At 42.9% G+C, this 144,179-nt stretch overlaps 2 protein-coding genes across 3 annotated transcripts; one reads left to right on the forward strand and one right to left on the reverse strand.

Moving 5' to 3' along the window:
* The first annotated feature begins 11,124 nt into the window (after positions 1 to 11,124).
* Positions 11,125 to 33,987, forward strand: ACTR2 (actin related protein 2). Of its 2 annotated transcripts, XM_058835009.1 has the most exons (10): positions 11,125 to 11,295; positions 16,914 to 17,024; positions 19,857 to 19,871; positions 21,953 to 22,168; positions 25,692 to 25,764; positions 27,383 to 27,519; positions 28,302 to 28,451; positions 29,138 to 29,283; positions 29,668 to 29,800; positions 30,947 to 33,987. In XM_058835009.1, the coding sequence occupies exons 1-10, from the start codon at positions 11,248 to 11,250 to the stop codon at positions 31,115 to 31,117; spliced, it is 1,200 nt and encodes a 399-aa protein (XP_058690992.1). In that variant the 5' UTR covers positions 11,125 to 11,247; the 3' UTR covers positions 31,118 to 33,987. The 2 variants fall into 2 exon arrangements, with proteins under 2 accessions (XP_058690992.1, XP_058690993.1); XM_058835010.1 differs by lacking the exon at positions 19,857 to 19,871 and having other exon boundaries at positions 11,127 to 11,295.
* Positions 33,988 to 55,522: 21,535 nt separating this feature from the next.
* On the reverse strand, positions 55,523 to 113,884 carry SPRED2 (sprouty related EVH1 domain containing 2). The gene is made up of 6 exons (XM_058835902.1): positions 113,699 to 113,884; positions 80,972 to 81,149; positions 79,462 to 79,630; positions 76,887 to 76,951; positions 59,401 to 59,550; positions 55,523 to 58,983 (listed from the first exon to the last, which is right to left on the reverse strand). The coding sequence occupies exons 1-6, from the start codon at positions 113,743 to 113,745 to the stop codon at positions 58,333 to 58,335; spliced, it is 1,260 nt and encodes a 419-aa protein (XP_058691885.1). The 5' UTR covers positions 113,746 to 113,884; the 3' UTR covers positions 55,523 to 58,332.
* Positions 113,885 to 144,179: the final 30,295 nt, after the last annotated feature.

Raw genomic sequence — 144,179 nt, forward strand, 5'->3', positions numbered from 1 at the left:
ATAATAAATAATATATATAATAAAGAATATAATAAATAAAATAAAAATGGGGAATAGGAATTAACTTCCTCAGATTTAAGAAGTATTTATCCCTGGCTAGGAGCTGTGCTGTTAGACAACACATCCTAGGGTGTACTGTACTTATAGTTCTTGTAGAAGCTTTATTTCTAGAACTGTAAGTTCCAGTCTGTTTAATTGAAATATTATTCTGTTACTAGCCCTACTGAAGGGTACATTTTTACTGAGAATTTCAGTGAGGCAAAGAAGGCTTTTTATCACACCTATCTATACAGATTCTTCCATCCTAGTTATGTCAACAGATATTTTCTATTTGATAGAAAAACGTTTGCACTTGGCTAAGCACCTAGATAAAGCCCCTTTTGTTTTCTGCAGTCGAGATGTATCTTTTTTACAGGCAATGACAGAATTGACATGAAACCCACCTCTCCTTCTCACCAAGGCTGATACAAGGTATACATCCCCTGTGTAGAATAAAAAGGTGTATATTCTCTGTGTAGAATAAATTTTTAGCTGGTGCTAGTAAATATGAAGCAAGTTATTCAAGCCCATGCCTGGAGCTAAATGAAATTTTCAGAGACAGAGAGGACATGCGCACAGCTGTTTATTCCAAACACTTCTCCTGATAGGTTCCTCTTCCATTTTCCATTTAAGCTTTCGTGTTTTTTCCCTGGGACAAAAGCACAGCTTGCCACTACCAGATATTTCAGCTACATGTTCTCAAATAGTCAAAGGATGATTATTTTTCAAGACAACCAAAGCACTAGCAAAACAATGTGAGATGAAGATCAGAGATGAAGATTTTGATAAGAACTACAGAAAATGTGCATATTAAACTTGACCTACGTGTTCAGGTAGATTGCTTTGTGCACCTGCTGCTGGATTTTGTTTTCTCATTCATCCCCACTAGACAAATATATGTCATTTTGGAATGACTAGCAAGTTAAGCAAAATTAATATCAGTAAGACCAATGTAAGAAACAGTTAAAAAAATGCAATCTACATATAGATATAGACCAGCTCCTGGAATTCTAGCACATTTTCATCTAATGAATAACCAAGTTCCAAATAAATGCCAACAAAGCCCCACAGGAGTACAATATTGTAAACCTGTCCCTCAGTTCTCTATAAAACAGAGCTGCAAGATGAAATCTTATAAAGATTTCAAAGCTCAAGTTTAGAAAACGGCTTCCATTTGCCCTTTCTATGTCCCAATGAGATGACCTTGCCAGCGCAAGGAAATCACCAAATATGAAGGAAGTGCCTTCTCCAACTGTTCTGATTCCCTAAGGAAAAAAAGGCCTTCGTCATCATATTTTGTGTGTGAGTGCTTATTCTGCTGTCTTCACTTCCTCTTAGAGTAACATTTGAATCCAGTGCCGATTTTAAACTAAATTTGAAAATGAATCACAGGTTTCAAGACACAAAGTTTAGTGAAAGTAGGCAACCAGCTGGGAAAAAGAAGAGATCCAGATGGTGTCCTCAGCCATGGAGAAGAGTGTAGCAAAAGCCTCATTCTTATCAGACATCAGACAATCCATCTTAGACAAAGACCATAGAGGCCAGGGGGAGAACTTGCTTAAAGCACAACTCCATTGGAAACCAGGCTTCAATGATTCTGTTACTCATGGACTTCTTGCTCATTTCTCTTAGACATTTCTACCACACACAGGATATTTAGGTTCCCTAAATATCTCTTCATGCCATTCACCATGCAAGCTATGCTCTCAGAATAGGTCTCTGTGTCCCTTTTCCACATATTTACGATTTTTCTCAGCATAATAAGCCATTTTCACATGTGGCTCAATTTAAAATGTGACTCTGCTCTGGAACTGGTTTGTAAAAGCATATGAGTCAGTGTTTTTCCTTCTGTTTGTTGAGCTCAGATATTCAAATCCCCAAATGATATTCACTCACCTTTTGAGCAGGCAGAAGTCCTGCCCATGATGCCATATGCTTGTGAATTATCAAAAGGGCTTCAGACTATGTAGAGGTGGTTTCTTCTACATCTAGCAGCGCCACTGGATGGGGTTAACCACCTCAGAAGTTCCTGACCACTCTTCAAGGTGCTAACAGAGGAGTCCATGGCAGTACTGCTAACTCAGGTGAGGCAGAGCCAGCTGCCATACCTCAGAGCAGGATTTTAAACTGCTTAAAATGAAACACCTAATTGTGCTTAGTATGAATTAGGGAGAACCCATAAAAACTTCTTCATGACAGGCCAGTTTGTAGCATCTACAAGCACCCACGAGGCTGTGGATGGAAAACTTCATTCCTCTGCACAACTGGATCTGGAACAAAACATCTGTCCATGTCCTAATCCAGCCAAGGCTGCAGCTACTGTTGTTCCAAGAAAGCAACAATCAGAAAGAGAGCCCTTAAGACTCCAGAACTACTTACTCAAAAAAAGAAAACCTATATCTCCAGCAACACAAACATTATAGGGCCCTAGTTTATTGCACTTCCTCATAGAACAAAATGCTTTTTGGCACATTTTTCAATCCCATAAATGCTGTGAAGGAGTGAAAATTAAATTAATGCATAGAACAACTGTTATGACTCAGCCTTCAGCCTAAAAGTAGTGATCAGTACTGATCATCTGTATCAAGCAAGTTTTACACATTCTTTCAGAGTTAGTGGCCTTTTAAAAAACCAAACACACACAAAAAGGGAGGTGCTCATCTTGACTCTAAATAAATCTCAAATTTTTTGATATTTTGATATTCAAACTTGGCATGTATCTCCTAAATTAACAAATACCTTAATACTAGAACGTAGTAGTAGGCTCTCTTTCCTCCCCACAGCCATCCACTTCCATAATTCCATAAAATTGCTAGGAAGCTGGAAGACTGGAGTCCCTTGTTCCTCTTCTACATGAAGTGAAATGGCCAGTGGGGTTCCACGTTATTAGTGTTGAATGTTGAGCGTTGGAGTAGGCAGAGAATGATAACACAAGCCTTATTTCTTTAGGGAATTCGGCTCAAAGAATCATCCCCCACCCACTTCTTGCACTAAAAAGACAACTATTAAATCCCTGATCTGCCTGCCTGTGACAGACAAAGGAAGTGAAGAAATAAAACAAGTAAGTGATGATTGTTAACTGGGGAATAAATTACTTTTGGTAGTCAGATGGAGAAGAAGCCTCTGAGGAAATGTAATCACCACACCCTGCCAGTTATTAAAGGATTGTGTGGAAGCCATGGATGGGCGACTGCTTATGCAAACTTAAGGAAATATTTGCTTAATAAAAAGATTAAACAGAAGGTTCCCTGACAATGTCTACTGTGCCTAACAGGACGGGACTGTTACAGAAAACGTGGTCTCTAATCAAGATCTGTGCAGGCAAACGAGGGTATCTGTGTGCAGCAGACAGATCTGTGCATGCACAGGTTAACTGCAGGATTCAAGCCACAGGAGAAAAAGAGGAAAATGCTATTTTTGGCTTACAGACTGTAGCAAAAAACAAGCTCAGAAAATTAGTTCTGTTATGGATCAAGACTTACATGCATGTGTACTTTCCAGGCAGAGCAGAGTTGCAACCTGTTCTATTTGAAGGATTTGTTGCTTAGCAAACTTTCAAATGAAGACTTTTCACATGCACCCGAAGGAAAAAACTGTAACTTGAAGTTTGGCCCAAAATGCATATTTTTAAAATCTGGAATTGTAGGGGAAAATCAGTCAATACATACACAGTATTTACAATAATAAAATTTACAAGTATAATCCCTACTATGAATACCCAGCAGAAATGAACAACACTGCAGGACTCTCTTGGTTACATTTTTTACCAGTGAATGGTACTGTTCACATTCTTCAAAAAGATTAGAAGTGGGAGGTTGCATGAAGCTACTCTGATTCATTTAATCTTTTTTTGTCTTTTTCCAACTAAGCATTTTCACAGGGGAAAAACAATGATGTCATCAAGTTCCTCTCTCTGCTGAGGCTGTGTAGTTGCAAGGTTTTCTGCTGATTTATGGATTAGAAAATTTCAGTGATATTCCTAAAAAAAGTAGGCTATCTTGGCATTACTGTGTGGTAGTTCATGAGAGAGATAGGAGTACGTCATGACCTGCTTGTCCACCACAGTTAAGGGATGAAGAATCACCCAACATTCCAGGACACCAAAAAGGAGACCAGAATTAGGCACAACTTTTATATGAATAAATCAACTCCATATTTTATTAGTTATTCCTGTCTGCAACATGATTTTCCTAGTTAGAAGAAACAGACCCAGATGAGAACGACACAGATTAAATTCTGCCTCTGCAGTGTGCTGCAGTCTTTCCCGCTACAACTACTGATCCAAATGTTAAAAAAAAATCTAGGAAAACTCATACAGCTTCATATTAAAAGCATTAAATTAATTAGCTACATTTTTAATTACCAGTCAACAAGGACAAAACTAGTTGTTTCCATCTCCACTATCCAGGCTGCTTGTCGTTGTGATGTTTAAGAAAAAGGGCTGAGATGCTGAGTTGTGCCCAGCTCTGACTCCATTTGGATCTGAGCTTAACCGAGCAGAGACAGCAGTGAGTTACTACTCAAGGCTGCCACCTCCTGTCCTAAATCTGCACTCGCTGACGGGCTGATTAGTAACCTGATCCGGGTGTTCCTCCCAACACCGGCTTTGATTGTAAAGCTAATTCTGCGTAGAAAGGATGTTTCCTCAAAAATAATCAGAAACAAATATTTACATAAGTTACAGGAACTAGAGCAACTAAAACATGCAATATGTCGTATCCATCTTAGAGCAGCTATTGATTTCCATGGATAGCCAAAGCTATGAGACCTAAAAGATTATTTCCTTCTCAAGCAGCACTATGCTGTGTTTCACTGTTCTGCATCTCAGCAGACAGGCCTATTCATCTTATTATGCACATTAATCAATTGCCACATAAAAATACATTACTGACATCTGAAATGTGCTACTGCATTTATAAACTGTTGATTAAAGAGAGAAAGATTAAAGAGAGAAAGGCTGCATTTTCCCCCCAAGTATTAATACTAATTTAAGGCACAAGTGGCATTGAAACTGCCAAAGTTGAGAAATTAGAGGCCAGTCTTATGCTTTGCAAACTCCAGATGTCTGACAGTTCTTTGCTTCTAACCAATTAGGTGGTGACCTCACAGATTTTTATTTGCATCAGAGACTTTTTCTTCAGGAGCCTGGCTGCTGGAATCCAAGTAAATTCACATTCCTCTGCTACTATCTAGTCTGAGACATCAATATCTCCCTAATCAAGAAGCATAAAAATTCTTACACAAAAGTTTTAAGTACATACAATGTTCACCTGCAAAATACAAAAGAAAACAAACCAAACAAAACCCCAAAGAAAGCTGTATTTCCTTTCCTTCTTGTTTGTCTTATTCAACTTGAAATTTGGTGCAAATAATCTCTACAAAGTTTCTAGCTGAAAGTTTTGAGTGTGACAAGAGAAGAGACATTTTTCTTATTTTAAGCTAGTGGTGCATCCACATATTTGAGGTATTTCCTCATTTTCCTTCCCAATCTTAGGAAGTTCTTGGACTTGGTTAAAAAAAAAAAAAAAAAAAAAGGCTTTAAAAATACCAATTATTTTAAAATACCAAAGAAAGAGTGAAAAAGTGAAAGGTGCAATCCAAACTCCCAGCAATAACACATATTGATAATTTGTATGCCTTCTGAAAAAAACTACTCAATGAAGGACCTTGCACTTCATTCCGAAATGTCTCTCTCATTTAGCCAAACCCTTAACACTCACAGAGATGGGGCATCCACAGCTTCTCTGGGCAGCCTGTGCCAGTGTCTAATCACCTTTGTCATAAAATATGTCTTTTTAAAATCCAATCTAAACCTGCCATCTCTGTTTAAAACCATTTACCCTTGCTGTGTCACTGCAGCTCTTGGTAAAAAGTGTTCTGCCACTTTTCATATAAAGCCCCCTTCTAGTATTGAAAAGCCAAAATAAAGTCTCCCCAGAACCTTCTCCTCTCCAGACTGAACAAGCCCAGCTCACTCAGCCTGCCTTCATAGGAAAAATGGAAAACCTCACTGCTTTCTATCTTCTAATACATACAGTATATTACAGCAACCACAGTTAATCTCATGTAGAAGTATTTGGTAAGAACTGATTTTAGAAGTGCAGAAAACAGGTAAAGAATAGTAAAAAAAATTCACTGATCAATTAATTAAAAGTAATATTTACCTGCATGGGGCTTAACTTCACCACACTAAGGAATGAATTCATTTGAAACCACTTTCTTTGAAAATTTGAGATGCAAATTGACTTCAGCTACCAGAATTCAGCAAATTACATCAAAAAACTATTTTGCATGTGCTGTGGATGAGTTTTGAAAACTGCTTTTATTCTTTTAACAAGTCACTATTCAAGCTCACAGTATTAAAAAATCATTGTTGTGGTTAATGCACAGGACTGGGCGTCAGATGATTTAGATTCTAGTCTTAACTCTGTCTCAGACTTCCCTATGAGATCATCACTTACAATTATCTTTTCAGAATTGGCATCTAATTTTGGATAACCCAGCTTTGCCTGCCAGACTTTAATATCTGGAACCCAATTTTCAGAAAATGGTTTAATTCACTTCAGCTGGTATAAAAAGAACTCGAAATATCTGGAAATCAGGTTTCTGAAACACTGAAATTCCATCGAGTGCCATTTATATCTCTGGAAAGTGGACTCAAAATGTTGCCAGTGACGTAAGTGGAGAATTCAGATTTATTAATACCTTGCATCCACTGCACATGCCTAAACAACTACAAAATATTTAGGGCAATGGAGAACAGGGTCCAGAGAGAGCATCCAGGAGTTTCCTATAAGTCCAGTGTCCAGTACCTCTCATCTGCACATTTCACTGCTTCATCCTAAGGCCTCAGAAATTAAACTATTTCAAATAAGAAGCAAAGCTATAAAGGCAGATTTTCTTTACCACAAAACTATTAGTGGCCTCTAAATTTTAGTGAAATCAGCACAGGTATATGCCCTGCAAGGATGTGGACTTTTGTGACAAAGCATCATCATATCTACAGTGGTCAAAATTCATGATGATTTGCAGTGCCTGAACTCTATAAGATAGCTCTGAAGTTGAGTTTTAAAAGTCTTGAATGGCAGATGGAACATATGCTAGAGATACTACATGAAATTGAATTTTTGTTGAATTTAAAACACAAAGTGACCTTTACAATGTGTTCTTATGTTTATCTGGAAATGAGCCAACAAAAATAAAAGTTCATACTCTGTACCCCTGTGACACTAAAAAAGGAAAATGCTTTCTCTGCCCTGTGAAGAAATGTTTCTGAAAAATACCCAACAATAAAAACCTCTCCTCATAGTATTTTAATTACAGCCAAATATCTCACTCAAGAATCCTCATGTAACCTACATTGGATCACACTATCTGTATGAAGATGTTTTGCAATTATGCCAGTACTTCCAGCTCCGATGACTCAGAATGGGTGGTGCTTATAGGGAGGAGAATCCAGACCCTTTTGTCCTTCACAGAAATCCAGGCCTGCTCAGCTCTCGGTCTGGTGCAGTTTGACAAGCAAGCTGTCTTTTCTTAGCAGGAAAATTGTCCTGCTTTGGCCCCCATGGCCACACTGCCTCTGGCACCTGAGCATGGTTGGCTTTGATAACCAGGAAAGTGATATATTCAGGATCTGGTGAAGGTCAGAGTCCCTTAATGCTAATGAGGTAGTCACACAATGTTGAAGGTGTGTCTGCTGAGGGCTTAGCTGCCCTTTAAACCATGATCTATTCAGAAGTATCCAGACTGTTTTCATTTTACTACATCCACAGTTTGATAAACCCAGATGATGATCAGAGTTTAGTCAGGGAATGCTTTCTGTGAATATTTCTAGTCTTCTAGTATTGGTAAAGTAATGAAATAAATCCAAGACAAAGATAAAATGCCTCAGTAAGATTATTGAAAAGATTAATGCTAGTTTTCAGGTAGAATGTCTTTCTCCTGCCCTGCCAATACAATGTTGGAACCTGCTTCATCAGCATAGGAATGAACAGACCTCAGTTTCTCCAGCCAGCCAGAGTTTGCAGGTCCAAATTCCATACACCTACACTGGGAGAGAGGGCCCTGTGGGGAGTGGAGGTGGGACTAAGGAACACACTGTTTGCTTTGCTGCAAGCAAGCTATCACTAGACCCTCCTTCCTCTTCTATACTGAGCAGAGCTATAGGACAGCTGTTGCAATAACTCATTTTCCCTTTTAATTCTGAGTATTTCCTGCCTCTCTTTGTATGTCTGCACATTAGGATAAGCACAGAGCACTTAATTGGCAAGTTCACAAAAGTCTATCAAACTCAGTATAAGAGAGAGGTAGTACTTTCTCTGATAAGCTTCAGCACTCTACTTAGTCATCATTTTATTATTTTAATATAATAAATATTTATTATATTTTAATTTATATTTATATTAAATATGTTATATTAATATTAAATTAAATTATCATTAAATTCATTAAATTACTATAATAATTCTAATATTTTATTAGAAGATTTTATTATTTTCTATCACGATGTCTTGCTCACTCTCAAAAGTCACAGCAAATCACAACACCTTCTCCTGTTAGGAAATTGTGGATAGTTCTCTCCAAGGCTTTTCTTCCAGACACTGCTTTTTTTTTCAATCTTTAAAACAAGAAGTAATATCTCAGTTCAGCTAAATCAGTAACATAAGTTTTAAGAGATGTCTGTTCAAAGCACATTGTATTTCCTCTCCTGCACTGTACATGAAATTTAATAAAATACAAAAATCTTTTACGGCTATCCAGCAGCTAACAGCAACAACAGTTGGTAGTAAGAACAGTGGTGAATTTATTAGCTATGCCATGCAGGATGTAAGTTCTGGTACTTCTGGTACAGAACCTGTATCCCTTTGATATGAAATCTCTATGTTGGGCTATAAACAGCAAATCAATCATTTATATTTGCCAGACTTCAGTATCACTATTTCTTGAGAAACTTTTATTACACTGTAAATTCTGATGGCAATTATCAAACTAACCCTTTGTCATACGGCGTTTTCTTTAACTGATAGCCTAAATTCCTGGCAGGAAAAAGCTCATCTGATAAAAGCTACAAAACATTATTAAAAAGGAGTTGCATTTATATATAACCTATTTAAGGATCTAATGACTATCTAACCTCAGAAAAGCTAGTGAAGAAAGTTTGCTCCTTTTTTACTTCATCTCTGCCATATTAAAACATAGTTTTCCTTGGGGCAGGGTAAATGTTGCCACCAGTGTACATGAGGAAGCACAGCTGAAGCATCATTCTATCTGACAAATAATTTGAGCCCAAAATGAAACATTTCTCACTCCGAGATTGCAGATGCTTTATCCATGAGCATTAGTGTGAGGTGGAATGGTACCATATCCAGATTTGTGGGACTAAGGCTGGTTAAGTGCTGTGTCCAGAATTAACTAGCAAGTCCAACAGCATAATAGGAAACAAGCTCTCTATTCCAGGTTCAACAACCTGAGGGATTTAAAACATACAGATTAATTATTTTTTCTGGACAAAGAGCAGACTTTTAAGGCAATTGCTTTACACATCTGGCTTCAACCAGCAATGTAAACCATGCCATGCTCTGAAAAGCAGATTAAAATAAGATCATTAATCACATGTATATTAGAAAGCAATCTGTACCCAGGTAAAGCTGTACAGAGTGACCAGGATGTCCTTCCATCACAGCTGCATGCCACTGGATTAGCCTGTGTTTGTTTCCATAGCCTCTTTGTCCTACTAGGTATGACAACCCTGTTTCCTCATTCTCAATATTTGGATTTGATTAAAGTTTTAAAAAGTCAAATATTATGGCCTATATTCTGGTATTTTTAAGAATTCTGATTGTTATCACTATTCTGTAAAATTAAAGGCAGAAAAAAATCACAACCATAAGCATAAACATCTCTCCATATGTGACTGGAGAAATGGGTTTAAAGTCTTTACAAATGACTAAGTCTGAAAGGATCTGCCGGGTTCTGGAAGAATGGGTGTGGGGGTCTTTACCAACATCAAGCTGTGCAAGTTTGCTGAAGAGCAAAGCACGGCCTGAACTTCTGAACTTTGTGGGAAAATGAACAGACCTAATAGACTTAGGAGTATTAACTTCTCCACCCAGGGTGGGCTAATGGTTAATTTTAATGGTCATGTAATGCATGATGAGGGGGGCATACATGTTCAAGAGATAATATGTAGTAGATGGTTTGGGAAGGCTGCACCTAGGGAAAGGATGAGGGCCACGTGTGTCCTCCAAAAAGTCAAGAGAAACCCCACAGGGGTCTGGCCCAGTGGGCTCTCTCCCTTTATTCGAATCAAGTTGATTTTTGCAGGATTCCCCCGTCTCCGTTGTGGACCCTGGCTTTTCACAGCATGATTTTCCACACAAAATGTAACTCCCTTAACTGTACAACCCCCCTCGTGGCTATATTGTGCGATACCTAATTTTGTAACCTGTAATTGTTACAGGCTGCTGGTAGTGGACCGACATAGCTCATGGCACGGAGGGAATCACCTGGGGTTTGCTCCTGACTGCCAGTGGAAGTCAGTGGAATTTGAGGCAACACAATAAACATATTGGGCTGCCAGAGACAATGCAGGAGGTCATACTTACCCTTCACAAATACTGGGCTGCCAGAGAGGAGCCAGGAGATCACACTGACCTTTTCCTTTATTCAGAACCCATCACACAAATGCAAACTGCTCGCCAGGCAGACCTGGGCAAGGCTCCTGGGAGGAGCAGTTCTTCCGGGATGTCGAGCTATGGAATAACACAACATCCACGGCAAATAGAAGCTTTTAAGAGATGCCTGATTTCGCTGAGTGCGAGGAGAGAGAGCAGACAGACCCCCGCGGGGAGGGGACGGCGTGAGGGGGGGAAGGCGAGCGGCCCCTCAGGTGACCCATCCCCGCCTCGGCATCGGTAGGAGCCGAACACAAAGAGCCGACCTGGCAAGTTGGGGTGACTCCCAGAGGCTTGGGACGCCTCGAGGCCTCGGTTTCGAGGCCGCTGTGCCGCCCCTGTCCCGGCGCCGCCGCCGCCGCCATGGCAACGGGGGCGGGGCCGGAGGCGGGCGGGGCGGCGGCGCGCGCTGACGGCTTCCGGCGTGCGCGCGCGGCGGGCGGCGCGCTCGGGGGGCCCGGCGGAGGTCGGGGCGGTGCCGGTGTCGCGGTCGGTGTCGGTCCCGGTGCGGAGCCGTGTCGGTGTCGCAGCGATGGACACGCTGGGAAGGAAGGTGGTGGTGTGCGACAATGGCACCGGGGTAAGTCTCTGCGGGCGGCGCCGGGACCCGCCCTGCTGCCGGGGCGGAGGGGAAGGGGAAGCCGGGCGACTCCCCCCGGAGCCGGCCCGGCTTCCTGCCGGCACCGCCCGCGGGCCGCGCCCGCCCGGCCCTGCTGCCGCCACCGGGCCCGGCCGCCATCCCGGCGCTCGCGCGGGCCCGCGGAATGAATGGGCGGGGGCGGCTGGCGGCCCTCGGCCCGGTGTCCCCGTGCTCCCGAGCCGGGGGGACCGCCGGGGGTCTGCGGGGCTGGGGCTGCGGTGCCCGCCCCCACCCCCTCGGCGTTCTGATTTTACCGTCAAGATCCCCATTTCTCTGCGTGACCTGAGCGAGTCTCGCAGTAGCAACGAGCGTTTAGACAAAAATAGCGATTTTTAAAAATTCTGAATGAGTGCATTATGCGTTGAGCAATCAGGATGTGTCCTGTGTCTGCAGCATTATTAGTTTAGGGAAATGTTGGGGGGTTTTGTTGTTGGGGTTTTGTTTGATTTAAATTTTTTTTTTGGGGCAGCTGCTGTTCAAAATAGAGCATCATCCTTTCCTTAATACCTCTCTGATCTGACACGTACCTCCAAATTGGCATTTTTTTAAGGAAAGGTTTTCTCCCCATCTTTTCCACGCACCTCTGCAGGCACCCGCTGGAAATCCATCCTTTTGTCAGGCTGTGAGGCACCTTGGCAGGAAGTGAAAAAGATACCATTTTAAAGCAGAAAGAGATCAGATGCTATCAGTGGATATTTCCCCTTGGTAATTTTTTTAGCAATCTAGGGTTTCCCCTAGTAAAGCAATATTATTTGGACAGTTACCTTAATTGGTGGTGCATTAAAATCTCTTGAATGGCAAAACAAAGCAAGGTTTCATTTTATATGGAAGTATATTTTATATACTTGCAATAAAGAGGGTTTTTTTTCTTTTTTAATGAGCCTAGGAAAGAATAGCTGAGACAAAAGATGCTGTTACTAGAGATTCAGCATCCTAACTTCGAGGGTTTTTCAGTTAGCATCTAAAATTGTTAGAATGGTTCAGGAAGAAGAACATCATATTTGAAAGTTCAGAGATTTGACAGTTTTGATGTCTTTGTTAACCTTCATATAGCAAAAATTATTTTTAATGGGGCTAGGGTTCAGAGCCTTTGGCACTTCTTACACTATCATTTAGAAAAAGGAGAGTAGAAAAGATAGCTGTCTCAGGCAATAGCATTTTCTTGTTACAGAGAGAAATGGAAGCTTCTTTATGGTTTGTTTGTTTTTTGTTAGAGATTTTTTTGTTGTTCTTTTTTCTTTAATGTTTTATTGTGAGGCCTAGATTAAAAAAAAAAATAAAAATCAGAGCTTCACCCATTGGTGTGGTCCTTTATATGGCAATAATCACTGAGTTGTAAAATGTTTAGTGTATTGGTGGTGACAGCAGTGTTGAACCCTGTCTGGTCTCAGGTGTGACACAGGGGGTAAAAGTGCTTTTTCCAATCAGATTTCCCAAGCTGCACATGGCACACAGATTTCTTTACAACATAGGGTATCTGTGCGGGCTCTTAATTCTGGAGATGTCTTGCATCGATACGTTTTTTCCCTCCCTGATGTACCAGGATATAAATAACCAGGAGAGTGGAAGGTGCCTTTATGGTGCAAGAGGAGGGGCCTGTGTCACTTCAGCTTTTGCAGTTTTGGGTTGTGCTCAGCCTTTGGGCAGAACAATGTGTGTCTGGGAGCCATAGAGCTCCTTGGGTGGGAGAGCAAAGTGTCAGAAGTAATTGTTAAATCAGTCAACTCAAAATGTTTAGATTGATTTGGGATAATTGAACAAGGATTGGGATAACTAAGCTGGACAAAAATTCCATTCAGTAAAACTTTTGAGTCTCAACTACAAGTGGAGATACCAAGTAGTTCTATATCGTCATACCAGTATTTTGATAATATTTTTTCCTATGTGACAACAGACATCTTATTTTAGAGTTATTTCTGGTATCTCACACTTAAAAGCATGATAGAAATTAAATCTCTTTCCATGTGTCAGGAATATTATAGATAAAAAGTGGCTAATATATTTGGAAAAATCTGGTGAATTTTTAACATTAGGCTTGTCTTCGAAATTTACTGTTCTTGTTAGGCTGCAGTAGGACTTCTGATCTATCAGGCTGCAGCCAACCTTTGAGGAAGAGGTGGGTGACTCAAAGGAAGTTCTTGCAACATGTAGTGTGGGAGGCAGGCAATGGCACCTCAGAAGTCTAAAGTGTTAGGGGTGAATGTTCTTATTGTTAGAGGCCAAAAGGAACGTTACTTACTGGCCTGTAAAATTGTTGTAACTGTATTTAGGGTTTTTGTTTGAGAGTTGCATCAGTGGAAAGGATCAAGCACGGAGATCTGATAAGAATATTAGTATTCATATTAAAAGCAGTCACGTGATATGTTCGCAAGCTTCCTCATTCTTTTAGTTTGAAAGAACACTTATACATGCAAGTTCTTAGTGTTTGATGACTCAGTAGGAAGTGAAAGACTCGCTATAAACCACAGTGAAATGGAGAAGAAACTATATATGGTAAAAATTCTTACATACATGGTCTTGCACACAGGCTACAAAGCTGTTCTTGGGACATTCTGAATGTATAGCAAATGTGTGCAAAAACAGATGATGATGAAGTCCTTGCAGAAATGGGTAGATTCATGGAGTGCTTGTTTTATTGTTGGAAACATGAGTATTGTACTGAAATTGTTCAATAATTGCTGTGAGGGGTGTGCACAGCAAGAGGTGGAAGAGAAACAAGTGCACTGTACTTAAATTAGAGAGTTTCAAACTGAGAGTTGCAGAACAGTGAGCATTTAATGTTGGGCCTTAGAAAGGAGAAGCTGTTCCAGATTACTGCAGTTCATAATGTTTACTTGAATATTTTGAAGGATTTCGTGTAAGGGGCAGGAGGGAGAGGTATCTTCTGTTTACTGTACCCAAAAAACATCAGACAAAAAATCTGAAAGAGTCCAAAATCTCTTATTATACCAATCTCTGCATTTACTTGTTGGGTTGTTTTACTGAGCCAGTTTCTTCAGCCATGATAGGCCTCACAAACTTAGTGAACCAGCTGAATATTCAGGATAGTGTCAGGGAGAATACTACAGTGGGGATGCCCCCATTGATGGGGAAGCTGACAAAGAAGACTCTCGCTTGTTCTTATCTTCACCAAATTTTTGAAATTTCAGATTTGAAGGCAAGTTAAAATTCTTGCCTTTCTGTCTATGAAACAATCAAACTTTCTAAAATGTAATTTTTAACGCTCTGTGTTCTGGCCAGAAGGAGGTGGGAAACAGACTGTGAATGTCCAAGCTTAATCTCGCTCATTCTAGTTCTCATCAATTAAATCTGGTTTTGATTGTGTTTTAGGCTGGTTGGAGAAATGCCAATCTGTTTTTAAAATCTAGGATTTGTTAATTGCCAACATAGTTAATTTCCCAGGAAGATGCATCAAGGTCTTCATGCAGAAAGAGGCTGGAAGTTACTATTCATATCAAATAGTAAGAATTTTTGTGGTTTTGTAGGTCAGCAGTTTTTAGGTCAGTGTAGTTGTATGTGATTCTGAGAGGTGTTTTAAAGGCTGGCCGAGAGGAGCTGATTTTTGTGCAGTAGTTGTTTTGGTTGCATACATCAGGATTGCTATATAAATACTGGGGGTTTAGCAGGTTTTAAAAGTTGGAGTAGTGGAACTTCTTGAGGGGGTGTTCTAGGAGTTTTAAGTTGTAAAGATTTGTATAGATATTGCTTATCCTGTTACTTCTGGTATACTGATGTATTCAGGTATATGATCCAGAAGTGCTTGTGGCTGCTCTTTGCTTTCTCATAGCAGCACTGCATTCTTGAATGCACAGATAAGATCTGTACAACTCCTAGGCACTTCTGGCTTTAGTATAACCAAAAGAACTGGTAAATACTTGCCTTTTCAGAGTATTCCGGGTTTGAAGTAGGATGAGTTAAATGAGCTGTGTACACGGTGTCATTCTTCAGATATTCCAAACAGCTCTGCCTTTGGAGGGCAAGCACTGAAGGAGTGAAAGAAACTAGGGTCACAAAACAGCAAAATAAAAATCCTTTCTCCCCTCTATTACCCCAGCTTTAATTAAAATATCTTATGGCTCTTTTTGTGATTGGTTCTCTACATTTCTTTCCACAACAGGTGCCCTTTTTTACTGCAGTAAGGTGAATAATTATGAGCAACAGCAAGTGACTTTTCATGTTACCGTTAGTGTAATGACAGAATTCCTCTCAGCTGCAATTAGCTGTACTCTTCACTGGGATAATTGTTCCAGTGGCAGTCTTCAGACCTTGCTTCAGAAAATCCAGCGAATATTTGAAAAATTCTAGCAGATGGCTTTTAATACAACCTGCAGTGGATAATTACATTTTGGGACAGGGTCCCAAGGAGTCTGTGAATTGCCTGTTCTTGGAGGCTGCCAGCACCCAGCTGGTCCAAGCCCTGAGCAACCTGCTCAGAATTCAGCGGTGACTGGTTTGAGCCCAGTGTTGGATGAGACAGCTCCTGAGGTTCCCTCCAACCTGAAGGATCCCATGGTGCTGGGTTACCACTGCTGCACCTCAGTGGTTGGGTAATTTTGCAGATGAAAGTGTTTTTGGTTTGGCATGTTAAACTAGTCCAGTACACAAACTGTGCATCAAGAATAAAAGAGGAGTCTTCTTTGTAAGAGGTGCGGGTGGAACATCAGAATACGATACATGAAAATATCCTATCAAAATAGGAGAGATGAAGAGCATAATTTGCTGATCCCCATGAACTAAACTTGTAACTTCTTGCTGGCACATTTAAAGTTTGCATTTTACAATTGAACTTCCTCTAGAGACTATATGTTTTTTTATTGTTCAGTAAATTGTCATTGTTTTCTTAGTGTGTATACTATCTTGGAACCCAGTGATATAAAGCTTCCTTTTGTATATATCTGGGTAACAAACACTTTCAGAGCGTCCTGTTTGGTGTGAACTGCCATCATTTGAGGTTTTAATTGTGCTGTTGGTTTTAGAAGGGCTTACTGCTGACTTTATCCTTAAAGGAAACCCTCAAAATTACAAAACTTTGAGAAATCCATGTGAATTGCTAGTTCACATTTGAGCACTTTTTAGAAGAGTGGAAAACTTGAATTCACAAGGTTTAGGGTTTTTCCTGGTATGTAATTCGTTATGCTACCATGTGCTCTAATTGGAGAAGTGATTTGATTAGGTTTCATTGGGTACTCATTATAAGGTGATCCGTTATAAAATTACAGATTTCTGGTTGCTAGAGGACTTTTTTATAGAGTGGCAGGAAATGCAGATTCAGACATGGACTCTTTTTACACTTTGCAATGTACTTACTAATTTTAAACTGTTTCTCAAAAATCTGGTAGTCTTGATTCAGAAAACATTCTACAAAATACTTTTATTTAGTTTTAAAAATCTATGCATCATCTAAAATGTGTAAAATTTATTTGAAAGTATAAATCAGATTGGTTTCCAGTGGGGCACATGCTCTTAAATTTGGACTTTTAATTTTTAACTTAAAACCAGGTTTCTATTTGTAAATTAAAGTAATGCGTATTCTAATAAAATTATTTCTTCCTTTTCAGTTTGTGAAATGTGGCTACGCAGGCTCGAATTTTCCAGAGCACATTTTTCCAGCATTGGTTGGAAGACCCATTATAAGATCAACTGCTAAAGTAGGAAACATTGAAATCAAGGTAAATTTTTTGATTGTTATTTCTTTCTGACAGATAAAAATATTTAGGGCAGCTTTTGACTTGTGTAATGTTTGGAAATGTTTTTTCCTTAATTCCCTTTTGTGCTGTCTCAGTATCTCTTGATTAATTTCTGTATTGGATTTTAGCCTGTCACAAACTGCAAGGTTAAGAAGAGGGTAATCTAAAGCACTGGAGGCCTTCAGATAGTACACCTGAGGAGGCAGCAGGTAGGGCTTGAGTGGTTCTGGGCAAAAAGGGGCTTCAAATGCCAGTATGCAAATGGTGTCAAGATTAGAAGGCAGAAATGAGACAGAAGTGACTGTCACCAAGCTGTACCGTGGGATTTTGAAACAATGTTGAAGAACTGCTGGTGCTTCCAGGTTTTCCTGTACAGTTTGCTTCCTACTCAGAGCTGATCATCTGTGATCTTGTATGAGATGTTTAACCTTGGTTGTGTTTGCGTTTCATTGTTTCTATGGTTTTTGTTTTCCTTTTGCTGTTGGTGGATGTAGGTGCTTGTCCTGGGGTGACACCAGTTAGAGATGGAGAGGCTCTGTTCAGGCTGCTTTGTCTTGGGGCATTATTCCAAGACATGGGGGGAGAACCACTGTTGGAGAATTCATTTTCTGAAGTCCAGGGAGCTATAATTTTTCACTTATTTTGTAATTAGAGAGTAACACTTCAAATGTTATTAGTTGCTTCTGCTATGTAGGCTTTGGTAAATGTCTTGGCCCTGCTGTGGTCACATCCTCCCTTCTTGCTTCTAGCCACACAATTCTTACCTTGTGTTGGTCCTGCTGCTTGTGCAGGCATGTTGTGAGCTGCTTTAGTGAGCTGATCCAGCTGAAAGAGAGGGATTTCTTGATCAGGTAAAGTAGTGAATGCCTTCCTAAGACCATCGAGCAAACTTCAGTTGGAGAGTGAGGGAGAAGCAGGTGGCAATGCAGAACTGTAGAGGTTCCCACTTAGGCCAGTGAAGGTTAAATAGGACCACACATATACAGGATTTCAATTTTGCTTTCCTTGCTGGTTCTGAGCAGCAGTTTAGGAAGAGGGAAAAAAATCAGTCCAGACTTGTTCCTTATTTTCAGAACCCTGTAGCTGACAAGAACTTGAGTTGTCGGGTTTCTGCTTCTGCCTGTAAAATGGTTGTAGTATCAGAAGAAGGCCATACAATGAGGTCAAAAGGCTGAAGGATGCTAGAACTTCCCAAAATGCGATTGTGGGTTTGTCTTGTTACTATCTCAAGAATGCTTTACCTTGTATCAGCTAGGACAATTTGGCTGAGAGGATAGAGATCTTTCCCTTTCACAATAGAGGGGATTTTTTTGTAAGAGGACAGAAAACATAATCCTTTCTCTAGTAAGATTTGGGGAGAGGTATTTCTTCTTGAACTTAATGTGAAGAGCCTCCTTAAAGGAGGTCCTGGTAAAATTTTATGAAATTATGCAGTGATTTATGAGTCTAAACTTCCCCAAAACTTTTTTTGCATGAAATCTCACTGTTGAAGTCATGTTTTCTTTCCAGCTGATTCAACACAGCCTGTCCCACCAGTTTTGGTATCCTCTGATTATCTGATAATTTAATATTGCTGCAGATAACAGTGCTGCATTGAAAAGATAGGAGATAGACGTGGGTAATTGCTATGAGATCAGCAAAAGAACCTGTAAATGATCATCTTGCATGCATTACTGGTCTTCTGCTTGAGCATGGATCATGTGGGTGTATTTCAAGGAGTATAAACTGTGTCTAGATTCTTTTCTAGAAGTTTTATATCTGCCTATAACAGCTTGTCACCCTTTCTTAAGGCAGCAGTGTATCAAGAGAAGAAACCCCTGCCACAGACACTTTGGGTATCCCAGTAGGATAATACAGTAGAAAGACTTGTTAAGTGTGAGTGCTGTTTTTCTTTGTGAAAATCTTGCAGATTTCCTAAAAAATGTATTTTAGCAGATGAGTTTTATGACAAAATTTAATTCTAGGCATACGCTGTGAGTTCTTACGGGATAAGTTTAAAACTGAGTAGAGGAAGCTGTCAAGGAGATTATTAGTTTAACTTTTCAAAGCTATTCAGGAAAACTGCACTCCTTTGAAACTCTGTGAAAGGAGCCTGGAAGCTAATCAGAACAGTAGTTATCATCCACTGAGTTACCAATTTCAAGTTGCTTTGACCATATTTTCCTTAGGGATTCTCATTTTAGCTAGCAGCAGGGATATGGCTTTTTCTCCTGCTCAGGAGTTCAATTATTACTGGGATTATTTTGCTTAAAATTGCAACTCAAACTAGAATCATAGATGCTGCTCTTGGCTTTTACTGACTTACTAGTCTGCAGCAGGTTTGGGGGGTATTAATAAGTCAGTACTAAGGAGTAGTTTTCAGTTCTTAGATATATTAAGTGAATTTTTAAAACAAAATGTAAATTTAGCAATTGTCAGAGCTAGTTATGGTCAATTGTTCTGTGCAGAGTCTTTTCTAGTTCAGACATACACCTAGCCCAGAGTAAAACTCCACTGTTACAGAATATTTATACACAGGATCCTATTTATGAGAGATAAGCAGATACACTGATCTTGTTTGCAGCCTAGGAAGCCTAAATATGACTTGCCACTGACATGTAGCAATAGCTTTCTTTAAAGAGGCAATTTAATCTGATGTCCTGATAATGTTAGTTTGGCCCTAACTAAACTAACTCAGATCATTTCCTGCTGTACATGCATCTCTTTTCAGCCTAATTCTACTGTGTACTTAAAATAATTTGAGAATTTCATTTAGGCCTTTTCTGACTTTCTTGCTTCTACCTTTTCTTCACCTTTCTTGACCTGTTGAAGTAGAATAACAAAATGATGGTAAGTGAGGTGCCCCTTTGCTTTTTGTTTTCCATTTTTGCTTGATGAGACTTAGTAGCTGTTATGTTATTTTATAAATGCTATTCATTGTTTTGTCTTGTCTTACATTTTACATTTGAATACATAATTATTTTGGACATTGTTCATTGCTTTGATTTACTGGCAACTAATTAATGAGAATATTTTATGTATTGCTTTTAAATGCTACGTAACCTGTAGTTTTGCAAGATGCAAGAATAACATTGAGAGATCAACATGAACTCAGCATCTTTGACAGTAGAATTTGCTCTGTTTAACATTACAAACCAGGAGTTTGAAGAAATGTTAAGATTTCAGTTAGACAGATATTAATGAGTACTGAAGTGGTGGAAACACTGGATGCCACAATACTGCTTCCGCTCTGCAAATTTGGTTGTGTTGTCCTTCTTCCTCTTCAGCTGCCAAGTGTACGTGTTTGTTAGTGTGCTAGTGCTGGTGTTCTCAAGAGAGAACAACTGTTCTGCCCTTTAGTTTTGTTTTAAAAGGATGTGAAAGTTTTGTGCAACTTTCACTTTGCATCTTTGAATAACAGCTTTTCCTGGGCTGTGTCCTATTGGACAGCTTAGAGCCTCAAAGAGCAGTGCACAAAAAAGGCTTCTGATTCTTCTAACTGGTGGAGTTTGTGTTGTCTTAAATTCTCATGAGTAATGTGGCTACATGGTGGAGTTCTCATAGTATGGTTTTACCAGAGTGCTTTTGATTGAAAGTGTTGGAGTCTTGACTTTTGTCTTCTGTACAGTCGAGAGCTGAAGCGTGTTCTGCTGTGCAGGGGAAAACAAATGAAACACCTTGTCAGGGAGAGGGGGTGAAAGAGGAATGGTTTCACTTGAACTATTTTCAGGTAACTTCCTTTTTATATAGTCAACAGCAACTGCCTGGGTTACTTCTAAAACAGGCATTATAAACCAGATGCCAGATTTTTTCTTGTGCATCTTTTTTTCCCTGGCATTGAATAGTAGGTTGAGTAACCCACACTTCCACTGTGCCACAGCAACTGCAAACTGTTGTGGCATATGTCTGGATCAAGCAGCTGGCTTTTTTTTTTTTTCTTTTCTTTTTTTTTTTTTAATTTTTTCTTTCTTTTATTTCTTTTTTTTTCCAATTAATATTATTGACACAGAGCTAATGGTACCTAGAAATATGTTCTTACAACCTAAGTACGAGTGAGTCAGTTTAGACTTCTTTAGGAAAGTATGGGATATAAGGAGGAGCAAAGATAAGCTGCTACTGTGCATACTTCCTGGGGATATAACGTGGGAAAGGAGAAGATGTGATGCTACTAATTTGAATGTGCAACGTTTGCATAACTAACGTTAATAAACAGATTGCTTAATCAGTGTGAAATGACTATACAAATTGCATTAGTTGGTTGTGTTTGTGCAAGAATGCATTACTGGGGTTTCTGGCTTGGGACTTTTGGCAAGGAACAGATGAGGTTACATTTTATATTTAGATGTGTCTCTTCACACCCTATTGACACAGGCAATATGTAAACCATTGTTTCTTTTAATGTCTGGTGTGGAATTTATAATCTCTTATTTGCTTTTGCTCCTGTTCGGTATGCTTATTCACCACTCATTATTCCTTTTTTGGTATTGTGCACAGAAATTTGCAACATGCATGGAAAAAATATTCTGCCAATCCCACCTACTACCCTTATGTGCTGTTTTGCATCTCAGCTCTTAGAAAATAGTATTTGTTAAAATAATTTTGGAGGTGTCAGTGGAGAAACATCTGTACTTACAAAGGCTTTGTAGTCTCTAGCTCTAACAGGGTTTATTGGTTTCTTTAAGGTTAATTGAAAAAATAAAATTAATAATGTTTATTTTGGAAAAGCTTTGGGATGGGTAAGAGCCAAATTTAAATATTACATGGAATATATTCTATTTCTCTCCTAAGTACCTGCAAATGATTCAAAAATATGGGCATTGTTTAAGAACACATCTGGACACAGGCTGAAGCAGTTCACTGTCATTCTTGAGGAGTTTGGTGTTTAGAAAACTTTGTAAACACTGACATGTTTTTGTATTAAAATTTTACAGGATCTGATGGTTGGTGATGAAGCCAGTGAATTACGATCAATGCTGGAAGTGAATTATCCGATGGAGAATGGCATAGTTCGAAACTGGGATGATATGAAGCACCTTTGGGATTACACGTTTGGACCAGAAAAACTTAATATTGACACAAAAAATTGTAAAATACTACTCACAGAGCCTCCCATGAATCCAACTAAAAACAGGGAGAAGATTGTGGAGGTATGTCTAGTAGGAGCTGATACACAGTCATTGGAGCATTTCTAAGAGATTCCTTGTTCCAGCAACATGCAGTGACTGTCTGAAGCAAAGCAGTTCTGTTCTCTAACCAAAACCCGTTCCAAGCCATAGGCATGAATGCTACTGTGCTTAAATTCAAACAGCTGATCTCATTCACAATCTGTAAGCAGGCTTCTTGTCTCAAGCATTAATAGCAGCATTAAAACACAGAATTGGAAATACATGTCTGCCTTCACATACCCAGGATACGTTGATTACTAGCTGTTGGATAAATGTTAATTACTTTAAATGACTTGGACTTCTGTAAGCCAGTAATGCAGAGGAGATTGGAGCTAGATGATGCTTACCAGATGGAGCAGTGTTGTTGAAGGTAGTTGAGACAAAGGTGTGATGACAACCAATGCACTAATCTTTAATTAGTGCTAGGGATTATCAATGAAAGCCTTCTAAGAAGGAAAGCCTGGTTCTTGCATCCTCAATCTCAGTGCTGCCCTGGATGTCTAAGCTCCAGCTGAACCTTGTATTCAGTGGAGGTTGTCAGATATATTTTGTCTAGCTCCTGTACATGTGATGAGGACTCAGGTTTGAGTTTTCTGTTTTGTTGAATTTTTTTCTCATAAGCATCATAGCTATTTTCAATTAATATAAGTTTGAATATCAAAGCTTGTATATATATATATATATTAAAAATTAATTGCTTAGTCTATTAAGAATTTACATTTATGATTGCCTTTCCTTCGAAATCTTTTTGATGTCACAGCTACAGTAGTGCTTTCTGCAACTTGGCAGCGAATACATTTGCACTAATCCTTTCTTTCAGTGACCAAGGAGCAAATGAAGTCTAGCAAAGTTGGGAAAACTGAAGTGAAGAAAAATCAGACTATCAGTGCAATCTAAATTCAGTGGTTTTTTTTAGCAATTGTGGACATTAGGGTCTGATGATCTAAGTGTCAGGTAATGCAGCACTAGTAATATACTGTACTGTATCTCAGCCGCCTGTGGTGTGATAGACAGGGCAGGTTATTCTGGGTGGCCTCCACGTAGCAGGAATGGTTCTATTTCCTGTCCAGGCTTCTTTGCTTTTCAGTTGTCAACAATAGTGTTCTTGTTTCTGTTTTCCTGATAAATACAAAAGGATGGATTTTAGTTGTTCTTGTGCCAAGTGATTTTATACCAAAAATTCAGGAGTCTAGTATGGCCTCTGAATTCTGATAGAATATTTGCATTGCTTGATTTGTCTTTTTAGCACCACCCCAGAGACCACAGATTCTTAATCGTGATAGAGATTAACGAGAACTAGAATCCATTTTCGTAAATTTAAATTTGACTTACACAGAAGCTCATTGTTTCTATTAATGTTTTTAATGGAACACAATATTATGAGAACTTGCAATATTTAGTTTGAGTACAATGTCTTTATACTCCTTCCATTTTTGACACGGCCTCCTCCTTTCCAGGGAGGTGAGCCCAGTATGAGGCAGAGAACTGAATGAAGATCCTTCCTAAAGCCTGCAGTAAATATAATAATGTCTCTGCATTTTGGGATACAGTGCAGTAACATTTTGGAAGAAAAGCTCAGTCATCTGTACCCTAAAAAGATGATAGATAATTATATATGCTGTCCTTCATTCTGTTTCCAGTGATTCTCTCTCCTCATTTCATCACTTTGTCAGACCCACCTGCAATAGTAAGGCAGCAAGTGTTCACATGTCAGCTGTATTGTAAAATATATATTTAAAAAGCTCTTTTCCTTTCATAGCACGTACAAGACCTGCATTGCTCCTCAGCTTAACGGAGTATTTGCTGTTTGTCTTTATCTGCTGCACTCTCATTGTGTAACACCCCCAGCAGCAGCCAGACTGTAGTGGCTAATCAAGAAGCTGTAGAGACACTGGAGCGCAGTCACTTCATCTAATCCAGCCTAGGATTCCTTGTATTTTTTCCCAGTTTTAATTCTTCCTTTCTGTACCCAGTTAGAACATCACTTTGTAGGTAATTCAGAATCTGCTGTTACCTGCTGTAGAATAATCTTTTCATGAAAGCACACTGCTCAGTATTTATATGTTAAGATTTGTTAACGTACATGCCCTGTGTCAAGGCATTTTCCATGTCAAAGAAAGTAATGCAGAGGAGAATGGATTTTTTTTCTCGAAATAAAGAATGACAACACCCCCAAAGGTTATAAAAGGTTTTGTAGAGGCCTTTAGGGTTTGGTACATGTGAAGGCAATAACTAGTGTCATTTGAATATTGATTTTGTTGTATGAAGTTGATAATTTAGATTTTTCTTATCTTATTTCTTCATTTAATAAGCACTCAGGTTGTTTGAAAATATCCATTGGATTAGTGTTGGGTTTAGACAATGACTATTAAAAGGGGATCTATTTTGAGTTTCTGCCCTTTCAACTGTTCCCTTTCTGTTCCTTTTCACACTGTTCTAACGGAGGAGGTTCTTTAAATAGTTCAGAATTCTAAAATTGTCAGGCATGAGCTTTTTTCTTCAAAAATATTTAGATATCTTTTACTTGAGCTGTGGGAGCACTTAGGATTCAATCAGTTTCCAATCCTTGAAGTTGCAGAAGAGTTCAGAAGGCTGCAGGGGGTAGCAAAAGCAAATCTTCTGTATATGTTGGAATAATCAGAGTTCATCCATTTTTTCTGGTAAAGCTTATTGAGGGGAAAACTGCTGTACAGCATGATTTGTTTACTTGGCCTTTTCTTGTGTTTAGGAAGAAGACAAGATCCTATAAACTCTACATCCTTTAATCTTGGCCTGCTTCTTAACTGAAACTAGTTCAGTGATTAGGGAAACCTAGTGTACGAGACAAGGAGCTACTTTTCCTGTTTCAGTACGTGTTCTGCAAACCTGCAGTTTTCTCTCTGTAGTGGATTTTACAATAAATTTTAAAGTTCTTCATTGGTTGCCCTTTAAAGAAGGTGGTCCAGATCCAGAGAACAACCTGTGATACTGGGCTTATTCTAGACTAAGACATGAGGGAGTCTGGTCTTTATGTGACATAGTGTGCAGTTATACAAACTCTGTATTGCTTCATATGAAGAATGAAAAATGCCTGAACTTTGTTTTAAAACATACATCTTAAACAAACATTTTATTCCCAAGTCACACTTCAGTAATGAACTGCTTGGTTGGTCTACAAGTACTGCCTCCCACTCATTAAGCACTTTGGAAAAGTGAAAATTTTTGTAAAGCTGCAAAAATTGGTATGTGGGTTTCTTGTATTTGCTTTTGTTGCTTAAGGGAGGTGGAATATTTCATCTGGCTTGTCTGGTGTGAACAGGTAAGGTACAAAACTGAATGTACTTCTTACTGACCCAAAGCACATCAGTCTAGAATGTTCATGTAGAGTCTGTGTGATGAAAATTCTTGGGAAGTGTTTTTGATTAGTAAAAATACAAAATTGTAGAAATACAGTTGTCAAACACTGATGAAATTTCTTTGAGGTATTTGGAAATGATGGAAGCTGATTTTTGCCTTCATCTTACAGGTTATGTTTGAGACATACCAGTTTTCTGGGGTGTATGTAGCCATCCAGGCTGTTCTTACTCTGTATGCTCAAGGTAGGCAAAATTAACCTAAAATTTCTTCAGTTTCCTGATGTGTTGCTGAGCCCAAGCACTCACATGGCATCACTGGGTCCTGGGCTTAATTCTGTGCTGTTCTCTAAGGAAGCTCAGCTCTGACTGACAGCTTGCATTTTCTTTTGAGGAACTAAGGATAGGTAGCACTGTTGGTGTTATTTTCATGAATAAATGCAAAAACCTGGGTCCTCAAAACTCTCACTGTTTCAGGGTGTAATCATTTTGCTGTTGGCATCAAGTCTTAATGGCTTACTTTGGATTTTCTGAAAAAGGAACAACTTTTTACCATGAGTAAGAAAGTAACTTCAAGAAGGTGATCATGTGACTTTTACACTATTTTCAGGGGAAAGAAAATAAATAAAAAGTTGAGTCTTTTACTGTAGATAAACTAGGTCAGGCTGAGCAGAAAATTATGGATTGACTGAATTCAATGGAAATTCTGCCATTGACTTCAATCCATCTAGGATTTTAAGAAGTTACTAAAGCACATCAGCTCTAATGCCGTGACTCCTTGCATCTGTTTGTTGGCAATTTGGTGTATTTAGCTGCCACATAGCAGGACATAAGTATCCATGTCCATTAACACGCCACTGTAGTGTCTCTGTCCATGACCAAAAGTAATGGGATACTGGAAGGACGGCTCTGCAAGTCAATAGAATTACTTGAACCAAAACAAACCACTTTTGCAAACCTGAATATTAATTTTATTTGTTGCAATCTGTGCTATTATGTTTTTTTCCCCTTTTATGTTTTTATGTGCTATTATTTTTTTTTTGTTTACTTTGGTTTGATTCCTTACAAATACTTGACATCTACAGTCCTAAATTCTGCTTTAATTGTACATGTACCTTACTCTGTAGTGCTCAACAGAATGTGAGAGAACTTAGAGCAGTCTGCAGTGTTTCTACGTACCATCATCTAAAACTTTCAGCATTGATTTTTGCCTCTTAAGTATAGAAACTTCTATTTCTACATGTTCATGATACCTGTTTTGTATACCTTATAATTTAATAATTTGTGGTAAGCTTTTTTTCATGAGACATGATTTTTATAATCTGTGAAGGTAGATCTCATTCAGCCTAATGCCACTTGTGAGAGGGAATACTAGGCATGTGCTATATAGTCCTAATATTCTCCACTTTATGAAAGTATTTGGTTTTTTGAATTCCAGTAAAAATCAACAAGTCCTAAGAATTTCACAAGGTAAACTTGTGGCTTGAATATCTCTAGATTCTTCATATTTCAGAAATGAATATAAGATCGCACAACTAAATCCACTGGAGGAATTAGTGCCACAATAAGCATTTAATGAGCATAGATAATCCCTTTAATTAGAGCGCAATTTGAGATGTCAAACCACCATGTAAAATTGTGAGTGGCAGAGCTCTAAACATCTGGGTAAAAGTGAAAGTAATACTTTAACAAAAAATGTATGGAGCATTTGTTACTATGGAAACCTAAAGTTTAATATCTACTGATGACTGAGGGAAGAGAGGTTGTATCAGTTTACAGTGAAAAATCCTGTCTTAAACTCACTGCTGTTCTGCTCTCTTTATGAAAGTGCAATAACAGTTGTGCTTCCTGCTCATTCTTTTAGGTTTGTTGACTGGTGTTGTTGTGGACTCTGGAGATGGTGTGACTCACATTTGCCCAGTTTATGAAGGTTTCTCCCTCCCTCACCTCACGAGACGGTTAGATATCGCTGGGAGGGATATCACTAGGTACCTCATTAAGGTAAGCTGGGAGGGAAGAGGATTTAAGGTTGAGGCTGGTATCTGTGGTATGTTGGTTCAAGTCAAATTTCCTTGATAGCACGAAACCACTATATATTTCACTTTATTATTCATATGTTAATTACATCAAGAGCTCCTGTATTCTCTGTGTTACTTCAGTCTATTCTTACTGTGTTTCCTCATCTAGATCACTTGTGATGATTCTGATGCCATTCAGAGACATTTTCTTAGTGGCAACCTTGTAGGAAGGGAATTTATTTCCTATTTGGGAAGGAAAAGCACCAAAGTTGGCTTTCTCAATACCTAAAGTGAAAGCTAAATTGTATTCTCTCAGTTCTACTCATCTGTTTTAGAAAGGCTTTCTTACAGTGTGGAAAACAGTGTAATGATTCTTCCCTGATGATTAAATAAGAGAGCATGTTTGATAGACAATTCATTTGTTTGGGCATTTGAAATATAAGCAGCACCTTATATTGAGAAATCTTATGGTTAAACTGATATATGGGAATGTTCTGAAGTTCTAAAGATAAGAATTATTTTGGATTTTTTTCATTTGTCTTTGTGCTGGTTATGCTGAAAGTTGTAATGATAAAGAAAATTTCCCATTTGGAGTAACACTGCTGCTTTTCTGGGGATAATGGATACACTGGGACAGATTTGTCTTAATACCCAAATTTGCAGCTAAAAAGGGGAGTTGAACAGAGATATGTGTTTAAATGTGCCCCTCTACTGACATCTGGACTGTTCCTCTCATTTCCTGCTAACCTGCTGTGCTCCCTCCAGCTCCTCTTGCTGCGAGGTTATGCTTTCAACCATTCTGCTGATTTTGAGACGGTTCGCATGATCAAGGAGAAGTTGTGTTATGTGGGATACAACATTGAACAGGAGCAGAAGCTGGCACTAGAGACCACAGTTCTAGTTGAATCCTACACGGTGAGTGTCTCAAGACAGCTTTCCTTGTCCTAAACTTCCTAGGTTTAAATTCAGTTAGCATTTAGCTTCGATTTCTTCACAATTTTTCTTGGCAGCCATTCACCTCTCGGCCTGGAGAATCAAATTGATTGGTTCTGGGAAAATGTTCTACAGGCTTTCTTTTCAGATTTTCTGTAAGACTTTGTACTCATTTTTGTCATTGTAGATCTTTGAATTTGAATACTATAGTACAGGGATTTGTAGAGAAAATGGTCTTATTCTAGCATGAGATTGTTTCAGCTTCATCCATGCAGCAGTGAGACATGAGACTGATATCTGCTGTCAGGAAAGGTAAACTTGCTCTGAGTGGAAACTTTGTGATCACAGTTGGAAAAATTTGCAGAAAAGCATTATTCTTGCTGTTAGATAATTTTTAAAATTGATACTAGGAGTTGGTATTGCAAGGAAATATTTGGTAGGTCAATAACGATGTGTCTAGTCCCTGATGTCTCCAAGTGAATTGCAGAGTGATTAAAGAATTTGTATATTCTTTCAGTACTACTGAACGACTTCTTGCACTGCTGACAATTATCAACAATTTCCTGTGTTAAAACATTTGGGAGCAATGTAGGTCATTTCCTCTTGGGTTTTTTTTAGCATTCAAGTGGCTAAAAGTAGCCTTTTCAATGGTGGTGTTTCTTCCCTAGCTCCCAGATGGCAGGATTATCAAAGTTGGTGGAGAACGGTTTGAGGCACCGGAGGCTCTCTTCCAGCCTCACTTAATCAATGTTGAAGGGGTTGGTGTGGCTGAATTGCTGTTCAACACCATCCAGGCTGCTGACATTGATACCAGGTAAGAGCAGAACATTTAAAATCCTTGGTCTTGGTGCAGGGGTGGTGCAAGAACTGTATTCAAAGTAACAACTTTTGCTTTAGACATTAATGTATGCTCCTGGGAGAAGGGTGTATGCTGGGAGTGGGGCTCAGGCTGAGTTTTTGGAGCTTAACAGATTGTTAACTATTTCTATAAGAATGAACAAAGATAAAATCTTGAAAGCACAATATTTTTTTTATTTCTGCTTTCTGGGAAAGCATGAGCAAGCCTGCTGAAATTGTGCAGTCTTTTTTTGTGTAGTGACATATTTTAGGTTTGTATTTACACCCCTGTCAGTTCAGGTACCTACTATAGTACAGAGTAAACTATACAATGCTACAAAGACTATTCTTTTTGGGTCAGGTCTGAATTCTACAAGCACATTGTGCTGTCTGGAGGGTCCACCATGTACCCTGGGCTGCCTTCACGACTGGAGCGGGAACTGAAACAGCTCTACCTGGAGCGAGTTCTGAAAGGAGATGTGGAAAAACTCTCGGTGGGTATCGGTGGCTGCTGCAGCGCGGGGCGCAGAGGCTTCCCTGGAATCCCCACTAGAGGGAACCAAGTGGTCAGAAATGACGGAGGCTGCGGGTGGCTCTCCCTGCAGCTTGCAAAATCGCTGCCCCTCTTCCTCACACCCCTGCCTTTGCTTTGTACATACTTGAAATAAACTTACCTTCTAGACCCTGCTAGTAGCAGGTAATTTCTGAAGTCTTGGGTTGTTTCGAATGTAAAATAGGCTGATAAATACCAGGGCACAAATTGTTATGTTGGTTAAACAAAGCTAGAGTTTCTGTGCCTTAAAGTTGTCATAGAGAAAAAAAAAATATTTTTTTTTAATCTGTGAAAGTTTTGGTTCATACTACAAGTGAAATACTCAAAAGTGAGAGAGGCTAGAGTTCTAAGACACTTTCAGGTGGAGTAAGTTTCCCTTTTCCATTGGCTATTGTGATAAACAGGCAATAGCCACACACATTTACAGAGGTAACAGTGTGTTGTACTGAAAATTCCTTTGAGTGGAGTTTCTAATGGTGAACTGAATTGAACTTCCCTGGTTGTTAATACAGTGTTCTCTGAAGGTCTTTGTGGAATGACCCAATTGTACAGAATGTTTGACATCTGAGATAGTGTTTCAGTCATAGTTTTGTACTCATTTTTGCTCTTGAAGTTAGAGCTTTAGCACTGAAGAAGTTAAGGGAATATTAATAGTTAAACTGGTTTAGATTGTGTAGATTGGTATAATTCTAAAACATTCGTGATTTGATGATCTGGTAACTTCTGATAAGTTTAGCCATCAAAGATTAGGAATTATTTCACTTTTAATAGTGTTCCTGAAATGCAGAAATTGGGTCTTTAATTTTCTGTTAGTATTCTGAATCCTGGACTTTTTGTTGATATACTGAAAGTACAATTTTTGGGCAAGTGTCAGTAACTGTGTGTAATTCCCAATGCAAAGTCATTATTTTACTTGGGTTGCGCAAGCTGGAAGCTCGCACAGAGTGCCCTGTGCTAACATTTCATTTTCTAGTTGCATTTTTCTCACTAGCCAGTTTCCACTTCATTGTTCTGGTAAAAAGCCCAATTTTATTTTGCAAGGCTTTGTTTCAAGAATCCTACTAACAATTTCTTTTCTTTTTCTCAGAAATTTAAGATCCGAATCGAAGATCCCCCTCGTCGGAAGCACATGGTGTTTCTGGGGGGTGCCGTTCTAGCAGACATCATGAAAGACAAAGACAACTTCTGGATGACCCGACAAGAATACCAAGAAAAGGGAGTGCGTGTGCTGGAGAAGCTTGGTGTGACTGTTCGATAAATCCCAAAGCTTGTTCCCGTCACATGTCTAAAGCTTTTTTCTTTCATTGCCAATCTCTGAACTCACTCAGCTACATGCTATGGAAGGGCCTGTCTGTGGCCTTTTGACCCAAACGTCAGGTTTTGTTCTGGTTTCTTGGGGTAGCTTTTGTTAAATGTTTCTTAATGTGGCTAAATTTGACTATTAAATTTGACCACTTCCCTGCAAACAAAACGGAGCAAGAGCAGCCTGTCGACTTCATTGTTCCCTCCCAGTAGGCAATTGGGTAATTCTGGTAGGCTTTTTCTTCTGGGTTTATTGCTGTAGTCCTGCTAGCTTTTGTCTCTAGTTCACAAAGGGTTGTGTGCCTTTTTTAGCATAAGAAAACCTTTAAACAAGAGTTTTTGCTATTGGATCATTGTGGTGGTTATCTTTGCATCTCTATGCCTCTCTCTACATTAAGTTTGGTTTTTTTTCTTTCCTGCAATTAGGAATTTTGATTAAACATTGTTAAAAACTAGTTGAAGTAGCTGGAGTGACTTTAACACACTGTTTTGATGTAATGTGGTTTCATATGCACTGCTGCCTAAACTGGCTTCTGAGGTGGTTCACCCTTAAAGGTGGTGGTGGGGCCTTCAGACTGTATTTCTCTAAGTGGGAATGTACGGTTGCCACAAATGGAGAAACACCTGATGCTCTGGCAAGTGTACATTTGTGGCCTTAGGTGTCTTTATTCTGGAGAGAGGAGACAGGATTGAGCTGTGTTTCTTTTTTGTTAAGGGACAGCTGGGGGGTGGTCAGCCTGACCAAAAATGCCTCTTCATAACTAAATTTTGGTACCATGTTGTCTCAGCATAGGAAGCAAGAATGTTAATTTGGTTATTCTGTAATTGTCGAAGAAACTTAGATATGCTGAGAAAGGAGCATCTAAGCTTATTGAAGAGATTTAATTCTTTCAGAAATGCTCATGAAAACTGTAACTATAAATATTTAAACCCCCAGAACAAAGTTTTTAAAAGTCTGATGTTTTAAGTGCTTGTATGTACATCAGAAGCACTTCCATTAAACTTTACAAGTGTATTAACCTAGTGCCAAGTAGTTACTGCAAATGAATATTTCAATGACCAGTGTTTATTGCAGCAAGCAGATATTTATAAACAACCAGTGGCAGTAGGTTATAAAGAATAACTTATATTTGTTCCAGTTAAGAATAATATTGAAATAGGAGATGTTGGTTGGTAAATAGCCACAATTCATTTTATCCAGTCTTGATTTTTGATACTTAACATGGGATGGGGAAGGAAGTGAAAACCAGTGATGAAAATGCTGTTTCCAGAAAGTACATTAAAGCTGAGTTGTTCTAAAAAATAGAAGTTGTCACTAGTAATTATCAGCCACCTTCTCTGGGTATAGTTGCCTGTATTTTTTTCCTACTAGCAGACTGCTAACTATCATTGCAATAAAATCTGCCTTACATTAAGCATAGCAAAAACTGCTTGCATACAAATGCTAGCTAGACTTAGTTCCACTTTGCTTTCCGTAGAAATATTGTATTACTTCTTACTGGTTTTTGAAGCCTACCATAACATTTAAGCATAAGGAAGTCAAGATCTGCTTTTGACTTCCAAACCTTGGAATGTATGAGAGATGCTTTCATATACTTGCCATTTGTCTACATCTTTACATTAATAATTGACCCCAGAAACGTGGAAATGTTAAACTCCCTTGGACTGTTAAAATGTGCTTCCTTTCTAAATTGAGCAGACAGTTTCCTTTGGCTGAGCGAGCCAAAGGGGCAGAAACCATGTCTGCATTTCTTTAATAACAAGACAGTCACTATAGTATTGCTAGTAATGACCATTTAATTATAGGTGGGTGGGGTTTTTTGCAGCTATATTTACTCTTAACTTGAACAATACGAATTTACAGGCATGCCGGTCGTGCCTCAGTGCATGCACTTAAGCAGTTACTAGATTTTTGGGGACATGAATGTAAGGGGTACTCTGAATTCCTGTAGTCTTCTAAACATTTAATACACAAGACTTAAAAATGCTATGGGCTTGCTTTAGAGCTATGATTTCTCATGTGACTGTCTCTGGGCTTTTCAGACAGTGTTGGGAATCATGGAAATAAACCAAAGAATGACTTAAAACCTTTTTTTAAATGACAATCTGTCATGTGGTTTTTCAAATCTAGACCTTGACCCTGCAACCCCTTTTCTAAACCATCTTCTCCCCTGTCCACTGGCTTCAGTGAGGTATGTGCATGTTTGAGTAAAGGTTTTGGAATTTGGCCCCTTGACTAGAGAACTTCACAGCACCATGAGTAATAAATGTCAGTTGATTGTGCAGAATCTTGGGTTTCCATGGAAACCATGTATATATTAAAAAAAGCAACTAGCATTTTAAATTAACTGTGATCATGGTTCCAGAAGAACACATTCGTAATCCGAATACTGAATGGGGTGTTCCAGTTGTGCTCAGTGTGGTTCTCCATGTATGTGTTTGCACACACAAGAGTGTTGTGTGTGTGCTCTCTCAGCTGACAGCTTCAATACTGCTATGAAAGCAATCTGGTTTTAAAGTTTTTTTGAAGACCAAATAACTTGAATTGTATTTGCAAAATGCTTCAGCTCCTATAAAATTAGAATAGAAGATGCCGCATCAGTTGTAAGTTTTTTGGGAACATCCTATTTTTAATGTTAAGCTGCTTCAAACCCTCCCCTCCCCCAGTGTTCTAGGATGTTAACCAATGTAACACAGATGGCTTTTTATACAGTTCTGAATAATGTTAACACACAACACTGGTTGAGACCATGAATGGAAATAAACATCTATTTAAATTGACAGGTCTTTTCAATACAAAAATAAAATCAGATTTTTTTCAAAGTAGATTATGTTTGCTTTGTTTCCTTTGGGAAATCACAGTTCTGTCAGTTTTTCTCTAACTTAACTTCCATCACAAAACCATCATGAGCTGCTTTTGCTGAGGAAATCTGACATGACAAAATAACACATTGTCTACTGATTGCTGTCATACTCTATCTTTTAGCCAATACTGCACTCCCTCCATCCTTTTATTTAAAAAGAAAAATTCCTAATCCTTGGACAGGACTCTTTTTTTCTAGTTCAACCTCCATACTCCAAATAGGAAGAACCCTCAACTTGTATTGACCTCAGCATCCTTTGCTAAGCTTAGAAGCCACATGATGATGCCCTGTTTAGGAAGAGTCTCCTTGGCATTGTGATTTCATGTGCTATTTCACCTGCATCCCTGATTTTCACTGATAGGAAAAGTGCATGTGGGGGTTGACCTGTAGCATTTAGAAGGACTTGAGTGGATTAGTGACTGGTCCACCACTCATGGTGCATTTAACTGGCTTTTGAAATGAGCTCAACCAGCTTCTCCCCCCAGCTCATTGCACATGCTGTGCTGGAGGAATGTTCCCCAGGCATCTTGTTCCGGGCAGGATAATGGGTTTGTTTTTCTTAGATGGAACCACTATGTGCAGTTTGGCTCTGGATGCATCTGCCTCAGTGGTTGGGTCAAACACTTATCATCTTAGGGACAGATGCAGACAGACAGGATTTTAATGGGAAAAAAAGTAAGGCCACCCTTAACCCGAAATCTGTGTTTCATCACTGTGCATTCTTTGGGAAAAATAAGTACATCTGGCTATACCTCTGCTCAGTACTAATTCATGTTCCCTGCTCCTCCCCTTTCGCTTGTTTTGCCTGACATGGCTTTTGTGTGGAAAGGACTAAATACAGCTCAGTCGACATTTACTAGTCAACTTCTTCAATAGTGAATTCCTCCCTGTGGGCACTTCAGCTATTTTCCACAAACAAGTGTCATTAGCTTTTCCAAAACTGTGGAAGATCTGGTTTTGAGGGGGATTTTTGGTTGTTGTTTGGGGGTGGGGGGGGGGATGTTGTTTGTTTGCTTTGGTGTGGGTCTTTGGAGGGTTTTTTTGGGTTTTTTTGGTTTGCTTTTTTTAAAAAAAATCCAAGTATATCTGCTTCAATGTTCTAACTAAGAATGGTATTAGAGAAAATTGATTTGGACTTTTTCACCAAGTATTTCAGCTAAAATTTTGCTTTATTTGGACCCTGCTATGTCATGCTTTGTTTCTTCCTAATGGGTTGGTTTGTTGTCCTTGTGCTGTCGCTGCAACTTTGCCATTATAGGCCTCAAGAAAAAAACCATTCAGGACAAGCTGCTAATTTTGTTTCTTACCTTCACTGCATTACAACATTAAAATTGCTCTTTAATAACATCCTCCATGTAAATTGCTTACCATCCCATAACCTGGTGTTGCAGCCCATTGAACCAACTAACAGCTGCACAAAACAAGATTTCTGTGCACATCTGCTTATTGCCCAAACAGCTGGAGAAGAGCTGCTTGCCTTCTTTGTGCCTTATAAAGAATTCTGTTGTGGTGCTGCTGGAAAAAGGAGAAGTTTGGGGAGGAGAGGCAGCATGGGGCTTTGTTTCTCAAATGGTTTATTTGGGTTTCTTTTAAATTTTGTTTTTTCTTTGTGAAAGCAACCTTAACACTGCAGATTAGGGAAACGGTTTCTATTCTGGGTCATGAATAAAGCATATTAAGAGTCTTAGCAGATACTTGGGATGGTACTAAAGGCCATCTTCAGCCTCAGAACTCACGTTCCTTCACATACCTTTTTTTTTTTTTAAATTATTATTAAAAAAACCCCTCTGTTCCCAAGGCCTAGGAGTAGTAATTAAACTGTAGCTGCAGGAATAATGACAGATATGGGCCCCTTGCCTACACCTTTTCATCTCTGCACCCATCTCCCATCTGGTTTTTGTTTGCCCTAAAGCCTAAGTGGTTCCAAGATCCTCCTCTTGCACGCATGTTCTCACCATGTGCCCATTTTAAATCTCTCCAGGTATTTTAACCAATTAATTAATTGCTAGTTGTTGGCCTCAATGCAAGTAGATGCTGTAAGTCCTGACTCCCATCAGGCACTTAGCACAGCAGCGCTTCTGGGGGCTACTCCAAATTGAAACCTTTGCATTGGCCTGTAGCTTTCTGTTCTAAACCGCTCTGTGTAACCCTGATTTTGGCTTTCCCTGCCAAAGCAGGAAAAGCAAGGGTGGCATTAAGGACATGAAAGGCGGTATTTCGGGAAGCACCCAACCACATAATCTCCCTGGAATATTTTAGGGTTTTCCTGTTGTAGTGGGTATTGGCACAAATCATGTGGGACAAGTGCAGTAAGAGCAGGTGGGATTTATGTTAGCACCTGTGGTAGACTTGTCCCCTCTAAAGTCTTCTAAGAGGTATTAGGGCTTCTCGTGGCATTACTGGGTAATAACACGAGCCTTTGAAGTGTGGTCACTGCTGGAATCCACGTAGTGCCATGTGAGAACAAAATGCGGTAATGATAATTGCTCATCATCTAATTATACAAGAACTTACAGCCCCAGAGGGTGAAAACTAATTAAATGGTTATTCACTCTTAAAATGGCAACAAAAAAAATGAGGAAAATTCATTCTTTTGGCTCTTGTTGCATTGCTGTCAGCAAAGTCACATGTTCCTTGAGAAGTGAATGAGACAGTCCAAGATGGACAGAGTTCTCTCCATCCTGCTGCAGGGATTGAGGCAGGAAGCTTACTTTTAGTCAAAAGTACCTCAACTTTCAAGCTACAGCTCAAAATGAAGAAGGATTCATTGACCCAGGTTATCCAGGAAGGCAGCTGATACTGGCCTTCAGAGCAGTAAGGGTCACTTTTTATGTTTGCTTGTACAGAATTTTAAAGGTAAAATAATCTGACCACTTGGTCCCTTGGTGTGGATGTAGTGTCCTATGGGCAGGTTTTATTTATCTTTGGTTTTATTCCATATTGAGGCATGCTTCCTCTGCCTAGGAAAAGTAGCTGCCTGTCAAAAAAAAAGTGGTGGCATTTTCCTGTGATTCTAGACCCTGCAGCTTTTGCTCCAGCAGTGGTAGACCTCTGTAAAAACCTTTATCGTGCCAAATGCAACAATGATTAGCACTTCAGGCCCTAATTTAACTTTCCAAAAAGTACCAGACAGCCCCTGCTTCATCTTGAGCCACATGCCTTCCTTTGGAGCCCTCATTCCTGCCTCTCAGCATTCACATGCTACTGTTGCCCTGGTAAAACACCAAGCCCCTCACTGCTTAAACCAGAGTCCCCCAAATACAAGGGACATGCCAGCCTTTCCAGGGCCAACACTGCTGACCTGCTGTTCTTGGGGTGCTGGGGAGAGAGGCAGGCAGGCGCGGCTCGGCAGGACCACACACTTCAGCTCCAGTCACAGCGGTGCTCCAGCAAGCAACAGGTGCTGAGCTTCTGTGGGATTTGGAAATGCAGCGTTCCCCTGCCTGTCCTGCTGTGTAACCCAATACTGCAGACATTCTCAAAACACAGTCTGTAGGCTATAAAACACACCTGCCTGGTTATGGTGCTCTCTGGTAGCTCACGGCTCACACCTGGGACACAGTGGCAGACACTGGTTTAGAGCTGTTGGCTTTGCAGTGAGCTACAAAGCCCAGATACCTACCCCACCAGAAAAGCCCCTTCTAGTGTAACCACCAAACATGAGAAGCAGAAATTCTGCCCTCTCCTGAGCCTGGGACTAACTATTTTAATCAGAAAAGCATAATTTGGGTTAGGAATGAAGGTTCAGTGAGTGCAGCAGCACCCAGGCAGTTTCTGGGGAGCAGCTGATGTGCTCTTGTCCACATTCTTGCAGTTCCAGAGGTGTGTATGTTTTTGGGTTACCATAGATTGCAGAGCTGTTAGCTGGGTGTCTTACATATTCAAACTGGCTTTTTCCCTGTTTTCCCAAAAAGCATAGTGCAAGGTTCTGCTGTTAAATGTGGGGGGTACTAACTTGGGAGGTAGGTTGGTCCCTTGTAAGTCAGAATGCTTGCTATTTCTGGAGGTTTTCTTAAGTAGTAGAGTGGGTCAGAAGGAAGTGACTCCTCATTTTTTTAATTACCCATCCCCCCGACATTCTAACACAGTTGTTGCTTTCAAGAATATGCATGGTCTGTTTTCTTCAGACTATTGACTCATCTGGGAAAATAATTAGCTGTTAGGCAGACAGAGGGAAAGGATCACATCTGCACAAGACAGGAAGACTGGGACAGTAGAAAGGGGAAAAAAAATTCCCTGCTTGAATCACAGCTGCCCACCATGCATAGTAACAGAGCTTGCCAAGAATATTCAAATTGATTTAGGAAGAGAAGCTGAGGAAACTGTTTAACCCCAGCCTGCTTGGATCTGTGACAGTATCTCCATGGGCTGCTCTGCTCCCACTTTGGGCTGAAAGAAATGTCTTCAAGCTGCCTGTTTCCCCAACCAGCCTTCCTGTGTCCCCCTTCCTCTTCTGCAACAGGAACACAAAACACAGACTCATTGCTGGGTGTGAGGCCCTGAGCAGCTTTCCACACCACGAAAATAACCAAAGGTGGGAACATTTATTTCCTGTTAATGGGATTAAGTCATAATTGGATCATGTGATTAAAACTAAGAGTCAGGTAAGTTATTTGTCCTGTAAAAACTAATTTGGGCCAATGGGAACCTTTTTGCTGTCTCCTGTATACTCTGAATTAGATTCCTTCTCTACAGGAGTGGTCAGCATGTGCATCATTTGCAAACAACCTCTTGAAGTGTTCGAAGCCAAAATCACTTGCTCAAGAGTTTCCGAGCACACAAATCCTTTGCAGATCATTTGCAAGCAGTTGAGAGGGTTTTACATCAAAAAATGAGTAGCAATAGTTCAGACATATGAGTCATACAGAAAATCCCTTTCCCTACTTAAATCAATCTACATCTGTAAGGATATACTCATTTAATGATTAAAAAATGGGGCATTTGAAGTATTTCTTCTCAGAACCTGTTATCTCTGGGACCATTTTTTCTGCAGGAATCCCAGGCTCACTACGAGCACTATCTTTGGGATAAATCCACGAAAACAGGTAAATGCAGAACTGCACAGAATCATATCCAAATAAAATAAAAGTGTTATAATGCAGGTGTTTCAATACTTGATTTCAGGTGCTGGTCCCACCTAAGCTGTGGGTGGGCTTTCCTTGCCAGCTGGAGCAGCCAACTCCAGCATTAAGCCCCTCCAAACCTCTGCTCCGCTGCAACCTCCCCTATAACAAGAGGCCTTTGGCACATAAGCTTTTTTCCAGTTAAAACACAAGTTCCCTTGGTACCTAAATGTCTGCTGTAAGATGAATGCAGATCTGTTGAGACCCTGACAGCACTGAGCAGCTATGTGCTGCCTCCATGCCTAAACCACAACCAGCAAAGCATTCTCCATCAAGCTCGCCTGTGAAGGAGCCAGGCTGGAAGATGTGTGCACAAGATGTTTTTGGATCAGGGCTCTCACAAAAACAGCTGTGGGAGGAAATGGGCCCAGTAGTCAGACCACATTCACCATTAATATTCATTTATGCACAAATACTAACACAATCATAGATGACTTCTAAAGGAATGAGCCTAAATATTTCCAGGAAGAGACAACTCTGTGTTCTGGACAAATGATTTAGAGGCCACTGAAAGGAAACCCAAAACCTCTTCCTCTATTTCGTGAGAAGGGCCTCTCTTGCAGAGTTCCTGCCTGTGCATCCTGATGAGGAGGAGACATCTCCTTGTAACAGAAGATGAAGCACCTGGCTGGCTTCAAGGGCCCACAGCTGTGTCTTCAACCTCTCCAATTTGCCAGGGTTTTGCAGCTCCTTGCCCACAGCTGACCAGCTCCTAGGGATCCATTACACACCCTCCCAAATGCACCAGCATGGAAGGAGTACCTGGGAGTCCTTAGAACTGGCAGCTCTCCCAGGCTGTGGGAAAGCCACCTCCTTGCCTAGATTCCCATCTCCAGTTGCTCTGTAGCTCCTGCTGGAGAGAGATGATCTCCCCTCCTGCAGCACCAAAGCACTAAGCAGGGGCTGGATATAAACATGTGCTTCAGGAAGGCTCAGATACAGAAGTGAATCAGGCTGTACCTGTACTTAGGTGGATATGTTTGAGGGCTGTCTTTAGCTGTAAAAAGAACAAAGAGGAGTAAAACAGAAAAGGGACAAGAGATGACCAGGAACAGAGGGAGGGAAGGCAAGGAGATGGACACCACTGGCTTACCAAAATAACACAGACAAGACCACTGTGACAGAGACACTTGCTGTCCCTTGCTGGTGACCACAAAATCAAGCATAGCTCAAGGATGCACTACAGAGGACATAGTTTGTCACCCCTTGTTTTGTGTGAGGTGACAACAATGTGCAAATGTGTGGCACTTCTCCAAAGGTTTAGAGTACAGCAGATGCTCATCCCTGGCCAGACTCCTCCTGAGGTAAATGAAATAAGCCCTGAATGGAATCAGAGGGGCATTGAACAGAGCTCTAGCGGTCCAAGGAAAATTTTCACTTGTTCAACACTACATTTTTAGTTAAAGTGCTTGATGCTTCAATTACTCCCTGATGGAACCAGCTATGCCACAAGGAACACAGTAAAGGTGCAAGTTTGCGTTTTCCTGAAGGACACTGCTCCATTTTGAAGGACAAAGCCTAGAAAACCACACAAGAGGAAGGAGACACAGAAACCTTCCTCTTCAAGATTTTCTCAAGTTCTCTGCTCCTGCAGAGAAGTTATTAAAGAGTAGGAAGTGTAAACACAGTAACACCAGAAATACGTTTTCTCTCAAACCAAATTCCTCTGTAAATCAATGTGAAGAAGCAAGCACACAAGACCAAATCCAAACCCCATGCCGTTGCCTCCTATACACAGTTAAGCATCACCTTACACTGATGGTCCATCTGACTTTCAATAACTGCAAGCGCAGGGAGATGCCTGCCAACTTCAAGGGAGATGTTCATGTGCACAACAGGCAGGATGGAGCTTTAAAACCACTGGTAGTTACACTTTTACTGCCAGAAGCAACATTTTAATCTAAGTATTGGCTCCTGACAAAGGCTGTATTCTGAAGCGCTCCAACATCTTTGCTCCATCTGAGTAATTGCAAATGCCTGTCTTTAATCTATTTTCAAGAATTGTTGGGTTTGGGTTTTTTTTTTTTAAGTACAAAAGAAAATGTTTTTGTGTGTACATTCATGGCAACAGAGCTACACAGAGGCATAAACTAGTGGAAGGTCCATATGTTTAGAGAATATCATATATAATGAGAACTGCTGCATTTTTGTAAAATGTAATGGGACAGATATGCAGCAGCTGTGGGTTACTCAAGAAGCAGCTAATTTAGCAAGCTGAATTCAAGGATATTTCCCAGATCTCCCAAACAATGAATAGCAGTGTTGTTTAAGATTACCATTATGCCTTACATCCTCCTTTGACTGGAAGCAGGCGGAGGAAGCCCCTATCTGTGCTTCTGGGGCAGAAGTGCATGATTAGTGCCTAGCTATCATACAAAGTCCCAGAGGAGCAAGGGGGTCTGCACTTGAAGGAAGGAAGGAAGGAAATTGTGTAGGATAAACAAAATAGAGCCTCAGAAAAACAGTTGAGATGGGCAAGACGTGGTGAAAAATAGAAATTATAAAGGAAATATTGAAGGGATTGACTTAAATTCTAACTAACACTGAACTTTAAAACAAACACACTGACTTCAGAAACAGCATTAGAAATTCAGCAGTTTTGTAATTTTATATGAAGTTTGCTCTAAGGCAAGGCATTACTCATTTCAAATATACAAATGGAAGTTTTAAGGGTTGATTGCTCTTAGATTTCACTTTTCCAGGGATTTTACCTAGCCTTCCCCCTATAAAAAAAAGGAAGATACAGACAAGCTGGATAGAGTCACAGCTCCATTTTGCTGTTCACTGAGGAAAGGGGGCTCTGTTCTCCTAAGGTGGCCACTTGGCCAGCAGCCCAGGTACCCTGCAGCCACCCCAGAGTCACAGAGGCCCACAGAACAGCCCACTAGACCCAGCTGCCCTCAATTCCCACTGCAGCTGGAGCCAAGTGCCTCATATTGAAGAGGGAGATACACCCCAGTGGACCCACTCCAGGTTCTGCTTATTCACATATTAATACAGGTTATACACACTGCTTAAAAAAAAAAAAAAAATAAAGATGGGCTACTTGAAATTCTAGCTCTATACAAGATCTTAATGTTTTTGGGGAAGATCTCTGCCATGACAGTGTCAATGGCAGTTTGTGACCATCCTTCTTCAGATAGCAGACAGAGAGGAAGGATTGGGATTTGCTAATCTGGAATAATTTGTGGGAGGATCTACACATATAAATAAAAGTGACCAGGTCTTCCCCAAAGTAAGCGACTACCTGAGTGAATAGACTTTCAGATAGACTTTTCAGGGTTTTCAGATATAGTAAATTGGTAGTAGTAAACTGCAAAGGGCATTGTTGAATTAAGATATATTGCATTTATCTGTTTCCTGGATCTGATATTAGAATTTCCTCTTACTGTACTATTGAGATAACCAAAACCTCTGCCTCTATAAAAGAAACATGCTTGATTTCCAAGCAAAGGGGATAAGCTTATGCAACAGAAGGACGAGGAAAGTCCACTTCTCCCGGCCAAGCTCATCTCTCTGCTCCACTGGTGGAAATCAGGAGTAAATGCCTAAAGCTCCAAAACCTGATGTGAACTCCTGGGGGTAGAGCAGAGCAGAGCCTCGTGCTTAACTGATGGAGTCATTCCCATAAGCCCAGCTTTAGAAATTCATTATAGCAACAGGCTCAAGCCAAACCTTTTGCTTAGTTACACAGAGAAGGGATTGCTCCTGGTGAAATGAATGTTAAAACCACCAAGTGGCTTATGTAATGTAGCATTGGGCCTCCAAAGTGTTTTATGGCAGAGGAGCACATCTGGAGTCAGCAAAAGGCTATCTCGGGCTAAGGACTTTGCTCTTTGTCATATAAGAGCTACATGTGCAAGTCCGGGTGTAATTCTGCTTCTAGAACCATAGCTGAAGTGAGATAACACAGCTAAAAGCTTGGGAACTACCTGAAATAAATAAATTTTGAAGTAGACTTTTTTTCTTCTTAAAAGTTTTTGAGCAGACCCTTTATATTTAGTGATACAAGCACTACTGCTCTCATATCAGAATGTGATTCCCAGCGCAGTTCATTCCTTTGTGCAAGGACAAAAGCCCAGCCCATCAGCAAGAGGAGCTGGAGTTTATTCAGGAGTCCATAGGAAACAGCTGTTGCTTTCAACCCAGCCTCTCCTTTATCTCCTTTATTGTTTATTCATGTCTCAGCTCATACTTAGCCACTGTGAGCAGGTCAGGACTCTGCACTCCAAAAAAGCTCCTCAGAAGCTGATGGAACTCAGCCCAGTGCCAGTAGGATGGAGGAGCTGGGTTTTATATTATTCAATTCCCAGGTGGTGACAGAGGTAAATTCCTGACTTCATTAGTTAATAGTGCAGACAACATCCAGGCATTTGCCCTGGATTTTTGCAGAGGGGGGCAAATGCTCAGTGAGTAGCATGAAAGAAACCAAATGCAACAAGCTGAAAATGGAGAGTGCCTTTGGATATTTCTCCCCTTCTTTCTGAGTTTGTTGACAACTCCTTTGTACTCCAAAGGATGTTTACTCCCTCCCTCTTCTGTGATGATGTAGTGAGTAGGACTGTGCTTACAAACCTGCAAATGTTTATCTGTGAAGACTGTGCTGTGGTGTAATGGCATGCAGAAGTGGTCCAGAGCCCAAATAGACCAGAGTTATTTTCTACAGAGAAGCAAGGAGTGGTGACCCCAATACATTTGCTGGAAATTTGCTACCAGGCAGGGGGAAAGATGGCAGTAATGAACCCAGTGTGAAGAACAGGAAAATAGAAGGCAAGGCTCCCACGTCCTCCTTCTAACTGCCTTCATTTGTCTCTGTTTCCCAGTCAAAACGTGGGTGTAATTGTTCAGGCATAGCATGAAGCTTTAAAGACTCACAGTGGATATGGCATAGCGGGAGGACAGCATGATGTCAGCAAGAAGTGAGTTATTCTCCTCAGCAGTGAAAGAATTAGTGAGCTAGAAATCCAGGGATGTCAGGACTTTAGTCCAAACCGGAAAGAACATTTCAGCTCACCGGATTGGCAAGAGACAGAGGGATGATTCCCCTTGCAGAAAAGCTTTCCTGAGTCACAAACCATGCAGAGCTGTATGTATCATTCACAGCCTTGAAAGCTCTGCAAAACCCAAAGCAGTGTCCCCATGGTGAGAGAAACAAGAGTTTGCCACTTGGAAGGGGAGAGGAGAGGTGAATGCCTGTTTGTGAGCAGACCTCTTTTCATTTAACAGCAGATGACAGTGTCACTTATTTTCACAAACAGCTATTTAACGTAAGGAAGCATCATGAATAGAGAACAGCAGATAAGGCATAAATTATACAGCTAACTCAAGAATACGGCTCCTACAAGACTTTGAAAGGCAGGCCAGATGTCTTCAGATACTGTCAGCTGTGAGCCGGTGTCGCAAAACCTTTCAAGCTCAGCTAACTCAAGTCACAATGTGCACTTGATTTGCTTGGCTGAACGGGGAACTTCCCGAGCTGTGAGCAGGATCTACGCACAGCTGAAAATACGGTGGGAATGAGTCAGTTCCTTGGAGCTTGCGTGGGAGGCAAAGACAGAACTGTGGGTGGCTTCAAAGTGTTAAACAGCCTTTTAAATTCAGGCCCAGTTTCTCAGAGGAATAAGGAAACAGAGATATTCACCCAGTCTGGGTTTAGTTCTATGTCTTGGGTCAGCCTTGAGAAAATTGCTCTCTGATAGTAACAGCCACTTCCCAGGCACGCAGATCCCCTTCTCCCAAGCCAGTTCAGCTTCAGATGTAATTCTGTGGAGTTTAACAGCAACCAACTTAGTCCCTCAGCCCTAGCAAGGCAGCAGCAGCTGACCATTCTCTCTTAACGTCTGCAAGCTGCCTCCAAGGCAAGGCAGAGCCCACCAGCTCTAGGTCAGGCATTTCTCTGTCCATCTCTGCTCTCTGCATTTCACCCCTTTTGCTTTAGCTGCCAGGGATCGTAACTCTTCCAACACAGGCATCTCAGGTACCCAGTCCCTGTGATGACAGAGAGCTGCTTCAATCTTTCCAGTTCTGTGTTGGCAGGGAGTTTCCCCATCCTGCAGTCTATCATTCCACCTCTAGTGCCAAGAACTTTGGGATGTGGTCCCACCCACAAATGGTTTGCACATATAAGAGAAAGGAGATGCTGTGGGTTAAATTACCTGGTGCATTGGAAATTCAGGCCCCATCCAGTTACCTCCTGCCAACTGTTTGCCATTCAGCCTGGTTCTCCTATAGTGCAACTGGAGTCTGGTCAGCTCTAAAGAGGATTTATTGTTTTTACTGGATCAGGCTCACCCTTCCATTTAAGTGGATTAATGTGGGTTAGCTCCACACAGCATTAGCCAAGTCAACAGAAAGTTCCCTACTACTGGCAATGTTGTTGTTTTTTCTCTGTCACGATGAATTTTTAATAGTCTTTTTGTGCAAGAGCAGCTTTGCAAAATCTTAGACTCCTGCTTTCCAACTTAGATGATTTGGCATGTGAAGAATGCAATGAATATTTAAACCTGTAGTTTGGCATAGCTTCCACAGAGCAGCTAGAAACCTAGTCCTGGGCTTTGGGGGACTAGCCAGCAACAATGCAAAACCCCAAGCCTGGAGGAACAGCATGGGGAGCTTGTGAGGTTACATCAATCTTCAGTACTCAACCAAAATCACTCTAACCCTACCATTCTTTAGATTCTTTTAATTAACCTCAGGATTCATATGGAGGAGCTGTTCATGGGTGGAGCTGGGGGTTATTTGATAGATGACTCAGATCACTCCTCTGGTCATATTATATTCACGTGAGAGTAACTGCTCAGGGCTGTTATTTACCGCTGGAAGCAGGGTCCCCAGAGCAGCACACAATGTGCAACCATGTGGTAACAATCTCTGCCTGGAAGATCTTACAATCAAACCAGATTAGACAAAAGGGTCAAAAAGGAAGGCACCCCTCTTTTGCCCTCCTTGTACACATGGGTGAACTAGGGGCTCACACACACACCTCAATTGCTGCTCAAGCAGCCACCAATTAAGAGTTTACTGTAACCCCTTTGTACGCAACTTAGCCCACGGCAAAATCAAGGCAAATCGACTCAGCTTTATTGGCTGTAAAAGGGTGCCTGGTTCAGGAGCCACCACCAGAAATCCTCCATCATCCGCTCGAACACACAAGGATAGATGCTGGAATTCAGCCAAGACAATGTGGCTTTCATCTTTTACATGAAAGGGGGCTCCCTTTGACATTTTGAGGCCCACTTTTTTAAGAGCTGCTATGCAAACTTCAGCTCACATGAGCTCAAACAATACGGTGGCTAATACGACCGAAACTTTCAAGACAAGCACAGTTTCCGTGTGCTCTCCCCAGTGATGTATGTGGGAACAACCCCATTGGCTGAACAACTGCAACAGGTATCAGTTTGCAACTACCAGCCATAAAGGATGGCAGTGGGAATGAATTTCTGATCTCAGTGTCCCCTGAGCCGTGGTTTCAGTAGAGATATTAGCATGGAAAGATGCAAGATGCGCATTTATTCAGAAGTCACTGCTGCTCTCTGTCTCTGTGTGGCCTTCTGGAAATCCCAGATCTAAATATTGGCAGTTCTGTGCTATTTAACTTGTGAAGCCATCCTGTAGCCAGTGGCCTTCTTCACACACAATTATATTTAGAAGGCTCCATAGGCTGGTATGTCATTATCTCAGTGTGTTAATTGATTAAGTCTGGCCTACATACAGTCAGCTGGACTATTCCCTTTTGGGTTGTGATTATTAACAAGACCCAGACATTTTAAGCTTTTTGGAGCACAGGAATCTCTCTCATCATGCAAGAAGCCCAGAGAAATCTCTTGCAATCACTAGCTTTCCAGCTACAATAATTCAGCTTCATAGATGGAAAAATACTCATATTGATGCACAAGAAAGTGGTAAAAAAAGGTGAAAGCAGACTTCAATCTGACAACAACAAAAAATCATCCACCTACAATCCTTCAAAGATGCAGCCAACACTCGCAGCTGAATTAACAAATTGTGAAGCAGACCCTCTAGCAGCTAGAGTCAGACTGAAAAAACCCAGGGCATTACTTGACACATTTCTTTGCTCTGATTGGGAAAACATGTCACTTCTCTCCTAGATATCACTGGTATATGTTAAAACAAGTATTCCACAAGTGATGAAATAAACAGGGCTTGGTTTCTAAAGGATGTGTCTGAGCATGACTAGCTGTTTAAGTGAGAGGTATGGTGTGAAAGCAAAGCTGCTTGTGTAGGGTGGCTGTTTAGTGTCCAGCAGGGCATGACTGCCAGCTGAGTTTATCCACAGGTAAGGCACTCGTAACAAGGGTTTTCCCACACTATTTTCCCAGTGTCTAATCAGGGATGAGCTCAGCAAGAGCACTAAGAGCTCTCTGTTTTACCCAGCTGCCTATTTTTATGGAGCCTGTAGGAAATTAATGTCTTTGAGACCTCAGTTTGGTTTTCCCTAGACATGTGTCTTAAGAAGCATTACTGAAGTGATGGACAGGATAAGCAGATTAATGGTGCAAATACAAATCTGTAAGAAACCAAGCCAAAGATGAATTTGTATGTGTCTTTTTACTCCAAGCTGTAATTAAATTCAATGAGGCGCAGAGCCTTAGGACTCACACCTTAGAGAGCCCTGTACCTTCTATTTTCAGTGATCTGTGGCTTGGCTTCCAGAGATGCTGCTCATCTGTACTTCATGTTGAAGCAATTAAAATTCACTAAACAACCAAATTAGAAGTCTTACATTAGGATCCAAACATCAACCAGCTTCTGCAGAAGAACCACCAAGCTTCTACTATTTGGCTGAACTGCTCAACTGCCCAGGCCTCATATTAAGCAAAGCAGGTCTTTGTGTTGTTTGTGACTAAGACAGAATAAATGACCCTTAAATGGATTGTGATGGCAGCTTAGCTTGCAGGATTTTCCTGTATTTCATTGTATTGGGAAAACGCATAGTCTTTGCACAAAGAAATAAACCCCACAGAGGCATTCTGGTATTGTTCTGTGTATTAGCCAGGCTCTTAGAAAAATAGCTGCCAATAATTGGTGTCCTAACTCTGTATTTTGGGGGTGATTATACTTTACTAAAGTCAGTGGGAAGTTTTCCAATTACCTAAGAGGGGCCAATGTTTTACACCTACCAAGCTCATGGGTTTCAGAAAAAATTAAGGCATTCAACACCTCTCAGAGCAAAGCCCATTGAGCCTAAATGCAGGCTTTACACCTTCCTGTCAGACATCCTGTTCATCCTAGTTAATATTCACAGCTACAGCACAGCTGCTTTGGAAAATATCTGAGTTCTAGAAAACAAATGTTATAAATCCAGCTCAATGTCAGCAATCTGATAAATATATTAAATTTAATAACTTTACAAACACAACAAATAAATTGCTATGTTTTCACTACCTGCCTCATACCCTCAATCTGTTTTGGGTCTTTGGCATGCAGGAGGCTCAAGAGAAACTGTACAACAATAAGAACACAGTATCATCCCAACAATAAGGAAATTATGGTTATAGGATACATAAAAGAGGATTTAATCTCTTCCCAGGAGAAGGATTTGGGGGAGGAGACACTGTCATTTGCAAAATAGCTGCCATAGGGCCACAGGTCCTGAACATCGTCACATTTCAAGGACAATACGCATAAAAACGTGGCTGGAGAAAAACCTCAGTCATTTCAGCGCTAGGAAAATCACCAGAGAAAATGATAGAATTGTTATTTTAGAGAAATCAAATACATTTCAAATAAAAATTTGTTAGGGTTAATGAATAAACTCACATCAATGTTACATTCAATTGGATTTTTTTAAGAGGCACATAAACTTTCCTGCTTGAGGGGATAAATCAATGACAAATTGTCTGATGTTGGGAAGAAATTTCCTCTGCTAGCAGATGATTCCAATACAGAGTTTCTTGTATTTTTTCCCTTTGAAGTATCTGGTACAGGCTGTGGTTAGAGACAGGATATCAGCCTGATGAACCCCAAAGACATTTTCTTGTAGCTCAAAGTTCAGATGGTCACAAACAGCAGTTGTTCTGGCTAGAAAAAAGTATCATGCATTTGCTCTAAGTTCAAAAGCTCTCTGCTCAGCACCTGGATTTGCTGCTCTTCATGCCACATCTTTACAACCACTTCCTTCAGGAACTGGCCGTAAAAAGTGCTCTGATGGTGACAGCTCTTAAAGTGTTATGTATGTGAGTGGGTTTGAAAACATAGTCTTTTCAGAGGTGCTTCTTTGTCGCAGAGACCTTTTGGTCATGAATGTTAAAACATAGGCATCCTTTCAGCCTTTTTTTTGAAATCTTTGATTGGAATTTCAGCCTAATATCATAAATAGTTGCTGCCAGTTGGAAGCCCTGCAAGCTGCCAAAAATGAGTGAAAGGTAGCTGAGGGAACCTCCCTGCCAATTTGTCACTTTTTAAGTCAAAACTGTTTACTCCTCCTACCTATATTTCTTTTGTGAAGGTCCAAGTAAATGAAACATCCTGGTAATTGGGTGCAGGAAAGAAATGGGTGACAAGTGAATGTGCTAAGTTTAAGGTCAGTGATCTTAGGGTCCCGCAAAACCCTCATCTGTCACTAGGACACTTGTTGCTTTGCAGGAGCAGAAAGTGGCTCCCATTTCAAACAGCCCTTTTAAGACAGAACTGGGGAGCTGGTGAAATGTGTCGTGTAAGTCCCCCTTTATGGATGTAGACTGTCATTGTACCCAGTGTCTCTGAGGAGGATGGGGGAAGGAGAATGATGGAATACCCTCAGCTGGAAGGGACCAACAAGGATCACCAAAGTCCAACTCCTGGCCCTGCACAGGACACCCCAACAATCCCATCACGTGCCTGAGAGTGTTGTCCAAATGTTTCTTGAACTGTCAATCTTGGTGCTGTGATCATTTTCCCAAGGAGCCTGTTCCAGTGCCAAACCACCCTCTGGATGAAGAAACTTAATATCCAACCTAAACCCTCCCTGACTCAGCTTCAAGCCATTCTTTCGGGTGCTGTCACTGGTCACCAGAGAGAAGAGATCAGTGCCTGCCCCTCCTCTTCCCCTCCTGAGGAAGTTGTAACTGCAGTGAGGTCCCCCCTCAGTCTCCTCCAGGCTGAACAAGAAGAGCATGGGAAGTTCACTTCAGAGAGCTGCCAGTCGAGGAGGTGCTTTGGGTGCCAAACCTTAAGATACTGACATTCAAACCCTTCAAATCCCAGGAGAGAAATCCTGGCTTCACTTTACTGTATGGGTCTTTTGCCACTGACTTAAGTGGAATTAGGATTTTACCTCAGGGAACTGGAGAGCAGTCTTGTTGTTTCCTACCTGTTGCTGGAATGAGTCCATTTATTCAAAGTCTAGAGAAGCACAAATGCAGCAAATAGCATTGCATTGGTAATGGCTGTTAGAATTATGCAATTAGATATATGTGGTATTTTTGCTACCTCTCCATCACATTGCAGCCCTTCAAATCTCTCTGCAAAGATCTTTCTGCAAAGACAGGGGTAGGTGTGAGGACTCTGCTCACCCTGCAGCTTCCTCCAGGCCTGTGGCATTTCTGGCCACATGTGGAAGTACAACTATGTCTCAGCCTTGTGGCAGAAACTGTATTTAAACTGTGGAACTGGCACTGTTGCAAAGGCTGCCTTGCTATGGCTTGCCACAAACCCCTCCATTTCAGACAGATGAATGAATGCACAGGCTTTCCTGCTTGCTAAAATGCCCATGGTTTCCCTAGAGCCCAGTCAATGGCCCCTGAGAAACAGCATCACTGACCATCCAGCACGTGACCCTTGAGCCACAGCAAAGCAGAAAACTCCTCTGAGCAGAATATATCTCTCTGCTTCGCCCTACTGCTATTTTGCTTGCTATTTGGAAGCCTTCTCATTTCTGTGGCTGGCTCAACCACTTAATAAGCTTCTGGGGTTTTGCTCTAGATGAGGATGTTCACTGAGATCTATTCACTAAGCGAACAGAGAAATCCTGCAGCCATCCCCAAGACTTGGGGCCACTGCACAGAAAACCCCATTCATCGTTGCCAAGCCACCAGGGTCAGCCATACAGCTGGAGTTTTACCTGTTTATTTAGTTAAAGGGTAGCTATCACTTAGGCCTTTAGATCATGTTGGTAATTTCAGATTTCTGTTCCAAAAGGATATGTATATACATATCTATATACACATTTCCAGTTTGACAGCCTGAGCCATGGTGTTGGTCTGAATGCTCTTCTTGGAGGCACAGACCATCGGCCCTTCCTGGCAGGAATACATGGGGGCATTCCAGCTTGAACATCAGGCCCCATACCCATACATCACTGTGACAATGGGAGCTTCCTTTTAGGTATCCCTCAAAAGAAAAGAAATAAAAAAAGAAGATTGTATTTTTTTCTTATGTTTCGTATCTAGGCTGAACCATATTTCCCGCATCTGCATTCAGTCCTAACTTCCATTTCCTATTTTGTTTTAGCTGTTCAGAGTTTTCGGAAACAAATTTATTGGGATTTGAATTTTGCAATGTTCAGGCTCCTGAACAAAACCAGCAGAGTACTGCTTATTTGGCTGCCCACACCAAAATACTCTCTGCTGTAAGTTGTGGCCAGCACTTTTGCAAAATGTGGTTGAAAGTTATACTTTGTAACCTGGCTTTTATCATTGTTCTCAGGAAGCTGTAAAGGGTAAGCACTTTTAAAGTGAAATCATTTGTGTTCAGTTGTTCTGGAACTGGGCTTTTAAAGTGGGAAATTACCCTCTGGGGCACAAGGATGATAATGCTTCAAACTTTAGAAGTGTCTGAGCTTTTAGTTTCTGAATAAGGTCGGAGCTAAATGTAATCTGCATATTGGAAATCTCAGATTTGAAGATAGGGTACATTTGGAAACATATCAGACTTGATACTTCAAGGGTCTCACTGTATTGACAAGTTCCCTATCCCTGCTCTTCTTTTTTACAACTGAAATGCAACATCAAGAGCTCTATCAGTTAATAAGATAACACTGGCACAACACTGAAGTGGGGAAATTCAGAGTGTGAAAATCAGCAAAGTGCTTGCTCAAAGCAAAAAGCTTTGCTCAAAGCTCAAAGCCTGATAGTAGTCCTGTCAGTTGCCTTAAAACAGATGTTGGCCAATTCAGTAGTTCTTCGTGACATAAACTCAGAAAATGCAAAAAAAGGAATGCCAGTTCATGCAACATTTTCTATATAATTAATAATAATTAAGTAATATAGATAAGAATTAAGTTTAAGGCTGTGTATGACTTGGCAATGTCTTATCCATCCCGAAGTATGCATTAATTCTCACTCCCTGAGGCAGTGATACTTAATCCTAACATCAGTGACTCCTTAGGTGATTACATGAATTATATTAAGTCTGAAAATCACTTTGTACTTTCCTTGCCACCTCGGAGAAGGGAGCTGTGAAGGCTCATGCGGGCAGATGGGATGTGTTACAGTCCTCACAAACCTTTCTCTTTACACCCACCCAGAGTGCTGCCCTGAGATCCCGTCTCACATGACCTTAGGCAGCAGGCTTGGAATCTAACAGAGGCCAAACCAAAGCCTGTCAACTCTTCCTAAATGAATTTACAAGCAGCGAATGAGGGAATGAGATGAATGGCATGAGATGGTTGTGCATTACTGCAGAAAAGCAACTAAAAATATTTGTGGGGATCCAAGTATACGACCCCAAAAATACACACATACTTTCCACCATTTAAATATCTTGTCTCTGGGTGGAAGCCAAACATTTTTCTATTTATTTCCACATATGTCATCAAGATTCTTAGGAATTTAATTGCCTAAATAGATCCTGGAGAAGGACAAGGTGTTAGGAGGATGTTAACTCACCTAACATTGTGTGCTGAAGAAAGGGAAGTGTCTCCTCGTTGCTCTCACAGAAAAAGACTGCATTTCTTGTATTAAAAGAAGACAAGTTGTGTCTGTGGCAAGTACTGAGAACACATGGAATGATACCTCTTGTTTCCAGGCATCTCAACAGCTACTTCAAATTTGCATTTCTAAGTGGAATTAGCAGAGATTTACACACCCCTTGCTGGCAGCTTGGTTTGTGCTTCATGCAGCAAGGCTCCTGCAAACAAAGCCCAAACTTCCCAATTAATCTCCAGGATGAAAGGAGAAATGACCTTTGGATGAAGATGGTGGTGAACTTGTGCTCAGGATACTCCAGGCCAGACTGTGTCACAAAACCTCCATATGACTTTATGGAAGTCATTCAAACTCTTGGGACTTGTTTTCCTAACAGGGATAAGTCTGTTCTGCCCATTTAAACTACAACCTCTTCAAGCAGAGTGAGAAAAACTTCCCAGTGATTAAAGGAGGCCAGATGAACTCCCCTCATACATCCTACCCCTCAAGGCAATGCCAGGCAGCTGCATTCCTGAGAAATGCTCATTACCTTGGTCCCTTTGAGAACAGAGATGGAGAGAGCCACACTGGTTATCCCTTGCAGTTGCCCTCCACTCACCCTTGCCATTCCTGACCTGATGCTGCTTCTATGAGGAAAGGCTTCTGCTCAGAAGCATTTGTAGGCTTCCTGAGGGAGTAGTCAAGAAAATCCTCTTCTTACCCTCTGTCTCTTCAGTTTCACAGACTAGAAGGTGAAAAATTCACACAGGTGGAACTATGTTTGTCTGAAACCAAGGATGCCTCCCCATGGGAAAAGCCTGGGTCAGCACAGTTGCTGCTTAAGTAGGGAAAAGAGATGCCTGGAGAGCCACTCTGACCCAGGCAATGGCAGCTGCACATTTGGTGCCAAGTCCTTGCTAGAAAATGCCAAGCTGCATTTGTCAGACCCTAAAACTCAGCCTGGGTGAAGACATTATTCTAAAATGTATTTTGTATTACATTTATTAGTGAACTAGATTTTTTTTTAAACCAGAAAATATTCAACATGTGGTTTCATATGGTTGCAAGGTTACAGTATCTGTGTCCTCTCCAACCTCAGTCTCTGTGATTGCATCCTGCCAAGAGGATGTTGTCCCAGACGGACAACAGGAGTAAATTATGCTGCAGAAAGTTGGTTGATGGTACCAACCTACCTTGGTACCTCCTATCTTGATAACACATTTTCCACAGATTCAGTGCCCAAATGTAACATTTTCTGGTTCAACTTAGAAATCTCCAGGCATAAGCAATACCTTTGATTTATGGATGAAAGCAAGAGAACATTGCAGGCTGCAAGAAACATGGCTTAGCCAGGCATTTTATGGGATGAGCTGAATCTAAATGGCCTGGGAATAAGGTTGGAGTTCTTCATTAGTTAAGAAAGCATGACGGACTGTGAGCAATACCTTGCAGCTTTGCTGTGGATGGAGCCAAACACCAACACAACCTGAATAATTTTGTGAGTCCTGAACACAGCACCTGACCCACAGCAAGCATTTCCCATGAGGGCGTCAAGTCATTTAAAAAAAAACATGTAACATATACATACCATTAGTTGTATAATAAATGTACACAGAAATCTTTGTTTATATGAGCATATCATGTTTCTAGGAATATGTAAACAAATATAAATGAGTAAGTGTGCTCTTTGCCTCCTCCCTTACATACTGCTTCAGGTAGCTTTGTTGTTCAGCAGCAAAACAACCAGTAGTGCATAAAAAAGGAGCAACAGCTTGATTATCACTTACCTACGGCAAAATAAACCTGGGCTCTGCAGATGTGGTGTGTTGGCCTGACCAAGCTGTTGGAAATAATTATAAAAATTCAAATATACTCAGGCTTCTCCCTGGTTTTCCCCATTGATTGGTGGCAGCCTGGCTTCCATTTAAATTGGGTTATTCTCTTTCCGTGCTAAACCTCTCTGAGAAGGGATGGCAGTGCCGGGCACATCTCCTTCCCAGCGGCTGCAAACCAGCTCCATGTGCCCTCAGCAACCGGGACGGCCCCTGCTCGGCAGCCACATCGGCGGCCTTTCCCTGCTCCCCCCTTCTCCTCAGAGCCTTGCTGAGATGAAACAAAGTCAAGTAACAACAGCCCTGCAGCATCTCTAACTGAGCCCAAAGCCCTGTGCGGGGTGAGGCCTCAGGGGAGAAGAGCAGGGAGAGCAAGAGGGAGCCTTGGCTGCTGCCGCCATGGCTGCCAAGGCCTACTGGGGCCTGGTGCCACCAGGCCACGTTCTCCCGCCAAATATCTGAAAAACACCCAAAAACCACCGAACAAAACCCAACAGTCCTCATCCTCCCTTGCTGCATCTTGATGAGAATGGCCTGTGCCCAAGGCTTAGGCAGCCTTTACCACCCAAAACTAAAATAAAGCAGTTTTTTTTCCTTAGAAACCCCAAGCTCTGGAGATGCTCCCATTCTGTTTCCCCCTCACTCCCCAGCCACCTCAGCAACAATAAACAGCATAATTTTGACAATAAACAGCATCATTTTGATATGATGTATTTGTATTTACATGGTACATTTTAAAGCAATAGCTACACTGATCATACATATTAGAAACAATAAAAAAAGAAGTTAAGAACTAAAATGTACATCATACACTTGTATATATATTTTTTTTTTACACAGAGGTAAAAAGGCTTATAAAAATCAATACAACAGGGTTTTAACTTTTAGTATATAGATACATAATGATGAGGCTTCAGGCACTTTAATTTGTTAACGTGAGCAATAGCTTGGAAAAAAACAAACATAAAACCAAAACCTTTCCACAACAGGAAAAAAAAATTGGTTAATGTTTTTGTTACCACAGATACAAAAATAAAATCTGAATAATTTCTCTCAAATGATTGATGTCAGTATTGCAAAGCTGACTGGGAGAATGCTACACACTGTTCAGCAGCAGTGTGGAAATTAAGGAGAAATATTTACAAAAAACCACCCATTTCTATCCTTGTGCCCTTACACCACTGCCATCACAAACCAAATAACGTACGCAGCAAAATCTACAAGTATTACAAAAACCCAAGAGAAGAGGGAGGAAAGAGGAGGGAAAAAAAACAAAATAAAAAAAGAGGGACTTTTTTTTTAATAACTTTTATTTTCAGACATACAGAAAGGCTTGGAGTATGTCTTCCTTACTTAAATAAATAGGGGCACTTCAAGACCGGACAAAAAACTGTAAGATCTTTTTGTAGTGTTGTGCTTTAAAGAGAGAAGATCTTACAGATGTTTGTTTACATGAAACAACTTTTGAGAACAGAAATAAAAGGAAAAGGTTGTTTCATTAATTATTTTTACGAGGCTGGCTTGATGTTTACTAGACACCATTGAGAGATTTGTCAACTGCTATTAGGCACAAAATATTTGTATTCCATTCAGCAAACCCAGACACATCACCCAGAGTGTAACACTCCATCCCTTTTCCACTATCATTCAATTTTTTTTTCTCCAACCGAAAAAATCCCCAGTAACTGCTATGAATTAAACCTACCCAACTCTATAGTGTATAATAAGCACATTGCATACTTAATGGTTGACTAAAAAGCTGTGATTAACTCTCAGAGGAACCGTTGGGACATTCCACCAAGAAAGAATGGCAAGCGCTCCTTTTACATTTATTTGGCAAATTAATTCTTACAAAAAAAAAAAAATCCTCTTTTAAGACTGATGTCAATGTGCAATAGAGGGAGGGAAAGGACATGCGCCCACTGGCAATTTACTGCAGAAAGAAATTATGGCAGGAACAGCAGTGCCAGCTTTGACAAGCCAATCCCTAGCTGCCTCAAAGTATTCAGATTGTACTATGCTAGTTAGAGCTCACTGCGCTAAATCATTTTTTTTTTATTTTTTAATAAAAATTATTTGGCTATTCCTTGTAATATATTAGAAAAATACTCTTTTTCCAAGCTAATTACAAGCCTTGTACACAAGACAACATGACATTAAAAAAAATAATTAAAAAAAAAAAAGTTAAAGTAATATTATCCTGCTGTATGCACCTTATGCATCCACTTGATAAACCTGGGTGGTGAACTGGGGAGGGGGAAAGCCAGGCAGACGCCTCAGTCTGGCTCCTGCAAAGACTCACATGCTCCATCCCACATATGGGCTCACAGCAATGCGCTGAGCCATGTGGACGTATCTGGCAGATTGGGACCGCAGGTCACAGACTGGAAGTGGTAGTTAACGTCCTGGCTTTGGATTTTTAAATACCTGCTTAGATTTCTAAATGTTGTTACTACAGCGGACGCAAATGTTCTCATGCTCATGTATACAGAAAACAAACACACACGATTTTCAATATAATCCACCACTTAATGCAGCATTTCCCCAGAATTGCCATAATAGTGCTTTTGACATTGCATTGTTAGTAATTCTTTGCATATCAACAATTTTCCTCATCTGTAACCTTAGTGTTTCATTCACAGATCTCTACGTTGCTGGCTAATGAAGAAGTTCCCTTTCTTTTTGGGCAGAGCTCTGAAAACACATTTTTCCAATGTTATTTAGGGAAAAGAGAAAAGCCTAAAATTTAAGTTTCCCTTTCAAGTAGTGGTCTGAAATGATTACAGGTAAGGAGGACTATCAGATTCTCAATGGTTATGTGACTATGGTAACTGAACCTTACTTTCTGTTCACAGAGCTGTATGAACAGAGGAATAATTTAAGATGTTTGCTGAAGGAAATGACGATGGACCCTAGAAGAGCAACTGCAGCTTAGATGGCTATTTCAGCTTCGGAAAACAGAACAAAAAACCCAAAGAAAACCAGTGACAGAAATACTGTGTTGTGGTACAAGTTTGTTACTAGCACACCTTCTATACACGCACAATAGCTTGACGGTAAGTTAAAATATCTTCCAAGTGAGATCTCATTCACTACACCGCCCCATTTCTAGAAATGCCAAAGCTTGCTAACACGCTGATGGTACCACACAAGCGGAGGCAAGACAGACACAACCTGGAGATGTTCTACAATCCACCACCATTTAAAGCAGTTCTTCTCTCAAACTCATTTTAAATGAAAACAAAAATATAAACATGTACAAGACAGTCTGTTTTGATTACAGATTAATAATACAAAAGTCTATGCTGTAGGTTAGTTAGTTAGAACAGTTGATGAGCAAATCAATGCAGTGTGAGCCCCAGACGACCCAATGTAAAGTGATCCAAACTGGTGGTTTCCGGATGCTGTCGGGCACAGTGGCTGCATTAAAGTGAGTGACCTCAGTGCTCCAAAACCAACGTGTTCCTTGAACTACAGGAAAAACCTAACACTTTGAATACATCTGTAGTCATCCAGCAGCTTTGTGTTTTCCACCACAGCACCTGCACATGACCCCACAGTGGTAACAAGCCCGAAGCGGCAAGTAACAACACATACATGGAGCAATGAAAGACAAGGCGATAAGGGCCATCCACCGGAGGCAAAACATTTCATCACTGGTGTCGCACGAGCAAGGATCTGTATAGTCTCCTTCTGGGTCGGACATACAGTGATAGAGCATAGTGTCTGCGCACCACATACAGCTCACTCGATGGATGCAAGTTTTGACGCGGTCTGGAGCATCCTGGCATTGACCCCGCTTGTTCTCCTCGTGGTTGAACATGTCCCTGCAGTACACGCACCGCGACCTCTCACCATCTTCCTTCCGCCTGGGCTTGAATTTGACAGGTTGAGTCTTTATCACAGCACCCTTGGTATCCTCACCCAGGTCAAAGTCTGAGTTGTCTACGTAAGGATAAGTGTATTCGTGTTTCGAGGCCTCGCTTTTGGCAAAACGTACGTAGGAGTCCATGTCATCAGGATCAAAGTTCTTTCCTCGAGCTGGGGCATGGCGATAATCCTCATATCCAGTCATCCAAATCTTTTCCCGAGGATTGATGCGCACTATCTCCTCATCATCATCTGGAAAGTTGACGTGCCGGTAGGATCGTGGTACTGACTGTGGAAGCAGGAAGGAGATGGAGAGAGAGAAAATATAAATACATGCATTTTGCTACTGGTAATCACTATCTCCTTGCTTCCTGAAGAGGCGTTATTTAACAACTGTGTCTCTCCTTCTTTATATGCCCTTCACTGTGATCCATCAGACTTTCAGCCTTTGGCTCAGGAGGGAGTACAACTGTCACAGTCCTACACTGGCCTGCATGCACGTGGTACAACATAACATGGCAAAACATAGTCCTACCTGCCCCACCCCCCTCTTTTTTTTTTAAAGAACAGGAAGCCATTTAAAGCTAATTGAGAAGGAAACAGGGAGAGCAGAAGGAGGGAGCTGTCTCTCAGGCATGTGGAGGAAAACCAAACACTGGCAAACTCTGGCAGACACAGAGGCAGCAACACTGGGAAGAAACCTTACTTGTTCTAGATGGTAGTGGTCAGAGCTGTAATGGTCGTGAAGGTGTCCACGAGTGCAAATTCTTCGATGTTCGCAGGATGCAGGAGAAGCCAGAGTTCGCACAGGCTGTTCCCTTTTCTGAGAGGAGTTGGAGGAGCTATCTGTAGCATTCTGTTTTAAGTGGAAAGGGGGGGAAAAAACACGTCATACATTCAGCTGTTACCACACAAGGCATTAAGAGATGTTTTGCCACTCACTGACTTCGCGCACACCTGCAATATTGGCAACACCTGACCGCTGGAGGCTTCACGAAGTTTCACATAAAATACTTGAAAGAGGCATATCTGTTGCCAGGCCGTAAAAGCTGTCACCACACACATGGAAAACTAATATGCCATAGCCTGCTCGTGACATATTCACCAACACCACTTGTATTTGCTTGGCATGTTATTTGTTATCCTGGGCATGGCGGGATGATGAGTGTTCACCAGGAACTACCTCTGAAGAGTAAAGTTAAATGCCCGGCAAATGACGCAATCCTGTAGGTCCTGAGGGTTCAGACAGAGCATCTGTGTGCCCAGGCTGTACCCCACCAGTTACCCAGGCTACAAAAATACTGGCAATTTTGTTAACCTTTACACATTCTCCGAACATTCACTGTACTCCAATTCATCACTGGCTACTTGAATAATCAGCTTTCCCTTAAAAACTTCAGGATTATTTTTTTTTCTTGTTTTGTTACTCTTTTGCCACTCACAATTACTGTGTAATGAAGGTTACTTGTGTTTTTATACACTCCTGGCTCCCTGTGAGCACTTTCTTTAGGTTAATTAGTTACATCATCATGCAGCAATGATCACAAAAGGGTGAAACATCACACAGTAACATGCTATTGCCAATACCTACTGCTTTTTAACAATCATATTTCTCTTCCTGCAGAAACACACAGTGAGGTAATAATGTCAGCCATCATCTCTCCATAGCTCTTCCTTGACTAAAACAGTTGCTATATAATATTCAGGATTTTTCCCATTCGTTCTATTTATAGGTTTTGGGCTTTTTCATATTACCATGAATATCAATGGACAGTTGTTAAATGCACCAGGAAACCAAGAGCAGGTAAAAGACATGCACAACAAACAGAACAGCTGTAGCACTGCATGTGCCTGAAACACGGGTGCCTGAAATAAAAGAAATCTCCACCCCACCCCCTCTCAACTAACAAGATATGCTGCAGCTACAAGTCCATGGAAAAGAATTGCCACTGCAGCCAGCTGAGACACAACCTCAAGAGCAGAGAAGAATCCTATCAGTAGTAGCAGAAGACTGGTTTTACCTGAAAAACCTTCTCTCCTTGTCAAGAATGCACTCTCCAAATACTTTTTCCAATGACTCGCACCAGACGCATTTCTTGCTCCAAGAATACAAGAACCCTCATTGTGAATATTTGTTTATTCTGAAAACAACACTCTGAAAGACTCTGTCCAAAGGTGAGAACACCTTGAAGCATTACAACACAAAAATAGGTGTTGGTTCTCTTTAACTCTTACAGCACCTTAAAAGTACCGAACTCCCAACTTATTTTCTTGAAAGCAAATACACAGTTGTTTGCAGTGTGATGTAAAGCCAGGCTGGGTTATCTGAGAGGTGCAACAGGGAGAATGAGTTTTGATTGGCTGACTCCCATTAAGAACAGACTTTTAACATGTGTGTTTGTTTTAGTTTTTTTTTTTTTAAACAAGTACATAGAAGCAGATCAACTCTTAACATAGTTAACAACAGCTCTAAAGTGGAACTGCACCAATATTCAGGCTCTTTCAAAAAAGAGGTTTCATCAGCCCAGTCTTCATAACTTAGTAGACAAAGGCATTTCAAATCTGGAGTTTAAACTTTTCAAAGCCAATTCTTGTGCACTTAACTTCAGGCCCTACAATATCTAGCACATTTTGGGAACATTTACAAAATGGAAAAAAAAAATGAGCAGCTTCTACAAATGTTTTGTAGTAACATTAAGCTTAAAACCTGTTTGAAAACCCTGAGAAGAGTCAGGATTTAGTTACAATACCCATGTTGGTATTCACACAAGTACCTTTCCTGCACAGCTGTATGTGGTGCAGACCAAGATGCTGAGCTGTGATTTAAGCTTCTAAGGAAGTCACACAATACATCCCATAGCCCGGGCAGCCCTCCAGCCTGCTCTCAAAGCTAAACTTTGACTGGCATGAAGCAAAAAAGAGACAAGGCTTTAAAATGGTACCATGGCAGCCAGCAGGAACCTTCACCTTCAGTGGATCCACAGCTGAGCCCTGCTGGGACAAGACTTTTGTGGATACGCTTTGAAAACACGATGGGTGTTCACGGTCCGAACAATGCAGCCTGGGGAAACAACCCAGTGGGAGGTCACAGCACATACTGTCCTGCAACTGCCTCCCTGTCCTGGATGAAAATAAAAATCCCACCCAAACTGGATATAACTCCTTGATAATCTCAGCAGGGCAGCTGGGAGCTATAACGAGCCCTCCAAGCATTGTGCTATTTGCTGCCTCTCTGGGAAGGCAGCATTTTTGCAATAGGCAACTGGAAAAGAGCTTGTAGTGATTTTTATCTTACCTTTGCTTTCCTCCACACCTTCTTCTCCCTTTAGACCCATCAGGGCAACTGAGCCTCTCCTCCACATGTGTTGACATGGCTACAAAACCTGTTTGCAGCATACCAGAGTCTGCGGCGCTGCTCTCTGCTTTCACCTTATTAAAAATCGCTGTATTTCCACATTCAGTGTCCTCAGATTAGACAGGCAGTTTGCCAACACAAACACTTACTCTATGCACCCAGAAAGGGGAAATCAAGCTGTCCAAGACTGGGTCTCTGCTCACTCGTCCATAGAGAAGTTCATGCTGACCCCTGGTTGGTGACACTAAAGGCAGTAGCTGGGTGACAAATGCAGTGTCTGCAGAGTTACCTTGCTGAATATCACCTGAGATAAGCACTGGTGCTTTCCACCAAGGTCCCTCACTGATTCAAACTCACATAAGGGGAGAGAGTGCCCTTAACATGCATGAAAGCGTGGTCTCAGGATTGAAGGAAACAAAAGAGGTAGAAAACACCTGCCTCCCAAGCAGAAGGTCACCAATGAACCCCCACAGGCTGTGTGCTGGTGGGCACACATCAATGATATGAGGAGAGAAATGAACGAGACGACGACAGAGTTTCTGGATGAAACTATTCACGAAACTCAAAAGCTGACCCTGAAAACTTGCTCAAGAATCTCATAATACTGAGAGACTTTTAACATGCTGGATGTTAAAAAACCCCCAAACATAATTAAAACTAAAGAGCAACTTGACATCAACACCTTGATCTGACACATAGAATGATGTCCTCTGAGCCAGTCACTGCTGTTCAGGAAAGAGGTCTTGGGATTAAAATAGACAGCTCTGTGACAGTGTCCACTTGGGGGCTCAGAAACAGGTTAAAAAGAACCGGTGGCATCAAACACAGCCACCAAGGCACTGCATCTATCTGCTGTGCTGCTCCAAGCTGTCTCTTGTGCTGGTCCTCCTCCACCCTGGCCCAATAAGGGTATTTCCACCATGGCAAACTCAAAGAGCCACTGCCAGGACCACAGCAGACATGGGATAGCTTCTGAACAACAGCTGTGTCTCTCCAGCCTGGGAAAGAGATCATGGAAGGGACCAAGAAGATGAGAAGTCTACTGAATTGTGAATCCCATAGGAATGTGAGCAGGAAGGGATAATTCTTCCAGTATCCTTCAGAAAGGAAGATTACAAGGCAGTCACTGGAATAGGCTGAAATAAGGTTCAGGCAGAACGAGGTACTTCTGATGGTGGCCATGCCTAAAATGCGGTTCAAGAAGCCAGAGGGAAACCCTCAGAAGAAAGTAAGTGACCAAGGATTAGAGGCATGATGATGGCTCAGGCCTCTGAAAGTGTACTGCTCTCAATGCCCCTCTACTGGGACTGAATCTGGACTTGGTGACCTGTGAAAATCAGACATATTCTCAAAGAAAAGACATACTCATTTCAGACAAATGCCACTAAGAACAAATGATGGCAAGACTTTGTCAGTGAGAGAAGAGGGGAACAACTTCCATCCCCCACAAGAAGACTGGGACTTGTCTGGGATTATCTACCATCAGCACAGCAGGGAAAATTTTGGAGAAGGTGGTGAAAGGTGGAGACATGATATGTTTGCTGTAAGTTTTCCAAATACAACACACTCACCTGCAAATACACAACTAGAAAGGACATGGCCTCCAGAGCCAGGCTATTTCACAGATGGAGAATCAGGTCCCAAACCACTGGTCTCTCAAAGAAGCACCATCTTCTTCTCAAACCTGTTAAAACCAAGCCAGCTCCAGCATTTGGCTTTGAGGGGAAACTACTGAATACATGCCTGGTAGTCACAAAAGAGAAAAGAGCCCAAAACTAAAGTTGTTGGAACAGGGAGTCTGATAACAAACTCTGTTTTAACATGCCCTCAAACGCTCAATTACGAGACATTTGTGCTGCTTGTACCAGAACCTTCTGACTGCTACAGCGGTCACAAACTCTTGTGGTTTCATTGCTTGGATAACAAAATCATTAATCACGACCATAAGCGTAATTTTATAAAACCTGTGCAACACATTTCCTGTTGCAAGAGAGCTGGATGTATCTGAGCAAGCACACGTACTGCATGTGTGGTATGGCTGCTTAAAGAAACAGCACCAGGCTTCTACAGGCAAATCATGGCACTGTGGCAATTTAAAAAAAAGAAAAGCATGTCCTTGTTTCCCCCTCAGACTTTCAGAAGTGACTCATTAAATTAAAAAACCCCAGTCATTAGTAAAGAAGATTATGTTAATCATTTACTGCAGTTTATTTCTCATTGAAATGGATTTGTTACACAAGAAGGCTAATCAGATACCTAAGCAATAAGCATAGATGAGCATCTATGAAAAAAACACACGAGAAAAAGAAGTCTTCTCCTATTTCTGAACTGGTCTGATCACCTTGCCTCTAATGACTTCACAAAATAGGTTCACTCTGTGTGATGCTGACTACAGAAAAGAAGAAAGATTCCCCTCAGAATTATGAAGCAATGCAATCTGTGGCAGCTTGTCAGAAATCGGTTGCCAGAGGGAAATTTTAAGAGTTCTGTCACTTAAAACTTCCAGAAGTGCTTTCTGCCAGCTAAAGGATTTGCAAGTTTGCTGTCAAAAATAATTGTGGGTCAAGCAAGACAAGATTTTTTTTTTCCTCTCTAAAATTTTAATGGTTGCATGAAACAGGGGGGAACAGATGTATCACGATGTCGAACAATTAGCTTTGTAAGTAATGGTCCTGAGGGAATCAAAACCCCAGTGCCAGCCTGGCCTTTGCAATGCATAAGCCAACCTGGTCTCTACTGCCCTGCTCCACTTTACCCATCTCCCACTGCCATGCAAGCCCACACACCACAACATCCAGATCCAAGGGGGCCTCTTGACATGCAGCACAGAAAACCAAAACTTGGTGGGGCTCGCAGTCTCGTCTTTCCCAAAGGCATCCTTCTGCAACAGCCAAAGCTCCTCGCAGCAGCTCCTGGGTTCACCTGAGGAGGCCTGAACAAGTTGAAGGAGAGCCCAGCACCAGCTCATCTTTTGAGAAAGGATCCCCACCATTCCCAGGACAAGAAACTCAGCTCTGCTTGGGTTGAGGATGAGCCTAGAAAAGTGACAGCCAGAGACCTGCATCCCAACCAGATTCTGTGCCACAGCCCAACCACCAGCAGACGACACCTCTGCAATGGGCTCCCCACTGGCAGCCGGAGCCCTTGGTGTGCTCTGCCCAGGTGCAATCCCTCGGGAGCCCCAGCACATTTTCACTTGACCCTTTGCTTTCACTGGAATACAGGGAGGCACAGCTGTGCTATCAGCACGGAAAGGAAGAATGATAAAGCCAGCAAAACAGCGCAGCAAGTGAGTGATACCGAGCTCTGCGCCGGCCTGGGCCTTATCTACGGAGCCGCTGTTTAGGAACTTCACAAAGAGGAAGTCTGAGAGTTATTTCGGATGCATGGCAGAGAAACTTCCACCTTTCCAAAGAAATTAAGATAAAATATAGTCTCCCAGAACTCCCTCAGCTTAATCTTGCCAGACCACAACAAGTCCTTCCGTTCTCCTCCAGCTTTTTTTTTTTTATTTTTAAAGCCTAAAGAGATACAGCACTTCTGAGTTTCACAGATAGTAGAACAGCACAAATCCTAAATTTTGTCTCAAAACACCTTTTTCTCTCTATTCAAGAAATTTAGAAAAGGGAACAGCTGACATTTTCCATCAACCCCTAAGTGTGCCCGATATACTCAAGACAGCCCATTTCAAAGACAGCTTAGACTATCCAAGTATTAAGAAAGAGATTCAGTGTAAAAAAATCTTTTAAGATTTGAGACTCCTGTCTCCTAAGCACAAGCTTTTAATTTGTCATGGCAAGACAAAGCCACAGAAGAAAATGCTTTTGTCAAATTTCTGTTTGTTTCCCGTCACTGAAGACAAGATAGAAATTGTATTGCAGAAAATTGCTTCCACACATTTTTGAAACATTTTGCCACTCTCATCCACTGGGGATGGCTGGAGCTGAATGTAGTTCTACTCTGCTGAATGTCTGATGGAAAAGTTTCATGTTAGATCATATTCCAGCTCTGTTCAAAGACAAATTTGCCATACACAACCATTACAATGGTCTGACATGTCCAGTACCAGAACAGGAGTAGAATTTCTCAAATGTTTGGACTGTTTTCTAGTCATCCCCGAAACAGATACCAACGTAAAGTGCAGAAGGTTAACTATTTTTAACTTCTACCTTTTCTTATTTTAAGTTTTTGTGGTTATAGTTTTTAGTGCCAGAAAGATGCTGGTGGCTGTGCTGGCTGAAGTCAGCAAAACTTCAGGAACATTTACAAGAATTCAGCGCACAAGATCCTCTCCATTAAACCCCTGCTAAACCCGACTTTGGCATCATCAGGCAGCTCTGCATGGGCCACAGATGTGGCTTAACAGCTCACTTCAAGACGTGAAAAGAATATATGCGACCCAGACATGATTAAATGACATGACAAACACTCAGATGTGGTAAGGGGGAAACCTCAGGGAGATTTTCCTGCTTCACTACTTGCCTTGTACAAGGCATCAGACATGACTGCAAAAGCAGGCATTGAAAGAGATACAAAGAGAAACTTTGTCTGCAAAAGTCAGAGGAGGACTGAAGTAAGTGAGTACCCCATTTTGCTCAGACTCAGACCTGGACCAGAGGCTCTGAGCAGGTCTATTCAGCATTTCCTTCCCAGGATACCCCTCCCCGTTACTCCACCACTGCGCTACAGCACCACTTTGGTGGAAAGGCTTTGCATCAGGTACTTATAAGGGAAAACCAGAATGTTCTAAGGGGGAAAAAACCCAAACCACAAGCCCAGTTTCTAGGGCTGCTCCCCCAGGCAGCACAGCAATCCTGGCAGTGAAGTGGTGAGAGCAGGGTGGCTCTGTCTACCCACAAGGTGCTTGTGTCCTCATCCATGTGGAGAGCCTCTCCTTACCAGGACTCCCACGCTTTCTTCTTCATTCCTGCAACTCCTCCGTGCTATGGCCTGATTGGATTTCTCCATGCTGAGACAAGCTACACTGCTCCAACTGGATCTTTTTATTTAAACCTGGGAACTGTTTAAACTAACCAACTGCTTAATATCCCTCTATCTAGGGATAGAGGCTGGCCTTGCCCTTTTGCAGAGGCTCTGGTAATCTGTTTATACCTTGAAAATGACATCCTGGTGTGGACTACAGCATTGTTGGATGCTCCAGCATCCAACATTTGCGCTTGTACAGCTCTGCAAAGATTAGCAGAGCCTCCTTCTCTAACAATATTATCCACATTACCACAGCTGTCCTCTGCTAAGGCCAGGAGAATGGCCACCATGGTCTGAACTGCTGAGGAGAGGTGATGGCCACCGCTTTTCCCCCCCACCAGTTCCATCACCTGCTCTTTGGGTGTGCGTGGGTGCAGGACCACAGGAATGCAGCCCAAAATCACTTTTGCATCAGCTCCCTGACCTCAGCTGATCATCCATGTGGTGGCACAGAGGTACAGAGAGCAGAGATGGGGGAGGCTGGAATGGGAGCTCCTAATTTTCAGGTGCTGACAGGAAACTTAGCATGTCCAACACTGCCAAAAAGCATTCCTTTTGCAAGATGGGTAAGGATGCTAGTAAATAAAGGAGGGAAGTTCACAAGGGGGTGTTAAACACTGGACAGCTGAGCACAGCTGGGAACAGATGGCTCCACAAAACTTACCATGAATCTCAGCTCTTCTTTATAAAAACTTTCAAGGAGGGTGGAGGGAAATAATATTAAAGGGGGAAGAAAAACACAAAAGAAAATTAAATTAGCCAAGTTAAAAGAATTTATGCACCTAAACCATCATTAATGTCTTTGATGCACCTAATCCATCATTAATGTCTTTGCTATGTATGCTGCAGCCTCTAAATTCAGCCATGCTCCTCCTATATAATACAACAGGTTACAAACAGAGGGAGAAAAAACTAAATTAAATGCAAACTTCCCACAGCAGACTGATACAATATTTTAGGAAGTCAGTTAGGGGTCATTTATTCACACAGTTATGAACACCGATGATATTTTAGCTGGAATTTATCACCAAAATAGAATCCAACAGCTGATGCAAACTTTTAAAATACCCTCCTCATATGCACTGCAAATATGTCAGGCTCTGATTAAAAATGTAATGCTACTTATTTACTTCTGTCTTTCCTTCTCCTTTTGCAGAAAGAGCCAGAGACCTATGCTTCCTATAATCACTTCTGATTTAATTTTCATAAAGTATTCACAAGATACAGGGCAAGCAGACCCTTAACAAAACACATTAAACAGGTGAGGGAAGGCAGCAAGCCTATTCAGATGCAGTTCTTTATAATGCATTTCTGTACTGGGCAGAGGTCCCCAGACTCTTGTGTTGTTCATCCTCAGTTACTACCAAACATACTGGGGGACAGAGGGAACACCACGCTACAATACTTTCTCAATCAAAAAGCTGTGGGGTTTTTTTATGGCTTTTCTTTTGTTCTTTCTTGCTTTCTTTTTTCTTTATAGGGGTGAGAGGGGGAATCCATCAGCTTAAGGAGAAATCTTGAAGCCTGATATAAAAAAAGCATGTTTCATTGCTAAGCTTTACCAAACTACTCCTTTTCCAAATTCTCCAAAAAAAGAAAGTCAGAGTAAACAAACAAAAATCCCCCCCAACTCCAATCATTTGAGAGGATCCAAAATTCAAGGACACACTCCAGGCAGGCTCCACTCTCTGTTTGTTTTGGGTTTTTCTTTTCTACCTGTTACACAAGACGACAGATTCAAATCACATTTGCCAGTATTTACACAGCAGGTGAGAATTACAGGCTCCTTCAGGAAGAGGAGAGCAACCTCCTTTGCCCCACAGCTCCTACTCAGCTCCCTTCCTCCTATCACTGCCCAGAGGGATGCTCCAAGCTCAGCACGAGGAGCCAGATGCATTTTCCCCTCTCAATCGTTCGGGGAGGCCACAGCCGAGCTTTGCCTGCTCGCTCCAGACCTGCATCCCTGCGGTCCCACCGGCACTCCGGGTTATGTGCCAGGCAGCCATTCCCTAATCCTTTCTGCTGCAGTACAGGAAGCTGTCAATCATCACTCTGCCCCCAGCCAAGGCTGCCTGCTTCCAACAGTGGTTACACCCTGTGCTGGATCTGCTCTGCCTGTCACCTTCAAAGGCGCTGCCTGGGGCCAGCCAAGACACCCCAAATCCAGCTGTCCCTGGTGCCTCCTCCTGCCAGTGCCCTGGGACAAGGCGTTTTGTTCCAACACAGCAGCCAGTGAGACTGCAGCTTACAAATATAGCTGTCTGCTGAAAGCCATTTCCTCAGGTTGGATATGCAAGTAATAGAAAAGGCCATTTTCTGCCTTTGTCAAATTTTCAAGCACCCTGAAGCTGAAAGAAAGGCCTATACACTTCAAAGGCTGACTGCATAACCCAGATTAAAGAGGGAATCTAATGGAAAGCTGCAGTCATATCAACCATGTATTTTCAAGGTAAAAGCATACATTTGGTCACAACACACCCCCATCAACACCGCCTCAGCTATCCTGGCATCTCCTTCTTGTCTCAACTGAGGGATGAACTTCACAGTAGGAACATGAAGGAAGAAAATGCCACAAATCCTAATCCAGACACAAGTGCAAGAACCACCTTTCTTGTATCCCCAGCACAGCAGAGGTCTTGCAGAAGGTGCTGTATCCAGGGCCAGGGGTACGCAATGAATTTCAGATGGCACCATGAACACTGGTGGAGTGGCAGAGGTTTTCTGCCTCTTGCTCAGCCCATCAGCCAGAGTTTCCCTTGAGCCAGCAGTTCTGCTTTTCCAGCCCTACAGCGAGCTGGCTCCAGGAGCTAAACCACCGGAAAAGCATTCACTTTCTTTTATAGGGCTAGTTTTTGGTTCACTTCCCCGGGTTGGCTCAGCACAGAGTCAGCTGTGCTAGGAAAAGGGGGATGGAGGAGCCCGTCTTTGCTCAGGCTAAAGATGCATCAGTCAAGTTGCATCCCTCAGCTGTGGTTTCATGTAAGTGCTAAAATAACTCCTGCAACCCTAAATCCTGCTCCCCCACATCAACTTCACTCCTGGCATGACTGTGCTGCAAAAGCAAGGTGGGGGAACTGAGCTGGCTGGAAAATAACTTGCTTTTCATAGCCATCTTAACTCAAATCAGGTCCCCCTTACATAATACCAAAGAAATGCCCTGGGAACCATGGCTGAACAACAGCAAAAGTAAAAAAAAAAAAAAAAAGTAAAACAAAAACCAAAAAAAAAACCCTTTCCCCCTCTGTTTTACTGTATGTTAAGAAAGGGCAATTCACTCTTGGTTGTATTTTGCTTCTGACACATTTGTGCCTTAAATACACAAATACACTACAGCATTCATTTCCAGATGAATTAAAAGGGAACACACTCGTAAACAGCTTCACACTTTAACTCATCATATTACGATATGTATAGATATCATATTACTATGATATCATAGTAAGTATATTACTACACAGCCAAATTATTTTTTCAGAAGACAAGCATGCAGCGGTGAGCCTTAGAATATCTCACAGCAATGCAGATACTTTCTGTTTATTAATTTGTTCTTCTTATTTGTAATTCACTAAGAGTGAAACAGCACCAAAGCAACTGAAATTCAGTCCATTTGGCTATTGTGCTAAAAAGCCAATTCCTGATCTGTAGTAAGAAAAGCATGCTTATCTATCAGAGAGTGACACAAAAGCAAACAAACCCTCATGATAAATACAATAAAGCAATACATAAATCATGCAAGACCCTTACTCCCCCTCCTTTCTTTTAAAGGAAGCAAACAAACCTTCAAACTTTCTGCTCTCTGCTCCCCCTGAGCTCTTTACTTACATCTTATGAATCTGTTATATACACAAGAATAAACAGATTTTATGCTCTGTGTACCTCCACACCACAGTAATTTTTACATATCCTTCTGTCCAAATGACAGGTTATGAGTAAGGGTAAACAAGGCCAATCTGTAGGCTGAAGTACATAGTAATTGCCCCTACATTTTTTGAAGGACTTAAGGAAAAGAGCAGCTGCCTTTCCAGATGATACCATTTTCAGTGACAATAGTATTAAATTATCAGTGAGTACAGCCTGCTTGTATTGGCAGAAAGAGCAAGAAAATAAATGGGTTAATTTCCAGCACCACTTGAAAGAAACAAGAGATCCTGAAAGAAAAGGAGAAATACAACACTAGAAAATAAACCTGACAGCCAGAGAAAAAACTTTCCACTTGACCTTCCCTGCTGAAAAATCTCTTTCAGCATTGGTATCCATTCCCATTGAGTGATGTGAATTTGTGTGGGCAAAGTTAACCTGAAGGCAGGAAAAAACCCCAAACAGATAAGAAGCAGCCAGCCTTAAAACTGGTGGATAGTCAGGACCTTTTTAGGTTTTTGAGGGAAGGATTTGAGCCTGCTGGTTTTTCTGTGTGAATTTCTCCCTCCTTGGCAAGTACTTTATTTTTTTTTTTTTTCCCTTTAAAATCTGAATTAGAATAGCTGTGGTTTACAATGCAAGCCCAAAATCCAGACATCAGAGGATGTGGCTAGCAGCAATGAACCCTTTGGCTGTTCACACAGAGCACAGCTGGCTGCTGGGCAGGAAGAAGAACAGAAGTAAGGCCATCATGTCCTGTCACTGTAACAATCCCCTTGTTGGTCTGCTCAGCCCCACAGAGCAAGCAAGGGGGATTCGCTTGAGGTGACGGCCCCATCATTCCCACAGAGAGCTGTGCGCCTCCAAAATGCATTTTCCCCTTCTGCTGCTTGAGGACAGCATTAATAAAAAGGAAATTGCAAGCTCTTGCAGCTGCTCAATCTCTGAGCACAACTTCTGACTGAAACACATCTTGCAACTCAGTGTTGTTCTACTCTCAGCAACGTCATTTTCCATAGAGGGCTGGGATGAGAGATGCTCCAGCATCCCACAGAACTTACAAATATATTCCAAAGTATTTGGACTGGGTTTCTACTGTCTACTTTAAAGAAAAAAAAGACACAGTTGCTCTTTAAAAGAACCATCTGAATGTGAAACGACCAAGCCAACAAGAAAAATTAGATTTAGTGTTTATCTAACTAATATAAATCTTATAAATTTTAATAGTGAGGCTGTAACATGCTTGAAGCTCAGATGGGAGATGAAAGTAGACAAAAGGTTTCAAGGAAAAGCAGGGATAAATCTGTTTATTTAATTAGGAAGGCAGGAGAGATGCAAGGGGGACTGGAATGCAAATATCTGCCCCAATATGCACCATCATTCTGGTGGAGAAGAAGTAATTGTGTCTGTCTCTGAAATGACTGTCAGCAACAAACTTCCTAACTCAAACATCCCCGCGCACAAGAATCCACGTCTGACAGGAAAAAGGCAGAAGAGGCACAGGATTGCTCCAAACACACAACTTGTTAGTGAAAACATGAGTTTGAAGACTCCTGCTGGAAATCCAGAAAGAAAAGCAGTGGCAGCAAGATCTGTCCATATCACCTTAGTGAAGCTGGAGAGTATTTCCCCCATCTTGCAGTTGGGGAATCAAGATAAGTAAGCTTTTAGCCAGGAGACAGCAAGAGAAGCAATGGATCGAGTGTGTGCACCTTGAAACACAAGCTGTTGCTCAGCCATGCACCTCTAGATCACACCTCTTTGATCTGCCAAACTCTGCAGGTCTCATATTGAACAAAAACTAGGATTAAAAAAAAAATATATATATATAAATTATTGATTATATAAAATACCTGTGATTTTAATATGAGTATCAAACCTAGTAAGGTTTTTTGCTGTGTTCTCACTTACATTTCCCTTAAAGCAAAAGGAGACTGCAGTCATTTTTGAGAGTCACAAACCAGAACAAACATGGGAGCTGCTGCTCCTCCTGCCAGTGGGTGTCTTTTCTTTAGCACTAAAGCAGGCACAAGGCTGAAGATTTATCTGAAAAACACATGAGTGGTGTTTCAGCTGAACTGGTCATAAGGTTTCAGAACAAACACCTCTGCTTTTTCAGATGGGATGCTAAAAGAGGCCATTTCAGGCACTCTGCAGACTCTGGAAGACATTGACCTTTTTTCCTTGGAATCAATTCACAATTTTCACTTTGTGGTCATGTGGGATTATTATCTGTAATTGAAAGTAGAAGTGTAGATTAGGGAAAAAAAAATTTACACAAGGACTCAATTATATGGCAAATTCCGTGGCTGAGGAACTACATTCAGTCTGTATTAAGCCTTACTTCTGAAATGAATGTTAATTAAAGAAGGCTCAAGATGCAGGCTGGCTGGATGAAGACAAACAGAACAATCTGAGCCCACTGCAATGACAGCGTTTTCCCCAACGGAGACAGAACGGATGGCCAGTCTTACTCAGATTGCATCTCTTGAGAGGACGATTTATAATGTACAAGACAGAAGAAATTTATTTGCTAACATATGGAAAACATTTATGGGCTTTTCAGAGGAACTGAAACTCAAGAAACACAACTACATATTGTTAAAACTCCTAAATGGAGATTTTATTCTAGAAAGAAGCGTTTTTCAGCTCGAGGCTGTGACATTTAGTTCTATATGCTGTTGTTTCCCGCCCTGTCAGGTATGAATTTCAGAACAGGTTGTTTGCTCTAGGTCTAAGCCACAGGAGAAGTATTAGCTGGCAAAGTCCTGTTTTTGAAGATACAACCCATGTTTCAGAAAGATGGATGGGGAGCTTTTGCCATAGTGATGGGGCAGGATGTTGCTGCCCACGTTATCATCTCGGCTCTGCAAGTTACAGTCATGGGAGGAGACAAGGCTATTGACACCAAGTGAATGCACCCACAGCCACAGCTGCAGATAATTCAAAACCCAGAAAAAAGTCCACCTTCTGATACAAGAAAATATGATACAAGTGGTCCTCCACTAAGCCATGCAAGGTCAGAGGCTGCAGGAGAGCTCTACCTCTGGGGCAAACCCTCTCTTTCCCCACAGAAGTGATCTGCTGGATGCCAGGAAGGGCTGCACACTGGCTGAGGAATACACGGATGATGCACCAGTCGCACACACAAAACTACACATCCCACAGAGCTGGAGCTAACAGGATCAGGGGCTTTACAGAAGCCCTGTGTCAATCAACAGCCAACAACATATCGGGCTCAGGGCTTGTATGTAATGAGGGGGGCTGGTCTAAAGCTGGGAGCATTGTGTTGGGGCAAACATCTGTGCGTGAAGTCGGGGTGGCTGGCCACAAAGCAGCCCCAGAAATGTGAAGTTTTGGGCCGCTGTGCTTGAACAAATTGAAACATCTTCAAGAAGAGCGGGACCTCGGGCCAAATATTTGAGGCAGCAGTGCAGCAGCAATGGCTGAGATTTTCAGAGACGGGTAAATGACTGATTAAATGACTCAATCATGCAGATGCTTTTGAAAATTCTGCCGCACGCAGTTAAGTTTATTCATGCATGTGTGGGAGAGGGGGAGGACTGTGAAGATTTTAATAACTACCTTAGGAAATAAAAAAGAACAAATGTACTTTCTCTTTAAAACAGAGATAAAAACCCAACCAAACCCAAAAAATCCATTGCTATGTCTGAATAAGAGTTTACAGAAAGTTGTAGAGAAGTTTTGTGCGGAAGGATGACCAAATGGACTATGATACACAAGTCAAAAATATGTGCAAAGAAAGAATGGAGCAGAAGGGTAAAAATAAAACATTTCACAGCCCTATCAATTTCTTCCAGTTTTAAACTGCTCTATGCTTCAGTATGTTATTTCTGGCTTATGCAGTCTTCATATTTCACCATAACCTACCAGATAAATAGGAAGTTGAGAGCTTTGAAGAGCTTAAGGACTGCAGGAAAAGGAAAGACTTCATCCCAGAAAAACAAAGACATATTGGGGAAGGAGATGTCCCCAAAGCCCTATTTTTAACATATGACAACATATCCGCCCTGGTGTGCCATCTTGACAAACAACACCATGAGAGGTCCCACCACCAATGAGGTCCCTCTTGCACTCTGGAAATTACAAAACCCTGCAGCAAGCACTGCCAGGCAAGACACAATTCGTTCCCCCAGGTCCCAACAAGATGCCAACACTGCTGAGGTTTCCCTCCTTGCTAATGCTATTGAGCAGCTTGTTCCTCCTTCTCTATCAGGTATCCTACCCAAAAATGTCTGCATGGGAGGGAGTCTCCTGCCACCTCTCCAGGGTCAAGTAGGTGGGAAAAACCTCCTGCAGCTCTGGCTCTTCATTTTGAATGCAGGAGTTGAGTGATTTTGATGCAGCTGGAGCAGGATTCATCCAACTTTTTCAATGTAAAACACCACCTACTTAAAGGCAACAAGTTCTTCCTCCTTGTAAAAATAACTCTTTGAGTTTAAAAGTCAACACTCAGCCACAAGATTAAGCTTGAGGAGAAATTCAGGAGCACTCCCAGGTGCCTAAACATCAGCTAGTAGGATTTTAGCAAAAATATACTCTCTTTGTCTCCACAGGCCACTCATCACTGCTTAAACATTGAGTATTCCAATGTGTAACCCAGTGAGAGCTGGCACACGCCCATCCAAGGCACATTTTGACAGTCATCCGCTTTCTGGTGAGCACAGAAGAGCCACACACTCATCAAGAGTGACTGTCCACCCCCAGCAGAGCACAGCTAGTCCAGTGAATTTGGGAACAAAGCAGCACGTACTGGTAAAAAGCTCTGGCTCCACTGGTGCCTCCCCCGTTTGTCCTGTCCCAGTGCCTATAAATCACTTCTGGCAGGTAGTTGGGAAGCAGCTGCTAATGATAGTTTTGCTGCAGAGTGCAGGAAGTCACCTTTTAACCCTGCCTGCTGTTGTTTGTCTCCCTGAGCGTGACAAAAGGACAGATGTGGACAACATGCCAGCTGCTGGGAAGATCCGGTCAAAACTCAGCAGGGAATCTGACATGGTCCCATGCCAGTGCAGCATCACCCTCAAAAAACACCTTTTGGCTTTGGATGCTTCCTGGGACTCATTTTCAATCAGCCTGATGCTTGTACTGATGTTTTTCTCCTTCACCCTAAAAATCCAGGGAAGTATCCCAAGGACAATTCTGAGTTTGGTGGCGCTGCACTGAGGATATTCCACCTTCCCCTTTCCTGCTATCCGGCCCCGCAGCACAAGGAGTATTTGTAAAACAACTAATATGTGCACATGGGGGTTGAATTAAGGTGAGCAAACAACTTTATTAAGAAAGGAGTATACAATGTGAGCAACTTGTTTCCAGCCCATGGAACAGTCCTAATCAGAGTCACATTTTCAGCTAGCAAGTTTTATTTTTTTAAACTTCTTAAGTTTCTTTTTGAAGTTACTAGCTTTAGTTTCAGCTAAACTTAATACATTTTGGACAATAGCACAAATCAACCTCGGAGAGCTCACTCCTGTTTAAGTCACTGCTGTTTAGACAGATGCCACACTACTGTGTCTTCCTCCACCTGAAGAACACCTGTCTGAACTTTCTATGTTCCATGTACAGGTGAAACACCTTTAAGGTTTGCTTTTTTAACTGTGATTCAAAATCTTATTTCCTTATTTACCTGAGTAGCAGTCCCCTTGCTAACTACCTGAGTTTGCAGAAAGCTTCTTGAGGACAGAGAGAAGTATTGGCAGGTGTGTGCACCAGCTCAGTCTAAGCCAAAAGAAACTCAAGGGTGATTATCTCCTCACTTCTAGCCCCTGACATCCCCTGCTCTGACATGCTTTTCATGTGGCAACAGGAGGCCTCACATTCTATAGAGGATATACTTCCCATCAAATAAAACATACCCAGTGTCCAAACACGATGGTGACTGAATGCCAACCCTGAGGCATAAAATGAAAAACCCTTTCTAACTGGACCATGTAAACCTGAACATAAGAGAAGGACCTTGGGTGACATGAACTTACAGTGAAGACATCGTCATCGCCGACCTCAGCCTCGTTGTGAAGGGTGGACGAAGAAGTCGTAGATCCTAGACAAAAAAGCAAACCAACAGCTTTTTAAACACATGACATTTCCATAAAACTTTTTTTTTTTTTTTTGAGGCAGTTAAACATTTGGATTCTCACAGGTTTTTGTGTTGTAGATGCGTGGAAGAGTGGCTCAAATTAAGGAAGAACAACCCATCTGCTGGTAGCTGGGTTGGAGAGGTAAAGTCTGAAAAAGTTCCTTGAAACACAACTGTGTGGCTGCCAATGCTAATTAACAATGATAAAAATAGCAGTTACCATTTCCAATTACAGAAGACTAATTTCTGAAGAATGGTAAAGCTATGTACTAATCAGGGCTCCAGGCTGATTCTTAGCTGTCAAGAAACCACGTATAAGTTTTCCTTCACTTACTCCCTAAATCTGGAGGGGGAAGGGGGTGGAGGGGAAATAACCTTTAATTTAAAATAAAATGAACCTCACTTTGACGACGAAGAGTTAGATGATGTTTCTTCCTTTTAATTCTGGAAGGGGGCCCTCACCATTGCTGGACTTGACACCAAATTTATGCTGTACCTAAAAAGGAGTGACTCCTCTCCCAATCAAGATCCCAGACCCAATTCCTGGCTGGCTTCATCTACCCTGAGGCTGCCAAGGGGGGTGGGTGCAGTGAGAGGATCTGTTGGGGAGGAGAACCCTCAAGCCAAAGGTCTGTTTTTCTGATGGAAGCTCACTGCTAGACTGAATTATGGCCGCATCACATCCCTGACCAACACAGTAGAACAGTTTGTACTGCCTTCATTCTGGAAATCTGTTAAAATAACCTGTTTTATATAATGCTATTGGCACCAGCCTTGGCTGCTCTCAGTTGCATCATCACGAAGATGTGCAGAGCTAAGTGTGAAAGCCCACTTAAAACACTGAGTAATGTGGAAACATTTGTGCCATTTGCTACATTAGCTTAAAAATTAAAAAAAAAAAACCCTGATCTCTATGGAGCTGCATAGGGTTCTTGTACCTGTGCCCCAAACTTCTGATGCCACAGGGAACAAACTATTGCTTAAAATATCCACAATAAAGCAGTGACTTCATGAAGTGAAGTTCTGAACACACACTTAGTTGTGCTTAATATTACCTGCCGAATTTGATCAAGGATGTGAACAAAGAATGAATGATAAATGAAATCCGCTGCCCGACGCCGTGTGTGCATGAGCAAGTTATTGTTTTTCATTCAGAAAGCCTTATTTGGAAGTTAACGAGGAACACATTCATGAGGATCAGCCTGTACTGTTAATGGGATAAATATAGATTTGCTGATTTTGAATATCTGAGATGCAGCAGAACTTGATTTTAAATACCTCCACCGTAAAATGGATCAAGAAGAGCAAAACAGGAGTTGCCAAGTATTGGCATCTCCAAAATACTACTCAATACAGCTGAGTTATTATCTCCTTGAAACTTTGCACAATCCCATACCACTTACATAAAAGACCACTTTTATGACTCAAAATGCTTCGCAGTTTCTTTAACAAGATGAAGAAAGAAGAATGTCCACCTGTACTTTCTTGATGTTAATGGCACAGAAAAAAGGAAATGAACTGAGAACATCGTTCCTCTAACTGATGAGGTATTTATCAGCAAGGAGCCCAATATCTACCATGCTCATGTTAAAGCAAGGACAGGCCATACAGAACATTAAGCTGTCTTATGGAGCTGATGTCCTCAAAAAGAATACACATCTATACATACATCTGAGTGAGTATCTTCAGAAAATGTACCATCTGTATATAAAAATATCCTGGTCACACTGGAAGAGAAGGCAAAAGGCTTTGGACTACTAAGTCCCTACATAAAGCAGTATGGCTAAAAAACAAAGAAAAAAATGTATGAAGAATCAAATTTCATTAAAATAAAGTACAATTGAATTATAGCTGTATTGTGATTGCCTGATCGCAATGAAATGTGAAAAGGAAAAATTTATGACAACTTCAAAGCACAGACAATTCAAACACATTTTTTACAGAATTAAAAAAACAACACCCCAAAACACAACAAAGTCTTCAAGAACTACCATTCAACTAAGAGGATGCAGACAAAACTAATTACTGGAAAATAAAATCAAAAACAAACTCAAGTTTTATTCAACTCCAGGCAGGAATTAAATCCTATGACTTAACAAAAATTCAGTAAGATGAGATTTGACTGCAAATTAAGAGCCTGGGCTGTTTGAGTTGCCATTGCTAGTGTGAAATCCAAGCCTATCAAAAAAAGCAGTAACAACAAACTTGATGAAAAATAATAGGGAGAAGTCTGGACAGACAGGACTGAAAAATACTTGACTGAAACACCTTATCTCCTCTAAGGGATGAGAAAACTGAATTCTTAAAAGCTGGGGCTTGCTCACTGTAGGATAAGCGCCCCTGGTGCACTTGGACACATGCACAAGAGACCTCCAAGCCCAAGAACTGATTTTAAACACATCCCTCTTCTCAACTCCCTGACTCAAACTCCTTCCCCCCTCTTCCAAGGGTGGAAGTGTCCATCCCCACACTACCTTCAATGAGGTCCTCGATGGCTTTCCTCACTCCTCTGTCGAAGGCTCGAGCGTCAGCAGGGCTCTGAAAAGTGAGCCCAAACTTTCTGTTGTCAACTTTCCAGTGGTGGAAGGTGGGGTTTGCCTTCGTGTACACCAGATCCTTCTTCACAAAGCACTCCAGCACCACCTGGGAGGGCATGAGCCCCAAAAGAAGAGCAAAGTCACTTTCCCCACCCCAAGGACACAGCCAACACCGTCTCAGGCCGGACCCAAAAAGCAAGCCAAGTCATGCCTTGCACAGGGGAACATCCTTCCCTACCAAATTATGACTAATAAACACCAGACACTGTAATTATTCTCAAAACCATTGCACATTCATCTTTTGCTTGTGCTTTGAGTAGGTGCTCGTTCCCTACCCCAGGAGCATTTTTTGGACCCAGCACGGCACAGGTTAAGCTAGCAGGGGGGTCAGGAGGAAGGAGAACCTCTTCCCTCAATAATTTTGCTCAACAGAAACTTTATCCACCAGCAGCAGTTTTAGGAGGTGCTGCAACACTCCCCTCACTGTTTTTAAATTGTTCACCCCCAGCCAGACACTCATCTCAAGTTCTGCTGTGCCAAAAACCATCTCTAGAGTGATGCTCAGGGACAACAGGAATGGCTTGTCATGTGTTACTCCACCCCTCAAAACCATAAGCATGGCTCCCAAATAATGTCAAAAAAAGCATCCTAAGAAAAACAGCATTTTGAAAGACAAACCATAATTGAAACAGCTTTAAAACACCAGTCTTTTTGAAAGCAAGATCATTTCTGACTCAAATAATGCATTTTTTGAGTCTGGAGGAAGTGCTGCTTTTAAGCTAGCCCATATCTTCACAGGAGTGCATTTCAGAAGAATCAAATACATAAAAACAAGATAACAAACTATAACATTTCAAGTGGCCCCTGGAAATCAGGAAAAGGCTTTATTAATTTGATTTGTGCAGGGATAGAAGAGAGCTCCTTTTTAGATAAACAGCTACCAGGAGAAACCGAGTGTGTCAATTCATAAGAGACAACTTGTCTTCATATTCTCACTCAGCTTGTTCAAACCTTGAACAGCACACAGCATAAATAATTCATGGCCCTTTTAAAAGGCTTGCTCTGCATTACTCAGTGCAATGTGACTGGCTTCATGGGCTCTTTACACTTCAATTCACTTCTCACTTACCCCCGCACTAGGTCTAAGGAAAAAAAAAGAAAAAACCACAGGTCCTCTTTCATTCAAAGGGGATCTTTGCACATGGATGTCAAAAATGCACCTGCTCCTTCCAGGTGGCATCACACCAGCCTAGGTAGCAAAAGATGTCAATTCCAGATGAGGATTGGGTTTGTTTTGTCCAATCTGGTATTATTTGCACATGCCTGCTTTTTATATATTTAAAAAAAAAAAAACCCACCCAAAAAACTTGCACAAGAATACAATAGCAATAGATTTGGGATAATTCTCATTATAAGAACAGACAAAAGTTGAATTAGGGTCTATTACCAGTTTGTCTTTCTGCCTTTCACCATGGATTAGAAATCCACTTCTTCCATTGCCCTCCGGGTACGTGACCTTGCAGACGCCAACTCTACTGAGACCGCCTCCTTCTTGCGGCAACCATCCCCCACTGGAGTCATCTCGGGTCATAACCACAGCTTTGACTCGCACAATATAGCTGTCACTGCAATGGCAACAAAACAAAAACAGAACCTTTTGTGAGCATCACTCGCATCGCAGCAGTTTTTCTTGAGGGTGGCATTTAGACGGCGCTGCGCTGACCCCAACGGAGCGTTTCTGCCTGGGAGGGAAGTCCATCCCTGTCATGGATGGCCTGGAACGCTCCAGCCACCATAAGGAGACCTCCAAACCTCAAGGAAAGAACCTGCCAGGTTTCCAGATGTCGACACACAGATCGAACATCCATCAAACATCCCATGGTCCCTGACACTCTTTGCCTCTGGCAGAGGACCAGGGACAGGGACCAAGAGAGTGGGCGACCCAGGCATCACCCCAAGGCCAACTGCCACATTGGGGCATCAGGTCTCCAGTGTGCTGGAGAAACACATGGAACTTAAATAACCTCCAAACAAAGTGTTTCAAGGTTTCTGTGATCAAATTTGTGAAGTGGGCTTTGGAAGATGACACTCAAACTCCTCCTAAAACAGTTTACTAGCATTTCATGGGGTTTTGAAAGGCAGAGCATCAAACCTCACAAGAAACTATTCTGGAAGCACCTAAGATCTGGGGATAATCCAGATGCCCACCACAAAGATTCAGAAGAGCCCCTCCAGAGACTCTGGGCCTCCTCCTGTACCCTTTCCACAAAGCAACCGTTCCATCATCTACTGGGGACATCACCAGGGTCATTTGGAAGCAGAGAAGCCCCTACAGGACAGGAGCAAAAGCCACACATCTTGCATGGAACATGCAACAGACTGCAAGTTGAAACAGGTTGTCCCCAGCACAGAACTGCTGGGCAATACCCAAATTCGATTTTCTGTCCTCGTGCTGACGCTGCATTGCTGCTGCTCATCACGTGCTGGACACTGATTAACACCAGGATGCTGAGGACAGTGCCAATGGCTGTGACACCCTCACAGGGAGGTCACCATGTGGATGGCACGGACGGCAGCCATGCACAACCACGGCGCTGTCGGCTGCAGAAGCACCCAAAGGTGCCCACAAAGCTGCTGCGGGGCACTCAAACCTGGGAACATCAACAAGGGCAAGAAAAGGGACACGCCAAGGAAGTGCCCAGGGACTGTCCATCTCCAGGCCACCAGGTGACCTCACCAGGAGAAGGAAGAGACACACAGAGAGCTCCAAGAGGCAGCCTTTCAAAATGACAGATATCATCCTTCATGGAAAAAAATTCCTCCCTGCATTGATATTTTACCAGCATTCTGTACAGCATGACAAGCAGTAGTAGCTTTCTTCATCCTGCACCAGGTAAAACTGCCTCATTTTCAGACCATTTTTGCAGCAGTTCAGGTGTTAACACTTAAACTCCAAGCTTCCCTTTCTCTAACACAACCAGATTTAACATCTAAGCAAGCAGCCTCATAGATCCTACCTGAAGGCAGTTTGAGGACAAACCAAAGGAAGCAGTGAGCATCTTCTGGGACCAGCTCATCTCTTCTGCGGCTACACAGATCTCACAGAACACGTGCTGCCATTTTCTCTTCACAGCCTTTATTTTATGGATATGCCAACTTTTTTACCGGACCTACACAATGACAGCAGTGCACAGATGCTGGAAGTTCACCCCCTGCTGTCCTAAGTACTTTGCACTGGCTGAAAAAAAGCTTTCCAATCTGATACACGGCGACAGCTGACACACACAAGGTACTCACAGAACTGAGAAACTATGTTTTTCAGAATATTTTTGCCCAAATCCTTAAAGCAGCTTCCTGGAACAGTAAACAGGGCAAGTTTGTCTATAAATGGATCCAGTTACCTTTTGATTTTTTAATGAAAACCCGTTTGTAGATTTTACAGTGGCAACTATAATCTCCTGACTTCCTGATACTCAGAAACAAGCAAAATACTTCAGCTAATTTCCTGCTGTGCAAAAATTGAGCTGCTTCCATCCAAGACAGTTTTTGTTTCCTTCTCTGTACCTTTCCCATATGGTCTATAAGGATTAGCAATTAGCAGATGAAGTAAAAAGAAAGCCAACTATACATTTCTATATCTTTCTACTATTCCCCAAGGATCCTTTCTGGACTTATTTTTAGCTCTCCTCTGAAGTCAGAGCCGCTCAATACGACCTTCCCTCCTATCCTCCCGCAAAAGTCATCCACAGAAACTGCTGCTTCTCCTTCCACACTTGAAAATTGCCACTGGCATTACAGCTTCCTGCAGGATTTACCATTCACTTTTATGGCAGCAGTTGGAGCCTTTGGCTGTCCCAAAAGCAATGCTGCCTTCAGTTACTCTGCAGAAGCTGTCCACTTAAAGGAAAATTAAGCAAGAAGCAGCTACTCTGTATTCTATGATTCCTCACAGTTATTTACACATTTTCATCACCTCTCAGTGAATCCTTTAGGCTCACAATTACATTTGAGTATTAATGGATACCCATACATTAAATTTAGGCGCCATGGCTATCCCTGCCCATTATAATGACGATCTGGTGGGGCGCAGAGACACATGGTTTTCCTCTTCATATCCATATCCATATCTATCCATGACCTATGGCCCTTACAAACTCTGCCACCACATGCTGAGAGAACACCACTTCAACTGTGTTCTTCCCATCCTGAAGGCCAACCTCCTCAATATATTAAGCCAGAAAAATCTAGTTTCCATCCCCCTACCCCTGCAAGACGACCTCTGTTCCCCTATTAGACAAGAGCCTTGTCCAGCAGAAGGGTTCACCTTTGGCAGGGCAGGCAGAGCCCTGGTTCCATTAACATAATCCCTTGGCAGGCTTTCCTGCACAATCAAAAGTCACCAGTGACGCTGAGCTCCCTGCAGAGCCCAGTCCCCACTCCCACTCCACTCTGCTCCAGCCACGTTTCCCAAAGCACAACCTGTGCCAAAGGACTTGGGAAAAAAAAAAAGGAAGATAAAAGGAAATGAGGTGGTTAAGGGTTCTGAGGGCTTGACATCTTGGTTTAATCACTGGATTAGGACTCAGAAGCTGCATATTGAATTTTCAAGGCTACACACAGCTTCCTCCAGCCTTCTATCTAAATCCTGCCTGCTGCTTCCATCCACAAGCCTAGAATAGGCAATGCTTCTTTCCCTCATGCCAGTGTTGATAAATACTTGGGAGGTACTCAAATATTTCAGTTCCATATAAGGATCTCGTTTCCTTAGTGTAAAAGCTGTTTATTTTTTTTGCTATTTAATTTTACGCGACTGCATCAAGGCTCTGGCTGGTTCCAAATATTCCAAATCCTGAGGAGCAAAGGATTGATCTACAAATCCCATGTGTGTGCCACTGATGAAACCTTGGTGCACCAGAGTAGCAGAACAACCACATTCAAGCCATCCACCTGCATTTTTATCATGGTAACTGCAATTTGACTCTTTCACAAGAAATGGTTAATGAGGTACATGGAAATATTCGGTCCATTACAATTAATGACGTACTGATAGCTAAAAATGAAACAATTAGAGAAAACCCCACAGCAGCCTTAGTTCCCCTCGTTTTATTGGATTCTTGAAACTTTTTAGACTGCTCTAACTGTTGGGTTTACAGCCTACGCTCTATGCATGCAAACTATTCTTAATTATGCTCTTAAATGCTATCTTAACCCCACAGATTTGTCTTCAACAGCCTTAAAAGCTTGGGAAGAAAGTATCTGAAGGGATTACCCAGCTGCATGGCAGCCAGCCAGCATGTTCCAGGGCTGCTCCAGGTTGTCTGCCTGCCCCACCCTGAGTGAAAAAAAAGAAACAGAATAAACTTGGGGAGTAAAGGTAGTGTCGAAAAGCACGTGTTGTTTTTATTGGAAGGAAAAGAGAACTCTATAAAAATTATAGCTCGTGGGTATGCATATATATCTATAAAAGTAAAATAGAGTGTGTGCATGTATAATTGCTCTTCCGGAGGACACAGAGTTTTCCTAAACAAGAAGGGACTGAATATTACCTCTGTCATCACTGAACCCTGGTTTCAGGATCTACAGTTCAGCTCACAAAGCATTGGTGTGTCTAAGAGACAGGTGACACTTGAGGCTGAGAGAAGTGCTGTCCCCCACCATGTACACATGGGGCTGCCATCATCCTGTGCTCTCAGACATAAACCAAATCATCTCCAGCAACACTCATGGGGGAAAAAAAACCCATGAGCCCCTTGTATGGCTGCAATCCTGCATCCAGGACTAAACACCAAACAATTCACTCCTTAATTAAGGCTTTAATTTCACCACTGTCTTCATAAAAGGAGGGTCAAAGTAGACAACTCCCTTCCACCAGCTGCTCTTCTTTTCCACTTTGCTTCCAAAGCAGCAACTGCAAATACCATCCGAGATGTCTAAAAATCCCAAGGGGGGGGGAAAGTAGTCCAACCCACCACATTTACTACTATTTTTTTGAGTCACATTTGGCATCTAAAACACTTCCCAGACACCTTCTATAACTCAGTAATATTTTTCCCTCTAGCCAAGCTGACCAAAATACAAGCTCATAAACTTCCACACTATTGCTGCTGTAAGGCACTTTGATATTTTCCACCCTTCCCAACTCTACAGTTCACAAGGCCAGGAGAGATCCAGGTCTCAGAAAAAAAGTATCTGCATATAATGGGTTCCAACATTTTGGACTTCAACATCATGGTCTTTTAATCCATGCATTGACATTCCCAGATCCCAGGTTTCAGGGAAGAGCCAAAAGGACAGCAGGAGGCTGCTAATGCAACAGCAGCAGAAGTCAAGCTGTTCAAGCACATAAACACAATTTAAACTATTTGGATCCAAACAAATGTAACTTTATGATTACTGGGGCACAACCTGTCTCTGGCTGACCTGGATGTATTTCACAGTGCCAGGTTTTTTCCCTGCCTCAGCAGCTCCAACAGCTGGAGTGAAAGGCACCACATTCTGCCCAGGTGATTGCTGCAAGTTGTATTGTGATGCTCTTCTCTGCAGTTCCTCCCACAGCCAGAAAGCAGGGACATTTTGGTGGAAGACATTAAAAGCTGCTATTTTTGGAGTCCCACTTCCTTGATCTGTTGGTCAGTTCGTGAACCTTCTAGCAAGGGTGATATATCTGCAGATTATAACCAGCCTTTTCTTCCTCAAATCCTAACTTACCCATTCGTTTGAAACAAAACTTCTGAGTGTATGCAGCTATAGCAAATGAAGTCGGTATTTCCATACCACTTAGATTTCCAGCAGGTTTGAAACTTTTTCATTAAGTATCACCAAGAAAAAAAGATATCTCTGTCTCTCTGGCCAGATCAAATGTTAGAATGGAATCTGAAGAAAACCATGGAAAACCTTCCAAAAGTTTTTCTTGCCCTCACCTCTGCATCATACCAGGAACAAAGAACCACTATATCTGTAACCCAACTCCTGTATAACCAATTTGCAACCTGTATTTTTCTGTTTTTCATATCAAATACCACCAGAATAAAGGGGCACCTGGGAAATTTTAGTTTCCACACAGCCAGAGTAAATACAAACAATTCAGTCTCCACTTTCCTTGCTTCAGAGATGCTGACTGAGCCTTGAGTAGCCCCAGAGGCAAAATGAAGAGGGGTCAGGTCCCCACAGCCAGTGCTTGGCAAGCCTGGGTTTGCTTCCAGTGCTGCAGCACATCCAAAAATCCTCCATAGGAAAAACTAACAGCAGTTTTGTTTGGTTTTTCTTTTTTTTTTTTTTTCCAGAAGAAAAAGGACTTCTCAAAAAACCAAGACACCTGCAACAACCCAGCCGCCCGCCTCCACATCTCCCTTAAATGCCGAGGCAGTGAGGAACAAAGGAACCCTTTCACCAAAACGTTTGTTCAACATTTAAGGCTGATTTTATTGAGTTTACAAGAAACAGCTCTATCCTAACTAGCTCAAATGGGATTTCATAATCCCGTAATTAGTTCAGATCCTTCCAGGAAGTACATGAAAATTCATTCCTGAAATACATACATACATACATATATATATATATATATATATTCTCAAAAATATACATATTATGTTGTCCTGCATGGACTAAATCCGTTTTTTTTTGGCCAGCATAACATCCTTTCCTATGCCAAACTTGCCCAATGATCCCCACAAAGTGCTGTACACGTGGGCAAAACCTCAAATGAACTGGGTGCAGCTTTTTAGGGAAAAAAACTGGTTTACAAGCATGCTGATAGGTAGGCAAGCAAAGATCCACTGATGCAGCTCAAGCACATGGAATTTAAAGTCTCTTCCCAGAAATTAGCTTATTACACAAACAATATTGAATTAAAATGACATTTTAATGGTATTGGGGCAGATTAACTTATGACTTGTGTCTGTATTGAAGCATTTATGTAACATTGTTGAAACTGTGTTAGAACTATCAAAAGTTACAGCAAATCTTGTTACAAAAATACCCAAAACGTTTGACTTTTTTTTCCTAAAAGGCAGCCATGACATCACTGGGACACGCATACTAATGACAAAACTTTTAATGAGCAACTGTTCAATGAAATTTCTTAAAAAAAGACTTCCCTTCATATTTGTTGAATGGACCAATTTTGCAATAAATGGTTATAGGTGCACATGGTGGTAAGTCTTGAAAAGTTAAAAGGGACAGCATAATACATTTGAATAACTTGCCCTGCACCTCTCATGCAGTACTGGCAAGAGTTGCAGCCTCAAGTCCTCCTACTTTTGTGCAAAAGTACAAAATATTAACATATTACAAGGAAGATAATTAGCATTATCATTTACAGTAATGAGTAATAAATTGTTATTGCATGATGGATGTTGTTTTATATTACGTGTGAGATAAGCAAAAATCACATAAAAGTTTAGCCAGCCAAACAGGTAGATTCTTAAGATCAGCATCCTGAATTGATTCCCCGCACCTCAAAATAATACCACAACCAAGTTCTACCCTAATTTTTTTCCTAAAATAAACTGACCATAAGCACTCCATTACTGCTATCCTATGTTAGCTAATGAACAGCAATAGTTAGCAAAAAAAATCTCAACTGGAAACCACAGAAACTGCATTCCATAAAAATGAACATGTCTGCAGACAAACATATACAGAGTATTCCTGTAAACTCCAAGTTCACAAAGAAAAAAAACTTTCTCCCAAAGGAACTTGAATTTTCCCCCACTCTCCTCCATTTTGATCATTCGAGACTACAACTATATTTATCACTCTGTAAACATCCTCAATGACACGTATTTTATAACTGTGAAGAGTAGATAATATTTTGCAAATATTAAAAAAATAAAATAATTCTGTGACTCAGTTCCAGCTGGGTCTTTATCAGAGGAGGGGTAAGGGAGTAAGCAGGATAACTGCAGTCTAAATCTAAAGGGTTTTCATCTTTTGCCAGATAAATGAACATAAAAAAGAAAAGAAGACATTCTTGGCTATATCAAAACCAGCACTCACATTGTTTTTGCCTTCAACCTTTTTTATAAATCCCCTACTCCATCATATGTCCATAGAGAGGGACATCAAGGGAAGCAGCTTCCCAGGCAGCACCTCTTTTTCCTATTGGTATTTAAAGAAAGGGTGAATGTTAAACCATTAGTTCTGAAAAAAAAAAATAAAAATTACATATAACCATAAATGAAAGGCTGTGTTTCACAGAAGAATTCATACATATTCACTGATAAATTATATGCTGATTTAGACAACATTCAGAAGGGCTGTGGGGGCAGATGGGGAAGGCGGAGGAAAAAGAACCCCAAGAGTAAAAAATATGGAATTACACGCAGCCAGAGCATGCTTACCTGCTGGGGGATGCCATTTCCTCTGCATTTTAAGCCTTTACTGCTCCGTTTTAGCACCACTGGCAGCAGCAGCCTCCCTGTCTGTGCTGGTTACCCCGAGTCCCAGCGGGCGAGCAGGCGGCTTCCCCCCATGCGTGATTCAGTCTCCTTGAGGGATGTGCTGCATTGTGCGGGGTGAGTCATCCCAGAGGTATTCTGCACATTACAGCCCCAGCCGGACCATTACTCATTTGCAATATCCTCCCGGCTCGGAAGGGAACATCGACCAAAGATCCTTGTTTCCCCACCCCGGTTATAGGCTGGGGAAAAAAAAAATGAAATAATGACGGTACAGCTGCCATAAACTCATGACGGGTGTGTTTAGCAGCAGCTGATGGGGCAAACGTGCAGCTGAGAGGCTGCCCCAGCTCGGCAGGCCTGTCACCACGCACCCAGGGCTGCAAACAGGTCCAAAGTTGAATGCAGGTGTCATTTCCTCTGGTAGCCCGTCAGCATTTTATTCCCAAAAGCTGCCAACACAGCGCTGGGACCAAGGGTCCAAACAACACAGAAGGCTTGGAGGAAGCACTCGGCCTTCCAATGTGTCTGCCTCCATCACACCTTTTAATGGGGTTTAAAATACTTCTTTAAATACGAGTTGGTATCTCTAAGCATCAGCTGTAGCTCCTCATATACCCCATCTTTGCTGGCAGCCCACACAATTTAAGTGCCAACAGTGACATCCCTGCACAGGAGCTCTGTCTTGGAGACTGGGTCTCAAACGCTCCCTTGCTGCTCAGAAACCTCCCCAACTGCAGGAACCCCTCGCTCAGCCAGGGTGTCGTGTACGTCCCCACAAGTTCCATGATGATCCTTAACGCCCTCTCATTAAAGCAGAAATGTTACTCAAGAAATGCCTCAGCATCGGTAACAAGAATAAAAATTGTTGACACTAGAGCTCTGAAGGCAGCTTCTAAAAATATCTGCCCAGTTTCTGAACTAATCTATGCTCATGATTAGGCAGGAGGGGAGAAGAAAGCTGTTTCCAGGCTCAGCTGCTTCTGTCTGCCTTAAATCTAAAGGCTTTAACCCTGATTTGGGACAAAAATCCCTTTTTCCCCAAGGCGGAGAATGGTGACTGAAGTGATGCGTCCTTGCAGCTGCATCCCCACTTCACAGACACTGACAACCTAAAATCACAAGTGCTCCAGAAAACTTGGACCATGGATGTTGAGCTACAGACCAACGAGGCTCGAGCCCAGCTTCAGTGAGCAGACACCAGGCTGCATGGAGGATGTTGGAACATCACAGGGGGTAGGACTAGATGGCCTTTAGAGGTCTCTTCCCATCCAAACCATTTTGATTCTATGACATTCTGACATTTGTTCACTGCTTCTTGCCAGTGCCCAGCCAGCTCGTGTGGAGGTGCAGCTGAGGCACCTATTTGCAGCTTGGCTGGATTTTGTCATGACAATGGAATCAAGCTACAGCCCAAAGCCATGATGGAGACAACAGGCAGCATGTCAAGTTTGTTACAGTGCTATCAATGGGTATCTACATTTACTGAATTTCAATATACAACATAAAAAGATCTTTAGTTTAATGGCCAATGGATAGTCTGTGTTGGAAGAAGTGCATTTGCAACCAATGGGTTAAACCATTAGTCAGAGCATCATGCTATTCAAGTAATTAAAAATAGTAGGTGGGGTTTTTTTTAGATTTTAATTGCACATCCCCAGTCCACATCTTCTCCTATCCAGATGTGCCAGAATCTGCCACTTCACTTTCCACTTCAAGCTCTGCAGCAACACTGCTTTTACCTTGAAATGCTTAATGCAGCACCCATCAGCTCAATCCTCAGCAAGAGCTCAGAACATAAGTCTAAAGCAACGTCAGCCAAAAAAATTTTTGCTACAAGTCCAGTTTCTAAAGCTTTTCTCCCACGGGGTGGGGAAAGATGAAATTAGCCTCCCTGTGTAAGACAAAACTATCCTTGAATAAGCTGTGTTGTAATCATGCTTTTGAAGCAACATCTTGAGCAGTTACATCTCCCCAAAGCCTTCCTACTGGTCTGCAGACCATCCTGCCACTGGTCCTCCTAAAAACTCAAGGCTCAGCACACAGAGAGACTTGGGGCCATCAGAAGGTTCTTACAGATGAGCAACATTAACGAATAGTTCCAATATGACAAATTACACTACAGAAAAGCCATCACACTGTACAGGTACCACAATCTCACAGCTGCTGTGGGGCAGCTCTCAGCTCCTGGGGCTGGGTTGAGCCACTACCTGGGTAATCTCTGCAAAGCTGCTGCTCTGCCCAGGGTCGGGAGCAGGGGGACAAACACTGCATGTGAAAATGCAAGACAGAAAAGCTCTGATACAAATGTTACAGCATGTTCAATCCACTTCGATGGAGATAATGCCCTTGCCTTTTGTCTACATCCAGAAGCTGTTGCATCAGTCAAGAAGAATCACCAACTCATTCAGCTGGCTTCAAGCCCTGCTCCCAAGGGTTTTCTCCAAAGGGAAGCAGATACCAAGTCACTGGATCAGCATCAACTGAATCACTCACTGGTTGGGTTCTCACCTTTGCACATGTTCTTTAACCTTAAGGCTACGCTAACAAACCTCAGCTCCAAGACTAGCAATGCTGCTGCCCTTTTAAAAAAATTATTATTAAAATAACTATGTTTTTCCCCTTAAATACTGCCCAGTCCAGTAGATTGCACATCCAACCCTATAGCTTGGTTCTACAGTGAAATATCCTCTGAAGTTTTCTTGCAATTCCTAGCATGGACTGGTGCGTGGCTGTGCCAACACACGAGCATTTTCCCTGTTTCCCAGCAAAATTCATGCTGCTACAGGGTTCTGCTGTTAGAAATCTAAAGTAAACACTGCACCTGGAGAGCCAGCAAGGTGGTGGATCTGCCTTTTGCTGCCTGCCAGCCAAATGCAAGCACAGTTCAAAGAGCTGAGACAGTGGCTGGAGCAAGAGGAGCCCATTTTCACTGCAGCTGCTGGAGCACTTATGGAGAGGAGAATGAAATTCAGTCACCTTGCTAACAGCACTCATGTCAATGGGCTGAACTTCTGCAGCAAAACATTAACAGAGCACCCAGGAGCAGGCCCTGGCAGCTGTGAACTGGGCACAAAGGTGTCTCAGCCCCTGCAGTCCCTGGTCCATTTCAGAAATACTGGAACTTGTTATTCCTCGTCCTCTGGAAACACCAGGCAACCTACCTTAAGTGTAGCATTCAAGATTGAAGACAGCAATATTGTCTGAACACTGCTTGCTGTGCCTTGCAAGAGGTGAAGAAGGTCACTTCTCACCATTTTTGTTTAAATTAAAAAAAATAATAAAAAACCTCCACACCAATAGAACAAACAAACAAACAAAAAAACCCCAAACAATCAAACACCTTCCAAACAAACAACGAATTCTAACAAAAGAGTTCACAGACATGGCCAGTGTAGTTTTATGCCCAGTACTTGAGAGACACCCACTGCACTTACTCTATCCCTGTTGTCCACAAAGCTTTCTTGAATACTGGGTTCATTAAGCTGTGTCATAGGGAAGAGCAGGAAGTATGGCAAAAATAGGAAGAAGAGCACAAAAGTAGATCCTTAGGAAGGACTTCAGACATTTTATGATATGCTTTTAGGCTGCTAAACATTCCAGGAGCACAGAAATGCTCCTCCTTACATATCATTACCATGTTTTCCCTATTTTGAATGTCATTCTTATAGATGAATGGACCTTTGTACATATGTATGACAACAAAAAATGACCCCAGCACAGATGGGTATTTCCAGCCAGGATTTGGGTGGAGGCCATATGGATTTCATTTTCCTGAAGACAGATCAAAGGAAAGAGCCAAGAGCGTCTTACTCGACTCCAAATAAACATCCATGACCAGAAAAGAGGTTACACAAATGACATGCACCGCGCTCCTCTACGCCGGAAAAGCCTCATGTGCTTTTCTTCTAATTAAACCCTTCCTCCATGGCTCCTAATTGATACCTGGACAAACAGCTGTAATATACTCCAGGAAATCTAACCCTGTACTTTGCCTTACTTGTGTGACACGGCCTCAGTCATCACAGGGCACACTGTAAACTTTCATTTTCTTGATAGGAGACTGGTTTTAAAAGCAAGCTAACTAAAAAACCAAGGCCTTGCTCCTCCCTTTTTATTTTGCACTTTAATACGTAGCTCAAAGTAGAGGTACTTAAGTGTGAATCTTTTAAACATTGCATCTTCGCTTTCCCTTTCTTCAGGATAATTTTTTTTTTATCATGTGAGTACTCTCAGACTGATAATGCACATCCTAAACCAGATATATAATTTTTTGTCTTCTCAAATTTCTTCCCTCTAAATTTCAAATAATCTTTACTGCTCTCTGAGGGCTGGCATTATCTTCTGGAAAGCCCCATGACACAACTCAATATTCCATGGTAAAACCACCTGCAGACCAAGAGGCAGACACCAGGATATGATAACCTTTATCCACCTACATTCCTAAAATCACTGAAAACTCCTGTAAAACTGTGCTGACCAGCTCCAGCTTCACACTCTCCAATCTGCTGTTGACTGTATTTCCTGTCAGCCAGCTCCCTGTTTTGCCAGGGACTGACTTGAACTACCCAGCTTAAGTTTTCAGGATCACTCTGCCTCTCTGTCAGTGTTAGTAAAACATTATCTTGCCCTTAAAATGTACCTTGTCCAGCTCTTCTTTTCAATGCTCTTGGGAACAAGCTGCTATTTTATAGACTTTAAAGGAAGATGGTTAACGCTTATGATTCCACTTTCATTTTTAGTAATGTGGGAATTATTTTATTGCTCATTTATGACAGTGATCCTCACATTCTGCCTTCTTTGGAGCACAGAATAAAACACAAGGCAGGCTTCCCCTCCTGTGAGGGGTACTGCAAGTGTCACCAGGACTGCCTTGGATCCAGCATTAAGTATTTTCATAAGGGCATGCAGTGTAGGACAAGGGGGAATGGCTTTAAGATGAAAGAAGGAAGGTTTAGGTTAAATATTAAAAATAAATTCTGTATTCACAGAGTGGTGAGGCACTGGCAAAGGCTTCCCAGAGAAGCTGTGGATGGCCCCTTCCTGAAGTGTTTAAGGTCAGCTGGATGGGGTTTTAAGCAACCTGGTCTAGTGGGAGATGTCCCCTGCCCATAGCAGGGGCTTTGGAGCAAGTCGAGTTTTAAGGTCCCTTCCGACCCAAACCATTCTATGGTTCTGTGATTCTATTTCTTAGCTTACTGATTTTATTATTTAAGTCCAATAGCAGGCAGAGATTTCTCACCAGTACCTTTGGTTTCCTCTGGCCAACTGTGTGCATCTCCTAACCCCTACTTTGTTCTCCCTGCAGCCAGCTTTCCTGTTTACATCTTTGCCGGCGCTTCCCTTGCACAGCCAAAGGGCTTTGGAAAAAGGACAAACAAACAAGCGTTTCCTCAAAATGCTGGCAGTTGCGTGCCTCTGCCTCTCTCCCTACCACTGTCCTTTGCCTGGTCACAACACTGTCACATGCATTTAATGGCTTGTATTTCCTGTGCTCTGCTTTAACAGGCAGAATCTTTTAAATGCTGAAAGATACGGTGGTGCCAAGTGCCCGCTGAATGTGTCGCTGGCAGGAGGGATTTTGCTTGCACACAGCAGAGGAGTCAATCAGGGGAATCATCTTGGGGTCATCCTACTTTATCATTCTGGCAGGTAAGGATGAGTTGTTCAACACACTGCACGTTCATGCTCTCACATCTCAATTCCTTCTGACAAGTTTCAGTATAGGGACAGCTGGAGTCCCCTGATTCGTATGAAGGGGATCAAAGACTCCCATGGTCTTTCCTTTTAGCAGCAAAGATGGTGAAGCAGCTTCTCATCCTGTACCCACCAGGGTTTTTGGTACACTCACTGTTAGCTGGGACCTGCCATCTCAAATCTTCTGGATTCATTGGTGAATACCACAACATCAGACCAAAAAAACCTGCTAACAGCTTATGCAAGTCTATTAATCTAAATGTCCACAGCACTGTTTAAAAGCAACAAAAAATGAACCCTGAAGAGAAGCAACATTATCTCCTTGCAGAAGACCTATGGGAAGAAAGCATCTATCTTTTGTTTGGGCAAAGCCCCATACCATATACTACCGATTTCCAATAAATTATTGAAGTATCTAAATGGGAGAAAGAAGGTATACCCTGGTTTTTTGTTCTAACTTCACACTGGTTCTTCTCTGTCTCAAGCTGTGTAACAACCACTCTACGCATGTTCAGCAGATGATAATGAAACCGCAAGTGTTTATCTCAATCCAAAATGGCTTCATTTTTTTCCTCCCCTTAAACTCAGATTTAACTAGGGTTTTAATTCCAAGGACAAAAGGTACATGCTTACCCTTTAATGCTCCACCTACAAATTTGGGTTTTTTTCCCTTAAGGCAGCTTCATCCAGCTACAAGTGTGACTTTAGAATTTATCTGTCTTTGCCACTATGTCCACTAATACCTTGGAGCAAGAGAAATTCTAGCAAGGAGAGCCTTGGTCTGAAGATGGGTCTCTGCTGTATTTGTGCAAAGGGAGGGCAGCTCTATGCCCAACACTCTGCTGTGATGGTCTGGCTCCCAGACAAACGGCAGCAGACAAGTGATGTGTCAAGACTGCCCTTCAAGGCCTTCTCTTCCACTAGAAATTAACAATCAGAGAAAACACCAATGGCTTTCCAACCTCCTAAAGGAGATACTCATTGTCCAGAAGCAAGACGAGCACAAACTTTGCTGAACAGTTTTGCACCAAGATGGGAAATCACAAGTTGACAAGAGGTCTGAAAAAAACCCAAACCAAAGAAAACTCCCCCACGCCTCTCTGAGTGTGATAAAAGGATATTTCCAGCATTATTCTGCAAGGTGGGGCAAAGGCCCACAAGCTGCTCCTTTGTCCAGGGATGCCTTTTTATTAATGTCAGCACCATGAGGAGGCTGCTGCCCAACCTGTGCTTCCTCCAGCACAGGGACAGCCCTGGGAGCCACCAGATGCTGTGGATATCAACACAACCCAAGGCATTCCGCCACGGAAACCCGAGGCGGTGCCAGAAGGAGCTCTGACTTACAGGCCCAGCTCCAGCGGATTCAGTGATGGAGTCAGATGACAACAGCTCCTTTCGAAACAGAAAGCTGAGGGGGAAAGTCAGTTACCCATCCAAATCCAGTGATCTCCCTTGGAAATGCATGGATGATGCACACCATCAGTTCTGAGAGGGGGGAAATCACATTTCTCCTGTCTTCACCCTGTCCAGATGTGCTTGGGCTGCAATGAGACCAGCAAGGAGTTGGGAGTTAAGTCCCGATCCAATACACCCAGACACATACACAAATGCATGTTTTAGGAGGAATATATTTACACATTTAGTGCCTATACTTACAAACTGTGTTGAGATTAGCTAAAAGTACCAAAAGTTAGTAGTGTAGCAGCTGAAAAGATTGTTTGCATCCCATTATAACAAGGCAATGCAACATCTGGATGTGGAAAACAGGCACTTCCCTGTTGACTAATGGCCAATGCTGACCTTGCTCAAGGATTAGGTGGAAATCTGTGGCTGTCTCAAGAGAAAGCCTAGGATGTAGCAGCATCCCTCCTCTGGAATTCCAGCTAACACTCAGACAGGAGTCCTCCAGATGCATTCACAACCAAGTAAATGAAGTTTAGCTGAAACAATGCTTTGCCAAAACTAACACAAGGACAGTGACCTCTGGAATCTGGTGCTACTTGCATATGTCCTAAAGGATGCCATCAACTAAGTCATAAAAAAGGTACTTTAACCCTTGGCAGTGATTAATCTAGATAATTTTTCTAGCAAAAAGCCTTATTACTAAGGGGAGTTTCCTATTATTTAAAGGAAAATTCAGAGGAGAACAAGTAGATACTAATTTGTTAAAAAGGCAGATAAACATGTACAGGAAATACTTCTATGAAGGTCCTGATCCTCTGAAGATTAACAATCTACAGTACTGGAGACAAAACCATGACACTGAGGAAACAAGCAAACTATAAAAACAGGAAGAAGTGGAAGTTTATTTTTTTAATGTTATTTTGAGGGAATATTTGTTTTTCTGAAGCTTAAGATACCAGCAAAAACCTCCATCTGCAGGTCATACTATTCTCTATACAAAAGCAGCTGCAGTGAGTTTCCTCACCCAGGTCCCCAGAGCTGTCAGATGGGGAGGCCATCCTGCACATTACAGATCTGCTGTTTCCCTAACCAGCACTGTAGTTCAGTTTTCACCTCATCTAAAGCCATTGTGAATTGATGCATGGACAATACTCTGTAGCTGACACCAATAAATCAAGTTATTTTGAAGTTGCATTTCCCCCATAGGCACGGGACTAGGCGTTCCCTCCTGATATGTATTTTGGTATATTTACTGTAGCAGTATTAAGGCAGTACTTGTTGGAAACAAGGGCTCTGCCACAAACAGAGAAGTTGTTCTGGACTTTCCTGCCTTAAGTTTTCGTTCAAGTGAAAATCAAACCATCACCGCTGTGAGTGACAAGGATGCAGCTGGGGTGTGCTGGGGCCAACCATCACTTCTGCAGCAACCTGGTGGCACAACTATTTTCAGACCAGCACAAGTCCCCTAAGCTGAACAGACCCCATCACTTTGTCTGGAGGCATCAAACTTCTGTCTCAGAAACATCTTGTGTTCACTCATGGCAGCATCACAAGGAGCCCTCAGACTCCTGTTACATCATACATAACTTATCTTCCGTGAGTGAGTCAGGCTGAGGCACAGCACTGTCCAGGGGTCTTCTGCTGTTAAAGGAGGTGGGGAGAGTAGGAGACAGGGACCCCCACCCCCCCATCAATTTGTCTTCACTCAGGATCTTTTAGAAGCATCTTTTTCTTGCAAAAGCCTGCAAGAAATTTAGATAATTCCCACTGCACCCAATGCCATGTGCATGTACTCAATGCCAACCTAAGAGCAGAAATCCCAGAGCACAGAAAGCCATCAATGCAGAAAACAAGCTTAACTTAACCTGAAAAAAAGGTTTAAATATTTATGCTCCTAATATGTCCTCATCACTCCTCAGTACCATTTATAGTTGAATTATTTTTGTCCACTGAAAGTCATCCCTTTGAACTAGGGCATTCACTGTTTAGGAAATACAATTAAATTTCCACGTTAGTTAGTGCATGTTAGTTAACTATCAGGGGGAAAACGATACACGTTAAGAAAATGCAAGTGCAACACCATCAGTGCTTTCCACTTGGATTTGACCTCTGCTATGACTGCAGTAACGATGCAGATGTTGCTTGTACGGTTATTGCACACAAATATTTAAGTATCTCTATACTGGATCAGATATTAAGCAGTTGCTATTTGACACATGCTACACCAAGCCACATGCCTTCTGCTTTTGTATTAAGAACAGTGACTGCCTGTAACAGTACGGTCATCAGTGGGTACCTGCCTTTTACCAATTCACATTTCCTTTCCACATGACTACCTGCATTCAAATCCTGCTGACCTGCTGCAAATGCAAGAGCAGTTTTTACCTTTGCTACCTTCTGGGTTTGTCTGCACCACGTGTGCTCGTGTACCAGGGCTTTATGGGACCAAACGTTCTACACCACCTTCTAGCTCCTCCTGTTAAGTACTGGTATTGGTAATTAAACAACTCACATCAATTACAAACAGAAATTGGAATAATAATAACAACAATAACAGATGGAGCTCATGAGCACCAGCTTCTAGGAAATCACTATCAGAAACACTGCTGAAGTTCATGCTCTCTGGCTAATAATTAAGTACTTGAGGTGGTGGTAAGGAGCTGCACCCATACACAGTGCTTACCAAGGCTTCCGGTGCTTTCCACCCTGAAATGTCACACAGAAAAGTCATTTCAACTCTGAAATGACACCCAGATATCCTGACTTCACCCCTTTGCTCCAGATGAAGGAATAAGCCATCAAAACACCCTGTGCAATGCTTCCACAAAAGCACCAAACTTTGACTCCTGCCACCGAGGCAGGTCATCAGTTGAGAGCTCACTAGCAAAATACAATAGTGTTTTACTCCATTGTCTGCCAATACCCAAGAGATACTTTCAGAAGTCATGGACTGGCTCTACAAGTCCTTTTCTTAAAAGCATATGAAAACAGTAAGAAGTAACAGCAAAGCACAATAAAATGGTGGGTGCCTCATCCAGCTTCTGAACTCTGGCGGCTCTGGTGACAGGACACAGTGTCCAGGACAGTTGTAAGCCAGATGATGCTGAAATCATTGGACTTTTGTTCTGGGACATCTCATGGCTTCTTCATTTTGCACAGTCCTGGCTGCATGGGGCATTTCTGCCTTATCCATTAATCAACCAGTGTTAGAGGTCCATCAGTACTTGGCACACCAATGACATGAGAAATAAAATCACAACAACAGCAATAATAAAATTCAATCAGCTTTGAAAATCTTCATGGCATTTACAGACTCTGGACTCTCCTGCCAACCAAGGTAGTGATGGGGCAGGCTGAGCTCTGGTGCCAGGGACTCCAGATACCCATCATGCCTATAATGACCAGCTGTTGCCAGTATGGAGGATGGTACAAGCACTGTTTCAAAAATCCCACTCCTGGATAGTGCCTGGGACTTCCTCTGCCAAGCACATGGCATTGAAAGCTCCAAGAGGGTCCTCAGTTGCCTTCCTGAAATGCTGCTGTGGAATGGGTAGAGAGGGCTTTGATGAGCCCAGAGGTGCTCACACTGTCCCCAAACAGCTGGTTTTATTAACTTTAACATTATTAACTTAACTTTAAGCTGCTGAAGGTGTTACATCCCATTTAGATTTGCAGGGATAATATTAAGCTTTTCCTTTGATAGGGAGCGATTTTTGTGCGGTGCCACAATGCTTGTTTGGGCAAGCTTTCTATTCACCTGGGGCAAGCATGCTTTTTCAAGCTTAATTAGATCACATCCCTAGCTAAATAAACTTAATAGTTAATTGAAACTTCATGCCAACCTATGGTCTGCTCTGCATGTCTCTCATGCCTCGTGTAATAGAAGTCCAAGGGTGGGAGAGCAGCGTGGGGTGGGGAGAAGGTTTAATTTTAGCCAAAAGGAAGAACAGAGTCAGCACACTGCCTAGCTGAAGAAACAAACAAAAAAAGAAAAACCCACTCTGCCACAACCCTGCTCCATGACATGAACTGACTAGCATTTGAATACAAGGCAGAGGAGCGCTGAATGCCAAAAAGTGCTCACAAAACTAGAGCTACAGCCATGGACAACACAAGCCAGGAGTGCTGTGCTATGCAACGTGGGGGGACAGCCTGCACCAGCCTTGGAGATGCCAACAAAGCACTCTCGACAAAACTAAGGCTTATCCTGCAGAGGGGAAGTTATCACACAGAGAAGCAAGTATCTTTTTTAAGCACAGAAGAGGTTAGTATATTTAACATCTTAATTAGCTCAGGAATGACAAAGCCACAGTGCTGCAAAAGAAGTTCCTGTATTTAAAATGCTCCAAAATAAAATTAATATACAGGGACGGGATTTTAGCCTTTTAGGTATTTCTTTCCCCCATATTTAAAGTCTAGCTTTCAAAATAAGTTACATATAAAATAGCAAGAACATACACAAGCTGTAAACAAGCACAAACCTTTCAACCTTTCTTTATTCAATTAACTGAAGAAACTCATTCATGTTCCCTATAATGCAGCAGCTTCCAACAAATCACACTTTGCCCTCTCTCCAGTCATATGTTTCTTCCTGGGATTCAAAGATTTCCCTTTGGTGTCAAGGGAGCTTCTAAATCCCCTTTATGAATTACATAGCAAGAGATGCCTGAAACAGGTGCTCAGCCAAGACAATCCCATTAAAGCCATCCAAGGAAAACTCTCCTTGGTTTTCTGCCATCTCACTAACCTATGGAGCTCTAAGGACAGCTCTGGCTGTCTGACAGGTAGGACTGCCCTGGACCTTATGTAATACATTTTTGAGAAAAAGATTATAAACTTTACAAGTTTTCTGCTGTCTAGAATTTGAAGCAAAACATCAAATCAGCAAAACACCCCAAAGGGGTTACTTCTTCCATTGTTCAATACTTATCAAGTGTCTTCAAATGCATGACATGACATAATAGGAAAATTCACCCATGGATTAAAAAAAAAAAAACTTCAACAAGCTTTCCTGCATTTTCTGTACTTGCTGCACAGGATCTTGAGGAGAAGTTTAGGCGCCAGACAGTTTTGTCCTAACCCAACACCAGCTCTGTAAAACACAGCACGGTTTCCCTTCACTGTTTGCTTTGCACCGTGGACTTCCACGCCTCACGTCCCCGCTCTGCAACCACCGCCATCCGTCATGCTTCAGCTGCTTCTCCCTGGCTATTTACCTAGGGCTGGGTACGGCCAGGAATTCCTTCGTGTAACAAAATGTACAAACGTGCTTTTATGTGGGGCATTTCGATGCTGCACAGCGCTCTCAAGGAGTTTCCCCTTTCTGTCCTGAGGAGCTGGCTTTACTCTGGCTTTACTTTACAGCAGAAGTTTCTTGCTGACAAAAGTCACATGCGGAAATAGAGGAAAGGGGCTCAACATTTATTCCATCTACCTAAGGAAACAAGAGCTTAAAAGAGTGCAGAATCCAGGACATAAGATATGATTAGGTTTAACAGGTAAGGAAATTGCCAGGTGCTCGGGTAAGGAATGCACCCCTCAACAATAAACCAAGGAAGACTCACCATCTAACACTGGAAGACACCATCTGCAGACACAAAGAAGGTTCACTTCTACCAGTCTAAGAAAAATAGTCACCACCTCCTTGTGTAGCAAAGGGTGACCCAACTGGCCCAAATTCACATTGTGGCAGTTAATAAAACCATGAGCTGAAATTAAGCAGTACAAAAAAACTGGTATTTTTTCTGCTGACCCATCACCAATTAAGGTAAATTTCTCTGCCATTCCATTCTTGCCTCTTCTCCCCACTGCTCTCATTACACACAGGGATGTTTATGTCAATATTCACTGTAAAATAAATCTAGTTCTAACCACACTCAGAAGTAACATCAGTAGCTACCTACCAAGCATTTTTTAATACATGCTAAGATTTGAAGAGTCACTTTCATACAAAGATGAGAGAGGATGTGAAAGATCTGCCTTTGATGCTCAGTTCTCAACTGAAGGAAAGTCAGTGTTGACCATTTCAAGAAACAACCTCTTCCAATGCAGGCATGTTCTGTGCAACCAGCAGCAGCAGCAGCTTTCAGCTAGCTCCCTGGAGCCCATTATTGAGTTCTTTACAGCATTATTTACAATAAATAGCTTATTGTGTCTAACTGTTCCATAGACAACTGGTCAGAGGCAACAGACACAGATGCCTCCTGCAAAGCAGTTGGGTTTTCCAAGCCTGGCTTACAGGGCAGGGGTTTCTTTACACTGGACAAAGGCAGCACCTGGCTGTTTTCAACACCCACACCATGAGCAGGTATGGCCAGGGCTCACTACTTGTCACCCCAGGTGAATGATAATCTGAAGAATGCCATGAATGCTGATTTTCAGTACCACCTCTACCATTGGTACCCCAAGCACAGAAATCTCAGTAATTTTTTCCTTCTTAAGATATGTAGAAGCAAGCACTACTTTCAGTGGACTATGCTCAGCAGGGTACCAGACTCATGTAGAACCACAAAACCTGGCAAATGGTCTTGTGAGAAATTATTCCTCCCATTCCTGCAGCAGAGAGCAAGCAAAAGAGGGAACAGTCTAATAACATTTAATTGCTTTTTTTTCTTTATATGAAATTTGCACAAAAAGTATGCCTTTTAAAATCTCTTCACTTAAGTGGATGGAAAAAAGGACATATTTTCTCCTCTGTATCACCTTACCCCAAATCAACATAGAAACCTTAGTTATATTCACAATCCAAAAAGAACAGATTAGCAAAATCACTGTGATTTTATTGCTTCAATCACTGCAGAATGCAGTGGAGTGCATTTGGCCAACAGAGGCAAACCCAAAGCAGCAAAGTGCTCTCCTGCTCACTGCTATTCCCCTTTGGTTTTGTTTAAGTCAGCACTGAGAAAGCAAATTAAGCTTCCAACTCTCAACTCCTATAATGGCACGAGATATGCAGCACTGACTTCAGAAGTTTATGTATTTTCTCTCTAAAACATGAATGGGAAAGTGTACACAAACATCCTTCTTTCCCCATCCCTTCCTTCCCATAAGAAGGGCTGTTTATTTTTTTATTTGACATTATGAAAGGTTGGGGAAGCTATTCCACCAATACTCTGATAAAGGTAGCCCACGTTTCCTTAAGGATATAACAAAGGGAAGGAGGAAAAAAAAAACCCCAAACAACCCACCAAAACACCCCCACCAGTAACAAAGCTGCTAAATATATTAGTTAATGACTTTTGGATTGAACAGCAAATTTTATCAACTAATTAACCCAGTCTACAGTTCAGCCAGAGCTTTCCTGAACTAGAAAATACAAAGTACACAGATGTAGAAGCAGTAAGCAGGATTTCACAGCCAAACCAAGATAAAACTGCAGCAGATGGGGGCTTTATGTGTTTCAATTTATGGATCTTCAGGACCACCATTTCTAAAATAGTCCATGTGGCTACTAACTCTAGGGAACAATTGTTTTTGCTGATTATGGGGATTTGGAATGAAGAGGGGACTTTTCTACATGCACTAGAAACTTATTTCAGGACTCTTGTTTGAAGGGACACATGCAGAACCAAACCAAATGAATGGTTGGTAGCAGACTATGTTAAGCTGTAATTTTTTTCATTCATAGGCTGTGATTTTAAAGGGCTCCTCAACTGCTCACTGGGGGAGGATCAGCACAGCTGAAGTCACTGGCACACCAACTGCTGCCTCCACACCCAAAAACTGGGAGACCCTGGCTAGATCCTGGCTTCTGGACACACAGTTATTCCTTGGACACTAAAAATTATTTTAAAATCCTGGGAGAGAAGCAAGATTTTTAATGTGCAACCACAGGAGAGAAGTTGGGTAAAACATCACTGTAAGGCAAGCACATTTTAACATCATTCAGCCCAGCATCACGCAAGATGGCCACAGCAATCCCAGGACCAACAAACTCTTTTGGAGTTCAATCCAAGGCATCAAAATAAGGCTATTTCTGTCTCCCCTTTATCTGCTGTCTGCTAAGCATTTCTATGCATACCACATTCCTATAATCACAACTTTTGATGTAGGGGAAGATCATCTTCCCCCATGGACACATCAAGTCAAGGAGATAAAAAGCCCTCACCTTCCTCCTGACTCTGCCCATCCACACAACTCTGTGTTTGTAGAGATACTAACCAAAAATGGTCACTTATCCAGGCAGACTGACCTGGGAAGGCTTAGGACTTCTGGGTAGGGAGACAGACTTTAATAACTGATAAATAAACAAAGAAACATGATAAATAGCTAAAAAAAAATTGATATTTATCATATAACTTGTTTTAGAAACTACTGTAAAAAGTCACATCACTGACCTGATAAGATCTTCCAAATCAGTGGAGTTTATGTATACATAGGCACAAGGGGAAAAGGTTTATTTGGACTTTAAGGTTCTTCCTGTAGGATGCGGTGTTTATAAAGGGTATTTCTAGAACTTCCTGACTCCATTTGTGAGATCGTGCTCTCTGTGTTCCTCCAGTTCCCTCTCCACACTAGCCTGCCCCTCTCCTATCAATACCCCTCTAATTTTTTCATTTTATTTATTGTTTTTAACCAATCTAGTTAACTCTGCATGTCACTTCCTTCAAATAACAAGCAGAAGCTCATCTCCAGCACTGCTTAGTAATTTTCCAGCCATTCAATACACTCATGATATATTACTGTAACAAAATGCTGAATACTTGCACAGAAAAAGAAGGAAATTTTTTTCCCTTAAGCAGCTCTAATGGCTTAATTGTACTGCAGCCTTTTATTCTTGCTTTTAAACACAGAAAACAAGCTCTGCACTCTTTTTCTCCTAGTTCAACTAAACATCAAGTGCCTTTTTAAAAACACAAGGTCATTTAAGCAATGCAAGTATGAGAATTACTATTTTATAAAACTCTATACCATTTCCTAACCCTTTTTATCTTTACAACCACCAAACTGCATACACACAGTAAAAAGTAAAGCAATGACAGGCTGCAACCAGTTTAACACCTCCCAAGCCAAATTTCAAGAATGAATTACATTGGCAGCATTATAAATCTCTAAAGTTTTTGCTGTAATTTCAGCAGTACTTAAAATAAAAAAAAAACACCACTGAAGTATCAGTGGCTTTTTCTGTAATTTATAAACACACCCACTTTAAATACATGGAGACTAACGAGCTCCTAAAATACAGAGATTTACACTGAGGTCTAACAGAGGTGTCTGTACCCCAGCCCTCCACCGCCACCAAGGCAAGCAGGGCTTCTAATACAACTTCAAAAAAATACACATAAAAACTTTAAAAAGAAATCAGCTTCTTCATTTTAGGAAATGTGATCATGTAAGGTGGCTGCATTGTTGAAATTGTGGAGAAAATTGGAAAAGGCAGGTCTTGGTCTGGCCCCCACCTTCAGCAACATCCTCTCTCTCCCATGCAGCTCTTTCACAGCCAACCTGCCCAGCAGAGGAGGGTGAATTTCTCACCTTGTTAACATCATCAAGACCCACTGCATGGGGCATCTAAGGCAAAATTAGGCATTCATCACTCCACTGAACCACTGGAATTCTGACCTCAAACCCTCACCCACACAGTATAGATGCATGATGGAGAGGTGCAAAGATCCAAGCCTCACAGTAATCACACAAAAATATATGAAACAAAAATAAGTAATTGAACAAAAACTAAGCTACTCATCTATAAACCTCCAAGCATGCATTAAATTAACCCAGGTAATACTTTCAAACCTCTACATTATTTTTAAGAATGTGACAGTTTGTAAATAATTGCAACTCCAGAGCCAGATCCACGCAGCAGCAGCCGACTGCACTCGCCAGTTCTGCCGTTGCCTTCCAGCAGCCCTTTTATGGCATCCCTTGGATCACAAAAGAAATACCTCTCCAGTATTAGAACCTGGATACTTTTCCCCTTCACAGCCCTCAAGGTTTTACAAAGATGGATGTGGTGATGAGCTGCCCAGAACTCTGATTGCTCTACCAAGGCATGATCCCAGCTATTCACCCGCCCCTGGCCGCCTTCTGTCCCAACTTGAGGCAAAGCACATGCTTCCCTCTGTGCTGCAACTTGAAGCATTAGTTACCTTCTCTCAGCTCCGGGGCATACCTTTCCACTTGTAAAACCAGGTAAACAGCCAGCATGCCTTCCAAGCACTTGGAAGCCCAGGTGGGAGTGTCTGGACATGTCAGCAAAGAAATGCAGCGAGTGGAGGTAAGCTGAGCTCTCTGCTTTTAGTGAGGGGGGTGATCATGATGGGTATCTTTTTGGGCAGCATTCCCCTCGGAACAGGGACCTGCTGAAGATGCTATGGGTTAGGAGTCATTACAGCTGCAGAAAAGAAAGTTCTGCCAATATTTAAAGGGAGAAAACCAGAAAGGAGACCCTTCTTTAACTTTATGTATGCCCCCCAGAAAAATGCTTTCCACCACCAGTATGGGAATAAATAAATAAGCATAAATGGTCTAGAGACTCAAACAAAAAAGGTAAACTACACAGGTGTGCTTTAGCTCAGATACTAATTGCTGCTAGTGGCATCAACTAATCCTAAACATGAATTTAATTCCTATTAAACCACATCATTTAAGAAATGGCTTTTTTTGCAGGTGAGGGGAGGACCAGCAAGGAGCTGGTAGGCGAACTGTGGTGCTGCAACAGGCTCCAGTGTTTAGGGAAGAAGCTTTGTGATTTCCCACAGTGTTTTGAAACTCTGACTGCTGTACAAATGCCTTCAGTGTATTTCAAATATTGCAGTGGAGACTAATCTTGCTCTCAACTCAGCAAGCGATGTTCTACATTTTAATGCACAGGAGGGAAGCGGCCACTTCTAGCTAACAAGAAAAGTAATGGGACTATCCAAACAGGATGTATGTATAATGCAGTTAAAAAAACCAACAGCCTAAGTGTTTCCAGACCTCCTCGGGACTTGAGTGCATGTGCAGAACATGCTCCTGTCCTTGCACGGCAGCACAGGTCCCTACAAGCCGGGAGATGTGTTTCCCATACACAGGATCAAAAGACGCTATCAGGTTTTACAACACATCTCCCAGCACCATCAGCGCCAGTCTGGCAAAGAGCAGCAGCAGCAGAGGTGGAACAGTGACCAACTCAACCTTCCTATTAAAAAAGAGGGGGAAGTGGTTAGTCTTAGCAAGACACAAACACTTTTGTTCCTAGGGAAAGATGTACACAGGTAATGAGTCCTAATGTTACTTCTGAAAGCCCATTAATTCTTCGAGTAGTTCACTGAAGACACTAATTCTGGCTTGCATTTTTCCTTGTTTCTGTAGACAAAAAGCTCTAGCTAGCAAGGAATAAGCTTCATCACCATCTCAGTCTTCAGGTCATGGAATGCTTTTCTCCCTGCCAGACACTGCTGTCAAAGTCCAAGCACTTTGGGCAACCCTGCAATCCCACTTTTGAAAACACCACAGATGGGGAAATCAACTTCTGTTCTTAGAAAGTCCCGTAAACCCTCCTCCCCAAGCTTGCCAGTAAGAAGTTTCCTTCCTAGCTGGAATAGCCATCAGCAGTACTCAGATGATAGACTCAAGATCTCTCTGATTACACGTAGGAGTTGAGAACAAAGTGGAGGGAGAACACAGTATATCCCCAAAAGGTAGTCCTTGAAGTGCAAGTTGCAAACAAAGGAAGTCAAAGAATGAAGTTGTTCAAGGACTGTAAGAACAAGCAGACTAGAGACAAAAACAGTAATTTGGGTTAAAACTCACTGTAGACCTACTGCAACAGGTAGAACCTGCTGGCTGTTGGCAGAAAGGTCTCCATCAGCCTTGAAAGCAGGTTTTGTAATAGTGCTTTTTATAAAAAACACCTTATTTTAAGGTGAAGCATCTACTTCTGCTGCATGGGGTAGACAGTCTTTTACTCCACTGGCTACACTGGGTGCATGTTATAGGGATCACCTTCCCCTGATGTGAGGGGAAAATACTGCCATGAGGCATGAGTTGCAGAAGTCCTGCTTCCAGACAGGTGTGACACATGAAGGAATAGAAATAAAATTGGCAAGAAGCAAAATAATGCCCTTGAGAGTGCAGAGAAAGGGAAATGGAGACAGAAAACGAGATGGAGTGAAGACATCTTCCTGGATTTGGAGATGATGTCCACCTGCCTACACAACACTTGTCTGAGATCAAGCTGGAGCAGAAAAAAAGAGGTTGGGAGCATTTGTGGGTACCAAGACTGATGGCAATATGCCTCCCAGAACTGCTGTGCTGGTGGGCAGAAGTACAGTAATAGTACATTGCTTTGCTATTCTTGCTGCATCAGCAGGGCTTGCCCCTCATCCCAGCTCCATCCTGCGGCCCCATGGCATCTGCTCATCCAGCAGTGGGGACCAGCAGATGGTTTTCCTTGCCTTGCAAGGAACCAAATCCTGAGAAATCACATGGGCAAACCCAGCCTTTGCTCCCAAGAGCTGATGCAAAACCCAAGGTGAGGGTCAGCTGCAGAGAGAAGGTGGCCAGCACAGCCCAGCTGCATTTCTCTGCAGCTTGAGCGGGTCAGGTTTACAGCACTGAGCAAGCACCAGAAAAATAAATGATTAAAGGAAATTTGACAAGGAAAGGGGGTGGACGTGGGCAGAGAAATGGGAAGGAAGGAAAACTCAGAAGATCTTGGCAGAAAACCAATAGGTAAGAAAAGAAACAAAAAAAAAAAAAAAAAAAAGAGAGAAAAAAAAAGAAAAAAAAGAAAAAAGAGAAATCATTAGATATCATCAGCTGAGTTTACCCATGGCAAAAGTGGGAAGAAATGGCTAGTGCAAGAAAGATGCTGGGAGATGCTGCTCTGCTCTGCTTGCTGCCAGGCTTGGAGCAGACCTCTCTTTCCAGTGCTGGAATTTATGTGACAACAGCTTCTTGCTTGCTTTTGGTAGTCTACAGAAATGGGGACCTGCTGCAGTTCCTATCTCCTGTCAATCAACTCCACAGTCTATCTGTGCCTTTTTTAGTCAACTGACCTTTTCTATTTTACTTCTTTTTTAAATTCTACACTGCTTTAGAAGCCTAAGTTCTCCAAAAATCAAATGCTCCACTTAGCAAACAGGGCATATATCAAAAACACAGTCTCCAGAGCTGTACTTTTAGTTTCACTGATCTCTGTGCCCTCTCCACCCCTGCACAGCTCTTGCAAGAAAGATCACCTTGTGCTGTTAAAAAGGAGAAAAAAAAGAAAAACAAAAAAAAAGGCACATTTTTCAATGGATTTGTTGGAGGGAGCAGTTCCTATGTCCATTCTGCTGAGGGAAGGAAATTGCATTTATCGATTCCTCAAGCATATAAGTAAGAAAAAGGAGGGATCAAAACCAATAGTTAAGCTGTGTCTCATTCCTGAGCTCCTATTTTCCAGCCTGGTCCAGAAGAAGCAGTACAACTACCATCATCTCCCTGCAATTTGGTGGCCGACAGGAAACAATTTTGTGGTTTAAATCTGGCTAACAGCAAACCAAGCCCATGTTAAGAGTGAGCCTTGCCACACAACGCACTTTTGTTTGCAGCCTCAGGATTTAATTAAACAGGTAGATAAAACCTACCTTTTAACCCACGCTCCAGGGTGTGCCTCAGTGAGATAAAAAACAGGCTGCAAAAACAGGTCAAAGATGATTCCACTGCTGGTGCAGCATCTGTGCCGCACTCAAACACCGTCCCACCGCACTCTGCGAGGAGGGGAGCTGCACCAAAAACCCCACTTTCTGCCCCAAAGGCAGGTTGGCTTGGTTTCTCTTTTTCAGTGCTGCATCTGGGTTATCCATGGGCTGCATGGGCCCATAACATGGTCTAATGTGCTGAGAAATTTAAAATGCAGATCCCTTCTGCTTGTGGCAACCCTCTTCCCATGTTTCCCTTCCAGCTGTCTGACCAAACACCCTCTCCATACATCTTCCACCTACAACTTCTTTTCAAGGCATTTCCAAAACAGAAGCAGAAAGAGTAGAAAGGGTAAATCCCTTCTTTCTTTCCCCCTCTTCTTCATCTGACAGATCTATTATTCCCTTATAAACAACAACTTCTCCCAGAGACCAAACAAAGCAGCTACTTACATGTCATATTTTAAACAGGCATGTTTTCAGGCCAAGAAATAAACAGTTATATTTTGGCAATCCTTCATTTCCTGTCCTATTTGTGAACGATAATGTCATAACACACAGTGTGTCCTATGCCTTCCTCCCTGGCTGAAACTTGCAGCAAATTTTTTTAGCTGAATGAGCTGCCTTTGATACCTACAGAAAAATCATCAGAATGGGGGAAAAATGTAGTGAAAATGAGGGGGGGGCGAAATAATTTTTTTCAGCACAAAGGGCAAACTGCAATACTGATGGACTCAGTATTCAGAGGAAACATTGCTGGTGTCTGCTCAGAGGTGGAGGGAAGTGAGATTTTGGGAACAGCAAAAGAACCAGCAAGAGCAAGTTAAGTCTAATTTTCTTTCCTTAGTTTGGAAAAATACATCGGTGTGATCTCACACCACATTTTGCTGTCCCGGACACCACCACAGCAACCATACACATATGTCACTTAACCCAGCTCGTTAAAAACCTCCGGGGGACCAGTCCCACTTGCAAACATTTGGCAGGAGCGCTCCCAGCTCGCTGGAATAAATCAGGCGTGCGCTGGAGCGGCAGGGACACTCCGGGACACAGCCCGGCCAGGGCATCGCGGCTCCATCCCAAGCAGCGAAAGGCTGCGGACCAACACTTCCTCGTTCTCTGACCTTTCCCATTTAATTACTTCCTGTGACTTTCTTGGAACCGTGCATCGGAACGAGCAGGCGGCAGCCTCCGGGCATAACCGAATGGCTTTAAGGGTTCAGCTTCATCCTCCTCCTCCTCCTCACAGGCGGAAAAGCCACGGGCAGCCCATCCAGGATGGTTTTGGAGAGGCTCGCCCATCTTCTGGGTGCAGCGCTGCCTGAAATCCCCGCACGGCTGAGGTCCAGCGCCGCAGCTTGGAGGCTGATTTATTACCTGGCATCCCCGTTCTGCCCCCACCCTGCGACGTGCGAGGCAGCACGGGCTGGGCGAGGGGCAAGGAGGGAAGCAGAAATAAAGGCAGAGATGCAGAGAGAGGCGCTCGCTTGGCAATGACAAACTGACCTCTAAGTATCGATCCGAAATGGTGCAGTTCTGAAGGGACCCATGAGTTTCCAGCATCCTAAGCCCTGTTTTGTTTCCCTCTCTGTTTTATAAATTTACCTCAAGACTCCAAGTCTAATCGAGCTGTTCTTAAGAAACTACAATAAAAAAAAAAAAAAAGGAAGAAAAAGGGCAAAAAACCCTTGTTATTTACTTGAAGAGGGTTATTTTAAAAGGCATCCTGACAGTGGTCCTTTTTTTTTTTTTTTGTAATCTGGCTGTTAACATTTGCTCACAGTGCACTCAGTGAAACAAGAATAGCTATGCAAATTAAAGCCAGATATCTAGGGCAAATAGCGCGCTATACTACCATTGTTCTGACAGCTTGAGAAAACTTATCAGGAGAGCCTGTCCTTATTTCTTTTAACACCATATATATTGGAGAAAAAAAAAATCAAATCACTTCACCCACCACTGAAATGAAAAAACAACCCATGAGTCACCAACTTCAGCAACGCTATCAATCAATGCAAGGCTGGAAGCGAGGAGCTTACTGAGGAAACCATGGCTTACCTAAAACACCTCTCCGTGCCCTACAAAGCCAAGGCCTGCACTCAACTCTGACAAGCCCAACACGGCCTCCAGGAGAGCCACTTGGGATGTGCACTGAGGTAAGGACCACGAGGCATCACTGACCCTGAAAGTCAACACACCCAGACCCCAACAGAAAAGCTTTCAGTGGCCCAGGAATGGGTTGGGTATCAGCTCCCTGTGGTCACCAGCAATCCCCACCTCCAAGAGACCAAAGCACAGCGCTGCTGGCTTGACAGATGACCCCAGGAGAAGTGGCATGACCCAAGAGCTTCCACACACATGAAAACCATTAGCTGAAGCCTCTGTCATTATGGCAGTGCAGCAGCACGTGGAAGAATTCACTCCAAAACAAACTGCAGCCTACAGTTAGGGAAAAAAAAAATTCCCCAGCTAACCATCAGAGCCAAGTGCTTGGTGTTTTACACCAACACTCACCTCTGCACCGAGCCCTGCAGGAAAACACATTTGGAGCAGCACCTTGCCTCAAGATGAAGGCTGGTGAGCGCCAGATTTTTGTCCACTGCATTGGGTTAGGTTTAGCCCCGTGTTCTCAAAGTCAGAGACAAGGACCCACTTCTCTTCCTCTTCTTCAATTTACAAAGTTAAAAAAACCAAACCAAACCAAGTGAAGAACCAGGTTTTCATTGGAAATGAGTTGGTCACGTTTTTCCAGCCTGTTATGTCATGGTAATCCGCACGCAACTACTTCTTTTTTGGTTTTGTTTTTTTTTTGAGTTTGTTTTTTTTTTTGGGGTTGTTTTGTTTTTTGGATTTTTTGCAAGAACCTTACCAACTTCAAAATAACCACGATTTTAGAAGCTACATATAAATACGTATTTACAGTCTCTTCATTAAGAGCTGCCAGAATAACAGCTCCTCTCAACACACACGTTGGGGGCAGAAGCCATTTCCTTCGCCACTCACATTTCTCCAGTATATCGCCCCAAAATAAGTTTACCACGGTGAAGCTGCAAGCGTGACACACGCCACCAATTAGGATTTTTCCGGACCTCAAAACCGAGCGAAAAAGTTGCACAATTTTGACGCCGCTTTATAAGCCCTGCAAGGAGTCGTTTTAAAGCACGGTACATCCTATGGCGCTTGGCACCAGCCCAGTCCTGCACGCCAGTGAGTCATTCCTCTTGACTGTCAAAACCCCGAAGGAGATAGCCAGGAACAGCCCTTGGGCCAGCACGGCGTGAAAGAGCCCTTCCTGCCATTCCGCTGCAGTAGCTTCAGGTTTTATTTTTGGGGAAGAAAGCATTAAAAAAGGGAAAAAAGGGCACCGTCGGGCATTTTGAAAGCCGCGGCGCGGCCTCCCGGGGGGTTTATTAGCGGGGAGGCGGCGGGAGGGCTGCGGAGCGGGGGTGGGCGGCGGGGGGTGACGGTGAATGGGGAGGCCGCCGGTGAACCGGGTTTATGAATGCGGCGTCATGTGACGGCGGCGGCGGCCGCCCTCCTATTCACAAAACGGCGGCGGCCGGGGCGGGGATCCGCGACGTCGTGTGTCCCCCCCCCCCGGCTCCGCTTCCCGACCCTCCCCAGGCCCGGGGCTGCGGGGCGGGGGCGCGCACCGCTCCCCCCTCCCTTCCCCGCCGCTTCCGCCTCCGAGCGCCCCCGCCGGGCGCCCCGAGCCCCTCGGCCGGGGCGGGGAGCGGCGGCGGCGCGGAGCTGCACCCCCTCCCCGCGGTGCCCCGGGGCCCCGCACCCCGGCGGGGCCGCGCCGCCCTCCCGGGGGTTTTTATGAATGAAAGGGCCGTATGCAAATGAGCGCGGCCCGGGGGGAGCGCGAAATGGCGGATGCGCGGGCGGGCGGCGCGCACACGAACGCGCGTGTCCGCGTCCCTCCGTCCGCCCGCGGCCGGTCCGTCTGTCCCTCCGCGCCACGGGGTTCGGGGGTGAGCGACCCGCACCGGTTCCCGCCGGGGCAACAAAGAGTGCCCCCCGTCCCGTGCCCCCCACCCGCCCGCCGCCCCCGGCCCCGCTCACTCGTCAGGGTAGGCTTCCTCGGTCATCTTCTCCCCGTCTAGGCTCATCCCTCGCCGCGGGCGGCCGGGCTGCGCCTCCGCATCTTCCCGAGCTTCACATGGCGAGGGAGGCCGCGCCGCGGCGGGCCGGGGCTGGCGGCCGCGCCGGGCCCGACGGCGCGGGAGCGCGGGCGGCGGCGGGGGGGAGAAGGGGGGACTACGGCCGCGCTCGTCGCCGGGCGGCGGCGGCCGGGGGCGGAGGAGGAGAGGCGGCGGTCAGCGCGCCGCGGGGGCGCGGCGGGGCGCGGCGGCGGCGGCGGCGGCGCGGGGTCCGGGCCCGGGGGAGCGGCGCAGCGCCCGGGGGCAGGCGGCGGCGCCGGGCCAGCCCCATGGCCGCGATCACGCCATGGCGGGGCGCCGCGGGGGGCGGCGGAGCGGGCAGGGAGGGAGGGAGCGGGGAGCCCCGGCAGGAAGCGGCGGCGCTGCCGCGGCCGCCGGGAGCGGGCAGGGCAGCGCCGGACCCGGGCGGGAGGAGGGAAGGGAGGAGGGAGGGAGCCGCAGCGGCGGCGGCGGGGAAGGAGGAGACGCGGCCGGCAGTGGCGCCGCCCCGGCCCGGCCCCCCGAGCCCCCGCGGCGCAGCGCAGCGCCCGGGGTGCGGTCCCGCCGCGTTCGCCTCCGCCCGCTGGCGCCGCCCCCCGCGCCGCAGCCCCCGCGCCCCGCCCGCCGCTGCTCTCGGCCCGGCCGGAGCGGCGGGGCCCGCCCGGCTGCGGCTTGTGCCGTACGGTCCGGCCCGGCCCGGCCCGGCTCGCCGGGTTCAGCCTCACCCCGCCCCGCTTAGCCCTGCGCAGCGGGACCTGGCTCAGCCCTGCCAGGCCGCGCTCAAAAATCACAGAATCGATTGGGTTGGAAAAGACCTCTGGGAACATCGGGTCCAACCCATGACCGAACACCACGGTGTCAGACCGCGGCACTGAGTGCCACGTCCAGTCTTCCCTTAAACACCTCCAGGGGCAGTGACACCACCACCTCCCTGGGCAGCCCATTCCAATGTGTAATGACCCATTCTGTGAAGGAATTCCACCTAATGTCCAGCCTTAACTTCTCCTGGCGCAGCATCAGAGTGTGTGTCCTCTTGTCCTGTCACTGGCTGACTTGGAGAAGAGACCAACCCCAAGCCTAGCCACAAGCTCCTTTCGGGTAGTTGTAGAGAGTGATAAGGTCACCCCTGAGCCTCTTTTCCTCAGGCCAAACAACCCCAGCTCCCCCAGCCACTCCTCATGAGACTTGTGCTCCAGACCCTTCAGCAACTTTGTTGCCCTTCTCTGGACATCTTGGCTCACCTCAACTTGACTTTTCCCAGCCGGGCTGGGTGGTTCAGCCCAGGGCAGCCTGGCTCGGTGCAGCTCTTCGTGGCTGATGAGACCCATAGGAAGTGTTTCCATACCGTGATGCCGTGTGCCAGTGAGTGGCTGGCAGCTGGTCAGTGGAAGAAGCCCAGAGAGCCAATGTTGTCCCTGCACGTCCCGAGGTTCAGGTGCTGTTTTCTCACCACCCTTGTGATCTTCCCACTCCACCTCACCCTCTACAAGAGCTGAAATCCCCCCCTTAGAGCCACATTCAGAATTTCTGTGGGGTGCATGCCAACACGCTGGTAACATTCTACGGCTTTTCTCGTGGGTCAGTTCAAATGTTTTTTGCTGCACTGAACAGTGCCGTGACTGTAAACACTCTACCACTCTCTGTGTCGTGTTCATAGCTACACCATGATATCTGCCCTCAGGACTCGCTCGGTCCGCAGAGGAGGACTAACAGGAGCTGACTATTGAGAAGATAGTTTGGCCCATGAAGTTGAGTAACTAGTCATGGGTTTTGGTTTTGCTTCCTCCATTGGGTCCTCTGTGATCAGTTAATCCCAAGAGAAGAAATCTGTCTGTACCACCTGAGCACATCACCTTGCCCTCCAGCTTTTGCAGGCCCCTCCACTGCAGCATCCTTTTCCCACTGCAGGTAGGGAGATGCTCCATCTCTGTTCTCACTGCCTTGGGATATTCAGTCTCGATATGGCTGCAGTTCCTAAGGGAGTCACATACTGATTTGACTTTCAAGTCTAGTCTGTGGGATTTAGTCTTGAAGGGGCCTTCAGATTTTGGTGTGGAAATTGTGTTTCTGCTCTGCTGGGTTTCAGTTTCTAAGTGCTGTAAATTTTCTTTTCAGGAGCAGAAGTGGCAACTCGGAGAGAAATCTGTGGACTGCTAGTATTGAGATGGAGGCAAGAGGTGATGAAAGCTTTGAGGTCTTCTCCTCAGCAAGAAGCAGCATGTCCTTTGGAGGTGGTACCAGAATCTGCAGCTTTGTGGCACAATACTATAGTAAAGCTCCTGTCACTGCTAGAGGTTTGGCCCTAACGCCAGATAATGTGTGAGAGTGCAAGCCTGCTGCCCTCCCTTTGGCAGACTGGGTGCTCTTTTGGGTGGCAATACTGCCTATCCCCCCATCCCCTTCCCAGCCATTCCTTCACAAAGCACAGTTTGTCACCCCCTTGGCTGTGCTAATGCATCCCCCTGCTGAGGAGTGACACTGCTGGATCTGCTAAATGGTCCCAACTAATAATACCCCCCAATACCTCTTTCTTTTGGAAAGTTATTCAAGGATCCAGCTTGCAGAATGGCATGATAAACATCTTGGCAAAGCTGAGCTGGCAGCAAAAGGAAGTGTCAGGGCAGGAGTAAGCGGTTGGGGGCAAGGAAATGGCAGGAACGTCTTCAGCTGCTGTACAATAAAAGACCAGATGTAATGATTTGACACATTTCCACCCATCCTATGTCTATTTTTCCCCCCAAAGGATGCTGAGATTACACAGACCCCTAACATCCTCACAATCTTTCATGCCAAAAATTTCTGTGATTAGCAGAACATTGATGTGCCTGAAGTGGGGAGCATGGCATTTAGCAGTTGGTTACTCCATAAGCAGAATATGGGGAGAGTTACAGCCGCGTGAAAAACCCAGGGCACAATCATGTAATTAAAAGGCCATTATAATGGTTATACCTCTGAGGAGGACTGGGTATTAATCACTGTCTGATTAATACTTGAGAGCTTGTCTGTGTGATCTGGATGTATTTTTATGTGCTTATGTTGTGTGTGCACATATTTACCCTGATGGTGAGAAGCAAATGTGTCTGAGGCTTGGAAGCTGAAGTTTTTCTTGATCTAGCTTCTTGAGTCATTTCCTGTGGATGTGCAAGATCTCTTATTTGATCTTTGCTTCCACTGTCCTGCCAATTTGCAAGCTGCTAAGTGATTTATTCTCTTAATGATTTCTCTCACTCACTGCACAAACCTCTTACTATTACTTTCACCGAAGTATTGAATTTTATTTTTCTAATATTCAGGTTACTGTGCCGGTTCTTGTAAGTAGCGTGTTTGAGCTGACTGAGTTTTCTGAATGAAAAGGCTCTCTCTCAGAGGTGTGATTTCTGTTTGTGCGTTGTGTTGTTTGTATACAGAGCTTCTGCTCAGACACAGAATAGCGCTTCCCTGTGATGCAATTGTTAAGGTACCTAGAATTAATTAGCCTTTGGTGGCAGAGCTTCAAGGCAGCACCTCCTGCATACTAACAATTTGCCTGCTATGACTGTCCTGTGTTTTAAATTCAAAAGAAACATTTATTTGGCAGAGTAATACTTTAGTTCTTGCAGAGAACCTTGCTTCTGATTGGATTGGAATAAACTTCCCTGAGTGCTGTTACACCTTTAGCTAGCACTTATTTAGGGTGAGAACCACTGGAATTTGAAGTGTCAGAGTTTAGGATGGCATTTACTGCAGGCTTGCAATGTAGCCTTCTGCCTTCACTTGCTCTCACTTGTAAAACCTTTCAGCCTTTGAGCTGAAATCTTTCACACTGTTGATTTAGGAACCTAAATATGAATGTTGGTACCCTGTTGACTGTGCTGAAGTCAATGATTTTTCCACTGACTCACTTGGTGACTTTGAATGAGTGAGGACTGGAAGTCAGCAGTCCTGAATCATGCCATCCTCCAGACAATTACCCCCCACCCCAATAATTCTTTCAAGCAGCAATCATATTTTAAAAGCAATGATTACATGTGTGCTTTTCCCCATCATAATTGCTCAGAATTTAAGAGCTACAGAAACAATCTGCCACATTTAGATAGGGTAGAGTCTTTCAGGGCCGACACTTTTTGAGAGGTCACAGAGTTTGGAAATACAGAGGCTTTTTGAAAATACAGAGGGATTTTAGCATATTGTTTGGAGAATTGTCAGGATGCTTTTGGGCACCTGCCAGGGGAAGAGGATGTGGAGAGCTCCTTGCAGTCTTCCCAGGATGTCCTTTTGGAGGCTGCTAAGACCAGAGCAGGCAAGCAGAAAGGACCCTTGCTGCCAGATGAGCTGACTATCCCACTTCTCCTTTTTTGTTGTTTTTTTGTGGACCTGCATTTTACTAGGACAGAAAGTGGCAGCATTAAAGTGATCTCTGTGTTGCTGCCTTTTAGAAAGCTGTATGGCTTTTTAGGACACCTTAGGATCAACCTGGGCAACAGCAACAAATGTGCTGATGGCTGGGAAGGCATTGACCAGTGCACACAGTCAGGCATGAGTCATGCCTATGGGACAAATCTGGTGTCATTCATAGCTATGTTCCTCAAACCTCGTGCTCTCCTTCATCCTCTCCCAAAATAAAAGCAAAGTTTATTGAAATGGGGGAGATGGTGAGGAAAAGCAGTATTTTCGAAACCTTTGCTTTGCTACTGGGCACTCTGTTGCCCTCTAAATATTCAGCAGTAAGTGATTTATAGCCCCCCTGACATGGTGGTTTGGTGTTTCCTTTGTGTGCATAACTTCCTTTTGATATAAAGGGATGATAACAAACCTAAATCGTAGTCTCACAAGCACATGACACATTGTCTTTGTGGTGCAGATAGCAGGAAAATGCTCTAATCTTGAGTTCAACACTTCAGCCTTCCCACCCCCAAATTCCACCCTGGTGAGAGGGTGGCATTAGCAGGTTTAGTGAGGCAGCAGTGTTGGTGGGGGTGATTCCTTCACACATAGTGGTGCAGGATGATGGCTTTGGGAGTGCCACTAGAGTCAAGTCCCTGGCATGGACTCAAGAAGAGATGGGTGCACAGCTGCTTCTTGAACTTTTTTGCATACCTTTTTGTGCTGAATGCTTGGAAGGAAAAACTTCTACGAAACCTTCACTTACTGCTGCCAGTTCTGCAGCAGTGCTTTGCTCCTGTGCATTCCTGACTCAGCATGCCCTGGCCCATCAAATTGAAAAATAAGTGTGCAGGAACTTTGCAAGTGTCACTGCAACCTCAGGATTAGTCCTAAAGCCAGGCTACTTCTGGCATGAGGGAAGGGCTGCTCTTCTCTTGAGATGCCTTTCCACCCTTGAGAGGTTTCTGCATTTTTGATACAGCTGTTTCCAGGGCCTCATGGGAACTGAACAAACAGATGCCAAATAATCTGGTTTTACTTCAGGGAGCACAAAAGTGATGGCTCTTGGAAAAACACTGGACTTGTGCACACCTTTTCCTCCCCTCCTTGAGGGTTATTTGAATTAGGTTTGAACCTTTAAGTGCATTTCAGAAAGCTGCCTTCTGATAGCCAAACTTCACTTGGGTGTTCCTCCCTTTCTCTCACAGCTATTGTGAGACCATCCCCTCTGAACACCCACATCCCCTTTATTGCAAAGCTCTTTGATCAGCCTCAGCAGGTGACATGATGAACAGTTGAGTGACTACTTTGGCAAAACCAGTTTTTGTGGCTTGACCTCCTTTTTGCATCCGGTGTCTTGCTGTGAGTACAGGGTCCTATTCAGTGTCTGAGTGGTTATAATTGCAGGTTTACCCAGTCTAGACCTGTCTGTGGGAGAAACCCCTGCACAGGTATCAATCAGGAAAGGCTTCTGGAGTTAAATGAAGCATTTGAAATATGGATATGCTGACATGGCTGGGTCAGATGTTTGATGGTGTATGGTACACAGGGGAAATGAGTTGTATGTAGCCTGCCTGGATCCTCATTTACTCAGCCCTTGGCTTCAGGGCTGCTCAGTGACACTGACCCACTCAGTCCTTTGCAGATGCGTGGCCATATTTAATTTCAAAGGGTGCCAGTCCACCCTCTTCTCCAGGCAGATATTTTCCCTTGTGTCAACATCCTCATAACAACTCCAGCTAGGCAAATATAGCACATGGCTTATGAGTGTCCTGGAAGGACTCAGAGGTGGAGAGTTAGAGCTAAAGAAGGCTCATGGTTAACCCCATGCACCACGGAATAGCTTTGGGATAAGTCGCAGCACATGATGAAGAAGCTGGGAGGGGAGTTTAATGGTCCTGAAGAGAACACCTCTTTAGGCAGCCACCCTCCAAGATGTTCCCAAGGATTCCCATGGAAAATAATCCTATGCTCCTTTTATGTTCTGGTAATCACACACATATTATGCTTCCCTGCCCAGTTCTAAGGAGAAAAGTAATTAGTCACTGCACACAAAAACCTTTGGGGACTGTACATATACTCCAGTATGGATGCCAGCTCCATCTAGAAGGGATTGAGGGCTCACAGCTCTGTTTTGTGTGTGGTTGTTAACAGAAGCTGCTATTTGCAGGTACTGGATGCAAGGCCTTCCAGGTGCCCACTGCCAGCTGCATCCCCAGCAGTGTTTTCTGCCAGGCTTGACAAAGCCCAGAAATGCAATCCCAGGTTATGAGAGCTTCACACCTACAAGACTAAAAGCACAAGCTTGATCCTGCTCACAGAACTCCCTTGTTTAAGACAGTAGACTCTCCAGTCTCTTAGAGGAATCAGAAAAGGGCTGGTTATTGCTGGATGCCTGTTCTGGCCTTAAAAGCTGAAAGTAAAAACAATCCAAGATATGGGGTGTGCTGAAGTGGCAGCTGAAGGGCTTTTTTTGTCCCTTCTGCAGTTAATGCCATCGTGCTAAAATTGCAAGCGGGTAGGAGTGGGGGTTAATTTAAGGTTTAGTGTGACCAAAAAGAATTATTTAGAAAATAGCAAATGGGCAACATTCTGAAAAATAAGCTTCACTTCCCTGACCAGGAGTACCTGACTTAAGTTGAAGAGACTATGAAGGAAACCTCCATATCCATGGCAGGTAAACATTTGCCTTTGATTCTGTTTTTCTCTTCAAGTCTAGAAACCCCAGCATTTACACTTAAATGGATGTGCTGTAAGCTATGTTTAGGAAGAGAATTTAATCCCCTCCTGCATGTACTTTTACACATGATAATTATTTGACTGCAGCTTTACAAAGTATGGCTGGAGGGATGGTTTGAAAGGGAGGAGTTACATGGCACTGATGATAACTGCCTGATTCAGCCCCACTGAAGGCAGTGGAAGCAGGATCAGATGATCCAGAAGAGATATTTTATTTTAAACAGCTGTTATGGACCTTCAGTGATTTATGGTAAATCCCTGCCTCCTGGTTTCACACACTGGAGAACACACACGTATGCTGGAACCATGCATGACTTCAGGGTCATGTGTTCAGTGTGGACACGAATCTCTGCATTTTGTCACCATTTTTAAAAAAACCAAACAACTAAAAGAGAGCTAGAGAGCTTATGAAGATGACATTTTGGTGAATGATGGTATTTTTTTAATACTATTGGTTTTGTTTTCATCAAACATATCACAGAGTTTGGGATCTTCCTTTATTTTTTGCATTCTGCCTCTTCTTTCCCACCTTATCTATTCCTCCTACACAATGGGAGTTGTAGTCCAAAACTCACAGAGGAGTAAAAGAACTGCTCTATAACCACATGCTCTGGATGCAATACCTTGCACATAACTGCTTCTCCTAGTGCCAAAGACATGGCCACACTACCAGTATTTAATCTGTTGCTGCACAAAATACTCTGGAAAGCTGTGACATTGAAAGACTTCCTTTAAATTGGCTCCTGCTCAGCTCTAAAGAGATTTGGGTCTTCTCTTTGATGGTTTTCAGTCTAAGAAAGTAACAAACGTGAAAGCTCTCCCACGAGACTTGATCAAAGTCTTGTGAAATGGCAGTCTAAATTTTGGCCTCTCTCTGGCTTGCAAGCAAAGCAGGACAAGTCTTTGTTTTCTTGAAAGAAACAGGGATGGCTGTCTTCTTTAAAATCCTGAGAAGGCAGAAAGCAGAGATGATTTCTACCTTCCTGTGGCGAGGTCAATTCTATCCCCCCCCACAGATGGACCTACCCTGCTAACAGCATGAGCAAGGCATCTTTTGAGAAAGGTCACCAGAGCCTGTTGCCCTGTGCTTTCTCAAGAGTGCAAGCAGTGGTAAGGACTTTGTGCCACTACCATTTAGCTATCACCAAAATCACAGCCAGGGCTTTCTTTGATCATAATGTCTCCTATTGCAGGAAGCTGTGGAAGCTCTGCAGTAACTTTGCTGCACACAACTACCCCAAAAGGGGCTTTTAACAATGGCACTTCATTATACAGTATTTTCTTATATTCATTTTTCAAGTATTGGGGTGGAGATAATCACTGAGAAACATAAGATCTTGAAAAACAGTAATAAGTTATATATTGGGACTTTTGATTTAGTTAGGGTATCAGTGTAATCATGAATGATCTTATATGCTAATTTGTATCCTTCTCAGTCATTTGTAGGGATGGAGGAGACTGTTGGTCTTCCATTACAGAAGGAATTACAGCCCAAGGAGATACCTGGTGTCAGGAAGAGGACTCGAACTCAGGAGCATTTGGGAGTCATTTAAGACAGGAAGAAAACATCCACTTGAGTTTAGTTCTCTGTGCTTGACTGTGTGTGTCTTGTTGCTTGGCTGTGTGTGACGTATAAATCACCTGAGACCCTCCATTCCTCTGTAATTTACTGTTGGAAAGGGCAGAAATAAATTCTAACATATTTCTGAGACATACCAGAATTACTCCAAACTTAGAAGAATTTTGGAGCAAAGTTAAATGCTTCAAGCCTAAATAGCACACTTCAAATTCTCTTATTATAATTTATATCATCATGGATTAAAATGAAATGCTGCTGTGAAGGTGCCCCATCAAACAGAACATGGTTGTAGTTGTTTGCCTTGTGTGGCCTGAGTAAAAGTGCTCCAGTGTGCATTTCTGCCCTAGGAAAATCCTTTATGCCCTGATTTCCAAGTTCAAAAATAACTCTCTAGAGATGAAACACGTTTTTCACCCTTTAAAGTAGTGCTTTCACCTACAAGTACTTGCTGCCTAAACAGGAGCCCTTTCCTTTGCACTTGTGCCAACATGCAGCTTGGATAAAGAACTAAACTTAGATTCATAGTTATAATGCTTCCACTGACTTTTTTGGTTTTGTTTTTTAATAATGACTGTAAGACATGTGCCGTCTCTCTGATGAATTTTAATCTTTCTAATGAAGGTGTGTTTGAAGAAGACACACCCTTCAGAAGATGTTTTGTGGTATCGCCTTTGTGCCTTTAGTATTGAGGACCAGCTGCCTTTTCAATTTTAAATGCACTTTTCAGGGTCTTACATCACAGAGGCCTAAATTAAAACACACTTACCATAAAGGGGTGCAGCACATGCATTCATCCTGGAAATTGCACTGCGACATGAAAGATATCCAAACACTACGGGTAATTTTGAAGATGAGCAAGCCTTGGCCTTTCAGATGTCCCACGTGAGGGAAGCGCACCCACGTCCCACAAAATTGTAAGCTTCTGAATCATGGAAGTCGGATCTTAAAGCCTCTAATTCCCACTGAATTAGCGATGTTTGATGATGTGTGTGACTGTGAAAATGAAGCCCAGTGCTGGACTGGGGGTGGCCGACTGCCTGGTGGATGTGAGCCTGTGCAGGAGCCCCTGTGGTCCAACACCCAGCGTGACCCAGGGAGATGCAGAATTCAGGCATGGGCAGCTTCCACTTTCTGCCTCCCAGCTCCTCCTCTGCATGGTATTCAGGCTCAGGGAGCAGAATCTGGTGGCTCCCCATGGCATGAAAATTTTGCTTAGTAGTTTGCAGGCTGAGAAGGGCTGGCCATGCCTTGCATAAAGAATTATTTGATTAGCTCTAGATGTCTTTCTCCTAATTAAAGTTATTGGAGAAATTTTTTTCCTCTCTGGTATGGTGGTATACATCAGGAGTAAGACCACTGCACATTTATTTTGGATGTATATCCCATGGTGAGACCAGCAGCTGTCCTTTAACTTCGCTCCCTGCAGCCATGGAAGGCTTGCCACAGGCACCCCTGCAGAACCAGAGACCTCCTTTCGGGGTTCACAGGATTAATGCCAAATTCTTTCTCCACATCCATGGCTCCCAGGAACCAAACAGTAGCTTCAGAGAGCCATCAGCTTTATTAGCCTGAGGGTCATCAGAGGGATCCCCCAAACTTCAGCCTGAGTGAGTCTTCCCTTCCTGCCCCTATTCTATGTCAGTTTCACTTGCAGCTGTTCAGAGGGAAGATTTTTTTCACAATCTCTTTCAAGTATGGGATATTGGCAATCCCTCTCCTGAAGTGCTGTGGTTGGAGAGTATCCTGGGCTAACCTGGGAAGCACAAGGCTCTCCCATGTCTAGACCTTGCAGTAAATGTTATTCAGCCTCCTGTGGGGTTACCAGGCTCAACACAAATGTCCTAGCCAAGCTCACAAGGAAGAGGAAATATGGGAATATATGCCACCAGAATACACTGTCTCCCTTGACATTTTTGTCTGTAAAACAGTGGCAGAAATGACAGCGAGTCTCTAACTGAAAGGTGTTGTTGGCCTCTTTCCTTTTCATTTTTTGACTTTTGTTTCCTGTAGGAGGGTCTCTGGAATTCCTTAACATTGTCATCGAGTCCTAGAGGTTTGCCTCTTTTAGTTGGGCTACATCTCCCAGGTTGCCAGCAATGCAAAATTGCTGAGGGAAGACATTTCTGTTTAAACTGCAGCTTCTCCTCCCAAAGGAAATGTTCTTTTTACTTCCATGCCCCTAATGTTACGTCTTTGCTTGGTACTCAGGTGTTTTCACTTGAGACTTCCCAGTTTCCTGGAAATTCTGATTTACTCTCTTGCTGAGTATATGGAACAAGATACTAAATCCATCTTACTTGGAAAAAAAAATAAAAATAGAGCAATAAAACTCTAATTGAAACATTTTCCTGAAAAATGTCACAGCATAGTGATTTTTGAAACAAAAGCCAAATAAATACTTTTTTCTTTTCTAAACTAGGAAAACAAATGCACGTGTATACCTGTTCAGTTGGAGTGGAATTGGAACATCTTTGTCTCATATGCAGTGCCAGCTTCAGGAAAATGAGAGCCTGGCTTTGTCTTCTTATGTGTATTTGTGTGTCTTTGTTACCAATATTTAGGAGTCAGTCTTGGGAAGTTTTACAGTGCTGTTGAGGAGAAGGCTGCAATTCCAGGCACTAAGGTGGCTCCTTTGGAAAGGCTGAAATGTGGCTGCCTGTTCTTAGGTGCCCATGAACTCCTCTAAAACCACAGGGACTCTGCACCCCACTAGCTCAGGATAACCAGATGTCCAAGGCCTGGGTCCATTCTGAAGTCCTAACAAGCATCTTTGGGATATTGTTTTGTCCCGGGTTTTTTTTTCTGGATACGTTTTTTTTCCCCAGCAAGCCCTTCTTCATCTGCAGTGACCTGATTGTTCACGTTAAGAAGACAGGAATCTCCCATGGGAGACTTGTGCCTCACCCATCTCACCACCCTCCTCAACTCATCCTCCCTTCACTGCTCCTTTCCCCTCTTCAAAGTTATCACCCAAGAGCTTTGCAACTTCGGTGCATTTATACCCCCGCTCTCCCAGTTCTCAAGGGATAAGTTCCCTGTAAATCCCATGCAGAGGGATCATTCCTATGCATGCAGTGACTTTAGGGTGCATCACGCAGAACCTCAGTCCAGGATTCCCTGGCCAAAACCCAGACACCACCTTCCCCTGACCACGTGAAAATGAAAGTAAGCTTGGCCACAGCAAAACCACAGAGCATTGGTGGAGCCTCCAGTGTTTGTGGAGATGGTGTAAAGCACCCAAATCTTTACTTCACATTTCCAAGGGGTGTAAAATAAATGGATGTGTCTGTCAGCAAGACTTCCAGAAGGAAAAAATATCACTGGGATCCCCAGTACAAAAAGCTGCTGTAAAATCGGTGACACAGGATTTCCGCAAGCTGGTGCTTATCTTGTAGACAAATCTCCTGCTGGGGGGAAAAGTCAGACACACACACACACACACAGGTACAGTGAGCACAGCTGTCTGTTGTGAGGCTGTAAGGAACTGCCGGAAACCCACAGAGGAAGATGCAAAAAAAACCCCAAAAGTGAAAAGGGGAAAGGCAGGGAGGGAAGAAGCTGTTTTTCTCAAAGCTTGGCTACCCTTGCAAGCAGAGTAACATCACAAAAGAGACCACATGGTTAGGCAGGTTTAGACCATTAAATCCTTTTGGAGTTCTGTAGATGGTGAAGTAGAGGGAAAGAAACTTCACTGCACACCAGTGCAGTGGTTAATGTGATGTTTTCAGGAGAGCTCACCCATGAGTAGGCACAGCAGCTTGCTGTGCTGATAAAGCTCATTTCTGCTCTGCATTAGGTAAACTGAGCCATGGGAGCAAATCAACTCACCAAAGTCACACAGTAAATGTGACAGAGGTAGAAAGATTAAACATGAACAGATTGCCCTTACCCTGCCTTCTTCACACACTCATGCGACAACAGAATCTGCATTGAGAATTTTAGAAGCTCTTGAAATTCTGAAGTCAGGTGGCCTGGATAATACTGACTCACTTTTTATGTAGAAGTTAAAGATGGAGTAAAATGGAGTACTTGAGGGCTCAGTTTGGCCCAAAGGAGCAAAGGTTTGTTGCTCACTCCATGTCTGCCCATGTACTGTGTGTCAGGAAGGCACAAAACAGAGAAGATAACCTCTGAAAGACCTGGGGAAATAATAGCTGCCTCAGTTCAGGGGCTGAGCTGGAAAATGGAGAGTAAAAGAACTAGATTGCATCAATGCAAAGGTAATTTTTCTTTTTTTTCCTTTTTTTTTTTTTTTTTTCCAAATAGATTTTTTAAAGTTGTTGTTGCTTGGGGGAAATGGGAAAAATCCCCAATGTGTTATTTTGGGTCAGCCCAAATTGCGTTTTGAATGTAACATTTTGTTTTGAGGTTACCCCTCTTGTTTCTCACACTTTCTTCTATTTCATGTCTCTTTTGAGTGGAAAATGCCACTTCAAATAGCAAATCAGAGGGTTGTGTTTAAGAGGCAGTGAAACAGAATGCTGTGGCATTTTCAAAACAATTTCTTTCAAGAAATGTAGGTATTTATGTATTTCCTCCATAAATTTTTGGGTACAGTTGAAAATGTTTGCCATGTTTCATTCATTTTGGAAACTCCAAAATTGCATGGTTTGGGTTTGTCCTTTTTTTTCCTTAGATATTTTAGGGGTTATTTTTGGTGGGGTTTTTTTTTTTTGTTTGTTTGTTTGGGTTTTTTTTTGGTTTTTTTTTTTTTTTTTTTGGCCTTGTTCAATTTCTGCTGAAGGAATTGCTTCTGTAGAAACAACAAAAGGAAGATGTAGCTTGAGGAATGGGAGATTTCAGGGAACAGGACAGGGCTCACAACACCACCTGAGGCAGAGGCCAATGTATGGCTGAAGGCAAAAGCATAAGCAGCGCTCTCGTATTTCCCAGCAAAGCTACTGAAGAAACAGCAGTGAGGAAAGAGTTGAGGCAACAGGGAATGGATGTGTGAAGGTTTAGGGTGCTCAGTTTTAAGTGGCTGTGCCACTGGAGGGCTGATTTTCCATCAGCCAGATCACCGTCACAAGCCTCACATCCCTGGTTTTCTCAGTTTGCTGTGAAACTCACAGTTTCTCTCACCTCAGGCCTCAGGTGTTGGGGCCCATGTGTTGGGTCATGCCAGGGATGTTGGGGGCTAGTTTTATTCTTGTGCACCCCATCCCCTGCAGGGTATCTGCAGGGCTCTCTCCTTCAGCGGGTTTGCCCTGTTAGGGCTATGGAGATAGGGAGGTGCTCTCGGAGCTGCTACCCCTCTGCTCTGGATGTGGGCTTGCTCGCTCTCCAGGCAGGCTTGGGGCGTATGGAGGAGCAAAATGCCTTGTGCTCACTCCAGATAAGAGAGGTGATGCTGATAGGCTTGAGGGAAACAACCCAAGCAACCGACTGAAGCAGAATGTGGTTTGCAGCACTAGTGTTTGCCTGACTTGTCGGCGCTGTGAGGCAGGGGGACCTGGTCCAGGGGTACCACACAGCACTATGATGTCCAGTGGACACTCAGGTCCTAGAGCTTCTCTTTGCAGCCACAACATCCACTGTGGAGGCAGTAGCCCTTTAAAACCAGATGTAGGGTAACTGGCAGCTTAGGTGACAGGCATTTCCTTCCCAAAGAAGAAATAATGCTGTGTGCATTGACTAGCAGGGGACAGACATTCTGAATTTAAGCCATTTTAAGTTAGAAACCCCTTTTCCTGATTTTCCCAGAGCTGGCCAGCTGTGGCCTTCTGTGTTTGCTCCATCATGAGATGCTTTGTAATAAAGTGGTGGGGTCTCAGCAGGCCTTATTCTGTCACTGGAACAATGGAGCACAGACTTTCTTTATATCCTGAAGGGCATCAAATAATAAGAACAAGGAAAGTTGTCCAGCTGTGCTTCAGCTGGACTACTTTTCTCATTTTTTCAGTCAGTCTTAGTAGACAGTGTGGCTGCCTGACTCACTTGTCTTCTGAGGAGTATACTTTAAATGTAAATAGGAAACTTGTTTTAAGAAATGGCATGTGCCTAGCATGAAGAAGTAAAAATTACCCCTGCTGGAATAACCTTCCTTTCAATGGGATTATATTAGGGAGGAATTTGGTCTGCTCCTTGGCAGCTTCATGTACAAGCTGGCCGTTGTTATTAAAATCTAGAAACTCATTCCTAACCTTAGTCACCTCAGGTGATTTGCACTTGAAAAGATCACACAGACTGGTAAATTTGGGAAGGATACATAAAACACTAGCAACACAAACTGCCTTCTGGCTGGCGAGGGCTGGGGTTACTCAGATTTCTTGGCAGTGCTGGGCTATTCACTAATTCAGTTTAACCCCCTACAAAGTCCATGTAGAGGTGAAGAATTGCAGGCAAAATCCACTCTGCATTAATGTACTCCCTGTCGCTAACAAGGATGGGAAAACCAGGCTGAAGATCCAAGCAGGGACATGATGGTCACCCTTCCCTGTCCTGTCCTTCAGATCAGATGTTGAGCCAAAGCCTCTTCTCCAGCTGCTTTCAAGGTAGAAAATACAAGCTGCCACTGTCACTCTCAAAAGAATAAAAAATGAAGCTCAGCCTTAGCACACAGGCCAGCATCCCCCTTGTCCCCCAGCTCAGAAAACTGCCTAGAGGTGGCTCTCATGGCTCAAGGTGTCCCGGAGAAGGAAGCCAAAGCATCCAGCTCCCCTGGCCAGTGGGAGCCGTGCCTGTGACGGTGCAGGTGGATGTTTGCTGCTCACAGCCTCTCTCCAGTTCCTTGTCACAGTAAGGTGAAAATGGACATGACAAATGGCTTAAAGAGCAGATTTTAAAGAGAGCAAGTCAAGGGACCTGCGGGGCCTGGTGGTGGGAGCGACTCAAGCAGCACAGCTGCAGCTGGAGGAGGATGTGCAGCTCCACCCCTATCCTCCCTCTGGGAAAGGGCTGCTTGGGAGGCAAAGCCCAGCTCAGCAAAGACCTGGGAAAAAGGGAGCTATGAAACAATTTGCCTGCATCTATTGAAGCAAAGCAAGCAGGCAGCATAGAGAACGACTCATATGCTAAGCCCATCATATTTGCTGTCATATTTTTTGGTTTATTTTTTGTTGTCGAAACCACTACAGAGAGCAGCACATTTCCAGGAGCCTGGCTCCAGCAAGCAAACTTCCCTGTGGCTTCCTGCCGGCTTGGGGAGGATTCGTGGCTGGGATGCTTTACCTTTTCCGTGCCAACTCAACTGGAGCCATGTCTCAAGATGGTTCTTTGATACCCTGTACAAAGGATTGCTCCTTATGGTGTTTTTGTCATGAAATAATATGTTTCTGCAAAGTTTAATCTGATTAAAATACAAAGAATTAGGATGGGAGACTGGATATGTGCAAAGCAGTATTTATGTATCTGTTTCTTTTGTTAATAGATAGGCCTGGCAGGCCCACAAAAACTTAAGCATGCACTTAGAGTTCCCAGTGGCTAATCCCATGAAAGTCTACTCCCAGTGTGTATTCAAGCACACACATACATCTGTATAAGGCACGGACTGCACAGCCCTAACACTGATGTGCTGACTCAGTGTGAATGTTCCCATGTCTGGAGCATGTCCTCAAACTCAGGGATGCCTGAACCCTCACTATCTGCATCTACAGGGTGTTAAGTAGGACTTGATAAATGGAGGGCTGGAAAGGATAGGCAAGAAGTTACATTTAACAATGGGAAATAATGGTACAAGCCAGGTACAGGATCATTAAATAATGGATTTGGTTGCTCATTATTTACTTCAGCCTTCCTTCTGCCTCTGTGAATGGCTGACTCCTGTGCTGTCCATCTAAAAATGGCACAGTTGCCATCACTTTTTCCAAATGGACATTTTTGCTTAATATTTTGAAAGCAAGTCTGACAAATCCACAAGTAACAGTGTTAGGCAGAAGAAGAGAAAGCTCAGAGATAAGCAGTATGTGCAAGTAGTAAGGCACACACCTTATTGTTCAGTAAAATTGTGAATTACTATCAGTGCCACAACAGTGTTCTCAATTACTGCAACAATTTACCATCTTTGATACAAGACCACCAGAATTTTGGTCTGAAATCTGATAAAAAGCCAACTGTACCGAAAGAGCAAAGAGATTAAAAGCAAAACAAACAATTAAAGGAAATGGAGAGGGGAAAACTCCAACAAATTAAAAATTACAGACTAGAATTTGAACTGTATAACACATTTTATATTAAAAACTCTCACCATATATTTCAGTCTTGTTTTGATGGCAGAGCCATTGCTTATGTGAGACTGGAGTGACACCAGTCTGTAGGTACTGCTGTGCAATTATGGGAGCTCTAGAGCACTGGTGTTTGTGACTTGTTTCTTTTTACAACGATGCTATGGGCTTGGATACTTGGGAAGATGTGCTGGGTTTGATTTTCGGTGTAACCTGAAGCAAAAGTCAGCTTGAGGCTGCCAGATTGCCTGGTTTCAGATCAAACCTCTGTGAAAGTAGTGAATTGAGTAGGGTTTCCACTCAAAACCATAAATCGGTCTTGATATGCTTGAAACTTTGCCCGGATTTTTTTTTCCCCCCAAACTTGGCCTGTGTTCTAGCTTTGTAACAAAACCTAAAACAAACATCTCTGGGTTTCGGGTTTAGTTGTGAAAGTTTAACACAGAAACCATTTTCCTCCAGGGGGAAGGGGGATGCTGGCCTGTGTGCTAAGGCTGAGCTTCATTTTTTATTCTTTTGAGAGTGACAGTGGCAGCTTGTATTTTCTACCTTGAAAGCAGCTGGAGAAGAGGCTTTGGCTCAACATCTGATCTGAAGGACAGGACAGAGAAGGATGACCATCATGTCCCTGCTTGGATCTTCAGCCTGGTTTTCCCATCCTTGTTAGCGACAGGGAGTACATTAATGCAGAGAAGCCCTGCTGTCTGGCTGTGATGCCACTTAACTCAAACCAGAGCAGCTCTGAATCAAGGTCAGCATTTGATAGCATGGAGGCCAAAGATAGCAAGAGGACAGATTTTTGCCTGGCACATGGTAAGATCAGCAACTGGGAACCATGCCACCACAAGAGAAGGAGCTGTCAGAAATTGCAGCTTCCAGCTCACGCTGAATTCCCGTCTCACTGGGAGTGAGGCTTGTTGTGTAAGAAAGCAAGATACCATCCATTAATTGCTGGCAGCATTTTGTCTTTTTGAGAGATAGAAGCTTCTGATTCCTCTTGTGCTTCTCCCAGCAAGCTGCACTTCACATTTTGTAAAGGAAGACCAAACTGGCATTGCTCCCCTTGCTCTGGCCTGCATGAGGGAATCCAGAACTCCAGTGTTTTCCCATTAGTCTAATGCACTGTGTGGTGTGAAACAGGGTTTTTAAAAATTGGTTTTTAGTCCAGATTACTAATGTCTACAAGGTCAAATACTACAGGGGTTACCATTCACCATGCTAAAAAGTTGCTGCTGTCTCTGATGAGCAGATACTCTGTGTGGTCCTCACAGCTTTTGATCAAGTGGTGTCAATGCCAACACCAGAGTCCTCTCAGTGTGCCTGGCTATAATCACAGGAAGCTCATTCATTACGCATGTCCTGGAGATATGGAAGTCTTGCTAATCAGTTTGGATGGGAGGGGTAAATTAATCATTTCCTTTTACACTTGTTGATGGAGCAATTCAATGTCATGAGAAAATTTGGAAGTGGGGGAAAGTTTCAGTAAACTGTGAGTAAAACCTGAGATTTCAATCAGATGTTGTGGTCCAGCTTTGCTGCTGCTTTTGTCTTTAATCTTACTTTCTCTGTCTCCTCACAGCAGGGCCTTTTCCAGGATTAAGCTACACTTCCCAAAGATGTCCTTTTGAGTTAACTGGGACAGTAGGTAACTTTTCATCCAGGGAATGGACTGAGAACCTATGGAAATGCATCTACTGTCCCCACTCAAGGGAACAGATGAGATCCTGGAGAAAAATGCCTAAGGCAGTACAGCCACTGTTATCTCCAGCCATTAGCAGCAAGAGCAGATTAGGGACCGCCCATGCTTTCTTCAGAAAGTAGGAAAAGAGTGTCCAGATCAGTTGGGACAAATTCTTTCTGCCTCTGTCTGTCCCACTGGGCGCTGCTGAACTTTCTTTATTTGCTGCTACAGAAAGATCCAAAATAACACTCCTTTGGCTGCTGCCCTGGATCTCCTCATGAAATGGAGAAAGTGGTGTGCATCTTCAGTGCTGTGTGTCCTTCTCTTGGCAGTGCCTGACTCCTGCAACGATATTTTAGCCTCTCCAGAGGCAGCTGCTGAAAAATTGTTGAGCACAGCATTGGAAAACAAGGAGAATTTAAGCTAGTGGGGTTTTTTTTGTTTGTTTTGGTTTGTTATCATTTGGGTTTTTTGCTACATTAGGCTTTAAGCTGTTAGTTCTAACAATAACATTTCAAATCATAGTTCAATAATACCATGATGTGTTTTAGGGATATTGATGTCATGGGGGTTTTAGATGCTTGTCTATGTCCTACTAATTTTGGTGGGGTTTGTACACAAAGGGCTTTTATGTTACCTCACAGCACCTGAGTCTGCAACCAGGGGTCATTAACAAAATATTATGCGTCAAAAAAAACCATTTAAACATCCTACAGTATCTAGATTCAGCAGTTGTCACATAAAGCACACAGCACCTTTGCATGGCTGTTGTATTAGAAGAACTTGATGCTCATTTTGCCTGATTGCTTACCTGTCTGCTGCAATCTCCTTGTGCTAAGTACAGACCTCTGTAAAGCTCCTTACACTGGCTCTTTGGTAGGGTGGGACTGCATGTTATTTAAATAAGGGAAAGGGTGGAAAAAAAGAGCAATTAATGCTTCTGTGATCACAGAATCACCTTTCAGTTGCACCAGTGGGAGATAAAACTCGTTAGTTAATTGGAAGGGCAAGGCAAGCAGATGCCATTGGATTTAGAGGCTGCAAAAGAAGATGGAACTGTGTGCTACAGGAGTTTTTAGCTTGCCAGGCTTGCATGAGTATGGCTACACTTTCCATTTACAAAACACAGCTAGCTTTAGTTTTATTAAGTTAGAATAGATGTGAAATGGTGTCTTTTAGACCTTTTCTCCTCAAAGAAGCTGTGCTGCTATATCTATATTGAGGCAGTGAAAATGTTATATGCTATCAACCCAGCTGTGCACCATGGTAGTTTATGGAGCTGACAAAGGGGTTTTAAGTTAATCCAACTGATTTCAGAGTGCTGTCATACAGAGCTGGGCTCTAGCTTCATGTTGGTGACAGGCAGCAGACACTGGCACCCTCAAAGGAACTTGGTACTTATGTGTCTTTAAGCTGCTGTAAGTGCTCCCTCTCACTCAGCCTGTACTGGTATGGTGCTTTGGGTGTTTATGCTTAAAGCTGTCATTGGGCAAAACATCACCCTGGGCTTGCAAAGACCTTGCCAAATCAGGTAGTACCAGCTGCACCAAGCTTGAAGTGAAATGATGAAATGCTGGCTACATGCAAATACCTGTGGGTGTTGGTAGCTCTGCTGCTGGAACCTATTGCTGGAAGGCAGTAGCCACAGCTGATCCTTCGACACTCAGTGGCCCAAACCTGTATTGACTGTGACAAATTTGTTGGTTTCTGCTCTTGCTCGCGTTCCTCAATGCAGCTTCTACTCTTCAGCGCCTGCTCTCTTTCTGAGAAGCTCATGTCATAAAGACTGACCCTGCTGTGGCTTTTAGCTATGCAATTTTGGCCCCAAAACAAACTGATTCTTTGCTGCTGTAATTGTACCTGTGCAACATTATTACTGACAAAATGTTGTAGTTCAGCTGTCCCTACATCCTCATAGCACTGCCACCCAAATGACTGTGTTAGTAAAACAAATGGCAAAGTTATGGAAGAGAGCTTAAGCTGATCTATTGGCAGATTGCTGCTAGAAGAGGGGAGCATATCCCCTCTTGCTCTGTCCCTTTCTGTCCTAAACTGTGACTATTCTGCTCCTCCCTTTGTGCCAATCTTCAGCTTGTTTGGGATCCTTCAGTTGAAAGCACCAAACCAAGGACTTTATAAAAATGAAACCTAAAGTGAAAAAGAAAAAACTAAATCCACACACTCACAAAAGGGAGATTTTTAGACTACACTGGTTAGAAGAGAGTGGAATCTGGTACAAGGGATGGGACAGAATGCAGTGTGAAAATGGGATGTACAGTGAGAATGGAAATGGGATAAGGAAAGAAAACAAGAAAGATGAAGAGGAGAGCAATGAACTGTTATTTAAGCCCATCCATCACATGTAACCTCACTTTCTTCCTTTAGCCCAAGTCTCAAGGCAGGAGACCTGTCCTCTGCCTTGTATCTTTGGCAGAAACCTTTGCCATTTTTTTGCAAATGGGTTTGGTAGCAACAGCCACAGCACCTGCCAACATGCAGAGTAGGGGATGCACATGGCAATTCAGGACTCTCTGCTCTGGATACTGGGATGAAGCTGTTTGCCTCAGCTTACTAAGCACTGCTGTTGGACACATGCATGTACAATGACCTCGGAAGAAGCAAGGAGTAAACTCTGAGGAAGGGAGGAAGTGAGTTGAAATGAATGTAAGGACCACTGTTTTCAGGCTGCAAGACATGTAATGACTAATCTGAACAAAAGCTCTCTATCTCGACAAGGTGTTGATTATACGTCTTGTGTTTCTGGATATGTGTGAACAGGGTCTCTTTCCCCACTGGGAACAATGGGTATAATTATTATTTAGTGGGAAAGAGAGGAAGCCCAGCTGTCCTTAATGCACAGGATCAAATGAAGGCCAATAAAGTGTATGTACACGTGGCCTGCACTCTGTGGCTTAGTGTAACCTACAGAGTTTGTCAGTGTAATTCTAGGGTGTGGAAAGAAATGAACTCCCCCACTGCTGGCAAGGTGCTAGTGTAGACAGAGCTGTGCTGACAGATGAGTGTTTCTGACAGTTTAGCATGTCTGGGTATGTTGGTGGCGTTGCTGTAGGCTGAAATTCCCTTTGGTGGCACAGGCTGTGTCTCTGTTAGGGGATTCAGCCCACGCCCCTCCACAGCAGTAGTACAGGCAAGGACAGATTCACTTATTTTGTTGTTGTTGTTAGTGCAAGATACCTCCTGGCCCAGGACGTTTTCATGCGTTGGTTTGCTGATGTTCTAGATGTATTATGGGGTATAGCACATGTTTTTAACAGTAGAGCTCTGTGTTTCAGGGAATGAAGCCTCTGAGGCTGAAGCAGGAAAGTATTTATGCCAGAAAGTGGTGCAGAACTGCTCAGGAGTGGGGCAGAGGGCTGCATCCTGACGCTCTTGGAGAGACAGAGGACAGCTCACTTGAGCTTCTATATAAGACACCCTCTGTGCTATCACTCCAGAGCCAAATTAGAAGATAAGTCTCAAAAGTCACCATAAGACTGTCCATGTAGGGTCTGATACTGCTCTGTTTCAAGCAGTGTTTGTTCAATTCCCCAGTATAGGACATCCCCTCTGAAAAATAATCCTGTGCACAAAGCTGCCCAGCTCTGCCCCCTACCACAAACCCTGGATGCTGCTCATCACATCTTCAGCAGGCTCTTGCTACAGTGAATTCTTCTGGCATACTCATTTGCTCCTTCATTTTGGGAAACAGGATTTTTCTCCTCCTGGCTGAGCACACAAAGTGTGGACCATTTTGTCAACATCCATGCTGGCTCTGATTTCAGGAGCTGACTGTCATCAAGCATCAGTGTCACCAAGGAGCTTTCTGCTAGGTATGGTCCAGAAAACTGCTTGGACTGATCTTGCTAATGACTTATGTGCAGCTGTAGAAGAACATGGAAACCTTCTCTGCCAGAATGCTAGAGGAATTTCTAGGTTTAACCCTCCATGGAGTATCCTTTGAATGTGAATAAAAAAGTCCAGTAAGTGTTGGTTGGAAAAAAGCATAGATATGCTTAAGTTATGGATAACTTAAAAGACCATAGATAACCAAAATGTGATAGTGCAAAGATAAAGCACAGATCTTACCCCTACCTCCTCAAAGTGTAAGGGTTGGGAAAAAAGGTGCTTTAACAAAAGTTTCTTTCCCTCTGCTAAAAGCATGCTTTTCCTGAAGAGGTGCCATGCATAAAGAAGAAATCATGCTAAAGGCATAATTTTGTTTTCCAAGTCAATGTTTCATTTGCCTTCTCTTAGAATATACTTTTCTTTGCTTATGATCTTGGCATGGCTGTACATATTTTCTATTCTCTTCAGGGGTGGTTTGCTTTGTTGTCATAGCAATGCCTTCTAACTCCTGCACTCACCAGCTTCTTCTCAGGTTCCTGCAGGCTGCAACCAGTCCCTCATTGTGATGATCACATCTCCTAACAGCTTTAACGCCTCTTTTTTTATCTGCTAACTATAGGCACATTCAGAAGCACGATTCCAAAGAATTCTGGCCCAAACAGGTTTTAAGCTTGAAGTTGGAGAAAAAAAAAAAGAAAAAAAGGCAATAACATTGTTTGTATCTGTTTGGGGTTTTCATTGTTCTGCTCATGATCTAATATTTCAACATTTTTATTCATTCATCTTCTTAGTTTTTCTTGGATGTGAACTATAATTGCCTTGGTGGTCTGGCTATTGGAGATGGAATGCACCAGGCTGGAGAGGTCCCGGTTGACTGGAAGCTAGCTAATGCTGTCCCGGTTTTCAAAAAGTGAAATTAAGATGACCCTGGTAACTGCAGGCTTGTCAGACTCATTTCAGTGAGTAAATTATGGAGAAGATTATTGAGGGAGGTGTTGAAAAGCACCTGAAGGACAAGACAGTCACTGGTCACAGCCAGCCCAGCTTCAAGCCCTGCTTATCAAAGCTGATTTCCACCCAAGATCAAGAGATGATCAAGAGAAGCCAGTTGATGTTACACTTTTGGATTTCAGTAAAGCTTTTGATACTGTCTCTCATGGGATCCTTCTGGACAAAATGTCCATCCCCCAGCTGGATAAAGACATCCTGTGATGGGTGAGCTCACGGCTGGGGCACAAAGGGTTACAGTGAGCAGGATGACATCAGACTCGGGACCTGTCACTACCGGGGTTCTGCAGGGCTCCATCCTCAGCCCTGTGCTCTTCAACATCTCCAAAATGGGACTGGGAGGGACACTGAGCAAGCTCACAGACAATGCACAACTGGGAGGAGCTGCTGATTCCCTCCAAGGCAGGGAGACACTGCAGAGAGACCTCAACAAATGAGAGGACTGGGCAATCACCAACCATAGGAAGTTTAACAAGGGCATAATGCCAAATTCTGCTCCTGGGATGGGGCAGCCCTGGATGTACAGACTGGGGAATGAGAGGCTGGAGAGCAGTGCCATGGAAAGGACCTGGGGATCCCAGTCAATGGCAAGTTGAACATGAGCCAGCAGTGCCCCAGCAGCCAGGAGGGTCACCCATGTCCTGGGGGGCATCAGGCACAGCATGGCCAGCTGGGCAAGGGAGGGGATTGTCCCGCTCTGCTCTGAGCTGGGGCAGCCTCACCTGGAGTGCTGGGGGCAGTTTTGGGCACTTCAATATAAGAGAGAGTGTCCAAAAGAGGGCTACCAAAATAGTGAAGGGTCTGGAGGGGAAGCCATATGAGGAGTGGCTGAGGTCACTTGGTCTGTTCAGCCTAGAGAAAAGGAGACCGAGAGGAGATCTCATTGTAATCTACAAATTCCTTGTAAGGGGCAGCAAAGGGACAGTGACAATGATAGGACCCCAGGGAACAGCATGAAACCAAACTGGGCAAAGTTTAGGTTGGATATTAGAAAAGGGTTCTTCACCCAAAGGACTGAGCGTTGGAACAGGCTTCCTGGGGAACTGGTCACAGCACTGACCCTGTCTAGTTCCAGAAGCATTTGGATGATTCTCTCAGGCACTTGGTGGGATTCTTAGGCTGTCCTATGCAGGGTAAGGAGTTGAAATTTGATGATCCTTGTGAGTCCCTTCCAACTCAGGGTATTCTCTGATTCTGTGATTTTGTGATCAATGTGGCTTTAGCACTGTTTTCTCTAGATTGTGATCACAGTGGCAATGCGAAGCTGGGACCAGGCCAGCTCAAACAAAATTGTCCCCTTTTCTTGTGCAGTCTTGTTCAACATCTTTCCCTATGCAGAGCTCCACTTTTAAAGACCCATCTCCTTCCCTTGTGTCCGGGTCTACCCTGAGCAGTTAGAGTGGCAAAGCTCTGCAGTCAGTCACTGCTGAGACAGGCAAGAAAGAGTTAAAGCTACAGGAGCAAAGGAGGCTGGATGAATTCCTTAAACTCTCTCCTGTCATCCAGAACATTCACTTACTATGAAGCAGATATTGGGGTATTGCTGGACATGGGCAAAGTGGGATGGGGTAAGAAGACAAGTCTGCACTCAATCTTCGTGCCCAGCTTTGCTGTGGGCTTCTCTGTCCTTGAACAAGTCAGTCCCTCCATCCTTCACATCAGCACACCTCGGGCAAAAGAGAAAACACTTTTTACATGTTCTGGTGGGAGGGAAAAATCTTTCCAAGCCCGTGTAGGCTTAGGTGCCACATAGAAGGGATGGTAACAGATACTGTGTATGGAGAGCACAGACTTTCCTTGTTATTTCTGCCCTTCGTGGGAGACCAGAGCAGGGAGGTCTGTGGGTTCGAAGGTACTGTCAACAGCTACCCTGAACTAAGGCAGGGGTGCTACTGTGAGCAGTGTACCTAGACTTAAGTTGAAGTCTGACATCCTTGTGTTACACCTCCAGTGTGTTGTGCAGCTGCTGGCTTTATATGTATATGGGAAACACTTTCAATAGGATGGGGTGATTCCACTGACTTCCACTGCACAGCTCTCCCTCGCTTTCTTGGTGTGTATCTGCAAGGGTTCCAAAGTAGCTGTCCAAAGGAGCCATAGCATATATGCTCACCCCCAAATATTTTCTTGAGAGATTATTACAGGCTTGCATTTCTACCCTCACCACACAAAATACAAATCACAGAACAGAGATGGCTCCTGCTCCGAAGAGCTTTGTTCATTGCACAGTGGCTGTGTGAGGTTGCTGGCTAATACTTTGTTGCTTTTGGAATTAGTTTCAATATGAATCAATACAATTTTTTTTAGTGCAGTAAGCGCATATGCTATACAATTGAAAGCAATTTTAAAGGAACTTGTGCTTTAATGAAACTCCTCTCAGATTTTGGTTGCAGAGACTATCAGGAAGGATCATTGGTTTTTTGCTGTCGTTGTAAACATTACATTCAGTTTGGATTGTTGTTGTTGTTGTTTTTAAATCAAAGATGTTTGATTTTTTTATTTATTATTTTTTTTCCAAAGTAGGAATATTTATCTTTGAATCCTCCAACAGCTTTGGAATGCAGCCTCCACACAGACTTTAATAGCAAAACCCACTTCTTCTGACTCAGGGACCATTTGATGAAATGTCTAGAGAAGCAAAAAGCAGCTACAAAAAAAGCTTTACACAGATGCTTCCCTGTGACTAACAGAACGTCCACCCAAAGCAGCGAGAGTAGAAGTACGTTTGTCATACGTGGGTGTATTTTTCCCATACATTCATTTTTAAAGTTATGCAGTAGAGCACTATAAAATTATAGTTTTACAAATAAGCATTATTTGACCGTCACTGGGCTGAGCCGATGACTCACTCTGTGACCTCCATGCAAGTCATTTGATTTTCTTGTTCCTCAGTAAAACTATGTGGGAAACAGGCTGAAAAAAGAAAAAAAAAGACAAACCCAGAAGGCATTCCTGACAATATGTTCCCTACCTAAGCTTTGTGTGTTGACTGGAAACACAACATTTGAAATAAGAACTTTACAGCTGCTGGCTTGGTGTCTGTGCCCAGCCCTGTAGGAATTGTGGGTGGCCAATGTCTCTGAAAAGCATGCTCTAAATATGGGTTGTGGTGTCTGACCTATTCTAAAGCATTAGCAGTAGAAGACTTGCAGGCAACGTAATTATTGCAATATAATTATTGTGTCCCACCAATCTCACTGTAGTGTCCCATTGTCATTGTGGTGTGAGCTGGGTCTTTTAGCAACATAAATGTACTGTCTCCAGAAGTACTGGGAAACATTGGGCTTACAATACAGAGCTTACAGGCTTCAGTGTGTCTGTTCACATCTCGGTCCTTGTGGTTTACCTTCCAGTACTAGATTTCAATTTGACCTGAAAGTTACATGTTTGCACATAAACACCTTCTATAAACACTTAAAAAAATAAAATAAATAAAAAAAAGTCTCATTATGTTTAGAAAGCAGCACATTGTTGAAAGCAATTTTTTAGTGTTTCCGAGGTCCAAACTATTAATTAATCCAATCCATGCAATATTACTAGTGTTTTGAACACTTCCTTGCTGTTTTAAAGTTGTGGGGAAAATCTCAAAGAATTAGAAGTTGGTCTGGTTTTAAAGATCTCATGCTTGCTGGCCAAATCTGGGTGCCTTGTCTGGATTTTTCTTTAAAGCATATCTATGTCAGGTTTTTGAAGTCCTCTTTGGAGAGGATGAGGAGAAAATAACTTTCTTTAAAGATGCTTGGGACTGCGTGCAATCTCCTGGTTCTAGGACCTGGGGCTTAAAGGGTGAGGCATGGAAAGGCCTGTTTGCCTCTGTCTTTGTTTTACATATGTTTCTAGTTTATTTTCCTGTTGCTATTCATTGCTTTTTCGGTTTGCTTTCATTTTGCTTTTCTCTCAATTTCCACCTAAGGGGCCTTGATCTATTTTGAAGAGGACACAGCAGTTATCTTAAAAATAAATCTCATTAACTTAATTTTGACTCTTTCTTTCTGGTTGCCAGTTATGTGAAACCCTCCTCCCAACCTGCTGTCTAGTGTAATTGCTACCTTGGAACAGCAATGTTAAACTCTCCATATATATAGAGAGACTTATGAGGTGTCAACTCTGAAGCATCTATACCATACCTTGAAGGCACAAGCTTACTTCAGAGCTGACTCATGACTGACAAACCAAATCAAATGACAAACCAAACCAAATCTACTGGATTAAGTGCCACAGCCAAAGAAATAATTGCCCTTGTTAATATGGATTGTCTGTCCATCAGGAGCTGGCAGGGTTGGAGAGCTGGTCTTGCTCCTCACTGTCTTTAGGCCAAGTTCAAGCTCTGTCATTTAGATGATGTATCTGCTGAGGGTAGGACAATGGTACCAAGTGAGCGAAGCCAGCATTTCACTATGCAGCTAGCAGGATTATCTTGATGGCCTCTGATGCTGTAGCTGTCCTTGTCCTTGCTCATTGTGGTCAGCTGCCTGGGACAAGACAGGGATGCGGGATGTGTGAGATCTGCAAAAGGATCTGTGTGATGGACAAACCTGCCAAGCAATGGAGCCATGGAGAAATAGTGAAATCAGCCTCAGGAGGGTGACTCTTCTCTCTTCTGAGGATGTAAGTTGCTGAAGCTGAGTCACAGTCCCAGCCGTTTGAAAGGATGTGGGGCTGGAATGAAATATAGCAACAATTAACGAAAGCAAAATCTACTGAATAAGAGCTTCCTCCATTTCATTTTCCTTATGGATGTTACTGATTCATCACTCTTGCAGTCCTGGCTCCCACCCAGGACGCAAAGGGCATAATATAGGTTGTCTGGAGGCTGTGGCTATGAATGATAAGGAATACTCTGTTCAGTATTTTTTACAGGAAGGCTTCTGGTACGTATCCTACCCAAATTGCTTATGTAGAACAGCAACATGTATCACGGGGAAAGAATCGTGCCTGTTTGGATTGCTGCGCTATTTGAAGGTGGCTATTATCAAGTGGGTAGTATCAGTCACTGTGAGTAGCTGTTCTGGGAGCAGATGATGCAGTGAAAGCTGCTTCCTATGCATCTTTATCCCGTGCCTCTGTACACACAACCCTTTAAACACAGCTTCACGCAGTGACTTGCACAGCCCCACAGCACCTTCTGTTCCCTCATCATATGAGTCCCACCTGCTTTCCTGTGCCACAGTGCCAGCTGGCCAGGCAACCAGACACTGGCAGTGGGAAAGCTCCAGTAACCAGTGTGGAGGCTGGCTGGTTAGGTGTGTGCTTGCTACTGGGTCACCCCATCAGCCAAATGGGTGACTCTGGAGTTACAGAGTCTTTCCTAAAACAGGGGCAATCATTTGGGTATCTCTTCTCAGCTCAGTTCTGATTCTCATTAGGCTTGGTAAGGTTGCAAAGATATTATTTTCCTCCCTCTCTGCCAAATTTAGCTGGAATTGGCCAACAGGTTTAAAAGCATTTGAATGGAGGAGGAGGGTGGGAAAGGAGAAGAAAACAGACAGAAGGATCACATAAGCCTCATTTCAGCAAGCTAAAAAAAAAAGTTTAGCTTCTAGTTATTGCATGTCTTTGATTTGTCTTCAATACTTGAATACAAAGAGAGATGGTTTTTATCTAAGCCAGTAAATAAACAGGTGTCATCACTGTTTGAGAGATGGTTTTTCTGGTTACCTGTGAGTGAAAGGAAGAATGAAAAAATCTTGATGCATATATATGGGGAAGGGGAAAGTGGAGCAGAGATTATGAGTAAACAGAGAGGGCAATGGTGATCACATACAGTGAAAATAATTTTCACCATGGTAACAAAAAATAAGCTCCCCTATGGATGCACTTGGACCTACAGAACCAATGTCAGCATAGATAGCATTGAAGTGTGTCCTGTTTAGAACATTATTCATGGAAGCGCCAATGAAATTCTTAATGATATTGTATCATTATGATACAATATCATAATATATGATATTTTCCCCTTAAAAATCACCTTTTGAAGATGGAAGCTGTTAAACTCTTTTAATCTTCACTTCCAATGTTTGCCAGCAAAATCTGATCCAGGAAGTCAATTAGAAGGAATTCTCCAGTGTGCCAGGTTTAATTATCTCGTTGTTGTGCATTGAATCACTATGCAACTTTACTCTTTAACTTCCTGCACAGAATTTAGGATTGTTAAACCTTATTTTACAGAGGTATCAAACAAATATTGGAATGTACAAAGCTAGTATCATTGAGTCTGTCTTGTAAAGGAACAGGGATTCATGGATTTAAATAGATCCTTAGAGAAAACTTTCCCCCTCAGCAGTTATGATTTGCTGGTGAATACAATCATGTGTAAGCAGAATCTTTGCTTGTGTGGAAGAAGCTACTTGTGAAAAAAAGAGTCAATCTAAACCCTAGAGTCTGTGTCTTCCTATTCTAAGCCAGCTGTCTAAAAGGAAATGGTCAAAGTCTTGTCAACCATTAAGAAAGAATTTGTTTACCAGATGTTCATAATAATCCCGTGAGTACAAAAAATAGGGAAATCTGACTCCTTACTGAGGACCAGGGCTTACCACTCCTGTTTCATTGACATCAGCAGGACTCCTCATGTCACAGAGGGCAAATATTTTCGTGAGAGCAGATTCCTGCTCTGAACCCTCCTATGTCATTTACATACATGCCATCATTTCAGGATTGCTCAGAGGCTGCTGTGGGCGACATCTTTCTTCCCATCTCCCACACACTCATGGTCACATGTGTGTAAGCTCTCAGTCTCAGAATCTGAATACCAGTGTGTGTGGTCTGGGCTGGATCTAAATGTTACATGTGGCTGGGACAGGAGACGTCCTCCAGGAACACCAAAACATCTTCAGAGGAGAAAGTTAGTGGTACATTTGAAATGGGTCATCCAGTTTGGCAAGGCACTGGAGAGTGAGAGCCTACAAGGACACTCATTCTTTTCTCCACCCAGTTGGATCTATGGAAAGATAATAATGCTGTTACTTTAATGGAGTTGTCCATTCAAGGACTTAAAGGAACATCAACTAACTGAGCTCAGCCCACTAAT

The sequence above is a fragment of the Poecile atricapillus genome, chromosome 3 (assembly GCF_030490865.1).
Source record: "Poecile atricapillus isolate bPoeAtr1 chromosome 3, bPoeAtr1.hap1, whole genome shotgun sequence".
In the NCBI taxonomy this organism is placed as follows: Eukaryota; Metazoa; Chordata; class Aves; order Passeriformes; family Paridae; genus Poecile; species Poecile atricapillus.

Excerpts from the sequence above, each read along its gene's own strand:
- ACTR2 (XM_058835009.1), top strand. The coding sequence starts at position 11,248 with ATGGACACGCTGGGAAGGAAGGTGGTGGTGTGCGACAATGGCACCGGG. Across the intron at positions 28,452-29,137 it reads TTCTAGTTGAATCCTACACG|CTCCCAGATGGCAGGATTAT; the intron begins GTGAGTGTCTCA and ends TTTCTTCCCTAG. Across the intron at positions 29,801-30,946 it reads GAGATGTGGAAAAACTCTCG|AAATTTAAGATCCGAATCGA; the intron begins GTGGGTATCGGT and ends TCTTTTTCTCAG.
- SPRED2 (XM_058835902.1), bottom strand. The coding sequence starts at position 113,745 with ATGAGCCTAGACGGGGAGAAGATGACCGAGGAAGCCTACCCTGACGA. Across the intron at positions 79,631-80,971 it reads AAAGGCAGAAAGACAAACTG|GTGGTGCTGGAGTGCTTTGT; the intron begins GTAATAGACCCT and ends ATGCCCTCCCAG. Across the intron at positions 58,984-59,400 it reads ACCACTACCATCTAGAACAA|TCAGTACCACGATCCTACCG; the intron begins GTAAGGTTTCTT and ends CTGCTTCCACAG.